We start from the raw sequence: 144,179 nt of genomic DNA, 5'->3' as shown, positions 1-144,179 counted from the left end.
TCATTTGCAGTCAAAAAATGAAACATTAAAAAATGTCCATTTCTGACCATCTGGAGAAATTTCGACAGGTCACGGGTCATCGTTTTTCATCAGAAAATTGATTTTTTTGGACTGTAGAAAAATTGATTCAAAATGTCATTTGGATTGTGCCTCATGTTGAATAACTACTTTTTGAAGCCTCAATGTGACCAAAATTGCCATTAATACAGACATTTTCTCCTATTCAGAAGCTTCTACTTCGACCAATTTCAGGCATTAAAGTGACTCTAAACACACTTATTTAAATTCCAAAAGTGATAATTCACATGGAATAGTCATTTACAGTATAAAAATTAAACATTAAAAAATTTCCATTTCTGACCATCTGGAGAAATTTCGACAGGTCACGGGTCATCGTTTTTCATCAGAAAATTGATTTTTTGGACTGTAGAAAAATTGATTCAAAATGTCATTTGGATTGTGCCTCATGTTGGATAACTACTTTTTAAAGCCTCAATGTGACGAAAATTGCCATTTTTAAAGACATTTTCTTCAATTCAGAAGCTTCTATTTCGACCAATTTCAGGCATTAAAGTGACTCTAAACACACTTATCTTTGTTCCAAAAGTGATAATTCACATGGAATAGTCATTTACAGTATACAAATTAAACATTAAAAAATTTCCATTTCTGACAATCTGGAGAAATTTCGACAGGTCACGGGTCATCGTTTTTCATCAGAAAATTGATTTTTTGGACTCTAGAAAAATGTATTCAAAATGTCATTTGGAATGTGCCTTATGTTGAATAACTACTTTTTAAAGCCTCAATGTGACCCAAATTGCCATTATTACAGACTTTTTCTCCTATTCAGAAGCTTCTTTTTCGACCAATTTCAGGCATTAAAGTGCCTCTAAACACACTTGTTTTTGTTCCAAAAGTGATAATTCACATGGAATAGTCATTTACAGTAAAAAAATTAAACATAAAAAAATTTCCATTTCTGACAATCTGGAGAAATTTCGACAGGTCACGGGTCATCGTTTTTCATCAGAAAATTGATTTTTTGGACTGTAGAAAAATTGATTAAAAATGTCATTTGGAATGTGCCTCATGTTGAATAACTACTTTTTAAAGCTTCAATGTGACAAAATTGCCATTATTACAGACTTTTGCTCCTATTCAGAAGCTTCTATTTTGACCAATTTCAGGCATTAAAGTGACTCTAAACACTTATTTTAGTTCCAAAAGTGATAATTTACATGGAATAGTCATTTACAGTAAAAATATTAAACATTAAAAAATTTCCATTTCTGACCATCTGGAGAAATTTCGACAGGTCACGGGTCATCGTTTTTCATCAGAAAATTGATTTTTTGGACTCTAGAAAAATTGATTCAAAATGTCATTTGGAATGTGCCTTATGTTGAATAACTACTTTTTAAAGCCTCAATGTGACCAAAATTGCCATTAATACAGACAGTTTCTCCTATTCAGAAGCTTCTATTTCGACCAATTTCAGGCATTAAAGTGACTCTAAGCACACTTGTTTTTGTTCCAAAAGTGATAATTTACATGGAATAGTCATTTGCAGTCAAAAAATGAAACATTAAAAAATGTCCATTTCTGACCATCTGGAGAAATTTCAACAGGTCACAGGTCATCGTTTTTCATCAGAAAATAGATTTTTTTGGACTGTAGAAAAATTGATTCAAAATGTCATTTGGATTGTGCCTCATCTTGAATAACTACTTTTTGAAGCCTCAATGTGACCAAAATTGCCATTGATACAGACATTTTCTCCTATTCAGAAGCTTCTACTTCGACCAATTTCAGGCATTAATGTGACTCTAAACACACGTATTTAAATTCCAAAAGTGATAATTCACATGGAATAGTCATTTACAGTATAAAAATTAAACATTAAAAAATTTCCATTTCTGACCATCTGGAGAAATTTCGAGAGGTCACGGGTCATCGTTTTTCATCAGAAAATTGCTTTTTTGGACTGTAGAAAAATTTATTAAAAATGTCATTTGGAATGTGCCTCCTGTTGAATAACTACTTTTTAAAGCTTCAATGTGACCAAAATTGCCATTATTACAGACTTTTGCTCCTATTCAGAAGCTTCTATTTTGACCAATTTCAGGCATTAAAGTGACTCTAAACACTTATTTTAGTTCCAAAAGTGATAATTTACATGGAATAGTCTTTTACAGTAAAAATATCAAACATTAAAAAATTTCCATTTCTGACCATCTGGAGAAATTTCGACACGTCACGGGTCATCGTTTTTCATCAGAAAATTGAGTTTTTGGACTCTAGAAAAATTGATTCAAAATCTCATTTGGAATGTGCCTTATGTTGAATAACTACTTTTTAAAGCCTCAATGTGACCAAAATTGCCATTATTACAGACTTTTTCTCCTATTCAGAAGCTTCTATTTCGACCAATTTCAGGCATTAAAGTGACTCTAAGCACACTTGTTTTTGTTCCAAAAGTGATAATTTACATGGAATAGTCATTTGCAGTCAAAAAATGAAACATTAAAAAATGTCCATTTCTGACCATCTGGAGAAATTTCGACAGGTCACGGGTCATCGTTTTTCATCAGAAAATTGATTTTTTTGGACTGTAGAAAAATTGATTCAAAATGTCATTTGGATTGTGCCTCATGTTGAATAACTACTTTTTGAAGCCTCAATGTGACCAAAATTGCCATTAATACAGACATTTTCTCCTATTCAGAAGCTTCTACTTCGACCAATTTCAGGCATTAAAGTGACTCTAAACACACTTATTTAAATTCCAAAAGTGATAATTCACATGGAATAGTCATTTACAGTATAAAAATTAAACATTAAAAAATTTCCATTTCTGACCATCTGGAGAAATTTCGACAGGTCACGGGTCATCGTTTTTCATCAGAAAATTGATTTTTTGGACTGTAGAAAAATTGATTCAAAATGTCATTTGGATTGTGCCTCATGTTGGATAACTACTTTTTAAAGCCTCAATGTGACGAAAATTGCCATTTTTAAAGACATTTTCTTCAATTCAGAAGCTTCTATTTCGACCAATTTCAGGCATTAAAGTGACTCTAAACACACTTATCTTTGTTCCAAAAGTGATAATTCACATGGAATAGTCATTTACAGTATACAAATTAAACATTAAAAAATTTCCATTTCTGACAATCTGGAGAAATTTCGACAGGTCACGGGTCATCGTTTTTCATCAGAAAATTGATTTTTTGGACTCTAGAAAAATGTATTCAAAATGTCATTTGGAATGTGCCTTATGTTGAATAACTACTTTTTAAAGCCTCAATGTGACCCAAATTGCCATTATTACAGACTTTTTCTCCTATTCAGAAGCTTCTTTTTCGACCAATTTCAGGCATTAAAGTGCCTCTAAACACACTTGTTTTTGTTCCAAAAGTGATAATTCACATGGAATAGTCATTTACAGTAAAAAAATTAAACATAAAAAAATTTCCATTTCTGACAATCTGGAGAAATTTCGACAGGTCACGGGTCATCGTTTTTCATCAGAAAATTGATTTTTTGGACTGTAGAAAAATTGATTAAAAATGTCATTTGGAATGTGCCTCATGTTGAATAACTACTTTTTAAAACCTTAATGTGACCAAAATTGCCATTATTACCGACTTTTTCTCCTATTCAGAAGCTTCTATTTCGACCAATTTCAGGCATTAAAGTGACTCTAAACACCCTTATTTTTGTTCCAAAAGTGATAATTCACATGGAATAGTCATTTACAGTAAAAAAAAATAAACATTAAAAAATTTCCATTTCTGACCATCTGGAGAAATTTCGACAGGTCACGGGTCATCGTTTTTCATCAGAAAATTGATTTTTTTGGACTGTAGAAAAATTGTTTCAAAATGTCATTTGGAATGTGCCTCATGTTGAATAACTACTTTTTAAAACCTCAATGTGACCAAAATTGCCATTATTACAGACTTTTTCTCCTATTTAGAAGCTTCTATTTCGACCAATTTCAGGCATTAAAGTGACTCTAAACACTTATTTTTGTTCCAAAAGTGATAATTTACATGGAATAGTCATTTGCAGTCAAAAAATTAAACATTAAAAAATTTCCATTTCTGACCATCTGGAGAAATTTCGACAGGTCACGGGTCATCGTTTTTCATCAGAAAATTGATTTTTTGGACTGTAGAAAAATTGATTCAAAATGTCATTTGGATTGTGCCTCATGTTGAATAACTACTTTTTGAAGCCTCAACGTGACCAAAATTGCCATTTTAACAGACATTTTCTCCTACTCAGAAGCTTCTTTTTCGACCAATTTCAGTAATTAAAATTACTCTAAACACACTTATTTTAGTTCCAAAAGTGATAATTCACATGGAATAGTCATTTGCAGTCAAAAAATTAAACGTTAAAATATTTCCATTTCTGACCATCTGGAGAAATTTCGAGAGGTCACGGGTCATCGTTTTTCATCAGAAAATTGATTTTTTGGACTGTAGAAAAATTGATTAAAAATGTCATTTGGAATGTGCCTCATGTTGAATAACTACTTTTTAAAGCTTCAATGTGACCAAAATTGCCATTATTACAGACTTTTGCTCCCATTCAGAAGCTTCTATTTTGACCAATTTCAGGCATTAAAGTGACTCTAAACACTTATCTTAGTTCCAAAAGTGATAGTTTACATGGAATAGTTATTTGCAGTCAAAAAACTAAACATTAAAAAATTTCCATTTCTGACAATCTGGAGAAATTTCGACAGGTCACGGGTCATCGTTTTTCATCAGAAAATTGATTTTTTGGACTCTAGAAAAATTGATTCAAAATGTCATTTGGAATGTGCCTTATGTTGAATAACTACTTTTTAAAACCTCAATGTGACCAAAATTGCCATTATTACAGACTTTTTCTCCTATTTAGAAGCTTCTATTTCGACCAATTTCAGGCATTAAAGTGACTCTAAACACACTTATTTTTGTTCCAAAAGTGATAATTTACATGGAATAGTCATTTGCAGTCAAAAAATTAAACATTAAAAAATTTCCATTTCTGACCATCTGGAGAAATTTCGACAGGTCACGGGTCATCGTTTTTCATCAGAAAATTGATTTTTTGGACTGTAGAAAAATTGATTAAAAATGTCATTTGGATTGTGCCTCATGTTGAATAACTACGTTTTGAAGCCTCAACATGACCAAAATTGCCATTTTAACAGACATTTTCTCCTACTCAGAAGCTTCTTTTTCGACCAATTTCAGTAATTAAAATTACTCTAAACACACTTATTTTAGTTCCAAAAGTGATAATTCACATGGAATAGTCATTTGCAGTCAAAAAATTAAACGTTAAAATATTTCCATTTCTGACCATCTGGAGAAATTTCGAGAGGTCACGGGTCATCGTTTTTCATCAGAAAATTGATTTTTTGGACTGTAGAAAAATTGATTAAAAATGTCATTTGGAATGTGCCTCATGTTGAAAAACTACTTTTTAAAGCTTCAATGTGACCAAAATTGCCATTATTACAGACTTTTGCTCCCATTCAGAAGCTTCTATTTTGACCAATTTCAGGCATTAAAGTGACTCTAAACACTTATTTTAGTTCCAAAAGTGATAGTTTACATGGAATAGTTATTTGCAGTCAAAAAACTAAACATTAAAAAATTTCCATTTCTGACAATCTGGAGAAATTTCGACAGGTCACGGGTCATCGTTTTTCATCAGAAAATTGATTTTTTGGACTCTAGAAAAATTGATTCAAAATGTCATTTGGAATGTGCCTTATGTTGAATAACTACTTTTTAAAGCCTCAATGTGACCAAAATTGCCATTATTACAGACTTTTTCTCCTATTCAGAAGCTTCTATTTCGACCAATTTCAGGCATTAAAGTGACTCTAAACACACTTATCTTTGTTCCAAAAGTGATAATTCCAATGGAATAGTCATTTGCAGTCAAAAAATGAAACATTAAAAAATTTCCATTTCTGACCATCTGGAGAAATTTCGACAGGTCAAGGGTCATCGTTTTTCATCAGAAAATTGATTTTTTGGACTGTAGAAAAATTGATTAAAAATGTCATTTGGATTGTGCCTCATGTTGAATAACTACTTTTTGAAGCCTCAACGTGACCAAAATTGCCATTTTTACAGACATTTTCTCCTACTCAGAAGCTTCTTTTTTGACCAATTTCAGTAATTAAAATTATTCTAAACACACTTATTTTCGTTCCAAAAGTGATAATTCACATGGAATAGTCATTTGCAGTCAAAACATTAAACGTTAAAAAATTTCCATTTCTGACCATCTGGAGAAATTTCGAGAGGTCACGGGTCATCATTTTTCATCAGAAAATTGATTTTTTGGACTGTAGAAAAATTGATTAAAAATGTCATTTGGAATGTGCCTCATGTTGAATAACTACTTTTTAAAGCTTCAATGTGACAAAATTGCCATTATTACAGACTTTTGCTCCTATTCAGAAGCTTCTATTTTGACCAATTTCAGGCATTAAAGTGACTCTAAACACTTATTTTAGTTCCAAAAGTGATAATTTACATGGAATAGTCATTTACAGTAAAAATATTAAACATTAAAAAATTTCCATTTCTGACCATCTGGAGAAATTTCGACAGGTCACGGGTCATCGTTTTTCATCAGAAAATCGATTTTTTGGACTGTAGAAAAATGTATTCAAAATGTCATTTGGATTGTGCCTCATGTTGAATAACTACTTTTTGAAGCCTCAATGTGACCAAAATTGCCATTAATACAGACAGTTTCTCCTATTCAGAAGCTTCTATTTCGACCAATTTCAGGCATTAAAGTGACTCTAAGCACACTTGTTTTTGTTCCAAAAGTGATAATTTACATGGAATAGTCATTTGCAGTCAAAAAATGAAACATTAAAAAATGTCCATTTCTGACCATCTGGAGAAATTTCGACAGGTCAAGGGTCATCGTTTTTCATCAGAAAATTGATTTTTTGGACTGTAGAAAAATTGATTAAAAATGTCATTTGGATTGTGCCTCATGTTGAATAACTACTTTTTGAAGCCTCAACGTGACCAAAATTGCCATTTTTACAGACATTTTCTCCTACTCAGAAGCTTCTTTTTTGACCAATTTCAGTAATTAAAATTATTCTAAACACACTTATTTTAGTTCCAAAAGTGATAATTCACATGGCATAGTCATTTGCAGTCAAAACATTAAACGTTAAAAAATTTCCATTTCTGACCATCTGGAGAAATTTCGAGAGGTCACGGGTCATCGTTTTTCATCAGAAAATCGATTTTTTGGACTGTAGAAAAATGTATTCAAAATGTCATTTGGATTGTGCCTCATGTTGAATAACTACTTTTTGAAGCCTCAATGTGACCAAAATTGCCATTAATACAGACAGTTTCTCCTATTCAGAAGCTTCTATTTCGACCAATTTCAGGTATTAAAGTGACTCTAAGCACACTTGTTTTTGTTCCAAAAGTGATAATTTACATGGAATAGTCATTTGCAGTCAAAAAATGAAACATTAAAAAATGTCCATTTCTGACCATCTGGAGAAATTTCAACAGGTCACAGGTCATCGTTTTTCATCAGAAAATAGATTTTTTTGGACTGTAGAAAAATTGATTCAAAATGTCATTTGGATTGTGCCTCATGTTGAATAACTACTTTTTGAAGCCTCAATGTGACCAAAATTGCCATTAATACAGACATTTTCTCCTATTCAGAAGCTTCTACTTCGACCAATTTCAGGCATTAAAGTGACTCTAAACACACTTATTTAAATTCCAAAAGTGATAATTCACATGGAATAGTCATTTACAGTATAAAAATTAAACATTAAAAAATTTCCATTTCTGACCATCTGGAGAAATTTCGAGAGGTCAAGGGTCATCGTTTTTCATCAGAAAATTGCTTTTTTGGACTGTAGAAAAATTGATTAAAAATGTCATTTGGAATGTGCCTCCTGTTGAATAACTACTTTTTAAAGCTTCAATGTGACCAAAATTGCCATTATTACAGACTTTTGCTCCTATTCAGAAGCTTCTATTTTGACCAATTTCAGGCATTAAAGTGACTCTAAACACTTATTTTAGTTCCAAAAGTGATAATTTACATGGAATAGTCTTTTACAGTAAAAATATCAAACATTAAAAAATTTCCATTTCTGACCATCTGGAGAAATTTCGACACGTCACGGGTCATCGTTTTTCATCAGAAAATTGAGTTTTTGGACTCTAGAAAAATTGATTCAAAATCTCATTTGGAATGTGCCTTATGTTGAATAACTACTTTTTAAAGCCTCAATGTGACCAAAATTGCCATTATTACAGACTTTTTCTCCTATTCAGAAGCTTCTATTTCGACCAATTTCAGGCATTAAAGTGACTCTAAGCACACTTGTTTTTGTTCCAAAAGTGATAATTTACATGGAATAGTCATTTGCAGTCAAAAAATGAAACATTAAAAAATATCCATTTCTGACCATCTGGAGAAATTTCGACAGGTCACGGGTCATCGTTTTTCATCAGAAAATTGATTTTTTTGGACTGTAGAAAAATTGATTCAAAATGTAATTTGGATTGTGCCTCATGTTGAATAACTACTTTTTGAAGCCTCAATGTGACCAAAATTGCCATTAATACAGACATTTTCTCCTATTCAGAAGCTTCTACTTCGACCAATTTCAGGCATTAAAATGACTCTAAACACACTTATTTAAATTCCAAAAGTGATAATTCACATGGAATAGTCATTTACAGTATAAAAATTAAACATTAAAAAATTTCCATTTCTGACCATCTGGAGAAATTTCGACAGGTCACGGGTCATCGTTTTTCATCAGAAAATTGATTTTTTGGACTCTAGAAAAATTTATTCAAAATGTCATTTGGAATGTGCCTTATGTTGAATAACTACTTTTTAAAGCCTCAATGTGACCCAAATTGCCATTATTACAGACTTTTTCTCCTATTCAGAAGCTTCTATTTCGACCAATTTCAGGCATTAAAGTGACTCTAAACACACTTGTTTTTGTTCCAAAAGTGATAATTTACATGGAAAAGTCATTTGCAGTCAAAAAATTAAACATTAAAAAATTTCCATTTCTGACGATCTGGAGAAATTTTGACAGGTCACGGGTCATCGTTTATCATCAGAAAATTGATTTTTTGGACTGTAGAAAAATTGTTTCAAAATGTCATTTGGAATGTGCCTCATGTTGAATAACTACTTTTTAAAACCTCAATGTGACCAAAATTGCCATTATTACAGACTTTTTCTCCTATTTAGAAGCTTCTATTTCGACCAATTTCAGGCATTAAAGTGACTCTAAACACACTTATTTTTGTTCCAAAAGTGATAATTTACATGGAAAAGTCATTTGCAGTCAAAAAATTAAACATTAAAAAATTTCCATTTCTGACCATCTGGAGAAATTTCGACAGGTCACGGGTCATCGTTTTTCATCAGAAAATTGATTTTTTGGACTGTAGAAAAATTGATTCAAAATGTCATTTGGATTGTGCCTCATGTTGGATAACTACTTTTTAAAGCCTCAATGTGACGAAAATTGCCATTTTTAAAGACATTTTCTCCAATTCAGAAGCTTCTATTTCGACCAATTTCAGGCATTAAAGTGACTCTAAACACACTTATCTTTGTTCCAAAAGTGATAATTCACATGGAATAGTCATTTACAGTATACAAATTAAACATTAAAAAATTTCCATTTCTGACAATCTGGAGAAATTTCGACAGGTCACGGGTCATCGTTTTTCATCAGAAAATTGATTTTTTGGACTGTAGAAAAATTGATTAAAAATGTCATTTGGAATGTGCCTCATGTTGAATAACTACTTTTTAAAGCTTCAATGTGACAAAATTGCCATTATTACAGACTTTTGCTCCTATTCAGAAGCTTCTATTTTGACCAATTTCAGGCATTAAAGTGACTCTTGTTTTTGTTCCAAAAGTGATAATTTACATGGAAAAGTCATTTGCAGTCAAAAAATTAAACATTAAAAAATTTCCATTTCTGACGATCTGGAGAAATTTTGACAGGTCACGGGTCATCGTTTATCATCAGAAAATTGATTTTTTGGACTGTAGAAAAATTGATTCAAAATGTCATTTAGAATGCGCCTCATGTTGAATAACTACTTTTTAAAGCCTCAATGTGACCAAAATTGATATAATTACAGACTTTTTCTCCTACTCAGAAGCTTCTTTTTCGACCAATTTCAGGCATTAAAGTGCCTCTAAACACACTTGTTTTTGTTCCAAAAGTGATAATTCACATGGAATAGTCATTTACAGTAAAAAAATTAAACATAAAAAAATTTCCATTTCTGACAATCTGGAGAAATTTCGACAGGTCACGGGTCATCGTTTTTCATCAGAAAATTGATTTTTTGGACTGTAGAAAAATTGATTAAAAATGTCATTTGGATTGTGCCTCATGTTGAATAACTACTTTTTGAAGCCTCAACGTGACCAAAATTGCCATTTTAACAGACATTTTCTCCTATTCAGAAGCTTCTATTTCGACCAATTTCAGGCATTAAAGTGACTCTAAACACACTTGTTTTTGTTCCAAAAGTGATAATTTACATGGAAAAGTCATTTGCAGTCAAAAAATTAAACATTAAAAAATTTCCATTTCTGACGATCTGGAGAAATTTTGACAGGTCACGGGTCATCGTTTATCATCAGAAAATTGATTTTTTGGACTGTAGAAAAATTGTTTCAAAATGTCATTTGGAATGTGCCTCATGTTGAATAACTACTTTTTAAAACCTCAATGTGACCAAAATTGCCATTATTACAGACTTTTTCTCCTATTTAGAAGCTTCTATTTCGACCAATTTCAGGCATTAAAGTGACTCTAAACACACTTATTTTTGTTCCAAAAGTGATAATTTACATGGAAAAGTCATTTGCAGTCAAAAAATTAAACATTAAAAAATTTCCATTTCTGACCATCTGGAGAAATTTCGACAGGTCACGGGTCATCGTTTTTCATCAGAAAATTGATTTTTTGGACTGTAGAAAAATTGATTCAAAATGTCATTTGGATTGTGCCTCATGTTGGATAACTACTTTTTAAAGCCTCAATGTGACGAAAATTGCCATTTTTAAAGACATTTTCTCCAATTCAGAAGCTTCTATTTCGACCAATTTCAGGCATTAAAGTGACTCTAAACACACTTATCTTTGTTCCAAAAGTGATAATTCACATGGAATAGTCATTTACAGTATACAAATTAAACATTAAAAAATTTCCATTTCTGACAATCTGGAGAAATTTCGACAGGTCACGGGTCATCGTTTTTCATCAGAAAATTGATTTTTTGGACTGTAGAAAAATTGATTAAAAATGTCATTTGGAATGTGCCTCATGTTGAATAACTACTTTTTAAAGCTTCAATGTGACAAAATTGCCATTATTACAGACTTTTGCTCCTATTCAGAAGCTTCTATTTCGACCAATTTCAGGCATTAAAGTGACTCTTGTTTTTGTTCCAAAAGTGATAATTTACATGGAAAAGTCATTTGCAGTCAAAAAATTAAACATTAAAAAATTTCCATTTCTGACGATCTGGAGAAATTTTGACAGGTCACGGGTCATCGTTTATCATCAGAAAATTGATTTTTTGGACTGTAGAAAAATTGATTCAAAATGTCATTTAGAATGCGCCTCATGTTGAATAACTACTTTTTAAAGCCTCAATGTGACCAAAATTGATATAATTACAGACTTTTTCTCCTACTCAGAAGCTTCTTTTTCGACCAATTTCAGGCATTAAAGTGCCTCTAAACACACTTGTTTTTGTTCCAAAAGTGATAATTCACATGGAATAGTCATTTACAGTAAAAAAATTAAACATAAAAAAATTTCCATTTCTGACAATCTGGAGAAATTTCGACAGGTCACGGGTCATCGTTTTTCATCAGAAAATTGATTTTTTGGACTGTAGAAAAATTGATTAAAAATGTCATTTGGATTGTGCCTCATGTTGAATAACTACTTTTTGAAGCCTCAACGTGACCAAAATTGCCATTTTAACAGACATTTTCTCCTACTCAGAAGCTTCTTTTTCGACCAATTTTAGTAATTAAAATTACTCTAAACACACTTTTTTTAGTTCCAAAAGTGATAATTCACATGGAATAGTCATTTGCAGTCAAAAAATTAAACGTTAAAATATTTCCATTTCTGACCATCTGGAGAAATTTCGAGAGGTCACGGGTCATCGTTTTTCATCAGAAAATTGATTTTTTGGACTGTAGAAAAATTGATTAAAAATGTCATTTGGAATGTGCCTCATGTTGAATAACTACTTTTTAAAGCTTCAATGTGACCAAAATTGCCATTATTACAGACTTTTGCTCCCATTCAGAAGCTTCTATTTTGACCAATTTCAGGCATTAAAGTGACTCTAAACACTTATTTTAGTTCCAAAAGTGATAGTTTACATGGAATAGTTATTTGCAGTCAAAAAACTAAACATTAAAAAATTTCCATTTCTGACAATCTGGAGAAATTTCGACAGGTCACGGGTCATCGTTTTTCATCAGAAAATTGATTTTTTGGACTCTAGAAAAATTGATTCAAAATGTCATTTGGAATGTGCCTTATGTTGAATAACTACTTTTTAAAGCCTCAATGTGACCAAAATTGCCATTATTACAGACTTTTTCTCCTATTCAGAAGCTTCTATTTCGACCAATTTCAGGCATTAAAGTGACTCTAAACACACTTATTTTTGTTCCAAAAGTGATAATTTACATGGAATAGTCATTTGCAGTCAAAAAATTAAACATTAAAAAATTTCCATTTCTGACCATCTGGAGAAATTTCGACAGGTCACGGGTCATCGTTTTTCATCAGAAAATTGATTTTTTGGACTGTAGAAAAATTGATTAAAAATGTCATTTGGATTGTGCCTCATGTTGAATAACTACTTTTTGAAGCCTCAACGTGACCAAAATTGCCATTTTAACAGACATTTTCTCCTACTCAGAAGCTTCTTTTTCGACCAATTTCAGTAATTAAAATTACTCTAAAAACACTTATTTTAGTTCCAAAAGTGATAATTCACATGGAATAGTCATTTGCAGTCAAAAAATTAAACGTTAAAATATTTCCATTTCTGACCATCTGGAGAAATTTCGAGAGGTCACGGGTCATCGTTTTTCATCAGAAAATTGATTTTTTGGACTGTAGAAAAATTGATTAAAAATGTCATTTGGAATGTGCCTAATGTTGAATAACTACTTTTTAAAGCTTCAATGTGACCAAAATTGCCATTATTACAGACTTTTGCTCCCATTCAGAAGCTTCTATTTTGACCAATTTCAGGCATTAAAGTGACTCTAAACACTTATTTTAGTTCCAAAAGTGATAGTTTACATGGAATAGTTATTTGCAGTCAAAAAACTAAACATTAAAAAATTTCCATTTCTGACAATCTGGAGAAATTTCGACAGGTCACGGGTCATCGTTTTTCATCAGAAAATTGATTTTTTTGGACTCTAGAAAAATTGATTCAAAATGTCATTTGGAATGTGCCTTATGTTGAATAACTACTTTTTAAAGCCTCAATGTGACCAAAATTGCCATTATTACAGACTTTTTCTCCTATTCAGAAGCTTCTATTTCGACCAATTTCAGGCATTAAAGTGACTCTAAACACACTTATCTTTGTTCCAAAAGTGATAATTCACATGGAATAGTCATTTGCAGTCAAAAAATGAAACATTAAAAAATTTCCATTTCTGACCATCTGGAGAAATTTCGACAGGTCAAGGGTCATCGTTTTTCATCAGAAAATTGATTTTTTGGACTGTAGAAAAATTGATTAAAAATGTCATTTGGATTGTGCCTCATGTTGAATAACTACTTTTTGAAGCCTCAACGTGACCAAAATTGCCATTTTTACAGACATTTTCTCCTACTCAGAAGCTTCTTTTTTGACCAATTTCAGTAATTAAAATTATTCTAAACACACTTATTTTAGTTCCAAAAGTGATAATTCACATGGAATAGTCATTTGCAGTCAAAACATTAAACGTTAAAAAAATTCCATTTCTGACCATCTGGAGAAATTTCGAGAGGTCACGGGTCATCATTTTTCATCAGAAAATTGATTTTTTGGACTGTAGAAAAATTGATTAAAAATGTCATTTGGAATGTGCCTCATGTTGAATAACTACTTTTTAAAGCTTCAATGTGACAAAATTGCCATTATTACAGACTTTTGCTCCTATTCAGAAGCTTCTATTTTGACCAATTTCAGGCATTAAAGTGACTCTAAACACTTATTTTAGTTCCAAAAGTGATAATTTACATGGAATAGTCATTTACAGTAAAAATATTAAACATTAAAAAATTTCCATTTCTGACCATCTGGAGAAATTTCGACAGGTCACGGGTCATCGTTTTTCATCAGAAAATTGATTTTTTGGACTCTAGAAAAATTGATTCAAAATGTCATTTGGAATGTGCCTTATGTTGAATAACTACTTTTTAAAGCCTCAATGTGACCAAAATTGCCATTAATACAGACAGTTTCTCCTATTCAGAAGCTTCTATTTCGACCAATTTCAGGCATTAAAGTGACTCTAAGCACACTTGTTTTTGTTCCAAAAGTGATAATTTACATGGAATAGTCATTTGCAGTCAAAAAATGAAACATTAAAAAATGTCCATTTCTGACCATCTGGAGAAATTTCAACAGGTCACAGGTCATCGTTTTTCATCAGAAAATAGATTTTTTTGGACTGTAGAAAAATTGATTCAAAATGTCATTTGGATTGTGCCTCATCTTGAATAACTACTTTTTGAAGCCTCAATGTGACCAAAATTGCCATTGATACAGACATTTTCTCCTATTCAGAAGCTTCTACTTCGACCAATTTCAGGCATTAATGTGACTCTAAACACACGTATTTAAATTCCAAAAGTGATAATTCACATGGAATAGTCATTTACAGTATAAAAATTAAACATTAAAAAATTTCCATTTCTGACCATCTGGAGAAATTTCGAGAGGTCACGGGTCATCGTTTTTCATCAGAAAATTGCTTTTTTGGACTGTAGAAAAATTTATTAAAAATGTCATTTGGAATGTGCCTCCTGTTGAATAACTACTTTTTAAAGCTTCAATGTGACCAAAATTGCCATTATTACAGACTTTTGCTCCTATTCAGAAGCTTCTATTTTGACCAATTTCAGGCATTAAAGTGACTCTAAACACTTATTTTAGTTCCAAAAGTGATAAATTACATGGAATAGTCTTTTACAGTAAAAATATCAAACATTAAAAAATTTCCATTTCTGACCATCTGGAGAAATTTCGACACGTCACGGGTCATCGTTTTTCATCAGAAAATTGAGTTTTTGGACTCTAGAAAAATTGATTCAAAATCTCATTTGGAATGTGCCTTATGTTGAATAACTACTTTTTAAAGCCTCAATGAGACCAAAATTGCCATTATTACAGACTTTTTCTCCTATTCAGAAGCTTCTATTTCGACCAATTTCAGGCATTAAAGTGACTCTAAGCACACTTGTTTTTGTTCCAAAAGTGATAATTTACATGGAATAGTCATTTGCAGTCAAAAAATGAAACATTAAAAAATGTCCATTTCTGACCATCTGGAGAAATTTCGACAGGTCACGGGTCATCGTTTTTCATCAGAAAATTGATTTTTTTGGACTGTAGAAAAATTGATTCAAAATGTCATTTGGATTGTGCCTCATGTTGAATAACTACTTTTTGAAGCCTCAATGTGACCAAAATTGCCATTAATACAGACATTTTCTCCTATTCAGAAGCTTCTACTTCGACCAATTTCAGGCATTAAAGTGACTCTAAACACACTTATTTAAATTCCAAAAGTGATAATTCACATGGAATAGTCATTTACAGTATAAAAATTAAACATTAAAAAATTTCCATGTCTGACCATCTGGAGAAATTTCGACAGGTCACGGGTCATCGTTTTTCATCAGAAAATTGATTTTTTGGACTGTAGAAAAATTGATTCAAAATGTCATTTGGATTGTGCCTCATGTTGGATAACTACTTTTTAAAGCCTCAATGTGACGAAAATTGCCATTTTTAAAGACATTTTCTCCAATTCAGAAGCTTCTATTTCGACCAATTTCAGGCATTAAAGTGACTCTAAACACACTTATCTTTGTTCCAAAAGTGATAATTCACATGGAATAGTCATTTACAGTATACAAATTAAACATTAAAAAATTTCCATTTCTGACAATCTGGAGAAATTTCGACAGGTCACGGGTCATCGTTTTTCATCAGAAAATTGATTTTTTGGACTCTAGAAAAATGTATTCAAAATGTCATTTGGAATGTGCCTTATGTTGAATAACTACTTTTTAAAGCCTCAATGTGACCCAAATTGCCATTATTACAGACTTTTTCTCCTATTCAGAAGCTTCTATTTCGACCAATTTCAGGCATTTAAGTGACTCTAAGCACACTTGTTTTTGTTCCAAAAGTGATAATTCACATGGAATAGTCATTTACAGTAAAAAAATTAAACATAAAAAAATTTCCATTTCTGACAATCTGGAGAAATTTCGACAGGTCACGGGTCATCGTTTTTCATCAGAAAATTGATTTTTTGGACTGTAGAAAAATTGATTAAAAATGTCATTTGGAATGTGCCTCATGTTGAATAACTACTTTTTAAAACCTTAATGTGACCAAAATTGCCATTATTACCGACTTTTTCTCCTATTCAGAAGCTTCTATTTCGACCAATTTCAGGCATTAAAGTGACTCTAAACACCCTTATTTTTGTTCCAAAAGTGATAATTCACATGGAATAGTCATTTACAGTAAAAAAAAATAAACATTAAAAAATTTCCATTTCTGACCATCTGGAGAAATTTCGACAGGTCACGGGTCATCGTTTTTCATCAGAAAATTGATTTTTTTGGACTGTAGAAAAATTGTTTCAAAATGTCATTTGGAATGTGCCTCATGTTGAATAACTACTTTTTAAAACCTCAATGTGACCAAAATTGCCATTATTACAGACTTTTTCTCCTATTTAGAAGCTTCTATTTCGACCAATTTCAGGCATTAAAGTGACTCTAAACACTTATTTTTGTTCCAAAAGTGATAATTTACATGGAATAGTCATTTGCAGTCAAAAAATTAAACATTAAAAAATTTCCATTTCTGACCATCTGGAGAAATTTCGACAGGTCACGGGTCATCGTTTTTCATCAGAAAATTGATTTTTTGGACTGTAGAAAAATTGATTCAAAATGTCATTTGGATTGTGCCTCATGTTGAATAACTACTTTTTGAAGCCTCAACGTGACCAAAATTGCCATTTTAACAGACATTTTCTCCTACTCAGAAGCTTCTTTTTCGACCAATTTCAGTAATTAAAATTACTCTAAACACACTTATTTTAGTTCCAAAAGTGATAATTCACATGGAATAGTCATTTGCAGTCAAAAAATTAAACGTTAAAATATTTCCATTTCTGACCATCTGGAGAAATTTCGAGAGGTCACGGGTCATCGTTTTTCATCAGAAAATTGATTTTTTGGACTGTAGAAAAATTGATTAAAAATGTCATTTGGAATGTGCCTCATGTTGAATAACTACTTTTTAAAGCTTCAATGTGACCAAAATTGCCATTATTACAGACTTTTGCTCCCATTCAGAAGCTTCTATTTTGACCAATTTCAGGCATTAAAGTGACTCTAAACACTTATCTTAGTTCCAAAAGTGATAGTTTACATGGAATAGTTATTTGCAGTCAAAAAACTAAACATTAAAAAATTTCCATTTCTGACAATCTGGAGAAATTTCGACAGGTCACGGGTCATCGTTTTTCATCAGAAAATTGATTTTTTGGACTCTAGAAAAATTGATTCAAAATGTCATTTGGAATGTGCCTTATGTTGAATAACTACTTTTTAAAGCCTCAATGTGACCAAAATTGCCATTAATACAGACAGTTTCTCCTATTCAGAAGCTTCTATTTCGACCAATTTCAGGCATTAAAGTGACTCTAAACACTTATTTTTGTTCCAAAAGTGATAATTTACATGGAATAGTCATTTGCAGTCAAAAAATTAAACATTAAAAAATTTCCATTTCTGACCATCTGGAGAAATTTCGAGAGGTCACGGGTCATCGTTTTTCATCAGAAAATTGATTTTTTGGACTGTAGAAAAATTGATTAAAAATGTCATTTGGAATGTGCCTCATGTTGAATAACTACTTTTTAAAGCTTCAATGTGACCAAAATTGCCATTATTACAGACTTTTGCTCCCATTCAGAAGCTTCTATTTTGACCAATTTCAGGCATTAAAGTGACTCTAAACACTTATCTTAGTTCCAAAAGTGATAGTTTACATGGAATAGTTATTTGCAGTCAAAAAACTAAACATTAAAAAATTTCCATTTCTGACAATCTGGAGAAATTTCGACAGGTCACGGGTCATCGTTTTTCATCAGAAAATTGATTTTTTGGACTCTAGAAAAATTGATTCAAAATGTCATTTGGAATGTGCCTTATGTTGAATAACTACTTTTTAAAGCCTCAATGTGACCAAAATTGCCATTAATACAGACAGTTTCTCCTATTCAGAAGCTTCTATTTCGACCAATTTCAGGCATTAAAGTGACTCTCAGCACACTTGTTTTTGTTCCAAAAGTGATAATTTACATGGAATAGTCATTTGCAGTCAAAAAATGAAACATTAAAAAATGTCCATTTCTGACCATCTGGAGAAATTTCGACACGTCACGGGTCATCGTTTTTCATCAGAAAATTGATTTTTTTGGACTGTAGAAAAATTGTTTCAAAATGTCATTTGGAATGTGCCTCATGTTGAATAACTACTTTTTAAAACCTCAATGTGACCAAAATTGCCATTATTACAGACTTTTTCTCCTATTTAGAAGCTTCTATTTCGACCAATTTCAGGCATTAAAGTGACTCTAAACACTTATTTTTGTTCCAAAAGTGATAATTTACATGGAATAGTCATTTGCAGTCAAAAAATTAAACATTAAAAAATTTCCATTTCTGACCATCTGGAGAAATTTCGACAGGTCACGGGTCATCGTTTTTCATCAGAAAATTGATTTTTTGGACTGTAGAAAAATTGATTCAAAATGTCATTTGGATTGTGCCTCATGTTGAATAACTACTTTTTGAAGCCTCAACGTGACCAAAATTGCCATTTTAACAGACATTTTCTCCTACTCAGAAGCTTCTTTTTCGACCAATTTCAGTAATTAAAATTACTCTAAACACACTTATTTTAGTTCCAAAAGTGATAATTCACATGGAATAGTCATTTGCAGTCAAAAAATTAAACGTTAAAATATTTCCATTTCTGACCATCTGGAGAAATTTCGAGAGGTCACGGGTCATCGTTTTTCATCAGAAAATTGATTTTTTGGACTGTAGAAAAATTGATTAAAACTGTCATTTGGAATGTGCCTCATGTTGAATAACTACTTTTTAAAGCTTCAATGTGACCAAAATTGCCATTATTACAGACTTTTGCTCCCATTCAGAAGCTTCTATTTTGACCAATTTCAGGCATTAAAGTGACTCTAAACACTTATCTTAGTTCCAAAAGTGATAGTTTACATGGAATAGTTATTTGCAGTCAAAAAACTAAACATTAAAAAATGTCCATTTCTGACAATCTGGAGAAATTTCGACAGGTCACGGGTCATCGTTTTTCATCAGAAAATTGATTTTTTGGACTCTAGAAAAATTGATTCAAAATGTCATTTGGAATGTGCCTTATGTTGAATAACTACTTTTTAAAGCCTCAATGTGACCAAAATTGCCATTAATACAGACAGTTTCTCCTATTCAGAAGCTTCTATTTCGACCAATTTCAGGCATTAAAGTGACTCTAAGCACACTTGTTTTTGTTCCAAAAGTGATAATTTACATGGAATAGTCATTTGCAGTCAAAAAATGAAACATTAAAAAATGTCCATTTCTGACCATCTGGAGAAATTTCAACAGGTCACAGGTCATCGTTTTTCATCAGAAAATAGATTTTTTTGGACTGTAGAAAAATTGATTCAAAATGTCATTTGGATTGTGCCTCATCTTGAATAACTACTTTTTGAAGCCTCAATGTGACCAAAATTGCCATTGATACAGACATTTTCTCCTATTCAGAAGCTTCTACTTCGACCAATTTCAGGCATTAATGTGACTCTAAACACACGTATTTAAATTCCAAAAGTGATAATTCACATGGAATAGTCATTTACAGTATAAAAATTAAACATTAAAAAATTTCCATTTCTGACCATCTGGAGAAATTTCGAGAGGTCACGGGTCATCGTTTTTCATCAGAAAATTGCTTTTTTGGACTGTAGAAAAATTTATTAAAAATGTCATTTGGAATGTGCCTCCTGTTGAATACCTACTTTTTAAAGCTTCAATGTGACCAAAATTGCCATTATTACAGACTTTTGCTCCTATTCAGAAGCTTCTATTTTGACCAATTTCAGGCATTAAAGTGACTCTAAACACTTATTTTAGTTCCAAAAGTGATAATTTACATGGAATAGTCTTTTACAGTAAAAATATCAAACATTAAAAAATTTCCATTTCTGACCATCTGGAGAAATTTCGACACGTCACGGGTCATCGTTTTTCATCAGAAAATTGAGTTTTGGACTCTAGAAAAATTGATTCAAAATCTCATTTGGAATGTGCCTTATGTTGAATAACTACTTTTTAAAGCCTCAATGTGACCAAAATTGCCATTATTACAGACTTTTTCTCCTATTCAGAAGCTTCTATTTCGACCAATTTCAGGCATTAAAGTGACTCTAAGCACACTTGTTTTTGTTCCAAAAGTGATAATTTACATGGAATAGTCATTTGCAGTCAAAAAATGAAACATTAAAAAATGTCCATTTCTGACCATCTGGAGAAATTTCGACAGGTCACGGGTCATCGTTTTTCATCAGAAAATTGATTTTTTTGGACTGTAGAAAAATTGATTCAAAATGTCATTTGGATTGTGCCTCATGTTGAATAACTACTTTTTGAAGCCTCAATGTGACCAAAATTGCCATTAATACAGACATTTTCTCCTATTCAGAAGTTTCTACTTCGACCAATTTCAGGCATTAAAGTGACTCTAAACACACTTATTTAAATTCCAAAAGTGATAATTCACATGGAATAGTCATTTACAGTATAAAAATTAAACATTAAAAAATTTCCATTTCTGACCATCTGGAGAAATTTCGACAGGTCACGGGTCATCGTTTTTCATCAGAAAATTGATTTTTTGGACTGTAGAAAAATTGATTCAAAATGTCATTTGGATTGTGCCTCATGTTGGATAACTACTTTTTAAAGCCTCAATGTGACGAAAATTGCCATTTTTAAAGACATTTTCTCCAATTCAGAAGCTTCTATTTCGACCAATTTCAGGCATTAAAGTGACTCTAAACACACTTATCTTTGTTCCAAAAGTGATAATTCACATGGAATAGTCATTTACAGTATACAAATTAAACATTAAAAAATTTCCATTTCTGACAATCTGGAGAAATTTCGACAGGTCACGGGTCATCGTTTTTCATCAGAAAATTAATTTTTTGGACTCTAGAAAAATGTATTCAAAATGTCATTTGGAATGTGCCTTATGTTGAATAACTACTTTTTAAAGCCTCAATGTGACCCAAATTGCCATTATTACAGACTTTTTCTCCTTTCAGAAGCTTCTATTTCGACCAATTTCAGGCATTAAAGTGACTCTAAGCACACTTGTTTTTGTTCCAAAAGTGATAATTTACATGGAAAAGTCATTTGCAGTCAAAAAATTAAACATTAAAAAATTTCCATTTCTGACGATCTGGAGAAATTTTGACAGGTCACGGGTCATCGTTTATCATCAGAAAATTGATTTTTTGGACTGTAGAAAAATTGATTCAAAATGTCATTTAGAATGCGCCTCATGTTGAATAACTACTTTTTAAAGCCTCAATGTGACCAAAATTGATATAATTACAGACTTTTTCTCCTACTCAGAAGCTTCTTTTTCGACCAATTTCAGGCATTAAAGTGCCTCTAAACACACTTGTTTTTGTTCCAAAAGTGATAATTCACATGGAATAGTCATTTACAGTAAAAAAATTAAAAATAAAAAAATTTCCATTTCTGACAATCTGGAGAAATTTCGACAGGTCACGGGTCATCGTTTTTCATCAGAAAATTGATTTTTTGGACTGTAGAAAAATTGATTAAAAATGTCATTTGGAATGTGCCTCATGTTCAATAACTACTTTTTAAAACCTTAATGTGACCAAAATTGCCATTATTACAGACTTTTTCTCCTATTCAGAAGCTTCTATTTCAACCAATTTCAGGCATTAAAGTGACTCTAAACACCCTTATTTTTGTTCCAAAAGTGATAATTCACATGGAATAGTCATTTACAGTAAAAAAAAATAAACATTAAAAAATTTCCATTTCTGACCATCTGGAGAAATTTCGACAGGTCACGGGTCATCGTTTTTCATCAGAAAATTGATTTTTTGGACTGTAGAAAAATTGTTTCAAAATGTCATTTGGAATGTGCCTCATGTTGAATAACTACTTTTTAAAACCTCAATGTGACCAAAATTGCCATTATTACAGACTTTTTCTCCTATTTAGAAGCTTCTATTTCGACCAATTTCAGGCATTAAAGTGACTCTAAACACTTATTTTTGTTCCAAAAGTGATAATTTACATGGAATAGTCATTTGCAGTCAAAAAATTAAACATTAAAAAATTTCCATTTCTGACCATCTGGAGAAATTTCGACAGGTCACGGGTCATCGTTTTTCATCAGAAAATTGATTTTTTGGACTGTAGAAAAATTGATTCAAAATGTCATTTGGATTGTGCCTCATGTTGAATAACTACTTTTTGAAGCCTCAACGTGACCAAAATTGCCATTTTAACAGACATTTTCTCCTACTCAGAAGCTTCTTTTTCGACCAATTTCAGTAATTAAAATTACTCTAAACACACTTATTTTAGTTCCAAAAGTGATAATTCACATGGAATAGTCATTTGCAGTCAAAAAATTAAACGTTAAAATATTTCCATTTCTGACCATCTGGAGAAATTTCGAGAGGTCACGGGTCATCGTTTTTCATCAGAAAATTGATTTTTTGGACTGTAGAAAAATTGATTAAAAATGTCATTTGGAATGTGCCTCATGTTGAATAACTACTTTTTAAAGCTTCAATGTGACCAAAATTGCCATTATTACAGACTTTTGCTCCCATTCAGAAGCTTCTATTTTGACCAATTTCAGGCATTAAAGTGACTCTAAACACTTATTTTAGTTCCAAAAGTGATAGTTTACATGGAATAGTTATTTGCAGTCAAAAAACTAAACATTAAAAAATTTCCATTTCTGACAATCTGGAGAAATTTCGACAGGTCACGGGTCATCGTTTTTCATCAGAAAATTGATTTTTTGGACTCTAGAAAAATTGATTCAAAATGTCATTTGGAATGTGCCTTATGTTGAATAACTACTTTTTAAAGCCTCAATGTGACCAAAATTGCCATTATTACAGACTTTTTCTCCTATTCAGAAGCTTCTATTTCGACCAATTTCAGTCATTAAAGTGACTCTAAGCACACTTGTTTTTGTTCCAAAAGTGATAATTTACATGGAATAGTCATTTGCAGTCAAAAAATTAAACATTAAAAAATTTCCATTTCTGACGATCTGGAGAAATTTTGACAGGTCACGGGTCATCGTTTTTCATCAGAAAATTGATTTTTTGGACTGTAGAAAAATTGATTAAAAATGTCATTTGGATTGTGCCTCATGTGGAATAACTACTTTTTAAAGCCTCAATGTGACCAAAATTGATATAATTACAGACTTTTTCTCCTACTCAGAAGCTTCTTTTTCGACCAATTTCAGGCATTAAAGTGCCTCTAAACACACTTGTTTTTGTTCCAAAAGTGATAATTCACATGGAATAGTCATTTACAGTAAAAAAAATTAAACATAAAAAAAATTCCATTTCTGACCATCTGGAGAAATTTCGACAGGTCACGGGTCATCGTTTTTCATCAGAAAATTGATTTTTTTGGACTGTAGAAAAATTTATTCAAAATGTCATTTGGATTGTGCCTCATGTTGAATAACTACTTTTTGAAGCCTCAATGTGACCAAAATTGCCATTAATACAGACAGTTTCTCCTATTCAGAAGCTTCTATTTCGACCAATTTCAGGCATTAAAGTGACTCTAAGCACACTTGTTTTTGTTCCAAAAGTGATAATTTACATGGAATAGTCATTTGCAGTCAAAAAATGAAACATTAAAAAATGTCCATTTCTGACCATCTGGAGAAATTTCAACAGGTCACAGGTCATCGTTTTTCATCAGAAAATTGATTTTTTGGGACTGTAGAAAAATTGATTCAAAATGTCATTTGGATTGTGCCTCATGTTGAATAACTACTTTTTAAAGCCTGAATGTGACTAAAATTGCCATTTTTAAAGACATTTTCTCCTATTCAGAAGCTTCTATTTCGACCAATTTCAGGCATTAAAGTGACTCTAAACACACTTATCTTTGTTCCAAAAGTGATAATTCACATGGAATAGTCATTTGCAGTCAAAAAATTAAACATTAAAAAATTTCCATTTCTGACCATCTGGAGAAATTTCGACAGGTCAAGGGTCATCGTTTTTCATCAGAAAATTGATTTTTTGGACTGTAGAAAAATTGATTAAAAATGTCATTTGGATTGTGCCTCATGTTGAATAACTACTTTTTGAAGCCTCAACGTGACCAAAATTGCCATTTTTACAGACATTTTCTCCTACTCAGAAGCTTCTTTTTTGACCAATTTCAGTAATTAAAATTATTCTAAACACACTTATTTTAGTTCCAAAAGTGATAATTCACATGGAATAGTCATTTGCAGTCAAAACATTAAACGTTAAAAAATTTCCATTTCTGACCATCTGGAGAAATTTCGAGAGGTCACGGGTCATCATTTTTCATCAGAAAATTGATTTTTTGGACTGTAGAAAAATTGATTAAAAATGTCATTTGGAATGTGCCTCATGTTGAATAACTACTTTTTAAAGCTTCAATGTGACAAAATTGCCATTATTACAGACTTTTGCTCCTATTCAGAAGCTTCTATTTTGACCAATTTCAGGCATTAAAGTGACTCTAAACACTTATTTTAGTTCCAAAAGTGATAATTTACATGGAATAGTCATTTACAGTAAAAATATTAAACATTAAAAAATTTCCATTTCTGACCATCTGGAGAAATTTCGACAGGTCACGGGTCATCGTTTTTCATCAGAAAATCGATTTTTTGGACTGTAGAAAAATGTATTCAAAATGTCATTTGGATTGTGCCTCATGTTGAATAACTACTTTTTGAAGCCTCAATGTGACCAAAATTGCCATTAATACAGACAGTTTCTCCTATTCAGGCTTCTATTTCGACCAATTTCAGGCATTAAAGTGCCTCTAAACACACTTGTTTTTGTTCCAAAAGTGATAATTCACATGGAATAGTCATTTACAGTAAAAAAATTAAACATAAAAAAATTTCCATTTCTGACAATCTGGAGAAATTTCGACAGATCACGGGTCATCGTTTTTCATCAGAAAATTGATTTTTTGGACTGTAGAAAAATTGATTAAAAATATCCTTTGGAATGTGCCTCATGTTGAATAACTACTTTTTAAAACCTTAATGTGACCAAAATTGCCATTATTACAGACTTTTTCTCCTATTTAGAAGCTTCTATTTCGACCAATTTCAGGCATTAAAGTGACTCTAAACACACTTATTTTTGTTCCAAAAGTGATAATTTACATGGAATAGTCATTTGCAGTCAAAAAATTAAACATTAAAAAATTTCCATTTCTGACCATCTGGAGAAATTTCGACAGGTCACGGGTCATCGTTTTTCATCAGAAAATTGATTTTTTTGGACTGTAGAAAAATTGATAAAAAATGTCATTTGGATTGTGCCTCATGTTGAATAACTACTTTTTGAAGCCTCAACGTGACCAAAATTGCCATTTTAACAGACATTTTCTCCTACTCAGAAGCTTCTTTTTCGACCAATTTCAGTAATTAAAATTACTCTAAACACACTTATTTTAGTTCCAAAAGTGATAATTCACATGGAATAGTCATTTGCAGTCAAAAAATTAAACGTTAAAATATTTCCATTTCTGACCATCTGGAGAAATTTCGAGAGGTCACGGGTCATCGTTTTTCATCAGAAAATTGATTTTTTGGACTGTAGAAAAATTGATTAAAAATGTCATTTGGAATGTGCCTCATGTTGAATAACTACTTTTTAAAGCTTCAATGTGACCACAATTGCCATTATTACAGACTTTTGCTCCTATTCAGAAGCTTCTATTTTGACCAATTTCAGGCATTAAAGTGACTCTAAACACTTATTTTAGTTCCAAAAGTGATAGTTTACATGGAATAGTTATTTGCAGTCAAAAAACTAAACATTAAAAAATTTCCATTTCTGACAATCTGGAGAAATTTCGACAGGTCACGGGTCATCGTTTTTCATCAGAAAATTGATTTTTTGGACTCTAGAAAAATTGATTCAAAATGTCATTTGGAATGTGCCTTATGTTGAATAACTACTTTTTAAAGCCTCAATGTGACCCAAATTGCCATTATTACAGACTTTTTCTCCTATTCAGAAGCTTCTATTTCGACCAATTTCAGGCATTAAAGTGACTCTAAACACACTTGTTTTTGTTCCAAAAGTGATAATTTACATGGAAAAGTCATTTGCAGTCAAAAAATTAAACATTAAAAAATTTCCATTTCTGACGATCTGGAGAAATTTTGACAGGTCACGGGTCATCGTTTATCATCAGAAAATTGATTTTTTGGACTGTAGAAAAATTGTTTCAAAATGTCATTTGGAATGTGCCTCATGTTGAATAACTACTTTTTAAAGCTTCAATGTGACCAAAATTGCCATTATTACAGACTTTTGCTCCCATTCAGAAGCTTCTATTTTGACCAATTTCAGGCATTAAAGTGACTCTAAACACTTATTTTAGTTCCAAAAGTGATAGTTTACATGGAATAGTTATTTGCAGTCAAAAAACTAAACATTAAAAAATTTCCATTTCTGACAATCTGGAGAAATTTCGACAGGTCACGGGTCATCGTTTTTCATCAGAAAATTGATTTTTTTGGACTCTAGAAAAATTGATTCAAAATGTCATTTGGAATGTGCCTTATGTTGAATAACTACTTTTTAAAGCCTCAATGTGACCAAAATTGCCATTATTACAGACTTTTTCTCCTATTCAGAAGCTTCTATTTCGACCAATTTCAGGCATTAAAGTGACTCTAAACACACTTATCTTTGTTCCAAAAGTGATAATTCACATGGAATAGTCATTTGCAGTCAAAAAATGAAACATTAAAAAATTTCCATTTCTGACCATCTGGAGAAATTTCGACAGGTCAAGGGTCATCGTTTTTCATCAGAAAATTGATTTTTTGGACTGTAGAAAAATTGATTAAAAATGTCATTTGGATTGTGCCTCATGTTGAATAACTACTTTTTGAAGCCTCAACGTGACCAAAATTGCCATTTTTACAGACATTTTCTCCTACTCAGAAGCTTCTTTTTTGACCAATTTCAGTAATTAAAATTATTCTAAACACACTTATTTTAGTTCCAAAAGTGATAATTCACATGGAATAGTCATTTGCAGTCAAAACATTAAACGTTAAAAAAATTCCATTTCTGACCATCTGGAGAAATTTCGAGAGGTCACGGGTCATCATTTTTCATCAGAAAATTGATTTTTTGGACTGTAGAAAAATTGATTAAAAATGTCATTTGGAATGTGCCTCATGTTGAATAACTACTTTTTAAAGCTTCAATGTGACAAAATTGCCATTATTACAGACTTTTGCTCCTATTCAGAAGCTTCTATTTTGACCAATTTCAGGCATTAAAGTGACTCTAAACACTTATTTTAGTTCCAAAAGTGATAATTTACATGGAATAGTCATTTACAGTAAAAATATTAAACATTAAAAAATTTCCATTTCTGACCATCTGGAGAAATTTCGACAGGTCACGGGTCATCGTTTTTCATCAGAAAATTGATTTTTTGGACTCTAGAAAAATTGATTCAAAATGTCATTTGGAATGTGCCTTATGTTGAATAACTACTTTTTAAAGCCTCAATGTGACCAAAATTGCCATTAATACAGACAGTTTCTCCTATTCAGAAGCTTCTATTTCGACCAATTTCAGGCATTAAAGTGACTCTAAGCACACTTGTTTTTGTTCCAAAAGTGATAATTTACATGGAATAGTCATTTGCAGTCAAAAAATGAAACATTAAAAAATGTCCATTTCTGACCATCTGGAGAAATTTCAACAGGTCACAGGTCATCGTTTTTCATCAGAAAATAGATTTTTTTGGACTGTAGAAAAATTGATTCAAAATGTCATTTGGATTGTGCCTCATCTTGAATAACTACTTTTTGAAGCCTCAATGTGACCAAAATTGCCATTGATACAGACATTTTCTCCTATTCAGAAGCTTCTACTTCGACCAATTTCAGGCATTAATGTGACTCTAAACACACGTATTTAAATTCCAAAAGTGATAATTCACATGGAATAGTCATTTACAGTATAAAAATTAAACATTAAAAAATTTCCATTTCTGACCATCTGGAGAAATTTCGAGAGGTCACGGGTCATCGTTTTTCATCAGAAAATTGCTTTTTTGGACTGTAGAAAAATTTATTAAAAATGTCATTTGGAATGTGCCTCCTGTTGAATAACTACTTTTTAAAGCTTCAATGTGACCAAAATTGCCATTATTACAGACTTTTGCTCCTATTCAGAAGCTTCTATTTTGACCAATTTCAGGCATTAAAGTGACTCTAAACACTTATTTTAGTTCCAAAAGTGATAATTTACATGGAATAGTCTTTTACAGTAAAAATATCAAACATTAAAAAATTTCCATTTCTGACCATCTGGAGAAATTTCGACACGTCACGGGTCATCGTTTTTCATCAGAAAATTGAGTTTTTGGACTCTAGAAAAATTGATTCAAAATCTCATTTGGAATGTGCCTTATGTTGAATAACTACTTTTTAAAGCCTCAATGAGACCAAAATTGCCATTATTACAGACTTTTTCTCCTATTCAGAAGCTTCTATTTCGACCAATTTCAGGCATTAAAGTGACTCTAAGCACACTTGTTTTTGTTCCAAAAGTGATAATTTACATGGAATAGTCATTTGCAGTCAAAAAATGAAACATTAAAAAATGTCCATTTCTGACCATCTGGAGAAATTTCGACAGGTCACGGGTCATCGTTTTTCATCAGAAAATTGATTTTTTTGGACTGTAGAAAAATTGATTCAAAATGTCATTTGGATTGTGCCTCATGTTGAATAACTACTTTTTGAAGCCTCAATGTGACCAAAATTGCCATTAATACAGACATTTTCTCCTATTCAGAAGCTTCTACTTCGACCAATTTCAGGCATTAAAGTGACTCTAAACACACTTATTTAAATTCCAAAAGTGATAATTCACATGGAATAGTCATTTACAGTATAAAAATTAAACATTAAAAAATTTCCATGTCTGACCATCTGGAGAAATTTCGACAGGTCACGGGTCATCGTTTTTCATCAGAAAATTGATTTTTTGGACTGTAGAAAAATTGATTCAAAATGTCATTTGGATTGTGCCTCATGTTGGATAACTACTTTTTAAAGCCTCAATGTGACGAAAATTGCCATTTTTAAAGACATTTTCTCCAATTCAGAAGCTTCTATTTCGACCAATTTCAGGCATTAAAGTGACTCTAAACACACTTATCTTTGTTCCAAAAGTGATAATTCACATGGAATAGTCATTTACAGTATACAAATTAAACATTAAAAAATTTCCATTTCTGACAATCTGGAGAAATTTCGACAGGTCACGGGTCATCGTTTTTCATCAGAAAATTGATTTTTTGGACTCTAGAAAAATGTATTCAAAATGTCATTTGGAATGTGCCTTATGTTGAATAACTACTTTTTAAAGCCTCAATGTGACCCAAATTGCCATTATTACAGACTTTTTCTCCTATTCAGAAGCTTCTATTTCGACCAATTTCAGGCATTAAAGTGACTCTAAGCACACTTGTTTTTGTTCCAAAAGTGATAATTTACATGGAAAAGTCATTTGCAGTCAAAAAATTAAACATTAAAAAATTTCCATTTCTGACGATCTGGAGAAATTTTGACAGGTCACGGGTCATCGTTTATCATCAGAAAATTGATTTTTTGGACTGTAGAAAAATTGATTCAAAATGTCATTTAGAATGCGCCTCATGTTGAATAACTACTTTTTAAAGCCTCAATGTGACCAAAATTGATATAATTACAGACTTTTTCTCCTACTCAGAAGCTTCTTTTTCGACCAATTTCAGGCATTAAAGTGCCTCTAAACACACTTGTTTTTGTTCCAAAAGTGATAATTCACATGGAATAGTCATTTACAGTAAAAAAATTAAACATAAAAAAATTTCCATTTCTGACAATCTGGAGAAATTTCGACAGGTCACGGGTCATCGTTTTTCATCAGAAAATTGATTTTTTGGACTGTAGAAAAATTGATTAAAAATGTCATTTGGAATGTGCCTCATGTTGAATAACTACTTTTTAAAACCTTAATGTGACCAAAATTGCCATTATTACCGACTTTTTCTCCTATTCAGAAGCTTCTATTTCGACCAATTTCAGGCATTAAAGTGACTCTAAACACCCTTATTTTTGTTCCAAAAGTGATAATTCACATGGAATAGTCATTTACAGTAAAAAAAAATAAACATTAAAAAATTTCCATTTCTGACCATCTGGAGAAATTTCGACAGGTCACGGGTCATCGTTTTTCATCAGAAAATTGATTTTTTTGGACTGTAGAAAAATTGTTTCAAAATGTCATTTGGAATGTGCCTCATGTTGAATAACTACTTTTTAAAACCTCAATGTGACCAAAATTGCCATTATTACAGACTTTTTCTCCTATTTAGAAGCTTCTATTTCGACCAATTTCAGGCATTAAAGTGACTCTAAACACTTATTTTTGTTCCAAAAGTGATAATTTACATGGAATAGTCATTTGCAGTCAAAAAATTAAACATTAAAAAATTTCCATTTCTGACCATCTGGAGAAATTTCGACAGGTCACGGGTCATCGTTTTTCATCAGAAAATTGATTTTTTGGACTGTAGAAAAATTGATTCAAAATGTCATTTGGATTGTGCCTCATGTTGAATAACTACTTTTTGAAGCCTCAACGTGACCAAAATTGCCATTTTAACAGACATTTTCTCCTACTCAGAAGCTTCTTTTTCGACCAATTTCAGTAATTAAAATTACTCTAAACACACTTATTTTAGTTCCAAAAGTGATAATTCACATGGAATAGTCATTTGCAGTCAAAAAATTAAACGTTAAAATATTTCCATTTCTGACCATCTGGAGAAATTTCGAGAGGTCACGGGTCATCGTTTTTCATCAGAAAATTGATTTTTTGGACTGTAGAAAAATTGATTAAAAATGTCATTTGGAATGTGCCTCATGTTGAATAACTACTTTTTAAAGCTTCAATGTGACCAAAATTGCCATTATTACAGACTTTTGCTCCCATTCAGAAGCTTCTATTTTGACCAATTTCAGGCATTAAAGTGACTCTAAACACTTATCTTAGTTCCAAAAGTGATAGTTTACATGGAATAGTTATTTGCAGTCAAAAAACTAAACATTAAAAAATTTCCATTTCTGACAATCTGGAGAAATTTCGACAGGTCACGGGTCATCGTTTTTCATCAGAAAATTGATTTTTTGGACTCTAGAAAAATTGATTCAAAATGTCATTTGGAATGTGCCTTATGTTGAATAACTACTTTTTAAAGCCTCAATGTGACCAAAATTGCCATTAATACAGACAGTTTCTCCTATTCAGAAGCTTCTATTTCGACCAATTTCAGGCATTAAAGTGACTCTAAACACCTATTTTTGTTCCAAAAGTGATAATTTACATGGAATAGTCATTTGCAGTCAAAAAATTAAACATTAAAAAATTTCCATTTCTGACCATCTGGAGAAATTTCGAGAGGTCACGGGTCATCGTTTTTCATCAGAAAATTGATTTTTTTGACTGTAGAAAAATTGATTAAAAATGTCATTTGGAATGTGCCTCATGTTGAATAACTACTTTTTAAAGCTTCAATGTGACCAAAATTGCCATTATTACAGACTTTTGCTCCCATTCAGAAGCTTCTATTTTGACCAATTTCAGGCATTAAAGTGACTCTAAACACTTATCTTAGTTCCAAAAGTGATAGTTTACATGGAATAGTTATTTGCAGTCAAAAAACTAAACATTAAAAAATTTCCATTTCTGACAATCTGGAGAAATTTCGACAGGTCACGGGTCATCGTTTTTCATCAGAAAATTGATTTTTTGGACTCTAGAAAAATTGATTCAAAATGTCATTTGGAATGTGCCTTATGTTGAATAACTACTTTTTAAAGCCTCAATGTGACCAAAATTGCCATTAATACAGACAGTTTCTCCTATTCAGAAGCTTCTATTTCGACCAATTTCAGGCATTAAAGTGACTCTCAGCACACTTGTTTTTGTTCCAAAAGTGATAATTTACATGGAATAGTCATTTGCAGTCAAAAAATGAAACATTAAAAAATGTCCATTTCTGACCATCTGGAGAAATTTCGACACGTCACGGGTCATCGTTTTTCATCAGAAAATTGATTTTTTTGGACTGTAGAAAAATTGTTTCAAAATGTCATTTGGAATGTGCCTCATGTTGAATAACTACTTTTTAAAACCTCAATGTGACCAAAATTGCCATTATTACAGACTTTTTCTCCTATTTAGAAGCTTCTATTTCGACCAATTTCAGGCATTAAAGTGACTCTAAACACTTATTTTTGTTCCAAAAGTGATAATTTACATGGAATAGTCATTTGCAGTCAAAAAATTAAACATTAAAAAATTTCCATTTCTGACCATCTGGAGAAATTTCGACAGGTCACGGGTCATCGTTTTTCATCAGAAAATTGATTTTTTGGACTGTAGAAAAATTGATTCAAAATGTCATTTGGATTGTGCCTCATGTTGAATAACTACTTTTTGAAGCCTCAACGTGACCAAAATTGCCATTTTAACAGACATTTTCTCCTACTCAGAAGCTTCTTTTTCGACCAATTTCAGTAATTAAAATTACTCTAAACACACTTATTTTAGTTCCAAAAGTGATAATTCACATGGAATAGTCATTTGCAGTCAAAAAATTAAACGTTAAAATATTTCCATTTCTGACCATCTGGAGAAATTTCGAGAGGTCACGGGTCATCGTTTTTCATCAGAAAATTGATTTTTTGGACTGTAGAAAAATTGATTAAAACTGTCATTTGGAATGTGCCTCATGTTGAATAACTACTTTTTAAAGCTTCAATGTGACCAAAATTGCCATTATTACAGACTTTTGCTCCCATTCAGAAGCTTCTATTTTGACCAATTTCAGGCATTAAAGTGACTCTAAACACTTATCTTAGTTCCAAAAGTGATAGTTTACATGGAATAGTTATTTGCAGTCAAAAAACTAAACATTAAAAAATGTCCATTTCTGACAATCTGGAGAAATTTCGACAGGTCACGGGTCATCGTTTTTCATCAGAAAATTGATTTTTTGGACTCTAGAAAAATTGATTCAAAATGTCATTTGGAATGTGCCTTATGTTGAATAACTACTTTTTAAAGCCTCAATGTGACCAAAATTGCCATTAATACAGACAGTTTCTCCTATTCAGAAGCTTCTATTTCGACCAATTTCAGGCATTAAAGTGACTCTAAGCACACTTGTTTTTGTTCCAAAAGTGATAATTTACATGGAATAGTCATTTGCAGTCAAAAAATGAAACATTAAAAAATGTCCATTTCTGACCATCTGGAGAAATTTCAACAGGTCACAGGTCATCGTTTTTCATCAGAAAATAGATTTTTTTGGACTGTAGAAAAATTGATTCAAAATGTCATTTGGATTGTGCCTCATCTTGAATAACTACTTTTTGAAGCCTCAATGTGACCAAAATTGCCATTGATACAGACATTTTCTCCTATTCAGAAGCTTCTACTTCGACCAATTTCAGGCATTAATGTGACTCTAAACACACGTATTTAAATTCCAAAAGTGATAATTCACATGGAATAGTCATTTACAGTATAAAAATTAAACATTAAAAAATTTCCATTTCTGACCATCTGGAGAAATTTCGAGAGGTCACGGGTCATCGTTTTTCATCAGAAAATTGCTTTTTTGGACTGTAGAAAAATTTATTAAAAATGTCATTTGGAATGTGCCTCCTGTTGAATAACTACTTTTTAAAGCTTCAATGTGACCAAAATTGCCATTATTACAGACTTTTGCTCCTATTCAGAAGCTTCTATTTTGACCAATTTCAGGCATTAAAGTGACTCTAAACACTTATTTTAGTTCCAAAAGTGATAATTTACATGGAATAGTCTTTTACAGTAAAAATATCAAACATTAAAAAATTTCCATTTCTGACCATCTGGAGAAATTTCGACACGTCACGGGTCATCGTTTTTCATCAGAAAATTGAGTTTTGGACTCTAGAAAAATTGATTCAAAATCTCATTTGGAATGTGCCTTATGTTGAATAACTACTTTTTAAAGCCTCAATGTGACCAAAATTGCCATTATTACAGACTTTTTCTCCTATTCAGAAGCTTCTATTTCGACCAATTTCAGGCATTAAAGTGACTCTAAGCACACTTGTTTTTGTTCCAAAAGTGATAATTTACATGGAATAGTCATTTGCAGTCAAAAAATGAAACATTAAAAAATGTCCATTTCTGACCATCTGGAGAAATTTCGACAGGTCACGGGTCATCGTTTTTCATCAGAAAATTGATTTTTTTGGACTGTAGAAAAATTGATTCAAAATGTCATTTGGATTGTGCCTCATGTTGAATAACTACTTTTTGAAGCCTCAATGTGACCAAAATTGCCATTAATACAGACATTTTCTCCTATTCAGAAGTTTCTACTTCGACCAATTTCAGGCATTAAAGTGACTCTAAACACACTTATTTAAATTCCAAAAGTGATAATTCACATGGAATAGTCATTTACAGTATAAAAATTAAACATTAAAAAATTTCCATTTCTGACCATCTGGAGAAATTTCGACAGGTCACGGGTCATCGTTTTTCATCAGAAAATTGATTTTTTGGACTGTAGAAAAATTGATTCAAAATGTCATTTGGATTGTGCCTCATGTTGGATAACTACTTTTTAAAGCCTCAATGTGACGAAAATTGCCATTTTTAAAGACATTTTCTCCAATTCAGAAGCTTCTATTTCGACCAATTTCAGGCATTAAAGTGACTCTAAACACACTTATCTTTGTTCCAAAAGTGATAATTCACATGGAATAGTCATTTACAGTATACAAATTAAACATTAAAAAATTTCCATTTCTGACAATCTGGAGAAATTTCGACAGGTCACGGGTCATCGTTTTTCATCAGAAAATTAATTTTTTGGACTCTAGAAAAATGTATTCAAAATGTCATTTGGAATGTGCCTTATGTTGAATAACTACTTTTTAAAGCCTCAATGTGACCCAAATTGCCATTATTACAGACTTTTTCTCCTTTCAGAAGCTTCTATTTCGACCAATTTCAGGCATTAAAGTGACTCTAAGCACACTTGTTTTTGTTCCAAAAGTGATAATTTACATGGAAAAGTCATTTGCAGTCAAAAAATTAAACATTAAAAAATTTCCATTTCTGACGATCTGGAGAAATTTTGACAGGTCACGGGTCATCGTTTATCATCAGAAAATTGATTTTTTGGACTGTAGAAAAATTGATTCAAAATGTCATTTAGAATGCGCCTCATGTTGAATAACTACTTTTTAAAGCCTCAATGTGACCAAAATTGATATAATTACAGACTTTTTCTCCTACTCAGAAGCTTCTTTTTCGACCAATTTCAGGCATTAAAGTGCCTCTAAACACACTTGTTTTTGTTCCAAAAGTGATAATTCACATGGAATAGTCATTTACAGTAAAAAAATTAAACATAAAAAAATTTCCATTTCTGACAATCTGGAGAAATTTCGACAGGTCACGGGTCATCGTTTTTCATCAGAAAATTGATTTTTTGGACTGTAGAAAAATTGATTAAAAATGTCATTTGGAATGTGCCTCATGTTCAATAACTACTTTTTAAAACCTTAATGTGACCAAAATTGCCATTATTACAGACTTTTTCTCCTATTCAGAAGCTTCTATTTCAACCAATTTCAGGCATTAAAGTGACTCTAAACACCCTTATTTTTGTTCCAAAAGTGATAATTCACATGGAATAGTCATTTACAGTAAAAAAAAATAAACATTAAAAAATTTCCATTTCTGACCATCTGGAGAAATTTCGACAGGTCACGGGTCATCGTTTTTCATCAGAAAATTGATTTTTTGGACTGTAGAAAAATTGTTTCAAAATGTCATTTGGAATGTGCCTCATGTTGAATAACTACTTTTTAAAACCTCAATGTGACCAAAATTGCCATTATTACAGACTTTTTCTCCTATTTAGAAGCTTCTATTTCGACCAATTTCCGGCATTAAAGTTACTCTAAACACTTATTTTTGTTCCAAAAGTGATAATTTACATGGAATAGTCATTTGCAGTCAAAAAATTAAACATTAAAAAATTTCCATTTCTGACCATCTGGAGAAATTTCGACAGGTCACGGGTCATCGTTTTTCATCAGAAAATTGATTTTTTGGACTGTAGAAAAATTGATTCAAAATGTCATTTGGATTGTGCCTCATGTTGAATAACTACTTTTTGAAGCCTCAACGTGACCAAAATTGCCATTTTAACAGACATTTTCTCCTACTCAGAAGCTTCTTTTTCGACCAATTTCAGTAATTAAAATTACTCTAAACACACTTATTTTAGTTCCAAAAGTGATAATTCACATGGAATAGTCATTTGCAGTCAAAAAATTAAACGTTAAAATATTTCCATTTCTGACCATCTGGAGAAATTTCGAGAGGTCACGGGTCATCGTTTTTCATCAGAAAATTGATTTTTTGGACTGTAGAAAAATTGATTAAAAATGTCATTTGGAATGTGCCTCATGTTGAATAACTACTTTTTAAAGCTTCAATGTGACCAAAATTGCCATTATTACAGACTTTTGCTCCCATTCAGAAGCTTCTATTTTGACCAATTTCAGGCATTAAAGTGACTCTAAACACTTATTTTAGTTCCAAAAGTGATAGTTTACATGGAATAGTTATTTGCAGTCAAAAAACTAAACATTAAAAAATTTCCATTTCTGACAATCTGGAGAAATTTCGACAGGTCACGGGTCATCGTTTTTCATCAGAAAATTGATTTTTTGGACTCTAGAAAAATTGATTCAAAATGTCATTTGGAATGTGCCTTATGTTGAATAACTACTTTTTAAAGCCTCAATGTGACCAAAATTGCCATTATTACAGACTTTTTCTCCTATTCAGAAGCTTCTATTTCGACCAATTTCAGTCATTAAAGTGACTCTAAGCACACTTGTTTTTGTTCCAAAAGTGATAATTTACATGGAATAGTCATTTGCAGTCAAAAAATTAAACATTAAAAAATTTCCATTTCTGACGATCTGGAGAAATTTTGACAGGTCACGGGTCATCGTTTTTCATCAGAAAATTGATTTTTTGGACTGTAGAAAAATTGATTAAAAATGTCATTTGGATTGTGCCTCATGTGGAATAACTACTTTTTAAAGCCTCAATGTGACCAAAATTGATATAATTACAGACTTTTTCTCCTACTCAGAAGCTTCTTTTTCGACCAATTTCAGGCATTAAAGTGCCTCTAAACACACTTGTTTTTGTTCCAAAAGTGATAATTCACATGGAATAGTCATTTACAGTAAAAAAAATTAAACATAAAAAAAATTCCATTTCTGACCATCTGGAGAAATTTCGACAGGTCACGGGTCATCGTTTTTCATCAGAAAATTGATTTTTTTGGACTGTAGAAAAATTTATTCAAAATGTCATTTGGATTGTGCCTCATGTTGAATAACTACTTTTTGAAGCCTCAATGTGACCAAAATTGCCATTAATACAGACAGTTTCTCCTATTCAGAAGCTTCTATTTCGACCAATTTCAGGCATTAAAGTGACTCTAAGCACACTTGTTTTTGTTCCAAAAGTGATAATTTACATGGAATAGTCATTTGCAGTCAAAAAATGAAACATTAAAAAATGTCCATTTCTGACCATCTGGAGAAATTTCAACAGGTCACAGGTCATCGTTTTTCATCAGAAAATTGATTTTTTGGGACTGTAGAAAAATTGATTCAAAATGTCATTTGGATTGTGCCTCATGTTGAATAACTACTTTTTAAAGCCTGAATGTGACTAAAATTGCCATTTTTAAAGACATTTTCTCCTATTCAGAAGCTTCTATTTCGACCAATTTCAGGCATTAAAGTGACTCTAAACACACTTATCTTTGTTCCAAAAGTGATAATTCACATGGAATAGTCATTTGCAGTCAAAAAATTAAACATTAAAAAATTTCCATTTCTGACCATCTGGAGAAATTTCGACAGGTCAAGGGTCATCGTTTTTCATCAGAAAATTGATTTTTTGGACTGTAGAAAAATTGATTAAAAATGTCATTTGGATTGTGCCTCATGTTGAATAACTACTTTTTGAAGCCTCAACGTGACCAAAATTGCCATTTTTACAGACATTTTCTCCTACTCAGAAGCTTCTTTTTTGACCAATTTCAGTAATTAAAATTATTCTAAACACACTTATTTTAGTTCCAAAAGTGATAATTCACATGGAATAGTCATTTGCAGTCAAAACATTAAACGTTAAAAAATTTCCATTTCTGACCATCTGGAGAAATTTCGAGAGGTCACGGGTCATCATTTTTCATCAGAAAATTGATTTTTTGGACTGTAGAAAAATTGATTAAAAATGTCATTTGGAATGTGCCTCATGTTGAATAACTACTTTTTAAAGCTTCAATGTGACAAAATTGCCATTATTACAGACTTTTGCTCCTATTCAGAAGCTTCTATTTTGACCAATTTCAGGCATTAAAGTGACTCTAAACACTTATTTTAGTTCCAAAAGTGATAATTTACATGGAATAGTCATTTACAGTAAAAATATTAAACATTAAAAAATTTCCATTTCTGACCATCTGGAGAAATTTCGACAGGTCACGGGTCATCGTTTTTCATCAGAAAATCGATTTTTTGGACTGTAGAAAAATGTATTCAAAATGTCATTTGGATTGTGCCTCATGTTGAATAACTACTTTTTGAAGCCTCAATGTGACCAAAATTGCCATTAATACAGACAGTTTCTCCTATTCAGAAGCTTCTATTTCGACCAATTTCAGGCATTAAAGTGCCTCTAAACACACTTGTTTTTGTTCCAAAAGTGATAATTCACATGGAATAGTCATTTACAGTAAAAAAATTAAACATAAAAAAATTTCCATTTCTGACAATCTGGAGAAATTTCGACAGATCACGGGTCATCGTTTTTCATCAGAAAATTGATTTTTTGGACTGTAGAAAAATTGATTAAAAATATCCTTTGGAATGTGCCTCATGTTGAATAACTACTTTTTAAAACCTTAATGTGACCAAAATTGCCATTATTACAGACTTTTTCTCCTATTTAGAAGCTTCTATTTCGACCAATTTCAGGCATTAAAGTGACTCTAAACACACTTATTTTTGTTCCAAAAGTGATAATTTACATGGAATAGTCATTTGCAGTCAAAAAATTAAACATTAAAAAATTTCCATTTCTGACCATCTGGAGAAATTTCGACAGGTCACGGGTCATCGTTTTTCATCAGAAAATTGATTTTTTTGGACTGTAGAAAAATTGATAAAAAATGTCATTTGGATTGTGCCTCATGTTGAATAACTACTTTTTGAAGCCTCAACGTGACCAAAATTGCCATTTTAACAGACATTTTCTCCTACTCAGAAGCTTCTTTTTCGACCAATTTCAGTAATTAAAATTACTCTAAACACACTTATTTTAGTTCCAAAAGTGATAATTCACATGGAATAGTCATTTGCAGTCAAAAAATTAAACGTTAAAATATTTCCATTTCTGACCATCTGGAGAAATTTCGAGAGGTCACGGGTCATCGTTTTTCATCAGAAAATTGATTTTTTGGACTGTAGAAAAATTGATTAAAAATGTCATTTGGAATGTGCCTCATGTTGAATAACTACTTTTTAAAGCTTCAATGTGACCACAATTGCCATTATTACAGACTTTTGCTCCTATTCAGAAGCTTCTATTTTGACCAATTTCAGGCATTAAAGTGACTCTAAACACTTATTTTAGTTCCAAAAGTGATAGTTTACATGGAATAGTTATTTGCAGTCAAAAAACTAAACATTAAAAAATTTCTATTTCTGACAATCTGGAGAAATTTCGACAGGTCACGGGTCATCGTTTTTCATCAGAAAATTGATTTTTTGGACTCTAGAAAAATTGATTCAAAATGTCATTTGGAATGTGCCTTATGTTGAATAACTACTTTTTAAAGCCTCAATGTGACCCAAATTGCCATTATTACAGACTTTTTCTCCTATTCAGAAGCTTCTATTTCGACCAATTTCAGGCATTAAAGTGACTCTAAACACACTTGTTTTTGTTCCAAAAGTGATAATTTACATGGAAAAGTCATTTGCAGTCAAAAAATTAAACATTAAAAAATTTCCATTTCTGACGATCTGGAGAAATTTTGACAGGTCACGGGTCATCGTTTATCATCAGAAAATTGATTTTTTGGACTGTAGAAAAATTGTTTCAAAATGTCATTTGGAATGTGCCTCATGTTGAATAACTACTTTTTAAAACCTCAATGTGACCAAAATTGCCATTATTACAGACTTTTTCTCCTATTTAGAAGCTTCTATTTCGACCAATTTCAGGCATTAAAGTGACTCTAAACACACTTATTTTTGTTCCAAAAGTGATAATTTACATGGAAAAGTCATTTGCAGTCAAAAAATTAAACATTAAAAAATTTCCATTTCTGACCATCTGGAGAAATTTCGACAGGTCACGGGTCATCGTTTTTCATCAGAAAATTGATTTTTTGGACTGTAGAAAAATTGATTCAAAATGTCATTTGGATTGTGCCTCATGTTGGATAACTACTTTTTAAAGCCTCAATGTGACGAAAATTGCCATTTTTAAAGACATTTTCTCCAATTCAGAAGCTTCTATTTCGACCAATTTCAGGCATTAAAGTGACTCTAAACACACTTATCTTTGTTCCAAAAGTGATAATTCACATGGAATAGTCATTTACAGTATACAAATTAAACATTAAAAAATTTCCATTTCTGACAATCTGGAGAAATTTCGACAGGTCACGGGTCATCGTTTTTCATCAGAAAATTGATTTTTTGGACTGTAGAAAAATTGATTAAAAATGTCATTTGGAATGTGCCTCATGTTGAATAACTACTTTTTAAAGCTTCAATGTGACAAAATTGCCATTATTACAGACTTTTGCTCCTATTCAGAAGCTTCTATTTCGACCAATTTCAGGCATTAAAGTGACTCTTGTTTTTGTTCCAAAAGTGATAATTTACATGGAAAAGTCATTTGCAGTCAAAAAATTAAACATTAAAAAATTTCCATTTCTGACGATCTGGAGAAATTTTGACAGGTCACGGGTCATCGTTTATCATCAGAAAATTGATTTTTTGGACTGTAGAAAAATTGATTCAAAATGTCATTTAGAATGCGCCTCATGTTGAATAACTACTTTTTAAAGCCTCAATGTGACCAAAATTGATATAATTACAGACTTTTTCTCCTACTCAGAAGCTTCTTTTTCGATCAATTTCAGGCATTAAAGTGCCTCTAAACACACTTGTTTTTGTTCCAAAAGTTATAATTCACATGGAATAGTCATTTACAGTAAAAAAATTAAACATAAAAAAATTTCCATTTCTGACAATCTGGAGAAATTTCGACAGGTCACGGGTCATCGTTTTTCATCAGAAAATTGATTTTTTGGACTGTAGAAAAATTGATTAAAAATGTCATTTGGATTGTGCCTCATGTTGAATAACTACTTTTTGAAGCCTCAACGTGACCAAAATTGCCATTTTAACAGACATTTTCTCCTACTCAGAAGCTTCTTTTTCGACCAATTTTAGTAATTAAAATTACTCTAAACACACTTATTTTAGTTCCAAAAGTGATAATTCACATGGAATAGTCATTTGCAGTCAAAAAATTAAACGTTAAAATATTTCCATTTCTGACCATCTGGAGAAATTTCGAGAGGTCACGGGTCATCGTTTTTCATCAGAAAATTGATTTTTTGGACTGTAGAAAAATTGATTAAAAATGTCATTTGGAATGTGCCTCATGTTGAATAACTACTTTTTAAAGCTTCAATGTGACCAAAATTGCCATTATTACAGACTTTTGCTCCCATTCAGAAGCTTCTATTTTGACCAATTTCAGGCATTAAAGTGACTCTAAACACTTATTTTAGTTCCAAAAGTGATAGTTTACATGGAATAGTTATTTGCAGTCAAAAAACTAAACATTAAAAAATTTCCATTTCTGACAATCTGGAGAAATTTCGACAGGTCACGGGTCATCGTTTTTCATCAGAAAATTGATTTTTTGGACTCTAGAAAAATTGATTCAAAATGTCATTTGGAATGTGCCTTATGTTGAATAACTACTTTTTAAAGCCTCAATGTGACCAAAATTGCCATTATTACAGACTTTTTCTCCTATTCAGAAGCTTCTATTTCGACCAATTTCAGGCATTAAAGTGACTCTAAACACACTTATTTTTGTTCCAAAAGTGATAATTTACATGGAATAGTCATTTGCAGTCAAAAAATTAAACATTAAAAAATTTCCATTTCTGACCATCTGGAGAAATTTCGACAGGTCACGGGTCATCGTTTTTCATCAGAAAATTGATTTTTTGGACTGTAGAAAAATTGATTAAAAATGTCATTTGGATTGTGCCTCATGTTGAATAACTACTTTTTGAAGCCTCAACGTGACCAAAATTGCCATTTTAACAGACATTTTCTCCTACTCAGAAGCTTCTTTTTCGACCAATTTCAGTAATTAAAATTACTCTAAAAACACTTATTTTAGTTCCAAAAGTGATAATTCACATGGAATAGTCATTTGCAGTCAAAAAATTAAACGTTAAAATATTTCCATTTCTGACCATCTGGAGAAATTTCGAGAGGTCACGGGTCATCGTTTTTCATCAGAAAATTGATTTTTTGGACTGTAGAAAAATTGATTAAAAATGTCATTTGGAATGTGCCTAATGTTGAATAACTACTTTTTAAAGCTTCAATGTGACCAAAATTGCCATTATTACAGACTTTTGCTCCTATTCAGAAGCTTCTATTTTGACCAATTTCAGGCATTAAAGTGACTCTAAACACTTATTTTAGTTCCAAAAGTGATAATTTACATGGAATAGTCTTTTACAGTAAAAATATCAAACATTAAAAAATTTCCATTTCTGACCATCTGGAGAAATTTCGACACGTCACGGGTCATCGTTTTTCATCAGAAAATTGAGTTTTTGGACTCTAGAAAAATTGATTCAAAATCTCATTTGGAATGTGCCTTATGTTGAATAACTACTTTTTAAAGCCTCAATGTGACCAAAATTGCCATTATTACAGACTTTTTCTCCTATTCAGAAGCTTCTATTTCGACCAATTTCAGGCATTAAAGTGACTCTAAGCACACTTGTTTTTGTTCCAAAAGTGATAATTTACATGGAATAGTCATTTGCAGTCAAAAAATGAAACATTAAAAAATGTCCATTTCTGACCATCTGGAGAAATTTCAACAGGTCACAGGTCATCGTGTTTCATCAGAAAATTGATTTTTTTGGACTGTAGAAAAATTGATTCAAAATGTCATTTGGATTGTGCCTCATGTTGAATAACTACTTTTTAAAGCCTCAATGTGACAAAAATTGCCATTTTTAAAGACATTTTCTCCTATTCAGAAGCTTCTATTTCGACCAATTTCAGGCATTAAAGTGACTCTAAACACACTTATCTTTGTTCCAAAAGTGATAATTCACATGGAATAGTCATTTGCAGTCAAAAAATGAAACATTAAAAAATTTCCATTTCTGACCATCTGGAGAAATTTCGACAGGTCAAGGGTCATCGTTTTTCATCAGAAAATTGATTTTTTGGACTGTAGAAAAATTGATTAAAAATGTCATTTGGATTGTGCCTCATGTTGAATAACTACTTTTTGAAGCCTCAACGTGACCAAAATTGCCATTTTTACAGACATTTTCTCCTACTCAGAAGCTTCTTTTTTGACCAATTTCAGTAATTAAAATTATTCTAAACACACTTATTTTAGTTCCAAAAGTGATAATTCACATGGAATAGTCATTTGCAGTCAAAACATTAAACGTTAAAAAATTTCCATTTCTGACCATCTGGAGAAATTTCGAGAGGTCACGGGTCATCATTTTTCATCAGAAAATTGATTTTTTGGACTGTAGAAAAATTGATTAAAAATGTCATTTGGAATGTGCCTCATGTTGAATAACTACTTTTTAAAGCTTCAATGTGACAAAATTGCCATTATTACAGACTTTTGCTCCTATTCAGAAGCTTCTATTTTGACCAATTTCAGGCATTAAAGTGACTCTAAACACTTATTTTAGTTCCAAAAGTGATAATTTACATGGAATAGTCATTTACAGTAAAAATATTAAACATTAAAAAATTTCCATTTCTGACCATCTGGAGAAATTTCGACAGGTCACGGGTCATCGTTTTTCATCAGAAAATCGATTTTTTGGACTGTAGAAAAATGTATTCAAAATGTCATTTGGATTGTGCCTCATGTTGAATAACTACTTTTTGAAGCCTCAATGTGACCAAAATTGCCATTAATACAGACAGTTTCTCCTATTCAGAAGCTTCTATTTCGACCAATTTCAGGCATTAAAGTGACTCTAAGCACACTTGTTTTTGTTCCAAAAGTGATAATTTACATGGAATAGTCATTTGCAGTCAAAAAATGAAACATTAAAAAATGTCCATTTCTGACCATCTGGAGAAATTTCAACAGGTCACAGGTCATCGTTTTTCATCAGAAAATAGATTTTTTTGGACTGTAGAAAAATTGATTCAAAATGTCATTTGGATTGTGCCTCATCTTGAATAACTACTTTTTGAAGCCTCAATGTGACCAAAATTGCCATTGATACAGACATTTTCTCCTATTCAGAAGCTTCTACTTCGACCAATTTCAGGCATTAATGTGACTCTAAACACACTTATTTAAATTCCAAAAGTGATAATTCACATGGAATAGTCATTTACAGTATAAAAATTAAACATTAAAAAATTTCCATTTCTGACCATCTGGAGAAATTTCGAGAGGTCACGGGTCATCGTTTTTCATCAGAAAATTGCTTTTTTGGACTGTAGAAAAATTTATTAAAAATGTCATTTGGAATGTGCCTCCTGTTGAATAACTACTTTTTAAAGCTTCAATGTGACCAAAATTGCCATTATTACAGACTTTTGCTCCTATTCAGAAGCTTCTATTTTGACCAATTTCAGGCATTAAAGTGACTCTAAACACTTATTTTAGTTCCAAAAGTGATAATTTACATGGAATAGTCTTTTACAGTAAAAATATCAAACATTAAAAAATTTCCATTTCTGACCATCTGGAGAAATTTCGACACGTCACGGGTCATCGTTTTTCATCAGAAAATTGAGTTTTTGGACTCTAGAAAAATTGATTCAAAATCTCATTTGGAATGTGCCTTATGTTGAATAACTACTTTTTAAAGCCTCAATGTGACCAAAATTTATTACAGACTTTTTCTCCTATTCAGAAGCTTCTATTTCGACCAATTTCAGGCATTAAAGTGACTCTAAGCACACTTGTTTTTGTTCCAAAAGTGATAATTTACATGGAATAGTCATTTGCAGTCAAAAAATGAAACATTAAAAAATGTCCATTTCTGACCATCTGGAGAAATTTCGACAGGTCACGGGTCATCGTTTTTCATCAGAAAATTGATTTTTTTGGACTGTAGAAAAATTGATTCAAAATGTCATTTGGATTGTGCCTCATGTTGAATAACTACTTTTTGAAGCCTCAATGTGACCAAAATTGCCATTAATACAGACATTTTCTCCTATTCAGAAGCTTCTACTTCGACCAATTTCAGGCATTAAAGTGACTCTAAACACACTTATTTAAATTCCAAAAGTGATAATTCACATGGAATAGTCATTTACAGTATAAAAATTAAACATTAAAAAATTTCCATTTCTGACCATCTGGAGAAATTTCGACAGGTCACGGGTCATCGTTTTTCATCAGAAAATTGATTTTTTGGACTGTAGAAAAATTGATTCAAAATGTCATTTGGATTGTGCCTCATGTTGGATAACTACTTTTTAAAGCCTCAATGTGACGAAAATTGCCATTTTTAAAGACATTTTCTCCAATTCAGAAGCTTCTATTTCGACCAATTTCAGGCATTAAAGTGACTCTAAACACACTTATCTTTGTTCCAAAAGTGATAATTCACATGGAATAGTCATTTACAGTATACAAATTAAACATTAAAAAATTTCCATTTCTGACAATCTGGAGAAATTTCGACAGGTCACGGGTCATCGTTTTTCATCAGAAAATTGATTTTTTGGACTCTAGAAAAATGTATTCAAAATGTCATTTGGAATGTGCCTTATGTTGAATAACTACTTTTTAAAGCCTCAATGTGACCCAAATTGCCATTATTACAGACTTTTTCTCCTATTCAGAAGCTTCTATTTCGACCAATTTCAGGCATTAAAGTGACTCTAAGCACACTTGTTTTTGTTCCAAAAGTGATAATTTACATGGAAAAGTCATTTGCAGTCAAAAAATTAAACATTAAAAAATTTCCATTTTTGACGATCTGGAGAAATTTTGACAGGTCACGGGTCATCGTTTATCATCAGAAAATTGATTTTTTGGACTGTAGAAAAATTGATTAAAAATGTCATTTAGAATGCGCCTCATGTTGAATAACTACTTTTTAAAACCTTAATGTGACCAAAATTGCCATTATTACCGACTTTTTCTCCTATTCAGAAGCTTCTATTTCGACCAATTTCAGGCATTAAAGTGACTCTAAACACCCTTATTTTTGTTCCAAAAGTGATAATTCACATGGAATAGTCATTTACAGTAAAAAAAAATAAACATTAAAAAATTTCCATTTCTGACCATCTGGAGAAATTTCGACAGGTCACGGGTCATCGTTTTTCATCAGAAAATTGATTTTTTTGGACTGTAGAAAAATTGTTTCAAAATGTCATTTGGAATGTGCCTCATGTTGAATAACTACTTTTTAAAACCTCAATGTGACCAAAATTGCCATTATTACAGACTTTTTCTCCTATTTAGAAGCTTCTATTTCGACCAATTTCAGGCATTAAAGTGACTCTAAACACTTATTTTTGTTCCAAAAGTGATAATTTACATGGAATAGTCATTTGCAGTCAAAAAATTAAACATTAAAAAATTTCCATTTCTGACCATCTGGAGAAATTTCGACAGGTCACGGGTCATCGTTTTTCATCAGAAAATTGATTTTTTGGACTGTAGAAAAATTGATTAAAAATGTCATTTGGATTGTGCCTCATGTTGAATAACTACTTTTTGAAGCCTCAACGTGACCAAAATTGCCATTTTAACAGACATTTTCTCCTACTCAGAAGCTTCTTTTTCGACCAATTTCAGTAATTAAAATTACTCTAAACACACTTATTTTAGTTCCAAAAGTGATAATTCACATGGAATAGTCATTTGCAGTCAAAAAATTAAACGTTAAAATATTTCCATTTCTGACCATCTGGAGAAATTTCGAGAGGTCACGGGTCATCGTTTTTCATCAGAAAATTGATTTTTTGGACTGTAGAAAAATTGATTAAAAATGTCATTTGGAATGTGCCTCATGTTGAATAACTACTTTTTAAAGCTTCAATGTGACCAAAATTGCCATTATTACAGACTTTTGCTCCCATTCAGAAGCTTCTATTTTGACCAATTTCAGGCATTAAAGTGACTCTAAACACTTATCTTAGTTCCAAAAGTGATAGTTTACATGGAATAGTTATTTGCAGTCAAAAAACTAAACATTAAAAAATTTCCATTTCTGACAATCTGGAGAAATTTCGACAGGTCACGGGTCATCGTTTTTCATCAGAAAATTGATTTTTTGGACTCTAGAAAAATTGATTCAAAATGTCATTTGGAATGTGCCTTATGTTGAATAACTACTTTTTAAAGCCTCAATGTGACCAAAATTGCCATTAATACAGACAGTTTCTCCTATTCAGAAGCTTCTATTTCGACCAATTTCAGGCATTAAAGTGACTCTAAGCACACTTGTTTTTGTTCCAAAAGTGATAATTTACATGGAATAGTCATTTGCAGTCAAAAAATGAAACATTAAAAAATGTCCATTTCTGACCATCTGGAGAAATTTCAACAGGTCACAGGTCATCGTTTTTCATCAGAAAATAGATTTTTTTGGACTGTAGAAAAATTGATTCAAAATGTCATTTGGATTGTGCCTCATCTTGAATAACTACTTTTTGAAGCCTCAATGTGACCAAAATTGCCATTGATACAGACATTTTCTCCTATTCAGAAGCTTCTACTTCGACCAATTTCAGGCATTAATGTGACTCTAAACACACGTATTTAAATTCCAAAAGTGATAATTCACATGGAATAGTCATTTACAGTATAAAAATTAAACATTAAAAAATTTCCATTTCTGACCATCTGGAGAAATTTCGAGAGGTCACGGGTCATCGTTTTTCATCAGAAAATTGCTTTTTTGGACTGTAGAAAAATTTATTAAAAATGTCATTTGGAATGTGCCTCCTGTTGAATAACTACTTTTTAAAGCTTCAATGTGACCAAAATTGCCATTATTACAGACTTTTGCTCCTATTCAGAAGCTTCTATTTTGACCAATTTCAGGCATTAAAGTGACTCTAAACACTTATTTTAGTTCCAAAAGTGATAATTTACATGGAATAGTCTTTTACAGTAAAAATATCAAACATTAAAAAATTTCCATTTCTGACCATCTGGAGAAATTTCGACACGTCACGGGTCATCGTTTTTCATCAGAAAATTGAGTTTTTGGACTCTAGAAAAATTGATTCAAAATCTCATTTGGAATGTGCCTTATGTTGAATAACTACTTTTTAAAGCCTCAATGTGACCAAAATTGCCATTATTACAGACTTTTTCTCCTATTCAGAAGCTTCTATTTCGACCAATTTCAGGCATTAAAGTGACTCTAAGCACACTTGTTTTTGTTCCAAAAGTGATAATTTACATGGAATAGTCATTTGCAGTCAAAAAATGAAACATTAAAAAATGTCCATTTCTGACCATCTGGAGAAATTTCGACAGGTCACGGGTCATCGTTTTTCATCAGAAAATTGATTTTTTTGGACTGTAGAAAAATTGATTCAAAATGTCATTTGGATTGTGCCTCATGTTGAATAACTACTTTTTGAAGCCTCAATGTGACCAAAATTGCCATTAATACAGACATTTTCTCCTATTCAGAAGCTTCTACTTCGACCAATTTCAGGCATTAAAGTGACTCTAAACACACTTATTTAAATTCCAAAAGTGATAATTCACATGGAATAGTCATTTACAGTATAAAAATTAAACATTAAAAAATTTCCATTTCTGACCATCTGGAGAAATTTCGACAGGTCACGGGTCATCGTTTTTCATCAGAAAATTGATTTTTTGGACTGTAGAAAAATTGATTCAAAATGTCATTTGGATTGTGCCTCATGTTGGATAACTACTTTTTAAAGCCTCAATGTGACGAAAATTGCCATTTTTAAAGACATTTTCTCCAATTCAGAAGCTTCTATTTCGACCAATTTCAGGCATTAAAGTGACTCTAAACACACTTATCTTTGTTCCAAAAGTGATAATTCACATGGAATAGTCATTTACAGTATACAAATTAAACATTAAAAAATTTCCATTTCTGACAATCTGGAGAAATTTCGACAGGTCACGGGTCATCGTTTTTCATCAGAAAATTGATTTTTTGGACTCTAGAAAAATGTATTCAAAATGTCATTTGGAATGTGCCTTATGTTGAATAACTACTTTTTAAAGCCTCAATGTGACCCAAATTGCCATTATTACAGACTTTTTCTCCTATTCAGAAGCTTCTATTTCGACCAATTTCAGGCATTAAAGTGACTCTAAGCACACTTGTTTTTGTTCCAAAAGTGATAATTTACATGGAAAAGTCATTTGCAGTCAAAAAATTAAACATTAAAAAATTTCCATTTCTGACGATCTGGAGAAATTTTGACAGGTCACGGGTCATCGTTTATCATCAGAAAATTGATTTTTTGGACTGTAGAAAAATTGATTCAAAATGTCATTTAGAATGCGCCTCATGTTGAATAACTACTTTTTAAAGCCTCAATGTGACCAAAATTGATATAATTACAGACTTTTTCTCCTACTCAGAAGCTTCTTTTTCGACCAATTTCAGGCATTAAAGTGCCTCTAAACACACTTGTTTTTGTTCCAAAAGTGATAATTCACATGGAATAGTCATTTACAGTAAAAAAATTAAACATAAAAAAATTTCCATTTCTGACAATCTGGAGAAATTTCGACAGGTCACGGGTCATCGTTTTTCATCAGAAAATTGATTTTTTGGACTGTAGAAAAATTGATTAAAAATGTCATTTGGAATGTGCCTCATGTTGAATAACTACTTTTTAAAACCTTAATGTGACCAAAATTGCCATTATTACCGACTTTTTCTCCTATTCAGAAGCTTCTATTTCGACCAATTTCAGGCATTAAAGTGACTCTAAACACCCTTATTTTTGTTCCAAAAGTGATAATTCACATGGAATAGTCATTTACAGTAAAAAAAAATAAACATTAAAAAATTTCCATTTCTGACCATCTGGAGAAATTTCGACAGGTCACGGGTCATCGTTTTTCATCAGAAAATTGATTTTTTTGGACTGTAGAAAAATTGTTTCAAAATGTCATTTGGAATGTGCCTCATGTTGAATAACTACTTTTTAAAACCTCAATGTGACCAAAATTGCCATTATTACAGACTTTTTCTCCTATTTAGAAGCTTCTATTTCGACCAATTTCAGGCATTAAAGTGACTCTAAACACTTATTTTTGTTCCAAAAGTGATAATTTACATGGAATAGTCATTTGCAGTCAAAAAATTAAACATTAAAAAATTTCCATTTCTGACCATCTGGAGAAATTTCGACAGGTCACGGGTCATCGTTTTTCATCAGAAAATTGATTTTTTGGACTGTAGAAAAATTGATTCAAAATGTCATTTGGATTGTGCCTCATGTTGAATAACTACTTTTTGAAGCCTCAACGTGACCAAAATTGCCATTTTAACAGACATTTTCTCCTACTCAGAAGCTTCTTTTTCGACCAATTTCAGTAATTAAAATTACTCTAAACACACTTATTTTAGTTTCAAAAGTGATAATTCACATGGAATAGTCATTTGCAGTCAAAAAATTAAACGTTAAAATATTTCCATTTCTGACCATCTGGAGAAATTTCGAGAGGTCACGGGTCATCGTTTTTCATCAGAAAATTGATTTTTTGGACTGTAGAAAAATTGATTAAAAATGTCATTTGGAATGTGCCTCATGTTGAATAACTACTTTTTAAAGCTTCAATGTGACCAAAATTGCCATTATTACAGACTTTTGCTCCCATTCAGAAGCTTCTATTTTGACCAATTTCAGGCATTAAAGTGACTCTAAACACTTATCTTAGTTCCAAAAGTGATAGTTTACATGGAATAGTTATTTGCAGTCAAAAAACTAAACATTAAAAAATTTCCATTTCTGACAATCTGGAGAAATTTCGACAGGTCACGGGTCATCGTTTTTCATCAGAAAATTGATTTTTTGGACTCTAGAAAAATTGATTCAAAATGTCATTTGGAATGTGCCTTATGTTGAATAACTACTTTTTAAAGCCTCAATGTGACCAAAATTGCCATTAATACAGACAGTTTCTCCTATTCAGAAGCTTCTATTTCGACCAATTTCAGGCATTAAAGTGACTCTAAACACTTATTTTTGTTCCAAAAGTGATAATTTACATGGAATAGTCATTTGCAGTCAAAAAATTAAACATTAAAAAATTTCCATTTCTGACCATCTGGAGAAATTTCGACAGGTCACGGGTCATCGTTTTTCATCAGAAAATTGATTTTTTGGACTGTAGAAAAATTGATTCAAAATGTCATTTGGATTGTGCCTCATGTTGAATAACTACTTTTTGAAGCCTCAACGTGACCAAAATTGCCATTTTAACAGACATTTTCTCCTACTCAGAAGCTTCTTTTTCGACCAATTTCAGTAATTAAAATTACTCTAAACACACTTATTTTAGTTCCAAAAGTGATAATTCACATGGAATAGTCATTTGCAGTCAAAAAATTAAACGTTAAAATATTTCCATTTCTGACCATCTGGAGAAATTTCGAGAGGTCACGGGTCATCGTTTTTCATCAGAAAATTGATTTTTTGGACTGTAGAAAAATTGATTAAAAATGTCATTTGGAATGTGCCTCATGTTGAATAACTACTTTTTAAAGCTTCAATGTGACCAAAATTGCCATTATTACAGACTTTTGCTCCCATTCAGAAGCTTCTATTTTGACCAATTTCAGGCATTAAAGTGACTCTAAACACTTATCTTAGTTCCAAAAGTGATAGTTTACATGGAATAGTTATTTGCAGTCAAAAAACTAAACATTAAAAAATTTCCATTTCTGACAATCTGGAGAAATTTCGACAGGTCACGGGTCATCGTTTTTCATCAGAAAATTGATTTTTTGGACTCTAGAAAAATTGATTCAAAATGTCATTTGGAATGTGCCTTATGTTGAATAACTACTTTTTAAAGCCTCAATGTGACCAAAATTGCCATTAATACAGACAGTTTCTCCTATTCAGAAGCTTCTATTTCGACCAATTTCAGGCATTAAAGTGACTCTAAGCACACTTGTTTTTGTTCCAAAAGTGATAATTTACATGGAATAGTCATTTGCAGTCAAAAAATGAAACATTAAAAAATGTCCATTTCTGACCATCTGGAGAAATTTCGACACGTCACGGGTCATCGTTTTTCATCAGAAAATTGATTTTTTTGGACTGTAGAAAAATTGTTTCAAAATGTCATTTGGAATGTGCCTCATGTTGAATAACTACTTTTTAAAACCTCAATGTGACCAAAATTGCCATTATTACAGACTTTTTCTCCTATTTAGAAGCTTCTATTTCGACCAATTTCAGGCATTAAAGTGACTCTAAACACTTATTTTTGTTCCAAAAGTGATAATTTACATGGAATAGTCATTTGCAGTCAAAAAATTAAACATTAAAAAATTTCCATTTCTGACCATCTGGAGAAATTTCGACAGGTCACGGGTCATCGTTTTTCATCAGAAAATTGATTTTTTGGACTGTAGAAAAATTGATTCAAAATGTCATTTGGATTGTGCCTCATGTTGAATAACTACTTTTTGAAGCCTCAACGTGACCAAAATTGCCATTTTAACAGACATTTTCTCCTACTCAGAAGCTTCTTTTTCGACCAATTTCAGTAATTAAAATTACTCTAAACACACTTATTTTAGTTCCAAAAGTGATAATTCACATGGAATAGTCATTTGCAGTCAAAAAATTAAACGTTAAAATATTTCCATTTCTGACCATCTGGAGAAATTTCGAGAGGTCACGGGTCATCGTTTTTCATCAGAAAATTGATTTTTTGGACTGTAGAAAAATTGATTAAAAATGTCATTTGGAATGTGCCTCATGTTGAATAACTACTTTTTAAAGCTTCAATGTGACCAAAATTGCCATTATTACAGACTTTTGCTCCCATTCAGAAGCTTCTATTTTGACCAATTTCAGGCATTAAAGTGACTCTAAACACTTATCTTAGTTCCAAAAGTGATAGTTTACATGGAATAGTTATTTGCAGTCAAAAAACTAAACATTAAAAAATGTCCATTTCTGACAATCTAGAGAAATTTCGACAGGTCACGGGTCATCGTTTTTCATCAGAAAATTGATTTTTTGGACTCTAGAAAAATTGATTCAAAATGTCATTTGGAATGTGCCTTATGTTGAATAACTACTTTTTAAAGCCTCAATGTGACCAAAATTGCCATTAATACAGACAGTTTCTCCTATTCAGAAGCTTCTATTTCGACCAATTTCAGGCATTAAAGTGACTCTAAGCACACTTGTTTTTGTTCCAAAAGTGATAATTTACATGGAATAGTCATTTGCAGTCAAAAAATGAAACATTAAAAAATGTCCATTTCTGACCATCTGGAGAAATTTCAACAGGTCACAGGTCATCGTTTTTCATCAGAAAATAGATTTTTTTGGACTGTAGAAAAATTGATTCAAAATGTCATTTGGATTGTGCCTCATCTTGAATAACTACTTTTTGAAGCCTCAATGTGACCAAAATTGCCATTGATACAGACATTTTCTCCTATTCAGAAGCTTCTACTTCGACCAATTTCAGGCATTAATGTGACTCTAAACACACGTATTTAAATTCCAAAAGTGATAATTCACATGGAATAGTCATTTACAGTATAAAAATTAAACATTAAAAAATTTCCATTTCTGACCATCTGGAGAAATTTCGAGAGGTCACGGGTCATCGTTTTTCATCAGAAAATTGCTTTTTTGGACTGTAGAAAAATTTATTAAAAATGTCATTTGGAATGTGCCTCCTGTTGAATAACTACTTTTTAAAGCTTCAATGTGACCAAAATTGCCATTATTACAGACTTTTGCTCCTATTCAGAAGCTTCTATTTTGACCAATTTCAGGCATTAAAGTGACTCTAAACACTTATTTTAGTTCCAAAAGTGATAATTTACATGGAATAGTCTTTTACAGTAAAAATATCAAACATTAAAAAATTTCCATTTCTGACCATCTGGAGAAATTTCGACACGTCACGGGTCATCGTTTTTCATCAGAAAATTGAGTTTTTGGACTCTAGAAAAATTGATTCAAAATCTCATTTGGAATGTGCCTTATGTTGAATAACTACTTTTTAAAGCCTCAATGTGACCAAAATTGCCATTATTACAGACTTTTTCTCCTATTCAGAAGCTTCTATTTCGACCAATTTCAGGCATTAAAGTGACTCTAAGCACACTTGTTTTTGTTCCAAAAGTGATAATTTACATGGAATAGTCATTTGCAGTCAAAAAATGAAACATTAAAAAATGTCCATTTCTGACCATCTGGAGAAATTTCAACAGGTCACAGGTCATCGTGTTTCATCAGAAAATTGATTTTTTTGGACTGTAGAAAAATTGATTCAAAATGTCATTTGGATTGTGCCTCATGTTGAATAACTACTTTTTAAAGCCTCAATGTGACAAAAATTGCCATTTTTAAAGACATTTTCTCCTATTCAGAAGCTTCTATTTCGACCAATTTCAGGCATTAAAGTGACTCTAAACACACTTATCTTTGTTCCAAAAGTGATAATTCACATGGAATAGTCATTTGCAGTCAAAAAATGAAACATTAAAAAATTTCCATTTCTGACCATCTGGAGAAATTTCGACAGGTCAAGGGTCATCGTTTTTCATCAGAAAATTGATTTTTTGGACTGTAGAAAAATTGATTAAAAATGTCATTTGGATTGTGCCTCATGTTGAATAACTACTTTTTGAAGCCTCAACGTGACCAAAATTGCCATTTTTACAGACATTTTCTCCTACTCAGAAGCTTCTTTTTTGACCAATTTCAGTAATTAAAATTATTCTAAACACACTTATTTTAGTTCCAAAAGTGATAATTCACATGGAATAGTCATTTGCAGTCAAAACATTAAACGTTAAAAAATTTCCATTTCTGACCATCTGGAGAAATTTCGAGAGGTCACGGGTCATCATTTTTCATCAGAAAATTGATTTTTTGGACTGTAGAAAAATTGATTAAAAATGTCATTTGGAATGTGCCTCATGTTGAATAACTACTTTTTAAAGCTTCAATGTGACAAAATTGCCATTATTACAGACTTTTGCTCCTATTCAGAAGCTTCTATTTTGACCAATTTCAGGCATTAAAGTGACTCTAAACACTTATTTTAGTTCCAAAAGTGATAATTTACATGGAATAGTCATTTACAGTAAAAATATTAAACATTAAAAAATTTCCATTTCTGACCATCTGGAGAAATTTCGACAGGTCACGGGTCATCGTTTTTCATCAGAAAATCGATTTTTTGGACTGTAGAAAAATGTATTCAAAATGTCATTTGGATTGTGCCTCATGTTGAATAACTACTTTTTGAAGCCTCAATGTGACCAAAATTGCCATTAATACAGACAGTTTCTCCTATTCAGAAGCTTCTATTTCGACCAATTTCAGGCATTAAAGTGACTCTAAGCACACTTGTTTTTGTTCCAAAAGTGATAATTTACATGGAATAGTCATTTGCAGTCAAAAAATGAAACATTAAAAAATGTCCATTTCTGACCATCTGGAGAAATTTCAACAGGTCACAGGTCATCGTTTTTCATCAGAAAATAGATTTTTTTGGACTGTAGAAAAATTGATTCAAAATGTCATTTGGATTGTGCCTCATCTTGAATAACTACTTTTTGAAGCCTCAATGTGACCAAAATTGCCATTGATACAGACATTTTCTCCTATTCAGAAGCTTCTACTTCGACCAATTTCAGGCATTAATGTGACTCTAAACACACTTATTTAAATTCCAAAAGTGATAATTCACATGGAATAGTCATTTACAGTATAAAAATTAAACATTAAAAAATTTCCATTTCTGACCATCTGGAGAAATTTCGAGAGGTCACGGGTCATCGTTTTTCATCAGAAAATTGCTTTTTTGGACTGTAGAAAAATTTATTAAAAATGTCATTTGGAATGTGCCTCCTGTTGAATAACTACTTTTTAAAGCTTCAATGTGACCAAAATTGCCATTATTACAGACTTTTGCTCCTATTCAGAAGCTTCTATTTTGACCAATTTCAGGCATTAAAGTGACTCTAAACACTTATTTTAGTTCCAAAAGTGATAATTTACATGGAATAGTCTTTTACAGTAAAAATATCAAACATTAAAAAATTTCCATTTCTGACCATCTGGAGAAATTTCGACACGTCACGGGTCATCGTTTTTCATCAGAAAATTGAGTTTTTGGACTCTAGAAAAATTGATTCAAAATCTCATTTGGAATGTGCCTTATGTTGAATAACTACTTTTTAAAGCCTCAATGTGACCAAAATTTATTACAGACTTTTTCTCCTATTCAGAAGCTTCTATTTCGACCAATTTCAGGCATTAAAGTGACTCTAAGCACACTTGTTTTTGTTCCAAAAGTGATAATTTACATGGAATAGTCATTTGCAGTCAAAAAATGAAACATTAAAAAATGTCCATTTCTGACCATCTGGAGAAATTTCGACAGGTCACGGGTCATCGTTTTTCATCAGAAAATTGATTTTTTTGGACTGTAGAAAAATTGATTCAAAATGTCATTTGGATTGTGCCTCATGTTGAATAACTACTTTTTGAAGCCTCAATGTGACCAAAATTGCCATTAATACAGACATTTTCTCCTATTCAGAAGCTTCTACTTCGACCAATTTCAGGCATTAAAGTGACTCTAAACACACTTATTTAAATTCCAAAAGTGATAATTCACATGGAATAGTCATTTACAGTATAAAAATTAAACATTAAAAAATTTCCATTTCTGACCATCTGGAGAAATTTCGACAGGTCACGGGTCATCGTTTTTCATCAGAAAATTGATTTTTTGGACTGTAGAAAAATTGATTCAAAATGTCATTTGGATTGTGCCTCATGTTGGATAACTACTTTTTAAAGCCTCAATGTGACGAAAATTGCCATTTTTAAAGACATTTTCTCCAATTCAGAAGCTTCTATTTCGACCAATTTCAGGCATTAAAGTGACTCTAAACACACTTATCTTTGTTCCAAAAGTGATAATTCACATGGAATAGTCATTTACAGTATACAAATTAAACATTAAAAAATTTCCATTTCTGACAATCTGGAGAAATTTCGACAGGTCACGGGTCATCGTTTTTCATCAGAAAATTGATTTTTTGGACTCTAGAAAAATGTATTCAAAATGTCATTTGGAATGTGCCTTATGTTGAATAACTACTTTTTAAAGCCTCAATGTGACCCAAATTGCCATTATTACAGACTTTTTCTCCTATTCAGAAGCTTCTATTTCGACCAATTTCAGGCATTAAAGTGACTCTAAGCACACTTGTTTTTGTTCCAAAAGTGATAATTTACATGGAAAAGTCATTTGCAGTCAAAAAATTAAACATTAAAAAATTTCCATTTTTGACGATCTGGAGAAATTTTGACAGGTCACGGGTCATCGTTTATCATCAGAAAATTGATTTTTTGGACTGTAGAAAAATTGATTCAAAATGTCATTTAGAATGCGCCTCATGTTGAATAACTACTTTTTAAAGCCTCAATGTGACCAAAATTGATATAATTACAGACTTTTTCTCCTACTCAGAAGCTTCTTTTTCGATCAATTTCAGGCATTAAAGTGCCTCTAAACACACTTGTTTTTGTTCCAAAAGTGATAATTCACATGGAATAGTCATTTACAGTAAAAAAATTAAACATAAAAAAATTTCCATTTCTGACAATCTGGAGAAATTTCGACAGGTCACGGGTCATCGTTTTTCATCAGAAAATTGATTTTTTGGACTGTAGAAAAATTGATTAAAAATGTCATTTGGAATGTGCCTCATGTTGAATAACTACTTTTTAAAACCTTAATGTGACCAAAATTGCCATTATTACCGACTTTTTCTCCTATTCAGAAGCTTCTATTTCGACCAATTTCAGGCATTAAAGTGACTCTAAACACCCTTATTTTTGTTCCAAAAGTGATAATTCACATGGAATAGTCATTTACAGTAAAAAAAAATAAACATTAAAAAATTTCCATTTCTGACCATCTGGAGAAATTTCGACAGGTCACGGGTCATCGTTTTTCATCAGAAAATTGATTTTTTTGGACTGTAGAAAAATTGTTTCAAAATGTCATTTGGAATGTGCCTCATGTTGAATAACTACTTTTTAAAACCTCAATGTGACCAAAATTGCCATTATTACAGACTTTTTCTCCTATTTAGAAGCTTCTATTTCGACCAATTTCAGGCATTAAAGTGACTCTAAACACTTATTTTTGTTCCAAAAGTGATAATTTACATGGAATAGTCATTTGCAGTCAAAAAATTAAACATTAAAAAATTTCCATTTCTGACCATCTGGAGAAATTTCGACAGGTCACGGGTCATCGTTTTTCATCAGAAAATTGATTTTTTGGACTGTAGAAAAATTGATTAAAAATGTCATTTGGATTGTGCCTCATGTTGAATAACTACTTTTTGAAGCCTCAACGTGACCAAAATTGCCATTTTAACAGACATTTTCTCCTACTCAGAAGCTTCTTTTTCGACCAATTTCAGTAATTAAAATTACTCTAAACACACTTATTTTAGTTCCAAAAGTGATAATTCACATGGAATAGTCATTTGCAGTCAAAAAATTAAACGTTAAAATATTTCCATTTCTGACCATCTGGAGAAATTTCGAGAGGTCACGGGTCATCGTTTTTCATCAGAAAATTGATTTTTTGGACTGTAGAAAAATTGATTAAAAATGTCATTTGGAATGTGCCTCATGTTGAATAACTACTTTTTAAAGCTTCAATGTGACCAAAATTGCCATTATTACAGACTTTTGCTCCCATTCAGAAGCTTCTATTTTGACCAATTTCAGGCATTAAAGTGACTCTAAACACTTATCTTAGTTCCAAAAGTGATAGTTTACATGGAATAGTTATTTGCAGTCAAAAAACTAAACATTAAAAAATTTCCATTTCTGACAATCTGGAGAAATTTCGACAGGTCACGGGTCATCGTTTTTCATCAGAAAATTGATTTTTTGGACTCTAGAAAAATTGATTCAAAATGTCATTTGGAATGTGCCTTATGTTGAATAACTACTTTTTAAAGCCTCAATGTGACCAAAATTGCCATTAATACAGACAGTTTCTCCTATTCAGAAGCTTCTATTTCGACCAATTTCAGGCATTAAAGTGACTCTAAGCACACTTGTTTTTGTTCCAAAAGTGATAATTTACATGGAATAGTCATTTGCAGTCAAAAAATGAAACATTAAAAAATGTCCATTTCTGACCATCTGGAGAAATTTCAACAGGTCACAGGTCATCGTTTTTCATCAGAAAATAGATTTTTTTGGACTGTAGAAAAATTGATTCAAAATGTCATTTGGATTGTGCCTCATCTTGAATAACTACTTTTTGAAGCCTCAATGTGACCAAAATTGCCATTGATACAGACATTTTCTCCTATTCAGAAGCTTCTACTTCGACCAATTTCAGGCATTAATGTGACTCTAAACACACGTATTTAAATTCCAAAAGTGATAATTCACATGGAATAGTCATTTACAGTATAAAAATTAAACATTAAAAAATTTCCATTTCTGACCATCTGGAGAAATTTCGAGAGGTCACGGGTCATCGTTTTTCATCAGAAAATTGCTTTTTTGGACTGTAGAAAAATTTATTAAAAATGTCATTTGGAATGTGCCTCCTGTTGAATAACTACTTTTTAAAGCTTCAATGTGACCAAAATTGCCATTATTACAGACTTTTGCTCCTATTCAGAAGCTTCTATTTTGACCAATTTCAGGCATTAAAGTGACTCTAAACACTTATTTTAGTTCCAAAAGTGATAATTTACATGGAATAGTCTTTTACAGTAAAAATATCAAACATTAAAAAATTTCCATTTCTGACCATCTGGAGAAATTTCGACACGTCACGGGTCATCGTTTTTCATCAGAAAATTGAGTTTTTGGACTCTAGAAAAATTGATTCAAAATCTCATTTGGAATGTGCCTTATGTTGAATAACTACTTTTTAAAGCCTCAATGTGACCAAAATTGCCATTATTACAGACTTTTTCTCCTATTCAGAAGCTTCTATTTCGACCAATTTCAGGCATTAAAGTGACTCTAAGCACACTTGTTTTTGTTCCAAAAGTGATAATTTACATGGAATAGTCATTTGCAGTCAAAAAATGAAACATTAAAAAATGTCCATTTCTGACCATCTGGAGAAATTTCGACAGGTCACGGGTCATCGTTTTTCATCAGAAAATTGATTTTTTTGGACTGTAGAAAAATTGATTCAAAATGTCATTTGGATTGTGCCTCATGTTGAATAACTACTTTTTGAAGCCTCAATGTGACCAAAATTGCCATTAATACAGACATTTTCTCCTATTCAGAAGCTTCTACTTCGACCAATTTCAGGCATTAAAGTGACTCTAAACACACTTATTTAAATTCCAAAAGTGATAATTCACATGGAATAGTCATTTACAGTATAAAAATTAAACATTAAAAAATTTCCATTTCTGACCATCTGGAGAAATTTCGACAGGTCACGGGTCATCGTTTTTCATCAGAAAATTGATTTTTTGGACTGTAGAAAAATTGATTCAAAATGTCATTTGGATTGTGCCTCATGTTGGATAACTACTTTTTAAAGCCTCAATGTGACGAAAATTGCCATTTTTAAAGACATTTTCTCCAATTCAGAAGCTTCTATTTCGACCAATTTCAGGCATTAAAGTGACTCTAAACACACTTATCTTTGTTCCAAAAGTGATAATTCACATGGAATAGTCATTTACAGTATACAAATTAAACATTAAAAAATTTCCATTTCTGACAATCTGGAGAAATTTCGACAGGTCACGGGTCATCGTTTTTCATCAGAAAATTGATTTTTTGGACTCTAGAAAAATGTATTCAAAATGTCATTTGGAATGTGCCTTATGTTGAATAACTACTTTTTAAAGCCTCAATGTGACCCAAATTGCCATTATTACAGACTTTTTCTCCTATTCAGAAGCTTCTATTTCGACCAATTTCAGGCATTAAAGTGACTCTAAGCACACTTGTTTTTGTTCCAAAAGTGATAATTTACATGGAAAAGTCATTTGCAGTCAAAAAATTAAACATTAAAAAATTTCCATTTCTGACGATCTGGAGAAATTTTGACAGGTCACGGGTCATCGTTTATCATCAGAAAATTGATTTTTTGGACTGTAGAAAAATTGATTCAAAATGTCATTTAGAATGCGCCTCATGTTGAATAACTACTTTTTAAAGCCTCAATGTGACCAAAATTGATATAATTACAGACTTTTTCTCCTACTCAGAAGCTTCTTTTTCGACCAATTTCAGGCATTAAAGTGCCTCTAAACACACTTGTTTTTGTTCCAAAAGTGATAATTCACATGGAATAGTCATTTACAGTAAAAAAATTAAACATAAAAAAATTTCCATTTCTGACAATCTGGAGAAATTTCGACAGGTCACGGGTCATCGTTTTTCATCAGAAAATTGATTTTTTGGACTGTAGAAAAATTGATTAAAAATGTCATTTGGAATGTGCCTCATGTTGAATAACTACTTTTTAAAACCTTAATGTGACCAAAATTGCCATTATTACCGACTTTTTCTCCTATTCAGAAGCTTCTATTTCGACCAATTTCAGGCATTAAAGTGACTCTAAACACCCTTATTTTTGTTCCAAAAGTGATAATTCACATGGAATAGTCATTTACAGTAAAAAAAAATAAACATTAAAAAATTTCCATTTCTGACCATCTGGAGAAATTTCGACAGGTCACGGGTCATCGTTTTTCATCAGAAAATTGATTTTTTTGGACTGTAGAAAAATTGTTTCAAAATGTCATTTGGAATGTGCCTCATGTTGAATAACTACTTTTTAAAACCTCAATGTGACCAAAATTGCCATTATTACAGACTTTTTCTCCTATTTAGAAGCTTCTATTTCGACCAATTTCAGGCATTAAAGTGACTCTAAACACTTATTTTTGTTCCAAAAGTGATAATTTACATGGAATAGTCATTTGCAGTCAAAAAATTAAACATTAAAAAATTTCCATTTCTGACCATCTGGAGAAATTTCGACAGGTCACGGGTCATCGTTTTTCATCAGAAAATTGATTTTTTGGACTGTAGAAAAATTGATTCAAAATGTCATTTGGATTGTGCCTCATGTTGAATAACTACTTTTTGAAGCCTCAACGTGACCAAAATTGCCATTTTAACAGACATTTTCTCCTACTCAGAAGCTTCTTTTTCGACCAATTTCAGTAATTAAAATTACTCTAAACACACTTATTTTAGTTCCAAAAGTGATAATTCACATGGAATAGTCATTTGCAGTCAAAAAATTAAACGTTAAAATATTTCCATTTCTGACCATCTGGAGAAATTTCGAGAGGTCACGGGTCATCGTTTTTCATCAGAAAATTGATTTTTTGGACTGTAGAAAAATTGATTAAAAATGTCATTTGGAATGTGCCTCATGTTGAATAACTACTTTTTAAAGCTTCAATGTGACCAAAATTGCCATTATTACAGACTTTTGCTCCCATTCAGAAGCTTCTATTTTGACCAATTTCAGGCATTAAAGTGACTCTAAACACTTATCTTAGTTCCAAAAGTGATAGTTTACATGGAATAGTTATTTGCAGTCAAAAAACTAAACATTAAAAAATTTCCATTTCTGACAATCTGGAGAAATTTCGACAGGTCACGGGTCATCGTTTTTCATCAGAAAATTGATTTTTTGGACTCTAGAAAAATTGATTCAAAATGTCATTTGGAATGTGCCTTATGTTGAATAACTACTTTTTAAAGCCTCAATGTGACCAAAATTGCCATTAATACAGACAGTTTCTCCTATTCAGAAGCTTCTATTTCGACCAATTTCAGGCATTAAAGTGACTCTAAACACTTATTTTTGTTCCAAAAGTGATAATTTACATGGAATAGTCATTTGCAGTCAAAAAATTAAACATTAAAAAATTTCCATTTCTGACCATCTGGAGAAATTTCGACAGGTCACGGGTCATCGTTTTTCATCAGAAAATTGATTTTTTGGACTGTAGAAAAATTGATTCAAAATGTCATTTGGATTGTGCCTCATGTTGAATAACTACTTTTTGAAGCCTCAACGTGACCAAAATTGCCATTTTAACAGACATTTTCTCCTACTCAGAAGCTTCTTTTTCGACCAATTTCAGTAATTAAAATTACTCTAAACACACTTATTTTAGTTCCAAAAGTGATAATTCACATGGAATAGTCATTTGCAGTCAAAAAATTAAACGTTAAAATATTTCCATTTCTGACCATCTGGAGAAATTTCGAGAGGTCACGGGTCATCGTTTTTCATCAGAAAATTGATTTTTTGGACTGTAGAAAAATTGATTAAAAATGTCATTTGGAATGTGCCTCATGTTGAATAACTACTTTTTAAAGCTTCAATGTGACCAAAATTGCCATTATTAAAGACTTTTGCTCCCATTCAGAAGCTTCTATTTTGACCAATTTCAGGCATTAAAGTGACTCTAAACACTTATCTTAGTTCCAAAAGTGATAGTTTACATGGAATAGTTATTTGCAGTCAAAAAACTAAACATTAAAAAATTTCCATTTCTGACAATCTGGAGAAATTTCGACAGGTCACGGGTCATCGTTTTTCATCAGAAAATTGATTTTTTGGACTCTAGAAAAATTGATTCAAAATGTCATTTGGAATGTGCCTTATGTTGAATAACTACTTTTTAAAGCCTCAATGTGACCAAAATTGCCATTAATACAGACAGTTTCTCCTATTCAGAAGCTTCTATTTCGACCAATTTCAGGCATTAAAGTGACTCTAAGCACACTTGTTTTTGTTCCAAAAGTGATAATTTACATGGAATAGTCATTTGCAGTCAAAAAATGAAACATTAAAAAATGTCCATTTCTGACCATCTGGAGAAATTTCGACACGTCACGGGTCATCGTTTTTCATCAGAAAATTGATTTTTTTGGACTGTAGAAAAATTGTTTCAAAATGTCATTTGGAATGTGCCTCATGTTGAATAACTACTTTTTAAAACCTCAATGTGACCAAAATTGCCATTATTACAGACTTTTTCTCCTATTTAGAAGCTTCTATTTCGACCAATTTCAGGCATTAAAGTGACTCTAAACACTTATTTTTGTTCCAAAAGTGATAATTTACATGGAATAGTCATTTGCAGTCAAAAAATTAAACATTAAAAAATTTCCATTTCTGACCATCTGGAGAAATTTCGACAGGTCACGGGTCATCTTTTTTCATCAGAAAATTGATTTTTTGGACTGTAGAAAAATTGATTCAAAATGTCATTTGGATTGTGCCTCATGTTGAATAACTACTTTTTGAAGCCTCAACGTGACCAAAATTGCCATTTTAACAGACATTTTCTCCTACTCAGAAGCTTCTTTTTCGACCAATTTCAGTAATTAAAATTACTCTAAACACACTTATTTTAGTTCCAAAAGTGATAATTCACATGGAATAGTCATTTGCAGTCAAAAAATTAAACGTTAAAATATTTCCATTTCTGACCATCTGGAGAAATTTCGAGAGGTCACGGGTCATCGTTTTTCATCAGAAAATTGATTTTTTGGACTGTAGAAAAATTGATTAAAAATGTCATTTGGAATGTGCCTCATGTTGAATAACTACTTTTTAAAGCTTCAATGTGACCAAAATTGCCATTATTACAGACTTTTGCTCCCATTCAGAAGCTTCTATTTTGACCAATTTCAGGCATTAAAGTGACTCTAAACACTTATCTTAGTTCCAAAAGTGATAGTTTACATGGAATAGTTATTTGCAGTCAAAAAACTAAACATTAAAAAATGTCCATTTCTGACAATCTAGAGAAATTTCGACAGGTCACGGGTCATCGTTTTTCATCAGAAAATTGATTTTTTGGACTCTAGAAAAATTGATTCAAAATGTCATTTGGAATGTGCCTTATGTTGAATAACTACTTTTTAAAGCCTCAATGTGACCAAAATTGCCATTAATACAGACAGTTTCTCCTATTCAGAAGCTTCTATTTCGACCAATTTCAGGCATTAAAGTGACTCTAAGCACACTTGTTTTTGTTCCAAAAGTGATAATTTACATGGAATAGTCATTTGCAGTCAAAAAATGAAACATTAAAAAATGTCCATTTCTGACCATCTGGAGAAATTTCAACAGGTCACAGGTCATCGTTTTTCATCAGAAAATAGATTTTTTTGGACTGTAGAAAAATTGATTCAAAATGTCATTTGGATTGTGCCTCATCTTGAATAACTACTTTTTGAAGCCTCAATGTGACCAAAATTGCCATTGATACAGACATTTTCTCCTATTCAGAAGCTTCTACTTCGACCAATTTCAGGCATTAATGTGACTCTAAACACACGTATTTAAATTCCAAAAGTGATAATTCACATGGAATAGTCATTTACAGTATAAAAATTAAACATTAAAAAATTTCCATTTCTGACCATCTGGAGAAATTTCGAGAGGTCACGGGTCATCGTTTTTCATCAGAAAATTGCTTTTTTGGACTGTAGAAAAATTTATTAAAAATGTCATTTGGAATGTGCCTCCTGTTGAATAACTACTTTTTAAAGCTTCAATGTGACCAAAATTGCCATTATTACAGACTTTTGCTCCTATTCAGAAGCTTCTATTTTGACCAATTTCAGGCATTAAAGTGACTCTAAACACTTATTTTAGTTCCAAAAGTGATAATTTACATGGAATAGTCTTTTACAGTAAAAATATCAAACATTAAAAAATTTCCATTTCTGACCATCTGGAGAAATTTCGACACGTCACGGGTCATCGTTTTTCATCAGAAAATTGAGTTTTGGACTCTAGAAAAATTGATTCAAAATCTCATTTGGAATGTGCCTTATGTTGAATAACTACTTTTTAAAGCCTCAATGTGACCAAAATTGCCATTATTACAGACTTTTTCTCCTATTCAGAAGCTTCTATTTCGACCAAATTTCAGGCATTAAAGTGACTCTAAGCACACTTGTTTTTGTTCCAAAAGTGATAATTTACATGGAATAGTCATTTGCAGTCAAAAAATGAAACATTAAAAAATGTCCATTTCTGACCATCTGGAGAAATTTCGACAGGTCACGGGTCATCGTTTTTCATCAGAAAATTGATTTTTTTGGACTGTAGAAAAATTGATTCAAAATGTCATTTGGATTGTGCCTCATGTTGAATAACTACTTTTTGAAGCCTCAATGTGACCAAAATTGCCATTAATACAGACATTTTCTCCTATTCAGAAGTTTCTACTTCGACCAATTTCAGGCATTAAAGTGACTCTAAACACACTTATTTAAATTCCAAAAGTGATAATTCACATGGAATAGTCATTTACAGTATAAAAATTAAACATTAAAAAATTTCCATTTCTGACCATCTGGAGAAATTTCGACAGGTCACGGGTCATCGTTTTTCATCAGAAAATTGATTTTTTGAACTGTAGAAAAATTGATTCAAAATGTCATTTGGATTGTGCCTCATGTTGGATAACTACTTTTTAAAGCCTCAATGTGACGAAAATTGCCATTTTTAAAGACATTTTCTCCAATTCAGAAGCTTCTATTTCGACCAATTTCAGGCATTAAAGTGACTCTAAACACACTTATCTTTGTTCCAAAAGTGATAATTCACATGGAATAGTCATTTACAGTATACAAATTAAACATTAAAAAATTTCCATTTCTGACAATCTGGAGAAATTTCGACAGGTCACGGGTCATCGTTTTTCATCAGAAAATTGATTTTTTGGACTCTAGAAAAATGTATTCAAAATGTCATTTGGAATGTGCCTTATGTTGAATAACTACTTTTTAAAGCCTCAATGTGACCCAAATTGCCATTATTACAGACTTTTTCTCCTTTCAGAAGCTTCTATTTCGACCAATTTCAGGCATTAAAGTGACTCTAAGCACACTTGTTTTTGTTCCAAAAGTGATAATTTACATGGAAAAGTCATTTGCAGTCAAAAAATTAAACATTAAAAAATTTCCATTTCTGACGATCTGGAGAAATTTTGACAGGTCACGGGTCATCGTTTATCATCAGAAAATTGATTTTTTGGACTGTAGAAAAATTGATTCAAAATGTCATTTAGAATGCGCCTCATGTTGAATAACTACTTTTTAAAGCCTCAATGTGACCAAAATTGATATAATTACAGACTTTTTCTCCTACTCAGAAGCTTCTTTTTCGACCAATTTCAGGCATTAAAGTGCCTCTAAACACACTTGTTTTTGTTCCAAAAGTGATAATTCACATGGAATAGTCATTTACAGTAAAAAAATTAAACATAAAAAAATTTCCATTTCTGACAATCTGGAGAAATTTCGACAGGTCACGGGTCATCGTTTTTCATCAGAAAATTGATTTTTTGGACTGTAGAAAAATTGATTAAAAATGTCATTTGGAATGTGCCTCATGTTCAATAACTACTTTTTAAAACCTTAATGTGACCAAAATTGCCATTATTACAGACTTTTTCTCCTATTCAGAAGCTTCTATTTCAACCAATTTCAGGCATTAAAGTGACTCTAAACACCCTTATTTTTGTTCCAAAAGTGATAATTCACATGGAATAGTCATTTACAGTAAAAAAAAATAAACATTAAAAAATTTCCATTTCTGACCATCTGGAGAAATTTCGACAGGTCACGGGTCATCGTTTTTCATCAGAAAATTGATTTTTTGGACTGTAGAAAAATTGTTTCAAAATGTCATTTGGAATGTGCCTCATGTTGAATAACTACTTTTTAAAACCTCAATGTGACCAAAATTGCCATTATTACAGACTTTTTCTCCTATTTAGAAGCTTCTATTTCGACCAATTTCAGGCATTAAAGTGACTCTAAACACTTATTTTTGTTCCAAAAGTGATAATTTACATGGAATAGTCATTTGCAGTCAAAAAATTAAACATTAAAAAATTTCCATTTCTGACCATCTGGAGAAATTTCGACAGGTCACGGGTCATCGTTTTTCATCAGAAAATTGATTTTTTGGACTGTAGAAAAATTGATTCAAAATGTCATTTGGATTGTGCCTCATGTTGAATAACTACTTTTTGAAGCCTCAACGTGACCAAAATTGCCATTTTAACAGACATTTTCTCCTACTCAGAAGCTTCTTTTTCGACCAATTTCAGTAATTAAAATTACTCTAAACACACTTATTTTAGTTCCAAAAGTGATAATTCACATGGAATAGTCATTTGCAGTCAAAAAATTAAACGTTAAAATATTTCCATTTCTGACCATCTGGAGAAATTTCGAGAGGTCACGGGTCATCGTTTTTCATCAGAAAATTGATTTTTTGAACTGTAGAAAAATTGATTAAAAATGTCATTTGGAATGTGCCTCATGTTGAATAACTACTTTTTAAAGCTTCAATGTGACCAAAATTGCCATTATTACAGACTTTTGCTCCCATTCAGAAGCTTCTATTTTGACCAATTTCAGGCATTAAAGTGACTCTAAACACTTATTTTAGTTCCAAAAGTGATAATTCACATGGAATAGTCATTTGCAGTCAAAAAATTAAACGTTAAAATATTTCCATTTCTGACCATCTGGAGAAATTTCGAGAGGTCACGGGTCATCGTTTTTCATCAGAAAATTGATTTTTTGGACTCTAGAAAAATTGATTAAAAATGTCATTTGGATTGTGCCTCATGTGGAATAACTACTTTTTAAAGCCTCAATGTGACCAAAATTGATATAATTACAGACTTTTTCTCCTACTCAGAAGCTTCTTTTTCGACCAATTTCAGGCATTAAAGTGCCTCTAAACACACTTGTTTTTGTTCCAAAAGTGATAATTCACATGGAATAGTCATTTACAGTAAAAAAAATTAAACATAAAAAAAATTCCATTTCTGACCATCTGGAGAAATTTCGACAGGTCACGGGTCATCGTTTTTCATCAGAAAATTGATTTTTTTGGACTGTAGAAAAATTTATTCAAAATGTCATTTGGATTGTGCCTCATGTTGAATAACTACTTTTTGAAGCCTCAATGTGACCAAAATTGCCATTAATACAGACAGTTTCTCCTATTCAGAAGCTTCTATTTCGACCAATTTCAGGCATTAAAGTGACTCTAAGCACACTTGTTTTTGTTCCAAAAGTGATAATTTACATGGAATAGTCATTTGCAGTCAAAAAATGAAACATTAAAAAATGTCCATTTCTGACCATCTGGAGAAATTTCAACAGGTCACAGGTCATCGTTTTTCATCAGAAAATTGATTTTTTGGGACTGTAGAAAAATTGATTCAAAATGTCATTTGGATTGTGCCTCATGTTGAATAACTACTTTTTAAAGCCTGAATGTGACAAAAATTGCCATTTTTAAAGACATTTTCTCCTATTCAGAAGCTTCTATTTCGACCAATTTCAGGCATTAAAGTGACTCTAAACACACTTATCTTTGTTCCAAAAGTGATAATTCACATGGAATAGTCATTTGCAGTCAAAAAATTAAACATTAAAAAATTTCCATTTCTGACCATCTGGAGAAATTTCGACAGGTCAAGGGTCATCGTTTTTCATCAGAAAATTGATTTTTTGGACTGTAGAAAAATTGATTAAAAATGTCATTTGGATTGTGCCTCATGTTGAATAACTACTTTTTGAAGCCTCAACGTGACCAAAATTGCCATTTTTACAGACATTTTCTCCTACTCAGAAGCTTCTTTTTTGACCAATTTCAGTAATTAAAATTATTCTAAACACACTTATTTTAGTTCCAAAAGTGATAATTCACATGGAATAGTCATTTGCAGTCAAAACATTAAACGTTAAAAAATTTCCATTTCTGACCATCTGGAGAAATTTCGAGAGGTCACGGGTCATCATTTTTCATCAGAAAATTGATTTTTTGGACTGTAGAAAAATTGATTAAAAATGTCATTTGGAATGTGCCTCATGTTGAATAACTACTTTTTAAAGCTTCAATGTGACAAAATTGCCATTATTACAGACTTTTGCTCCTATTCAGAAGCTTCTATTTTGACCAATTTCAGGCATTAAAGTGACTCTAAACACTTATTTTAGTTCCAAAAGTGATAATTTACATGGAATAGTCATTTACAGTAAAAATATTAAACATTAAAAAATTTCCATTTCTGACCATCTGGAGAAATTTCGAGAGGTCACGGGTCATCATTTTTCATCAGAAAATTGATTTTTTGGACTGTATAAAAATTGATTCAAAATGTCATTTAGAATGCGCCTCATGTTGAATAACTACTTTTTAAAGCCTCAATGTGACCAAAATTGATATAATTACAGACTTTTTCTCCTACTCAGAAGCTTCTTTTTCGACCAATTTCAGCCATTAAGTGCCTCTAAACACACTTGTTTTTGTTCCAAAAGTGATAATTCACATGGAATAGTCATTTACAGTAAAAAAATTAAACATAAAAAAATTTCCATTTCTGACAATCTGGAGAAATTTCGACAGGTCACGGGTCATCGTTTTTCATCAGAAAATTGATTTTTTGGACTGTAGAAAAATTGATTAAAAATATCCTTTGGAATGTGCCTCATGTTGAATAACTACTTTTTAAAACCTTAATGTGACCAAAATTGCCATTATTACAGACTTTTTCTCCTATTTAGAAGCTTCTATTTCGACCAATTTCAGGCATTAAAGTGACTCTAAACACACTTATTTTTGTTCCAAAAGTGATAATTTACATGGAATAGTCATTTGCAGTCAAAAAATTAAACATTAAAAAATTTCCATTTCTGACCATCTGGAGAAATTTCGACAGGTCACGGGTCATCGTTTTTCATCAGAAAATTGATTTTTTTGGACTGTAGAAAAATTGATAAAAAATGTCATTTGGATTGTGCCTCATGTTGAATAACTACTTTTTGAAGCCTCAACGTGACCAAAATTGCCATTTTAACAGACATTTTCTCCTACTCAGAAGCTTCTTTTTCGACCAATTTCAGTAATTAAAATTACTCTAAACACACTTATTTTAGTTCCAAAAGTGATAATTCACATGGAATAGTCATTTGCAGTCAAAAAATTAAACGTTAAAATATTTCCATTTCTGACCATCTGGAGAAATTTCGAGAGGTCACGGGTCATCGTTTTTCATCAGAAAATTGATTTTTTGGACTGTAGAAAAATTGATTAAAAATGTCATTTGGAATGTGCCTCATGTTGAATAACTACTTTTTAAAGCTTCAATGTGACCATAATTGCCATTATTACAGACTTTTGCTCCTATTCAGAAGCTTCTATTTTGACCAATTTCAGGCATTAAAGTGACTCTAAACACTTATTTTAGTTCCAAAAGTGATAGTTTACATGGAATAGTTATTTGCAGTCAAAAAACTAAACATTAAAAAATTTCCATTTCTGACAATCTGGAGAAATTTCGACAGGTCACGGGTCATCGTTTTTCATCAGAAAATTGATTTTTTGGACTCTAGAAAAATTGATTCAAAATGTCATTTGGAATGTGCCTTATGTTGAATAACTACTTTTTAAAGCCTCAATGTGACCAAAATTGCCATTATTACAGACTTTTTCTCCTATTCAGAAGCTTCTATTTCGACCAATTTCAGGCATTAAAGTGACTCTAAGCACACTTGTTTTTGTTCCAAAAGTGATAATTTACATGGAATAGTCATTTGCAGTCAAAAAATTAAACATTAAAAAATTTCCATTTCTGACGATCTGGAGAAATTTTGACAGGTCACGGGTCATCGTTTTTCATCAGAAAATTGATTTTTTGGACTGTAGAAAAATTGATTCAAAATGTCATTTGGATTGTGCCTCATGTTGGATAACTACTTTTTAAAGCCTCAATGTGACGAAAATTGCCATTTTTAAAGACATTTTCTCCAATTCAGAAGCTTCTATTTCGACCAATTTCAGGCATTAAAGTGACTCTAAACACACTTATCTTTGTTCCAAAAGTGATAATTCACATGGAATAGTCATTTACAGTATACAAATTAAACATTAAAAAATTTCCATTTCTGACAATCTGGAGAAATTTCGACAGGTCAAGGGTCATCGTTTTTCATCAGAAAATTGATTTTTTGGACTCTAGAAAAATGTATTCAAAATGTCATTTTGAATGTGCCTTATGTTGAATAACTACTTTTTAAACCCTCAATGTGACCAAAATTGCCATTATTACAGACTTTTTCTCCTATTCAGAAGCTTCTATTTCGACCAATTTCAGGCATTAAAGTGACTCTAAGCACACTTGTTTTTGTTCCAAAAGTGATAATTCACATGGAATAGTCATTTACAGTAAAAAAAAATAAACATTAAAAAATTTCCATTTCTGACCATCTGGAGAAATTTCGACAGGTCACGGGTCATCGTTTTTCATCAGAAAATTGATTTTTTGGACTGTAGAAAAATTGATTCAAAATGTCATTTGGAATGTGCCTCATGTTGAATAACTACTTTTTAAAACCTCAATGTGACCAAAATTGCCATTATTACAGACTTTTTCTCCTATTTAGAAGCTTCTATTTCGACCAATTTCAGGCAATAAAGTGACTCTAAACACACTTATTTTTGTTCCAAAAGTGATAATTTACATGGAATAGTCATTTGCAGTCAAAAAATTAAACATTAAAAAATTTCCATTTCTGACCATCTGGAGAAATTTCGACAGGTCACGGGTCATCGTTTTTCATCAGAAAATTGATTTTTTGGACTGTAGAAAAATTGATTAAAAATGTCATTTGGATTGTGCCTCATGTTGAATAACTACTTTTTGAAGCCTCAACGTGACCAAAATTGCCATTTTAACAGACATTTTCTCCTACTCAGAAGCTTCTTTTTCGACCAATTTCAGTAATTAAAATTACTCTAAACACACTTATTTTAGTTCCAAAAGTGATAATTCACATGGAATAGTCATTTGCAGTCAAAAAATTAAACGTTAAAATATTTCCATTTCTGACCATCTGGAGAAATTTCGAGAGGTCACGGGTCATCGTTTTTCATCAGAAAATTGATTTTTTGGACTGTAGAAAAATTGATTAAAAATGTCATTTGGAATGTGCCTCATGTTGAATAACTACTTTTTAAAGCTTCAATGTGACCAAAATTGCCATTATTACAGACTTTTGCTCCTATTCCGAAGCTTCTATTTCGACCAATTTCAGGCATTAAAGTGACTCTAAACACTTATTTTAGTTCCAAAAGTGATAGTTTACATGGAATAGTTATTTGCAGTCAAAAAACTAAACATTACAAAATTTCCATTTCTGACAATCTGGAGAAATTTCGACAGGTCACGGGTCATCGATTTTCATCAGAAAATTGATTTTTTGGACTCTAGAAAAATTGATTCAAAATGTCATTTGGAATGTGCCTTATGTTGAATAACTACTTTTTAAAGCCTCAATGTGAACAAAATTGCCATTATTACAGACTTTTTCTCCTATTCAGAAGCTTCTATTTCGACCAATTTCAGGCATTAAAGTGACTCTAAGCACACTTGTTTTTGTTCCAAAAGTGATAATTTACATGGAATAGTCATTTGCAGTCAAAAAATTAAACATTAAAAAATTTCCATTTCTCACGATCTGGAGAAATTTCGACAGGTCACGGGTCATCGTTTTTCATCAGAAAATTGATTTTTTTGGACTGTAGAAAAATGTATTCAAAATGTCATTTGGATTGTGCCTCATGTTGAATAACTACTTTTTGAAGCCTCAATGTGACCAAAATTGCCAATAATACAGACAGTTTCTCCTATTCAGAAGCTTCTATTTCGACCAATTTCAGGCAATAAAGTGACTCTAAGCACACTTGTTTTTGTTCCAAAAGTGATAATTTACATGGAATAGTCATTTGCAGTCAAAAAATGAAACATTAAAAAATGTCCATTTCTGACAATCTGGAGAAATTTCGACAGGTCACGGGTCATCGTTTTTCATCAGAAACTTGATTTTTTGGACTCTAGAAAAATTGATTCAAAATGTCATTTGGAATGTGCCTTATGTTGAATGACTACTTTTTAAAGCCTCAATGTGACCAAAATTGCCATTATTACAGACTTTTTCTCCTATTCAGAAGCTTCTATTTCGACCAATTTCAGGCATTAAAGTGACTCTAAGCACACTTGTTTTTGTTCCAAAAGTGATAATTCACATGGAATAGTCATTTACAGTAAAAAAAAATAAACATTAAAAAATTTCCATTTCTGACCATCTGGAGAAATTTCGACAGGTCACGGGTCATCGTTTTTCATCAGAAAATTGATTTTTTGGACTGTAGAAAAATTGATTCAAAATGTCATTTGGAATGTGCCTCATGTTGAATAACTACTTTTTAAAACCTCAATGTGACCAAAATTGCCATTATTACAGACTTTTTCTCCTACTCAGAAGCTTCTTTTTCGACCAATTTCAGGCATTAAAGTGCCTCTAAACACACTTGTTTTTGTTCCAAAAGTGATAATTCACATGGAATAGTCATTTACAGTAAAAAAAATTAAACATAAAAAAAATTCCATTTCTGACCATCTGGAGAAATTTCGACAGGTCACGGGTCATCGTTTTTCATCAGAAAATTGATTTTTTTGGACTGTAGAAAAATGTATTCAAAATGTCATTTGGATTGTGCCTCATGTTGAATAACTACTTTTTGAAGCCTCAATGTGACCAAAATTGCCATTAATACAGACAGTTTCTCCTATTCAGAAGCTTCTATTTCGACCAATTTCAGGCATTAAAGTGACTCTAAGCACACTTGTTTTTGTTCCAAAAGTGATAATTTACATGGAATAGTCATTTGCAGTCAAAAAATTAAACATTAAAAAATTTCCATTTCTGACCATCTGGAGAAATTTCAACAGGTCAAGGGTCATCGTTTTTCATCAGAAAATTGATTTTTTGGACTGTAGAAAAATTGATTAAAAATGTCATTTGGATTGTGCCTCATGTTGAATAACTACTTTTTGAAGCCTCAACGTGACCAAAATTGCCATTTTTACAGACATTTTCTCCTACTCAGAAGCTTCTTTTTTGACCAATTTCAGTAATTAAAATTATTCTAAACACACTTATTTTAGTTCCAAAAGTGATAATTCACATGGAATAGTCATTTGCAGTCAAAACATTAAACGTTAAAAAATTTCCATTTCTGACCATCTGGAGAAATTTCGAGAGGTCACGGGTCATCATTTTTCATCAGAAAATTGATTTTTTGGACTGTAGAAAAATTGATTAAAAATGTCATTTGGAATGTGCCTCATGTTGAATAACTACTTTTTAAAGCTTCAATGTGACAAAATTGCCATTATTACAGACTTTTGCTCCTATTTAGAAGCTTCTATTTTGACCAATTTCAGGCATTAAAGTGACTCTAAACACTTATTTTAGTTCCAAAAGTGATAATTTACATGGAATAGTCATTTACAGTAAAAATATTAAACATTAAAAAATTTCCATTTCTGACCATCTGGAGAAATTTCGACAGGTCACGGGTCATCGTTTTTCATCAGAAAATTGATTTTTTTAGACTCTAGAAAAATGTATTCAAAATGTCATTTTGAATGTGCCTTATGTTGAATAACTACTTTTTAAAGCCTCAATGTGACCAAAATTGCCATTATTACAGACTTTTTCTCCTATTCAGAAGCTTCTATTTCGACCAATTTCAGGCATTAAAGTGACTCTAAGCACACTTGTTTTTGTTCCAAAAGTGATAATTTACATGGAAAAGTCATTTGCAGTCAAAAAATTAAACATTAAAAAATGTCCATTTCTGATGATCTGGAGAAATTTTGACAGGTCACGGGTCATCGTTTATCATCAGAAAATTGATTTTTTGGACTGTAGAAAAATTGATTCAAAATGTCATTTAGAATGCGCCTCATGTTGAATAACTACTTTTTAAAGCCTCAATGTGACCAAAATTGATATAATTACAGACTTTTTCTCCTACTCAGAAGCTTCTTTTTCGACCAATTTCAGGCATTAAAGTGCCTCTAAACACACTTGTTTTTGTTCCAAAAGTGATAATTCACATGGAATAGTCATTTACAGTAAAAAAATTAAACATAAAAAAATTTCCATTTCTGACAATCTGGAGAAATTTCGACAGGTCACGGGTCATCGTTTTTCATCAGAAAATTGATTTTTTGGACTGTAGAAAAATGGATTAAAAATATCCTTTGGAATGTGCCTCATGTTGAATAACTACTTTTTAAAACCTTAATGTGACCAAAATTGCCATTATTACAGACTTTTTCTCCTATTCAGAAGCTTCTATTTCAACCAATTTCAGGCATTAAAGTGACTCTAAACACCCTTATTTTTGTTCCAAAAGTGATAATTCACATGGAATAGTCATTTACAGTAAAAAAAAATAAACATTAAAAAATTTCCATTTCTGACCATCTGGAGAAATTTCGACAGGTCACGGGTCATCGTTTTTCATCAGAAAATTGATTTTTTGAACTGTAGAAAAATTGATTCAAAATGTCATTTGGAATGTGCCTCATGTTGAATAACTACTTTTTAAAACCTCAATGTGACCAAAATTGCCATTATTACAGACTTTTTCTCCTATTTAGAAGCTTCTATTTCGACCAATTTCAGGCATTAAAGTGACTCTAAACACACTTATTTTTGTTCCAAAAGTGATAATTTACATGGAATAGTCATTTGCAGTCAAAAAATTAAACATTAAAAAATTTCCATTTCTGACCATCTGGAGAAATTTCGACAGGTCACGGGTCATCGTTTTTCATCAGAAAATTGATTTTTTGGACTGTAGAAAAATTGATTAAAAATGTCATTTGGATTGTGCCTCATGTTGAATAACTACTTTTTGAAGCCTCAACGTGACCAAAATTGCCATTTTAACAGACATTTTCTCCTACTCAGAAGCTTCTTTTTCGACCAATTTCAGTAATTAAAATTACTCTAAACACACTTATTTTAGTTCCAAAAGTGATAATTCACATGGAATAGTCATTTGCAGTCAAAAAATTAAACGTTAAAATATTTCCATTTCTATCCATCTGGAGAAATTTCGAGAGGTCACGGGTCATCGTTTTTCATCAGAAAATTGATTTTTTGGACTGTAGAAAAATTGATTAAAAATGTCATTTGGAATGTGCCTCATGTTGAATAACTACTTTTTAAAGCTTCAATGTGACCACAATTGCCATTATTACAGACTTTTGCTCCTATTCAGAAGCTTCTATTTTGACCAATTTCAGGCATTAAAGTGACTCTAAACACTTATTTTAGTTCCAAAAGTGATAGTTTACATGGAATAGTTATTTGCAGTCAAAAAACTAAACATTAAAAAATTTCCATTTCTGACAATCTGGAGAAATTTCGACAGGTCACGGGTCATCGTTTTTCATCAGAAAATTGATTTTTTGGACTCTAGAAAAATTGATTCAAAATGTCATTTGGAATGTGCCTTATGTTGAATAACTACTTTTAAAAGCCTCAATGTGACGAAAATTGCCATTTTTAAAGACATTTTCTCCAATTCAGAAGCTTCTATTTCGACCAATTTCAGGCATTAAAGTGACTCTAAACACACTTATCTTTGTTCCAAAAGTGATAATTCACATGGAATAGTCATTTACAGTATACAAATTAAACATTAAAAAATTTCCATTTCTGACAATCTGGAGAAATTTCGACAGGTCAAGGGTCATCGTTTTTCATCAGAAAATTGATTTTTTGGACTCTAGAAAAATGTATTCAAAATGTCATTTTGAATGTGCCTTATGTTGAATAACTACTTTTTAAAGCCTCAATGTGACCAAAATTGCCATTATTACAGACTTTTTCTCCTATTCAGAAGCTTCTATTTCGACCAATTTCAGGCATTAAAGTGACTCTAAGCACACTTGTTTTTGTTCCAAAAGTGATAATTCACATGGAATAGTCATTTATAGTAAAAAAAAATAAACATTAAAAAATTTCCATTTCTGACCATCTGGAGAAATTTCGACAGGTCACGGGTCATCGTTTTTCATCAGAAAATTGATTTTTTGGACTGTAGAAAAATTGATTCAAAATGTCATTTGGAATGTGCCTCATGTTGAATAACTACTTTTTAAAACCTCAATGTGACCAAAATTGCCATTATTACAGACTTTTTCTCCTATTTAGAAGCTTCTATTTCGACCAATTTCAGGCAATAAAGTGACTCTAAACACACTTATTTTTGTTCCAAAAGTGATAATTTACATGGAATAGTCATTTGCAGTCAAAAAATTAAACATTAAAAAATGTCCATTTCTGACCATCTGGAGAAATTTCAACAGGTCACAGGTCATCGTTTTTCATCAGAAAATAGATTTTTTTGGACTGTAGAAAAATTGATTCAAAATGTCATTTGGATTGTGCCTCATCTTGAATAACTACTTTTTGAAGCCTCAATGTGACCAAAATTGCCATTGATACAGACATTTTCTCCTATTCAGAAGCTTCTACTTCGACCAATTTCAGGCATTAATGTGACTCTAAACACACGTATTTAAATTCCAAAAGTGATAATTCACATGGAATAGTCATTTACAGTATAAAAATTAAACATTAAAAAATTTCCATTTCTGACCATCTGGAGAAATTTCGAGAGGTCACGGGTCATCGTTTTTCATCAGAAAATTGCTTTTTTGGACTGTAGAAAAATTTATTAAAAATGTCATTTGGAATGTGCCTCCTGTTGAATAACTACTTTTTAAAGCCTCAATGTGACCAAAATTGCCATTATTACAGACTTTTTCTCCTATTCAGAAGCTTCTATTTCGACCAATTTCAGGCATTAAAGTGACTCTAAGCACACTTGTTTTTGTTCCAAAAGTGATAATTTACATGGAATAGTCATTTGCAGTCAAAAAATGAAACATTAAAAAATGTCCATTTCTGACCATCTGGAGAAATTTCGACAGGTCACGGGTCATCGTTTTTCATCAGAAAATTGATTTTTTTAGACTCTAGAAAAATGTATTGAAAATGTCATTTTGAATGTGCCTTATGTTGAATAACTACTTTTTAAAGCCTCAATGTGACCAAAATTGCCATTATTACAGACTTTTTCTCCTATTCAGAAGCTTCTATTTCGACCAATTTCAGGCATTAAAGTGACTCTAAGCACACTTGTTTTTGTTCCAAAAGTGATAATTTACATGGAAAAGTCATTTGCAGTCAAAAAATTAAACATTAAAAAATTTCCATTTCTGACGATCTGGAGAAATTTTGACAGGTCACGGGTCATCGTTTATCATCAGAAAATTGATTTTTTGGACTGTAGAAAAATTGATTCAAAATGTCATTTAGAATGCGCCTCATGTTGAATAACTACTTTTTAAAGCCTCAATGTGACCAAAATTGATATAATTACAGACTTTTTCTCCTACTCAGAAGCTTCTTTTTCGACCAATTTCAGGCATTAAAGTGCCTCTAAACACACTTGTTTTTGTTCCAAAAGTGATAATTCACATGGAATAGTCATTTACAGTAAAAAAATTAAACATAAAAAAATTTCCATTTCTGACAATCTGGAGAAATTTCGACAGGTCACGGGTCATCGTTTTTCATCAGAAAATTGATTTTTTGGACTGTAGAAAAATTGATTAAAAATATCCTTTGGAATGTGCCTCATGTTGAATAACTACTTTTTAAAACCTTAATGTGACCAAAATTGCCATTATTACAGACTTTTTCTCCTATTCAGAAGCTTCTATTTCAACCAATTTCAGGCATTAAAGTGACTCTAAACACCCTTATTTTTGTTCCAAAAGTGATAATTCACATGGAATAGTCATTTACAGTAAAAAAAAATAAACATTAAAAAATTTCCATTTCTGACCATCTGGAGAAATTTCGACAGGTCACGGGTCATCGTTTTTCATCAGAAAATTGATTTTTTGGACTGTAGAAAAATTGATTCAAAATGTCATTTGGAATGTGCCTCATGTTGAATAACTACTTTTTAAAACCTCAATGTGACCAAAATTGCCATTATTACAGACTTTTTCTCCTATTTAGAAGCTTCTATTTCGACCAATTTCAGGCATTAAAGTGACTCAAAACACACTTATTTTTGTTCCAAAAGTGATAATTTACATGGAATAGTCATTTGCAGTCAAAAAATTAAACATTAAAAAATTTCCATTTCTGACCATCTGGAGAAATTTCGACAGGTCACGGGTCATCGTTTTTCATCAGAAAATTGATTTTTTGGACTGTAGAAAAATTGATTAAAAATGTCATTTGGATTGTGCCTCATGTTGAATAACTACTTTTTGAAGCCTCAACGTGACCAAAATTGCCATTTTAACAGACATTTTCTCCTACTCAGAAGCTTCTTTTTCGACCAATTTCAGTAATTAAAATTACTCTAAACACACTTATTTTAGTTCCAAAAGTGATAATTCACATGGAATAGTCATTTGCAGTCAAAAAATTAAACGTTAAAATATTTCCATTTCTGACCATCTGGAGAAATTTCGAGAGGTCACGGGTCATCGTTTTTCATCAGAAAATTGATTTTTTGGACTGTAGAAAAATTGATTAAAAATGTCATTTGGAATGTGCCTCATGTTGAATAACTACTTTTTAAAGCTTCAATGTGACCACAATTGCCATTATTACAGACTTTTGCTCCTATTCAGAAGCTTCTATTTTGACCAATTTCAGGCATTAAAGTGACTCTAAACACTTATTTTAGTTCCAAAAGTGATAGTTTACATGGAATAGTTATTTGCAGTCAAAAAACTAAACATTAAAAAATTTCCATTTCTGACAATCTGGAGAAATTTCGACAGGTCACGGGTCATCGTTTTTCATCAGAAAATTGATTTTTTGGACTCTAGAAAAATTGATTCAAAATGTCATTTGGAATGTGCCTTATGTTGAATAACTACTTTTTAAAGCCTCAATGTGACCAAAATTGCCATTATTACAGACTTTTTCTCCTATTCAGAAGCTTCTATTTCGACCAATTTCAGGCATTAAAGTGACTCTAAGCACACTTGTTTTTGTTCCAAAAGTGATAATTTACATGGAATAGTCATTTGCAGTCAAAAAATTAAACATTAAAAAATTTCCATTTCTGACGATCTGGAGAAATTTTGACAGGTCACGGGTCATCGTTTTTCATCAGAAAATTGATTTTTTGGACTGTAGAAAAATTGATTCAAAATGTCATTTGGATTGTGCCTCATGTTGGATAACTACTTTTTAAAGCCTCAATGTGACGAAAATTGCCATTTTTAAAGACATTTTCTCCAATTCAGAAGCTTCTATTTCGACCAATTTCAGGCATTAAAGTGACTCTAAACACACTTATCTTTGTTCCAAAAGTGATAATTCACATGGAATAGTCATTTACAGTATACAAATTAAACATTAAAAAATTTCCATTTCTGACAATCTGGAGAAATTTCGACAGGTCAAGGGTCATCGTTTTTCATCAGAAAATTGATTTTTTGGACTCTAGAAAAATGTATTCAAAATGTCATTTTGAATGTGCCTTATGTTGAATAACTACTTTTTAAAGCCTCAATGTGACCAAAATTGCCATTATTACAGACTTTTTCTCCTATTCAGAAGCTTCTATTTCGACCAATTTCAGGCATTAAAGTGACTCTAAGCACACTTGTTTTTGTTCCAAAAGTGATAATTCACATGGAATAGTCATTTATAGTAAAAAAAAATAAACATTAAAAAATTTCCATTTCTGACCATCTGGAGAAATTTCGACAGGTCACGGGTCATCGTTTTTCATCAGAAAATTGATTTTTTGGACTGTAGAAAAATTGATTCAAAATGTCATTTGGAATGTGCCTCATGTTGAATAACTACTTTTTAAAACCTCAATGTGACCAAAATTGCCATTATTACAGACTTTTTCTCCTATTTAGAAGCTTCTATTTCGACCAATTTCAGGCAATAAAGTGACTCTAAACACACTTATTTTTGTTCCAAAAGTGATAATTTACATGGAATAGTCATTTGCAGTCAAAAAATTAAACATTAAAAAATTTCCATTTCTGACCATCTGGAGAAATTTCGACAGGTCACGGGTCATCGTTTTTCATCAGAAAATTGATTTTTTGGACTGTAGAAAAATTGATTAAAAATGTCATTTGGATTGTGCCTCATGTTGAATAACTACTTTTTGAAGCCTCAACGTGACCAAAATTGCCATTTTAACAGACATTTTCTCCTACTCAGAAGCTTCTTTTTCGACCAATTTCAGTAATTAAAATTACTCTAAACACACTTATTTTAGTTCCAAAAGTGATAATTCACATGGAATAGTCATTTGCAGTCAAAAAATTAAACGTTAAAATATTTCCATTTCTGACCATCTGGAGAAATTTCGAGAGGTCACGGGTCATCGTTTTTCATCAGAAAATTGATTTTTTGGACTGTAGAAAAATTGATTAAAAATGTCATTTGGAATGTGCCTCATGTAGAATAACTACTTTTTAAAGCTTCAATGTGACCAAAATTGCCATTATTACAGACTTTTGCTCCTATTCCGAAGCTTCTATTTCGACCAATTTCAGGCATTAAACTGACTCTAAACACTTATTTTAGTTCCAAAAGTGATAGTTTACATGGAATAGTTATTTGCAGTCAAAAAACTAAACATTACAAAATTTCCATTTCTGACAATCTGGAGAAATTTCGACAGGTCACGGGTCATCGTTTTTCATCAGAAAATTGATTTTTTGGACTCTAGAAAAATTGATTCAAAATGTCATTTGGAATGTGCCTTATGTTGAATAACTACTTTTTAAAGCCTCAATGTGAACAAAATTGCCATTATTACAGACTTTTTCTCCTATTCAGAAGCTTCTATTTCGACCAATTTCAGGCATTAAAGTGACTCTAAGCACACTTGTTTTTGTTCCAAAAGTGATAATTTACATGGAATAGTCATTTGCAGTCAAAAAATTAAACATTAAAAAATTTCCATTTCTCACGATCTGGAGAAATTTTGACAGGTCACGGGTCATCGTTTTTCATCAGAAAATTGATTTTTTGGACTGTAGAAAAATTGATTCAAAATGTCATTTAGAATGCGCCTCATGATGAATAACTACTTTTTAAAGCCTCAATGTGACCAAAATTGATATAATTACAGACTTTTTCTCCTACTCAGAAGCTTCTTTTTCGACCAATTTCAGGCATTAAAGTGCCTCTAAACACACTTGTTTTTGTTCCAAAAGTGATAATTCACATGGAATAGTCATTTACAGTAAAAAAATTAAACATAAAAAAATTTCCATTTCTGACCATCTGGAGAAATTTCGACAGGTCACGGGTCATCGTTTTTCATCAGAAAATTGATTTTTTTGGACTGTAGAAAAATGTATTCAAAATGTCATTTGGATTGTGCCTCATGTTGAATAACTACTTTTTGAAGCCTCAATGTGACCAAAATTGCCAATAATACAGACAGTTTCTCCTATTCAGAAGCTTCTATTTCGACCAATTTCAGGCAATAAAGTGACTCTAAGCACACTTGTTTTTGTTCCAAAAGTGATAATTTACATGGAATAGTCATTTGCAGTCAAAAAATGAAACATTAAAAAATGTCCATTTCTGACAATCTGGAGAAATTTCGACAGGTCACGGGTCATCGTTTTTCATCAGAAACTTGATTTTTTGGACTCTAGAAAAATTGATTCAAAATGTCATTTGGAATGTGCCTTATGTTGAATGACTACTTTTTAAAGCCTCAATGTGACCAAAATTGCCATTATTACAGACTTTTTCTCCTATTCAGAAGCTTCTATTTCGACCAATTTCAGGCATTAAAGTGACTCTAAGCACACTTGTTTTTGTTCCAAAAGTGATAATTCACATGGAATAGTCATTTACAGTAAAAAAAAATAAACATTAAAAAATTTCCATTTCTGACCATCTGGAGAAATTTCGACAGGTCACGGGTCATCGTTTTTCATCAGAAAATTGATTTTTTGGACTGTAGAAAAATTGATTCAAAATGTCATTTGGAATGTGCCTCATGTTGAATAACTACTTTTTAAAACCTCAATGTGACCAAAATTGCCATTATTACAGACTTTTTCTCCTACTCAGAAGCTTCTTTTTCGACCAATTTCAGGCATTAAAGTGCCTCTAAACACACTTGTTTTTGTTCCAAAAGTGATAATTCACATGGAATAGTCATTTACAGTAAAAAAAATTAAACATAAAAAAAATTCCATTTCTGACCATCTGGAGAAATTTCGACAGGTCACGGGTCATCGTTTTTCATCAGAAAATTGATTTTTTTGGACTGTAGAAAAATGTATTCAAAATGTCATTTGGATTGTGCCTCATGTTGAATAACTACTTTTTGAAGCCTCAATGTGACCAAAATTGCCATTAATACAGACAGTTTCTCCTATTCAGAAGCTTCTATTTCGACCAATTTCAGGCATTAAAGTGACTCTAAGCACACTTGTTTTTGTTCCAAAAGTGATAATTTACATGGAATAGTCATTTGCAGTCAAAAAATGAAACATTAAAAAATGTCCATTTCTGACCATCTGGAGAAATTTCAACAGGTCAAGGGTCATCGTTTTTCATCAGAAAATTGATTTTTTGGACTGTAGAAAAATTGATTAAAAATGTCATTTGGATTGTGCCTCATGTTGAATAACTACTTTTTGAAGCCTCAACGTGACCAAAATTGCCATTTTTACAGACATTTTCTCCTACTCAGAAGCTTCTTTTTTGACCAATTTCAGTAATTAAAATTATTCTAAACACACTTATTTTAGTTCCAAAAGTGATAATTCACATGGAATAGTCATTTGCAGTCAAAACATTAAACGTTAAAAAATTTCCATTTCTGACCATCTGGAGAAATTTCGAGAGGTCACGGGTCATCATTTTTCATCAGAAAATTGATTTTTTGGACTGTAGAAAAATTGATTAAAAATGTCATTTGGAATGTGCCTCATGTTGAATAACTACTTTTTAAAGCTTCAATGTGACAAAATTGCCATTATTACAGACTTTTGCTCCTATTCAGAAGCTTCTATTTTGACCAATTTCAGGCATTAAAGTGACTCTAAACACTTATTTTAGTTCCAAAAGTGATAATTTACATGGAATAGTCATTTACAGTAAAAATATTAAACATTAAAAAATTTCCATTTCTGACCATCTGGAGAAATTTCGACAGGTCACGGGTCATCGTTTTTCATCAGAAAATTGATTTTTTTAGACTCTAGAAAAATGTATTGAAAATGTCATTTTGAATGTGCCTTATGTTGAATAACTACTTTTTAAAGCCTCAATGTGACCAAAATTGCCATTATTACAGACTTTTTCTCCTATTCAGAAGCTTCTATTTCGACCAATTTCAGGCATTAAAGTGACTCTAAGCACACTTGTTTTTGTTCCAAAAGTGATAATTTACATGGAAAAGTCATTTGCAGTCAAAAAATTAAACATTAAAAAATTTCCATTTCTGACGATCTGGAGAAATTTCGACAGGTCACGGGTCATCGTTTTTCATCAGAAAATTGATTTTTTGGACTGTAGAAAAATTGATTAAAAATGTCATTTGGATTGTGCCTCATGTTGAATAACTACTTTTTGAAGCCTCAACGTGACCAAAATTGCCATTTTAACAGACATTTTCTCCTACTCAGAAGCTTCTTTTTCGACCAATTTCAGTAATTAAAATTACTCTAAACACACTTATTTTAGTTCCAAAAGTGATAATTCACATGGAATAGTCATTTGCAGTCAAAAAATTAAACGTTAAAATATTTCCATTTCTGACCATCTGGAGAAATTTCGAGAGGTCACGGGTCATCGTTTTTCATCAGAAAATTGATTTTTTGGACTGTAGAAAAATTGATTAAAAATGTCATTTGGAATGTGCCTCATGTTGAATAACTACTTTTTAAAGCTTCAATGTGACCACAATTGCCATTATTACAGACTTTTGCTCCTATTCAGAAGCTTCTATTTTGACCAATTTCAGGCATTAAAGTGACTCTAAACACTTATTTTAGTTCCAAAAGTGATAGTTTACATGGAATAGTTATTTGCAGTCAAAAAACTAAACATTAAAAAATTTCCATTTCTGACAATCTGGAGAAATTTCGACAGGTCACGGGTCATCGTTTTTCATCAGAAAATTGATTTTTTGGACTCTAGAAAAATTGATTCAAAATGTCATTTGGAATGTGCCTTATGTTGAATAACTACTTTTTAAAGCCTCAATGTGACCAAAATTGCCATTATTACAGACTTTTTCTCCTATTCAGAAGCTTCTATTTCGACCAATTTCAGGCATTAAAGTGACTCTAAGCACACTTGTTTTTGTTCCAAAAGTGATAATTTACATGGAATAGTCATTTGCAGTCAAAAAATTAAACATTAAAAAATTTCCATTTCTGACGATCTGGAGAAATTTTGACAGGTCACGGGTCATCGTTTTTCATCAGAAAATTGATTTTTTGGACTGTAGAAAAATTGATTCAAAATGTCATTTGGATTGTGCCTCATGTTGGATAACTACTTTTTAAAGCCTCAATGTGACGAAAATTGCCATTTTTAAAGACATTTTCTCCAATTCAGAAGCTTCTATTTCGACCAATTTCAGGCATTAAAGTGACTCTAAACACACTTATCTTTGTTCCAAAAGTGATAATTCACATGGAATAGTCATTTACAGTATACAAATTAAACATTAAAAAATTTCCATTTCTGACAATCTGGAGAAATTTCGACAGGTCAAGGGTCATCGTTTTTCATCAGAAAATTGATTTTTTGGACTCTAGAAAAATGTATTCAAAATGTCATTTTGAATGTGCCTTATGTTGAATAACTACTTTTTAAAGCCTCAATGTGACCAAAATTGCCATTATTACAGACTTTTTCTCCTATTCAGAAGCTTCTATTTCGACCAATTTCAGGCATTAAAGTGACTCTAAGCACACTTGTTTTTGTTCCAAAAGTGATAATTCACATGGAATAGTCATTTATAGTAAAAAAAAATAAACATTAAAAAATTTCCATTTCTGACCATCTGGAGAAATTTCGACAGGTCACGGGTCATCGTTTTTCATCAGAAAATTGATTTTTTGGACTGTAGAAAAATTGATTCAAAATGTCATTTGGAATGTGCCTCATGTTGAATAACTACTTTTTAAAACCTCAATGTGACCAAAATTGCCATTATTACAGACTTTTTCTCCTATTTAGAAGCTTCTATTTCGACCAATTTCAGGCAATAAAGTGACTCTAAACACACTTATTTTTGTTCCAAAAGTGATAATTTACATGGAATAGTCATTTGCAGTCAAAAAATTAAACATTAAAAAATTTCCATTTCTGACCATCTGGAGAAATTTCGACAGGTCACGGGTCATCGTTTTTCATCAGAAAATTGATTTTTTGGACTGTAGAAAAATTGATTAAAAATGTCATTTGGATTGTGCCTCATGTTGAATAACTACTTTTTGAAGCCTCAACGTGACCAAAATTGCCATTTTAACAGACATTTTCTCCTACTCAGAAGCTTCTTTTTCGACCAATTTCAGTAATTAAAATTACTCTAAACACACTTATTTTAGTTCCAAAAGTGATAATTCACATGGAATAGTCATTTGCAGTCAAAAAATTAAACGTTAAAATATTTCCATTTCTGACCATCTGGAGAAATTTCGAGAGGTCACGGGTCATCGTTTTTCATCAGAAAATTGATTTTTTGGACTGTAGAAAAATTGATTAAAAATGTCATTTGGAATGTGCCTCATGTTGAATAACTACTTTTTAAAGCTTCAATGTGACCAAAATTGCCATTATTACAGACTTTTGCTCCTATTCCGAAGCTTCTATTTCGACCAATTTCAGGCATTAAAGTGACTCTAAACACTTATTTTAGTTCCAAAAGTGATAGTTTACATGGAATAGTTATTTGCAGTCAAAAAACTAAACATTAAAAAATGTCCATTTCTGACAATCTGGAGAAATTTCGACAGGTCACGGGTCATCGTTTTTCATCACAAAATTGATTTTTTGGACTGTAGAAAAATTGATTAAAAATGTCATTTGGATTGTGCCTCATGTTGAATAACTACTTTTTGAAGCCTCAACGTGACCAAAATTGCCATTATTACAGACTTTTTCTCCTATTTAGAAGCTTCTATTTCGACCAATTTCAGGCATTAAAGTGACTCTAAACACACTTATTTGTGTTCCAAAAGTGATAATTTACATGGAATAGTCATTTGCAGTCAAAAAATTAAACATTAAAAAATTTCCATTTCTGACCATCTGGAGAAATTTCGACAGGTCACGGGTCATCGTTTTTCATCAGAAAATTGATTTTTTGGACTGTAGAAAAATTGATTAAAAATGTCATTTGGATTGTGCCTCATGTTGAATAACTACTTTTTGAAGCCTCAACGTGACCAAAATTGCCATTTTAACAGACATTTTCTCCTACTCAGAAGCTTCTTTTTCGACCAATTTCAGTAATTAAAATTACTCTAAACACACTTATTTTAGTTCCAAAAGTGATAATTCACATGGAATAGTCATTTGCAGTCAAAAAATTAAACGTTAAAATATTTCCATTTCTGACCATCTGGAGAAATTTCGAGAGGTCACGGGTCATCGTTTTTCATCAGAAAATTGATTTTTTGGACTCTAGAAAAATTGATTCAAAATGTCATTTGGAATGTGCCTTTTGTTGAATAACTACTTTTTAAAGCCTCAATGTGACCAAAATTGCCATTATTACAGACTTTTTCTCCTATTCAGAAGCTTCTATTTCGACCAATTTCAGGCATTAAAGTGACTCTAAGCACACTTGTTTTTGTTCCAAAAGTGATAATTTACATGGAATAGTCATTTGCAGTCAAAAAATTAAACATTAAAAAATTTCCATTTCTGACGATCTGGAGAAATTTTGACAGGTCACGGGTCATCGTTTTTCATCAGAAAATTGATTTTTTGGACTGTAGAAAAATTGATTCAAAATGTCATTTGGATTGTGCCTCATGTTGGATAACTACTTTTTAAAGCCTCAATGTGACGAAAATTGCCATTTTTAAAGACATTTTCTCCAATTCAGAAGCTTCTATTTCGACCAATTTCAGGCATTAAAGTGACTCTAAACACACTTATCTTTGTTCCAAAAGTGATAATTCACATGGAATAGTCATTTACAGTATACAAATTAAACATTAAAAAATTATCATTTCTGACAATCTGGAGAAATTTCGACAGGTCAAGGGTCATCGTTTTTCATCAGAAAATTGATTTTTTAGACTCTAGAAAAATGTATTCAAAATGTCATTTTGAATGTGCCTTATGTTGAATAACTACTTTTTAAAGCCTCAATGTGACCAAAATTGCCATTATTACAGACTTTTTCTCCTATTCAGAAGCTTCTATTTCGACCAATTTCAGGCATTAAAGTGACTCTAAGCACACTTGTTTTTGTTCCAAAAGTGATAATTCACATGGAATAGTCATTTACAGTAAAAAAAAATAAACATTAAAAAATTTCCATTTCTGACCATCTGGAGAAATTTCGACAGGTCACGGGTCATCGTTTTTCATCAGAAAATTGATTTTTTGGACTGTAGAAAAATTGATTCAAAATGTCATTTGGAATGTGCCTCATGTTGAATAACTACTTTTTAAAACCTCAATGTGACCAAAATTGCCATTATTACAGACTTTTTCTCCTACTCAGAAGCTTCTTTTTCGACCAATTTCAGGCATTAAAGTGCCTCTAAACACACTTGTTTTTGTTCCAAAAGTGATAATTCACATGGAATAGTCATTTACAGTAAAAAAAATTAAACATAAAAAAAATTCCATTTCTGACCATCTGGAGAAATTTCGACAGGTCACGGGTCATCGTTTTTCATCAGAAAATTGATTTTTTTGGACTGTAGAAAAATGTATTCAAAATGTCATTTGGATTGTGCCTCATGTTGAATAACTACTTTTTGAAGCCTCAATGTGACCAAAATTGCCATTAATACAGACAGTTTCTCCTATTCAGAAGCTTCTATTTCGACCAATTTCAGGCATTAAAGTGACTCTAAGCACACTTGTTTTTGTTCCAAAAGTGATAATTTACATGGAATAGTCATTTGCAGTCAAAAAATGAAACATTAAAAAATGTCCATTTCTGACCATCTGGAGAAATTTCAACAGGTCAAGGGTCATCGTTTTTCATCAGAAAATTGATTTTTTGGACTGTAGAAAAATTGATTAAAAATGTCATTTGGATTGTGCCTCATGTTGAATAACTACTTTTTGAAGCCTCAACGTGACCAAAATTGCCATTTTTACAGACATTTTCTCCTACTCAGAAGCTTCTTTTTTGACCAATTTCAGTAATTAAAATTATTCTAAACACACTTATTTTAGTTCCAAAAGTGATAATTCACATGGAATAGTCATTTGCAGTCAAAACATTAAACGTTAAAAAATATCCATTTCTGACCATCTGGAGAAATTTCGAGAGGTCACGGGTCATCATTTTTCATCAGAAAATTGTTTTTTGGACTGTAGAAAAATTGATTAAAAATGTCATTTGGAATGTGCCTCATGTTGAATAACTACTTTTTAAAGCTTCAATGTGACAAAATTGCCATTATTACAGACTTTTGCTCCTATTCAGAAGCTTCTATTTTGACCAATTTCAGGCATTAAAGTGACTCTAAACACTTATTTTAGTTCCAAAAGTGATAATTTACATGGAATAGTCATTTACAGTAAAAATATTAAACATTAAAAAATTTCCATTTCTGACCATCTGGAGAAATTTCGACAGGTCACGGGTCATCGTTTTTCATCAGAAAATTGATTTTTTTAGACTCTAGAAAAATGTATTCAAAATGTCATTTTGAATGTGCCTTATGTTGAATAACTACTTTTTAAAGCCTCAATGTGACCAAAATTGCCATTATTACAGACTTTTTCTCCTATTCAGAAGCTTCTATTTCGACCAATTTCAGGCATTAAAGTGACTCTAAGCACACTTGTTTTTGTTCCAAAAGTGATAATTTACATGGAAAAGTCATTTGCAGTCAAAAAATTAAACATTAAAAAATTTCCATTTCTGACGATCTGGAGAAATTTTGACAGGTCACGGGTCATCGTTTATCATCAGAAAATTGATTTTTTGGACTGTAGAAAAATTGATTCAAAATGTCATTTAGAATGCGCCTCATGTTGAATAACTACTTTTTAAAGCCTCAATGTGACCAAAATTGATATAATTACAGACTTTTTCTCCTACTCAGAAGCTTCTTTTTCGACCAATTTCAGGCATTAAAGTGCCTCTAAACACACTTGTTTTTGTTCCAAAAGTGATAATTCACATGGAATAGTCATTTACAGTAAAAAAATTAAACATAAAAAAATTTCCATTTCTGACAATCTGGAGAAATTTCGACAGGTCACGGGTCATCGTTTTTCATCAGAAAATTGATTTTTTGGACTGTAGAAAAATTGATTAAAAATATCCTTTGGAATGTGCCTCATGTTGAATAACTACTTTTTAAAACCTTAATGTGACCAAAATTGCCATTATTACAGACTTTTTCTCTTATTCAGAAGCTTCTATTTCAACCAATTTCAGGCATTAAAGTGACTCTAAACACCCTTATTTTTGTTCCAAAAGTGATAATTCACATGGAATAGTCATTTACAGTAAAAAAAAATAAACATTAAAAAATTTCCATTTCTGACCATCTGGAGAAATTTCGACAGGTCACGGGTCATCGTTTTTCATCAGAAAATTGATTTTTTGGACTGTAGAAAAATTGATTCAAAATGTCATTTGGAATGTGCCTCATGTTGAATAACTACTTTTTAAAACCTCAATGTGACCAAAATTGCCATTATTACAGACTTTTTCTCCTATTTAGAAGCTTCTATTTCGACCAATTTCAGGCATTAAAGTGACTCTAAACACACTTATTTTTGTTCCAAAAGTGATAATTTACATGGAATAGTCATTTGCAGTCAAAAAATTAAACATTAAAAAATTTCCATTTCTGACCATCTGGAGAAATTTCGACAGGTCACGGGTCATCGTTTTTCATCAGAAAATTGATTTTTTGGACTGTAGAAAAATTGATTAAAAATATCATTTGGATTGTGCCTCATGTTGAATAACTACTTTTTGAAGCCTCAACGTGACCAAAATTGCCATTTTAACAGACATTTTCTCCTACTCAGAAGCTTCTTTTTCGACCAATTTCAGTAATTAAAATTACTCTAAACACACTTATTTTAGTTCCAAAAGTGATAATTCACATGGAATAGTCATTTGCAGTCAAAAAATTAAACGTTAAAATATTTCCATTTCTGACCATCTGGAGAAATTTCGAGAGGTCACGGGTCATCGTTTTTCATCAGAAAATTGATTTTTTGGACTGTAGAAAAATTGATTAAAAATGTCATTTGGAATGTGCCTCATGTTGAATAACTACTTTTTAAAGCTTCAATGTGACCACAATTGCCATTATTACAGACTTTTGCTCCTATTCAGAAGCTTCTATTTTGACCAATTTCAGGCATTAAAGTGACTCTAAACACTTATTTTAGTTCCAAAAGTGATAGTTTACATGGAATAGTTATTTGCAGTCAAAAAACTAAACATTAAAAAATTTCCATTTCTGACAATCTGGAGAAATTTCGACAGGTCACGGGTCATCGTTTTTCATCAGAAAATTGATTTTTTGGACTCTAGAAAAATTGATTCAAAATGTCATTTGGAATGTGCCTTATGTTGAATAACTACTTTTTAAAGCCTCAATGTGACCAAAATTGCCATTATTACAGACTTTTTCTCCTATTCAGAAGCTTCTATTTCGACCAATTTCAGGCATTAAAGTGACTCTAAGCACACTTGTTTTTGTTCCAAAAGTGATAATTCACATGGAATAGTCATTTATAGTAAAAAAAAATAAACATTAAAAAATTTCCATTTCTGACCATCTGGAGAAATTTCGACAGGTCACGGGTCATCGTTTTTCATCAGAAAATTGATTTTTTGGACTGTAGAAAAATTGATTCAAAATGTCATTTGGAATGTGCCTCATGTTGAATAACTACTTTTTAAAACCTCAATGTGACCAAAATTGCCATTATTACAGACTTTTTCTCCTATTTAGAAGCTTCTATTTCGACCAATTTCAGGCAATAAAGTGACTCTAAACACACTTATTTTTGTTCCAAAAGTGATAATTTACATGGAATAGTCATTTGCAGTCAAAAAATTAAACATTAAAAAATTTCCATTTCTGACCATCTGGAGAAATTTCGACAGGTCACGGGTCATCGTTTTTCATCAGAAAATTGATTTTTTGGACTGTAGAAAAATTGATTAAAAATGTCATTTGGATTGTGCCTCATGTTGAATAACTACTTTTTGAAGCCTCAACGTGACCAAAATTGCCATTTTAACAGACATTTTCTCCTACTCAGAAGCTTCTTTTTCGACCAATTTCAGTAATTAAAATTACTCTAAACACACTTATTTTAGTTCCAAAAGTGATAATTCACATGGAATAGTCATTTGCAGTCAAAAAATTAAACGTTAAAATATTTCCATTTCTGACCATCTGGAGAAATTTCGAGAGGTCACGGGTCATCGTTTTTCATCAGAAAATTGATTTTTTGGACTGTAGAAAAATTGATTAAAAATGTCATTTGGAATGTGCCTCATGTTGAATAACTACTTTTTAAAGCTTCAATGTGACCAAAATTGCCATTATTACAGACTTTTGCTCCTATTCCGAAGCTTCTATTTCGACCAATTTCAGGCATTAAAGTGACTCTAAACACTTATTTTAGTTCCAAAAGTGATAGTTTACATGGAATAGTTATTTGCAGTCAAAAAACTAAACATTAAAAAATGTCCATTTCTGACAATCTGGAGAAATTTCGACAGGTCACGGGTCATCGTTTTTCATCACAAAATTGATTTTTTGGACTGTAGAAAAATTGATTAAAAATGTCATTTGGATTGTGCCTCATGTTGAATAACTACTTTTTGAAGCCTCAACGTGACCAAAATTGCCATTATTACAGACTTTTTCTCCTATTTAGAAGCTTCTATTTCGACCAATTTCAGGCATTAAAGTGACTCTAAACACACTTATTTGTGTTCCAAAAGTGATAATTTACATGGAATAGTCATTTGCAGTCAAAAAATTAAACATTAAAAAATTTCCATTTCTGACCATCTGGAGAAATTTCGACAGGTCACGGGTCATCGTTTTTCATCAGAAAATTGATTTTTTGGACTGTAGAAAAATTGATTAAAAATGTCATTTGGATTGTGCCTCATGTTGAATAACTACTTTTTGAAGCCTCAACGTGACCAAAATTGCCATTTTAACAGACATTTTCTCCTACTCAGAAGCTTCTTTTTCGACCAATTTCAGTAATTAAAATTACTCTAAACACACTTATTTTAGTTCCAAAAGTGATAATTCACATGGAATAGTCATTTGCAGTCAAAAAATTAAACGTTAAAATATTTCCATTTCTGACCATCTGGAGAAATTTCGAGAGGTCACGGGTCATCGTTTTTCATCAGAAAATTGATTTTTTGGACTCTAGAAAAATTGATTCAAAATGTCATTTGGAATGTGCCTTTTGTTGAATAACTACTTTTTAAAGCCTCAATGTGACCAAAATTGCCATTATTACAGACTTTTTCTCCTATTCAGAAGCTTCTATTTCGACCAATTTCAGGCATTAAAGTGACTCTAAGCACACTTGTTTTTGTTCCAAAAGTGATAATTTACATGGAATAGTCATTTGCAGTCAAAAAATTAAACATTAAAAAATTTCCATTTCTGACGATCTGGAGAAATTTTGACAGGTCACGGGTCATCGTTTTTCATCAGAAAATTGATTTTTTGGACTGTAGAAAAATTGATTCAAAATGTCATTTGGATTGTGCCTCATGTTGGATAACTACTTTTTAAAACCTCAATGTGACCAAAATTGCCATTATTACAGACTTTTTCTCCTATTTAGAAGCTTCTATTTCGACCAATTTCAGGCATTAAAGTGACTCTAAACACACTTATTTTTGTTCCAAAAGTGATAATTTACATGGAATAGTCATTTGCAGTCAAAAAATTAAACATTAAAAAATTTCCATTTCTGACCATCTGGAGAAATTTCGACAGGTCACGGGTCATCGTTTTTCATCAGAAAATTGATTTTTTGGACTGTAGAAAAATTGATTAAAAATGTCATTTGGATTGTGCCTCATGTTGAATAACTACTTTTTGAAGCCTCAACGTGACCAAAATTGCCATTTTAACAGACATTTTCTCCTACTCAGAAGCTTCTTTTTCGACCAATTTCAGTAATTAAAATTACTCTAAACACACTTATTTTAGTTCCAAAAGTGATAATTCACATGGAATAGTCATTTGCAGTCAAAAAATTAAACGTTAAAATATTTCCATTTCTGACCATCTGGAGAAATTTCGAGAGGTCACGGGTCATCGTTTTTCATCAGAAAATTGATTTTTTGGACTGTAGAAAAATTGATTAAAAATGTCATTTGGAATGTGCCTCATGTTGAATAACTACTTTTTAAAGCTTCAATGTGACCAAAATTGCCATTATTACAGACTTTTGCTCCTATTCTGAAGCTTCTATTTCGACCAATTTCAGGCATTAAAGTGACTCTAAACACTTATTTTAGTTCCAAAAGTGATAGTTTACATGGAATAGTTATTTGCAGTCAAAAAACTAAACATTAAAAAATTTCCATTTCTGACAATCTGGAGAAATTTCGACAGGTCACGGGTCATCGTTTTTCATCAGAAAATTGATTTTTTGGACTCTAGAAAAATTGATTCAAAATGTCATTTGGAATGTGCCTTATGTTGAATAACTACTTTTTAAAGCCTCAATGTGACCAAAATTGCCATTATTACAGACTTTTTCTCCTATTCAGAAGCTTCTATTTCGACCAATTTCAGGCATTAAAGTGACTCTAAGCACACTTGTTTTTGTTCCAAAAGTGATAATTTACATGGAATAGTCATTTGCAGTCAAAAAATTAAACATTAAAAAATTTCCATTTCTGACGATCTGGAGAAATTTTGACAGGTCACGGGTCATCGTTTTTCATCAGAAAATTGATTTTTTGGACTGTAGAAAAATTGATTCAAAATGTCATTTGGATTGTGCCTCATGTTGGATAACTACTTTTTAAAGCCTCAATGTGACGAAAATTGCCATTTTTAAAGACATTTTCTCCAATTCAGAAGCTTCTATTTCGACCAATTTCAGGCATTAAAGTGACTCTAAACACACTTATCTTTGTTCCAAAAGTGATAATTCACATGGAATAGTCATTTACAGTATACAAATTAAACATTAAAAAATTTCCATTTCTGACAATCTGGAGAAATTTCGACAGGTCAAGGGTCATCGTTTTTCATCAGAAAATTGATTTTTTGGACTCTAGAAAAATGTATTCAAAATGTCATTTTGAATGTGCCTTATGTTGAATAACTACTTTTTAAACCCTCAATGTGACCAAAATTGCCATTATTACAGACTTTTTCTCCTATTCAGAAGCTTCTATTTCGACCAATTTCAGGCATTAAAGTGACTCTAAGCACACTTGTTTTTGTTCCAAAAGTGATAATTCACATGGAATAGTCATTTACAGTAAAAAAAAATAAACATTAAAAAATTTCCATTTCTGACCATCTGGAGAAATTTCGACAGGTCACGGGTCATCGTTTTTCATCAGAAAATTGATTTTTTGGACTGTAGAAAAATTGATTCAAAATGTCATTTGGAATGTGCCTCATGTTGAATAACTACTTTTTAAAACCTCAATGTGACCAAAATTGCCATTATTACAGACTTTTTCTCCTATTTAGAAGCTTCTATTTCGACCAATTTCAGGCAATAAAGTGACTCTAAACACACTTATTTTTGTTCCAAAAGTGATAATTTACATGGAATAGTCATTTGCAGTCAAAAAATTAAACATTAAAAAATTTCCATTTCTGACCATCTGGAGAAATTTCGACAGGTCACGGGTCATCGTTTTTCATCAGAAAATTGATTTTTTGGACTGTAGAAAAATTGATTAAAAATGTCATTTGGATTGTGCCTCATGTTGAATAACTACTTTTTGAAGCCTCAACGTGACCAAAATTGCCATTTTAACAGACATTTTCTCCTACTCAGAAGCTTCTTTTTCGACCAATTTCAGTAATTAAAATTACTCTAAACACACTTATTTTAGTTCCAAAAGTGATAATTCACATGGAATAGTCATTTGCAGTCAAAAAATTAAACGTTAAAATATTTCCATTTCTGACCATCTGGAGAAATTTCGAGAGGTCACGGGTCATCGTTTTTCATCAGAAAATTGATTTTTTGGACTGTAGAAAAATTGATTCAAAATGTCATTTGGAATGTGCCTCATGTTGAATAACTACTTTTTAAAGCTTCAATGTGACCAAAATTGCCATTATTACAGACTTTTGCTCCTATTCCGAAGCTTCTATTTCGACCAATTTCAGGCATTAAAGTGACTCTAAACACTTATTTTAGTTCCAAAAGTGATAGTTTACATGGAATAGTTATTTGCAGTCAAAAAACTAAACATTACAAAATTTCCATTTCTGACAATCTGGAGAAATTTCGACAGGTCACGGGTCATCGTTTTTCATCAGAAAATTGATTTTTTGGACTCTAGAAAAATTGATTCAAAATGTCATTTGGAATGTGCCTTATGTTGAATAACTACTTTTTAAAGCCTCAATGTGAACAAAATTGCCATTATTACAGACTTTTTCTCCTATTTAGAAGCTTCTATTTCGACCAATTTCAGGCATTAAAGTGACTCTAAGCACACTTGTTTTTGTTCCAAAAGTGATAATTTACATGGAATAGTCATTTGCAGTCAAAAAATTAAACATTAAAAAATTTCCATTTCTCACGATCTGGAGAAATTTTGACAGGTCACGGGTCATCGTTTTTCATCAGAAAATTGATTTTTTGGACTGTAGAAAAATTGATTCAAAATGTCATTTAGAATGCGCCTCATGATGAATAACTACTTTTTAAAGCCTCAATGTGACCAAAATTGATATAATTACAGACTTTTTCTCCTACTCAGAAGCTTCTTTTTCGACCAATTTCAGGCATTAAAGTGCCTCTAAACACACTTGTTTTTGTTCCAAAAGTGATAATTCACATGGAATAGTCATTTACAGTAAAAAAATTAAACATAAAAAAATTTCCATTTCTGACCATCTGGAGAAATTTCGACAGGTCACGGGTCATCGTTTTTCATCAGAAAATTGATTTTTTTGGACTGTAGAAAAATGTATTCAAAATGTCATTTGGATTGTGCCTCATGTTGAATAACTACTTTTTGAAGCCTCAATGTGACCAAAATTGCCAATAATACAGACAGTTTCTCCTATTCAGAAGCTTCTATTTCGACCAATTTCAGGCAATAAAGTGACTCTAAGCACACTTGTTTTTGTTCCAAAAGTGATAATTTACATGGAATAGTCATTTGCAGTCAAAAAATGAAACATTAAAAAATGTCCATTTCTGACAATCTGGAGAAATTTCGACAGGTCACGGGTCATCGTTTTTCATCAGAAACTTGATTTTTTGGACTCTAGAAAAATTGATTCAAAATGTCATTTGGAATGTGCCTTATGTTGAATGACTACTTTTTAAAGCCTCAATGTGACCAAAATTGCCATTATTACAGACTTTTTCTCCTATTCAGAAGCTTCTATTTCGACCAATTTCAGGCATTAAAGTGACTCTAAGCACACTTGTTTTTGTTCCAAAAGTGATAATTCACATGGAATAGTCATTTACAGTAAAAAAAAATAAACATTAAAAAATTTCCATTTCTGACCATCTGGAGAAATTTCGACAGGTCACGGGTCATCGTTTTTCATCAGAAAATTGATTTTTTTGGACTGTAGAAAAATGTATTCAAAATGTCATTTGGATTGTGCCTCATGTTGAATAACTACTTTTTGAAGCCTCAATGTGACCAAAATTGCCATTAATACAGACAGTTTCTCCTATTCAGAAGCTTCTATTTCGACCAATTTCAGGCATTAAAGTGACTCTAAGCACACTTGTTTTTGTTCCAAAAGTGATAATTTACATGGAATAGTCATTTGCAGTCAAAAAATGAAACATTAAAAAATGTCCATTTCTGACCATCTGGAGAAATTTCAACAGGTCAAGGGTCATCGTTTTTCATCAGAAAATTGATTTTTTGGACTGTAGAAAAATTGATTCAAAATGTCATTTGGAATGTGCCTCATGTTGAATAACTACTTTTTGAAGCCTCAACGTGACCAAAATTGCCATTTTTACAGACATTTTCTCCTACACAGAAGCTTCTTTTTTGACCAATTTCAGTAATTAAAATTATTCTAAACACACTTATTTTAGTTCCAAAAGTGATAATTCACATGGAATAGTCATTTGCAGTCAAAACATTAAATGTTAAAAAATTTCCATTTCTGACCATCTGGAGAAATTTCGAGAGGTCACGGGTCATCATTTTTCATCAGAAAATTGATTTTTTGGACTGTAGAAAAATTGATTAAAAATGTCATTTGGAATGTGCCTCATGTTGAATAACTACTTTTTAAAGCTTCAATGTGACAAAATTGCCATTATTACAGACTTTTGCTCCTATTCAGAAGCTTCTATTTTGACCAATTTCAGGCATTAAAGTGACTCTAAACACTTATTTTAGTTCCAAAAGTGATAATTTACATGGAATAGTCATTTACAGTAAAAATATTAAACATTAAAAAATTTCCATTTCTGACCATCTGGAGAAATTTCGACAGGTCACGGGTCATCGTTTTTCATCAGAAAATTGATTTTTTTAGACTCTAGAAAAATGTATTCAAAATGTCATTTTGAATGTGCCTTATGTTGAATAACTACTTTTTAAAGCCTCAATGTGACCAAAATTGCCATTATTACAGACTTTTTCTCCTATTCAGAAGCTTCTATTTCGACCAATTTCAGGCATTAAAGTGACTCTAAGCACACTTGTTTTTGTTCCAAAAGTGATAATTTACATGGAAAAGTCATTTGCAGTCAAAAAATTAAACATTAAAAAATTTCCATTTCTGACGATCTGGAGAAATTTTGACAGGTCACGGGTCATCGTTTATCATCAGAAAATTGATTTTTTGGACTGTAGAAAAATTGATTCAAAATGTCATTTAGAATGCGCCTCATGTTGAATAACTACTTTTTAAAGCCTCAATGTGACCAAAATTGATATAATTACAGACTTTTTCTCCTACTCAGAAGCTTCTTTTTCGACCAATTTCAGGCATTAAAGTGCCTCTAAACACACTTGTTTTTGTTCCAAAAGTGATAATTCACATGGAATAGTCATTTACAGTAAAAAAATTAAACATAAAAAAATTTCCATTTCTGACAATCTGGAGAAATTTCGACAGGTCACGGGTCATCGTTTTTCATCAGAAAATTGATTTTTTGGACTGTAGAAAAATTGATTAAAAATATCCTTTGGAATGTGCCTCATGTTGAATAACTACTTTTTAAAACCTTAATGTGACCAAAATTGCCATTATTACAGACTTTTTCTCCTATTCAGAAGCTTCTATTTCAACCAATTTCAGGCATTAAAGTGACTCTAAACACCCTTATTTTTGTTCCAAAAGTGATAATTCACATGGAATAGTCATTTACAGTAAAAAAAAAATAAACATTAAAAAATTTCCATTTCTGACCATCTGGAGAAATTTCGACAGGTCACGGGTCATCGTTTTTCATCAGAAAATTGATTTTTTGGACTGTAGAAAAATTGATTCAAAATGTCATTTGGAATGTGCCTCATGTTGAATAACTACTTTTTAAAACCTCAATGTGACCAAAATTGCCATTATTACAGACTTTTTCTCCTATTTAGAAGCTTCTATTTCGACCAATTTCAGGCAATAAAGTGACTCTAAACACACTTATTTTTGTTCCAAAAGTGATAATTTACATGGAATAGTCATTTGCAGTCAAAAAATTAAACATTAAAAAATTTCCATTTCTGACCATCTGGAGAAATTTCGACAGGTCACGGGTCATCGTTTTTCATCAGAAAATTGATTTTTTGGACTGTAGAAAAATTGATTCAAAATGTCATTTGGATTGTGCCTCATGTTGGATAACTACTTTTTAAAGCCTCAATGTGACGAAAATTGCCATTTTTAAAGACATTTTCTCCAATTCAGAAGCTTCTATTTCGACCAATTTCAGGCATTAAAGTGACTCTAAACACACTTATCTTTGTTCCAAAAGTGATAATTCACATGGAATAGTCATTTACAGTATACAAATTAAACATTAAAAAATTTCCATTTCTGACAATCTGGAGAAATTTCGACAGGTCAAGGGTCATCGTTTTTCATCAGAAAATTGATTTTTTGGACTCTAGAAAAATGTATTCAAAATGTCATTTTGAATGTGCCTTATGTTGAATAACTACTTTTTAAACCCTCAATGTGACCAAAATTGCCATTATTACAGACTTTTTCTCCTATTCAGAAGCTTCTATTTCGACCAATTTCAGGCATTAAAGTGACTCTAAGCACACTTGTTTTTGTTCCAAAAGTGATAATTCACATGGAATAGTCATTTACAGTAAAAAAAAATAAACATTAAAAAATTTCCATTTCTGACCATCTGGAGAAATTTCGACAGGTCACGGGTCATCGTTTTTCATCAGAAAATTGATTTTTTGGACTGTAGAAAAATTGATTCAAAATGTCATTTGGAATGTGCCTCATGTTGAATAACTACTTTTTAAAACCTCAATGTGACCAAAATTGCCATTATTACAGACTTTTTCTCCTATTTAGAAGCTTCTATTTCGACCAATTTCAGGCAATAAAGTGACTCTAAACACACTTATTTTTGTTCCAAAAGTGATAATTTACATGGAATAGTCATTTGCAGTCAAAAAATTAAACATTAAAAAATTTCCATTTCTGACCATCTGGAGAAATTTCGACAGGTCACGGGTCATCGTTTTTCATCAGAAAATTGATTTTTTGGACTGTAGAAAAATTGATTAAAAATGTCATTTGGATTGTGCCTCATGTTGAATAACTACTTTTTGAAGCCTCAACGTGACCAAAATTGCCATTTTAACAGACATTTTCTCCTACTCAGAAGCTTCTTTTTCGACCAATTTCAGTAATTAAAATTACTCTAAACACACTTATTTTAGTTCCAAAAGTGATAATTCACATGGAATAGTCATTTGCAGTCAAAAAATTAAACGTTAAAATATTTCCATTTCTGACCATCTGGTGAAATTTCGAGAGGTCACGGGTCATCGTTTTTCATCAGAAAATTTATTTTTTGGACTGTAGAAAAATTGATTAAAAATGTCATTTGGAATGTGCCTCATGTTGAATAACTACTTTTTAAAGCTTCAATGTGACCAAAATTGCCATTATTACAGACTTTTGCTCCTATTCCGAAGCTTCGATTTCGACCAATTTCAGGCATTAAAGTGACTCTAAACACTTATTTTAGTTCCAAAAGTGATAGTTTACATGGAATAGTTATTTGCAGTCAAAAAACTAAACATTACAAAATTTCCATTTCTGACAATCTGGAGAAATTTCGACAGGTCACGGGTCATCGATTTTCATCAGAAAATTGATTTTTTGGACTCTAGAAAAATTGATTCAAAATGTCATTTGGAATGTGCCTTATGTTGAATAACTACTTTTTAAAGCCTCAATGTGACCAAAATTGCCATTATTACAGACTTTTTCTCCTATTCAGAAGCTTCTAATTCGACCAATTTCAGGCATTAAAGTGACTCTAAGCACACTTGTTTTTGTTCCAAAAGTGATAATTTACATGGAATAGTCATTTGCAGTCAAAAAATTAAACATTAAAAAATTTCCATTTCTCACGATCTGGAGAAATTTCGACAGGTCACGGGTCATCGTTTTTCATCAGAAAATTGATTTTTTTGGACTGTAGAAAAATGTATTCAAAATGTCATTTGGATTGTGCCTCATGTTGAATAACTACTTTTTGAAGCCTCAATGTGACCAAAATTGCCAATAATACAGACAGTTTCTCCTATTCAGAAGCTTCTATTTCGACCAATTTCAGGCAATAAAGTGACTCTAAGCACACTTGTTTTTGTTCCAAAAGTGATAATTTACATGGAATAGTCATTTGCAGTCAAAAAATGAAACATTAAAAAATGTCCATTTCTGACAATCTGGAGAAATTTCGACAGGTCACGGGTCATCGTTTTTCATCAGAAACTTGATTTTTTGGACTCTAGAAAAATTGATTCAAAATGTCATTTGGAATGTGCCTTATGTTGAATGACTACTTTTTAAAGCCTCAATGTGACCAAAATTGCCATTATTACAGACTTTTTCTCCTATTCAGAAGCTTCTATTTCGACCAATTTCAGGCATTAAAGTGACTCTAAGCACACTTGTTTTTGTTCCAAAAGTGATAATTCACATGGAATAGTCATTTACAGTAAAAAAAAATAAACATTAAAAAATTTCCATTTCTGACCATCTGGAGAAATTTCGACAGGTCACGGGTCATCGTTTTTCATCAGAAAATTGATTTTTTGGACTGTAGAAAAATTGATTCAAAATGTCATTTGGAATGTGCCTCATGTTGAATAACTACTTTTTAAAACCTCAATGTGACCAAAATTGCCATTATTACAGACTTTTTCTCCTACTCAGAAGCTTCTTTTTCGACCAATTTCAGGCATTAAAGTGCCTCTAAACACACTTGTTTTTGTTCCAAAAGTGATAATTCACATGGAATAGTCATTTACAGTAAAAAAAATTAAACATAAAAAAAATTCCATTTCTGACCATCTGGAGAAATTTCGACAGGTCACGGGTCATCGTTTTTCATCAGAAAATTGATTTTTTTGGACTGTAGAAAAATGTATTCAAAATGTCATTTGGATTGTGCCTCATGTTGAATAACTACTTTTTGAAGCCTCAATGTGACCAAAATTGCCATTAATACAGACAGTTTCTCCTATTCAGAAGCTTCTATTTCGACCAATTTCAGGCATTAAAGTGACTCTAAGCACACTTGTTTTTGTTCCAAAAGTGATAATTTACATGGAATAGTCATTTGCAGTCAAAAAATGAAACATTAAAAAATGTCCATTTCTGACCATCTGGAGAAATTTCAACAGGTCAAGGGTCATCGTTTTTCATCAGAAAATTGATTTTTTGGACTCTAGAAAAATTGATTCAAAATGTCATTTGGAATGTGCCTTATGTTGAATGACTACTTTTTAAAGCCTCAATGTGACCAAAATTGCCATTATTACAGACTTTTTCTCCTATTCAGAAGCTTCTATTTCGACCAATTTCAGTAATTAAAATTATTCTAAACACACTTATTTTAGTTCCAAAAGTGATAATTCACATGGAATAGTCATTTGCAGTCAAAACATTAAATGTTAAAAAATTTCCATTTCTGACCATCTGGAGAAATTTCGAGAGGTCACGGGTCATCATTTTTCATCAGAAAATTGATTTTTTGGACTGTAGAAAAATTGATTAAAAATGTCATTTGGAATGTGCCTCATGTTGAATAACTACTTTTTAAAGCTTCAATGTGACAAAATTGCCATTATTACAGACTTTTGCTCCTATTCAGAAGCTTCTATTTTGACCAATTTCAGGCATTAAAGTGACTCTAAACACTTATTTTAGTTCCAAAAGTGATAATTTACATGGAATAGTCATTTACAGTAAAAATATTAAACATTAAAAAATTTCCATTTCTGACCATCTGGAGAAATTTCGACAGGTCACGGGTCATCGTTTTTCATCAGAAAATTGATTTTTTTAGACTCTAGAAAAATGTATTCAAAATGTCATTTTGAATGTGCCTTATGTTGAATAACTACTTTTTAAAGCCTCAATGTGACCAAAATTGCCATTATTACAGACTTTTTCTCCTATTCAGAAGCTTCTATTTCGACCAATTTCAGGCATTAAAGTGACTCTAAGCACACTTGTTTTTGTTCCAAAAGTGATAATTTACATGGAAAAGTCATTTGCAGTCAAAAAATTAAACATTAAAAAATTTCCATTTCTGACGATCTGGAGAAATTTTGACAGGTCACGGGTCATCGTTTATCATCAGAAAATTGATTTTTTGGACTGTAGAAAAATTGATTCAAAATGTCATTTAGAATGCGCCTCATGTTGAATAACTACTTTTTAAAGCCTCAATGTGACCAAAATTGATATAATTACAGACTTTTTCTCCTACTCAGAAGCTTCTTTTTCGACCAATTTCAGGCATTAAAGTGCCTCTAAACACACTTGTTTTTGTTCCAAAAGTGATAATTCACATGGAATAGTCATTTACAGTAAAAAAATTAAACATAAAAAAATTTCCATTTCTGACAATCTGGAGAAATTTCGACAGGTCACGGGTCATCGTTTTTCATCAGAAAATTGATTTTTTGGACTGTAGAAAAATTGATTAAAAATATCCTTTGGAATGTGCCTCATGTTGAATAACTACTTTTTAAAACCTTAATGTGACCAAAATTGCCATTATTACAGACTTTTTCTCCTATTCAGAAGCTTCTATTTCAACCAATTTCAGGCATTAAAGTGACTCTAAACACCCTTATTTTTGTTCCAAAAGTGATAATTCACATGGAATAGTCATTTACAGTAAAAAAAAAATAAACATTAAAAAATTTCCATTTCTGACCATCTGGAGAAATTTCGACAGGTCACGGGTCATCGTTTTTCATCAGAAAATTGATTTTTTGGACTGTAGAAAAATTGATTCAAAATGTCATTTGGAATGTGCCTCATGTTGAATAACTACTTTTTAAAACCTCAATGTGACCAAAATTGCCATTATTACAGACTTTTTCTCCTATTTAGAAGCTTCTATTTCGACCAATTTCAGGCAATAAAGTGACTCTAAACACACTTATTTTTGTTCCAAAAGTGATAATTTACATGGAATAGTCATTTGCAGTCAAAAAATTAAACATTAAAAAATTTCCATTTCTGACCATCTGGAGAAATTTCGACAGGTCACGGGTCATCGTTTTTCATCAGAAAATTGATTTTTTGGACTGTAGAAAAATTGATTCAAAATGTCATTTGGATTGTGCCTCATGTTGGATAACTACTTTTTAAAGCCTCAATGTGACGAAAATTGCCATTTTTAAAGACATTTTCTCCAATTCAGAAGCTTCTATTTCGACCAATTTCAGGCATTAAAGTGACTCTAAACACACTTATCTTTGTTCCAAAAGTGATAATTCACATGGAATAGTCATTTACAGTATACAAATTAAACATTAAAAAATTTCCATTTCTGACAATCTGGAGAAATTTCGACAGGTCAAGGGTCATCGTTTTTCATCAGAAAATTGATTTTTTGGACTCTAGAAAAATGTATTCAAAATGTCATTTTGAATGTGCCTTATGTTGAATAACTACTTTTTAAACCCTCAATGTGACCAAAATTGCCATTATTACAGACTTTTTCTCCTATTCAGAAGCTTCTATTTCGACCAATTTCAGGCATTAAAGTGACTCTAAGCACACTTGTTTTTGTTCCAAAAGTGATAATTCACATGGAATAGTCATTTACAGTAAAAAAAAATAAACATTAAAAAATTTCCATTTCTGACCATCTGGAGAAATTTCGACAGGTCACGGGTCATCGTTTTTCATCAGAAAATTGATTTTTTGGACTGTAGAAAAATTGATTCAAAATGTCATTTGGAATGTGCCTCATGTTGAATAACTACTTTTTAAAACCTCAATGTGACCAAAATTGCCATTATTACAGACTTTTTCTCCTATTTAGAAGCTTCTATTTCGACCAATTTCAGGCAATAAAGTGACTCTAAACACACTTATTTTTGTTCCAAAAGTGATAATTTACATGGAATAGTCATTTGCAGTCAAAAAATTAAACATTAAAAAATTTCCATTTCTGACCATCTGGAGAAATTTCGACAGGTCACGGGTCATCGTTTTTCATCAGAAAATTGATTTTTTGGACTGTAGAAAAATTGATTAAAAATGTCATTTGGATTGTGCCTCATGTTGAATAACTACTTTTTGAAGCCTCAACGTGACCAAAATTGCCATTTTAACAGACATTTTCTCCTACTCAGAAGCTTCTTTTTCGACCAATTTCAGTAATTAAAATTACTCTAAACACACTTATTTTAGTTCCAAAAGTGATAATTCACATGGAATAGTCATTTGCAGTCAAAAAATTAAACGTTAAAATATTTCCATTTCTGACCATCTGGTGAAATTTCGAGAGGTCACGGGTCATCGTTTTTTATCAGAAAATTTATTTTTTGGACTGTAGAAAAATTGATTAAAAATGTCATTTGGAATGTGCCTCATGTTGAATAACTACTTTTTAAAGCTTCAATGTGACCAAAATTGCCATTATTACAGACTTTTGCTCCTATTCCGAAGCTTCTATTTCGACCAATTTCAGGCATTAAAGTGACTCTAAACACTTATTTTAGTTCCAAAAGTGATAGTTTACATGGAATAGTTATTTGCAGTCAAAAAACTAAACATTACAAAATTTCCATTTCTGACAATCTGGAGAAATTTCGACAGGTCACGGGTCATCGATTTTCATCAGAAAATTGATTTTTTGGACTCTAGAAAAATTGATTCAAAATGTCATTTGGAATGTGCCTTATGTTGAATAACTACTTTTTAAAGCCTCAATGTGACCAAAATTGCCATTATTACAGACTTTTTCTCCTATTCAGAAGCTTCTAATTCGACCAATTTCAGGCATTAAAGTGACTCTAAGCACACTTGTTTTTGTTCCAAAAGTGATAATTTACATGGAATAGTCATTTGCAGTCAAAAAATTAAACATTAAAAAATTTCCATTTCTCACGATCTGGAGAAATTTCGACAGGTCACGGGTCATCGTTTTTCATCAGAAAATTGATTTTTTTGGACTGTAGAAAAATGTATTCAAAATGTCATTTGGATTGTGCCTCATGTTGAATAACTACTTTTTGAAGCCTCAATGTGACCAAAATTGCCAATAATACAGACAGTTTCTCCTATTCAGAAGCTTCTATTTCGACCAATTTCAGGCAATAAAGTGACTCTAAGCACACTTGTTTTTGTTCCAAAAGTGATAATTTACATGGAATAGTCATTTGCAGTCAAAAAATGAAACATTAAAAAATGTCCATTTCTGACAATCTGGAGAAATTTCGACAGGTCACGGGTCATCGTTTTTCATCAGAAACTTGATTTTTTGGACTCTAGAAAAATTGATTCAAAATGTCATTTGGAATGTGCCTTATGTTGAATGACTACTTTTTAAAGCCTCAATGTGACCAAAATTGCCATTATTACAGACTTTTTCTCCTATTCAGAAGCTTCTATTTCGACCAATTTCAGGCATTAAAGTGACTCTAAGCACACTTGTTTTTGTTCCAAAAGTGATAATTCACATGGAATAGTCATTTACAGTAAAAAAAAATAAACATTAAAAAATTTCCATTTCTGACCATCTGGAGAAATTTCGACAGGTCACGGGTCATCGTTTTTCATCAGAAAATTGATTTTTTGGACTGTAGAAAAATTGATTAAAAATGTCATTTGGAATGTGCCTCATGTTGAATAACTACTTTTTAAAGCTTCAATGTGACCAAAATTGCCATTATTACAGACTTTTGCTCCTATTCCGAAGCTTCTATTTCGACCAATTTCAGGCATTAAAGTGACTCTAAACACTTATTTTAGTTCCAAAAGTGATAGTTTACATGGAATAGTTATTTGCAGTCAAAAAACTAAACATTAAAAAATTTCCATTTCTGACAATCTGGAGAAATTTCGACAGGTCACGGGTCATCGTTTTTCATCAGAAAATTGATTTTTTGGACTGTAGAAAAATTGATTAAAAATGTCATTTGGATTGTGCCTCATGTTGAATAACTACTTTTTGAAGCCTCAACGTGACCAAAATTGCCATTATTACAGACTTTTTCTCCTATTTAGAAGCTTCTATTTCGACCAATTTCAGGCATTAAAGTGACTCTAAACACACTTATTTGTGTTCCAAAAGTGATAATTTACATGGAATAGTCATTTGCAGTCAAAAAATTAAACATTAAAAAATTTCCATTTCTGACCATCTGGAGAAATTTCGACAGGTCACGGGTCATCGTTTTTCATCAGAAAATTGATTTTTTGGACTGTAGAAAAATTGATTAAAAATGTCATTTGGATTGTGCCTCATGTTGAATAACTACTTTTTGAAGCCTCAACGTGACCAAAATTGCCATTTTAACAGACATTTTCTCCTACTCAGAAGCTTCTTTTTCGACCAATTTCAGTAATTAAAATTACTCTAAACACACTTATTTTAGTTCCAAAAGTGATAATTCACATGGAATAGTCATTTGCAGTCAAAAAATTAAACGTTAAAATATTTCCATTTCTGACCATCTGGAGAAATTTCGAGAGGTCACGGGTCATCGTTTTTCATCAGAAAATTGATTTTTTGGACTCTAGAAAAATTGATTAAAAATGTCATTTGGATTGTGCCTCATGTTGAATAACTACTTTTTGAAGCCTCAACGTGACCAAAATTGCCATTTTAACAGACATTTTCTCCTACTCAGAAGCTTCTTTTTCGACCAATTTCAGTAATTAAAATTACTCTAAACACACTTATTTTAGTTCCAAAAGTGATAATTCACATGGAATAGTCATTTGCAGTCAAAAAATTAAACGTTAAAATATTTCCATTTCTGACCATCTGGAGAAATTTCGAGAGGTCACGGGTCATCGTTTTTCATCAGAAAATTGATTTTTTGGACTGTAGAAAAATTGATTAAAAATGTCATTTGGAATGTGCCTCATGTTGAATAACTACTTTTTAAAGCTTCAATGTGACCAAAATTGCCATTATTACAGACTTTTGCTCCTATTCCGAAGCTTCTATTTCGACCAATTTCAGGCATTAAAGTGACTCTAAACACTTATTTTAGTTCCAAAAGTGATAGTTTACATGGAATAGTTATTTGCAGTCAAAAAACTAAACATTAAAAAATTTCCATTTCTGACAATCTGGAGAAATTTCGACAGGTCACGGGTCATCGTTTTTCATCAGAAAATTGATTTTTTGGACTGTAGAAAAATTGATTAAAAATGTCATTTGGATTGTGCCTCATGTTGAATAACTACTTTTTGAAGCCTCAACGTGACCAAAATTGCCATTATTACAGACTTTTTCTCCTATTTAGAAGCTTCTATTTCGACCAATTTCAGGCATTAAAGTGACTCTAAACACACTTATTTGTGTTCCAAAAGTGATAATTTACATGGAATAGTCATTTGCAGTCAAAAAATTAAACATTAAAAAATTTCCATTTCTGACCATCTGGAGAAATTTCGACAGGTCACGGGTCATCGTTTTTCATCAGAAAATTGATTTTTTGGACTGTAGAAAAATTGATTCAAAATGTCATTTGGATTGTGCCTCATGTTGGATAACTACTTTTTAAAGCCTCAATGTGACGAAAATTGCCATTTTTAAAGACATTTTCTCCAATTCAGAAGCTTCTATTTCGACCAATTTCAGGCATTAAAGTGACTCTAAACACACTTATCTTTGTTCCAAAAGTGATAATTCACATGGAATAGTCATTTACAGTATACAAATTAAACATTAAAAAATTTCCATTTCTGACAATCTGGAGAAATTTCGACAGGTCAAGGGTCATCGTTTTTCATCAGAAAATTGATTTTTTGGACTCTAGAAAAATGTATTCAAAATGTCATTTTGAATGTGCCTTATGTTGAATAACTACTTTTTAAACCCTCAATGTGACCAAAATTGCCATTATTACAGACTTTTTCTCCTATTCAGAAGCTTCTATTTCGACCAATTTCAGGCATTAAAGTGACTCTAAGCACACTTGTTTTTGTTCCAAAAGTGATAATTCACATGGAATAGTCATTTACAGTAAAAAAAAATAAACATTAAAAAATTTCCATTTCTGACCATCTGGAGAAATTTCGACAGGTCACGGGTCATCGTTTTTCATCAGAAAATTGATTTTTTGGACTGTAGAAAAATTGATTCAAAATGTCATTTGGAATGTGCCTCATGTTGAATAACTACTTTTTAAAACCTCAATGTGACCAAAATTGCCATTATTACAGACTTTTTCTCCTACTCAGAAGCTTCTTTTTCGACCAATTTCAGGCATTAAAGTGCCTCTAAACACACTTGTTTTTGTTCCAAAAGTGATAATTCACATGGAATAGTCATTTACAGTAAAAAAAATTAAACATAAAAAAAATTCCATTTCTGACCATCTGGAGAAATTTCGACAGGTCACGGGTCATCGTTTTTCATCAGAAAATTGATTTTTTTGGACTGTAGAAAAATGTATTCAAAATGTCATTTGGATTGTGCCTCATGTTGAATAACTACTTTTTGAAGCCTCAATGTGACCAAAATTGCCATTAATACAGACAGTTTCTCCTATTCAGAAGCTTCTATTTCGACCAATTTCAGGCATTAAAGTGACTCTAAGCACACTTGTTTTTGTTCCAAAAGTGATAATTTACATGGAATAGTCATTTGCAGTCAAAAAATGAAACATTAAAAAATGTCCATTTCTGACCATCTGGAGAAATTTCAACAGGTCAAGGGTCATCGTTTTTCATCAGAAAATTGATTTTTTGGACTGTAGAAAAATTGATTAAAAATGTCATTTGGATTGTGCCTCATGTTGAATAACTACTTTTTGAAGCCTCAACGTGACCAAAATTGCCATTTTTACAGACATTTTCTCCTACTCAGAAGCTTCTTTTTTGACCAATTTCAGTAATTAAAATTATTCTAAACACACTTATTTTAGTTCCAAAAGTGATAATTCACATGGAATAGTCATTTGCAGTCAAAACATTAAACGTTAAAAAATATCCATTTCTGACCATCTGGAGAAATTTCGAGAGGTCACGGGTCATCATTTTTCATCAGAAAATTGATTTTTTGGACTGTAGAAAAATTGATTAAAAATGTCATTTGGAATGTGCCTCATGTTGAATAACTACTTTTTAAAGCTTCAATGTGACAAAATTGCCATTATTACAGACTTTTGCTCCTATTCAGAAGCTTCTATTTTGACCAATTTCAGGCATTAAAGTGACTCTAAACACTTATTTTAGTTCCAAAAGTGATAATTTACATGGAATAGTCATTTACAGTAAAAATATTAAACATTAAAAAATTTCCATTTCTGACCATCTGGAGAAATTTCGACAGGTCACGGGTCATCGTTTTTCATCAGAAAATTGATTTTTTTAGACTCTAGAAAAATGTATTCAAAATGTCATTTTGAATGTGCCTTATGTTGAATAACTACTTTTTAAAGCCTCAATGTGACCAAAATTGCCATTATTACAGACTTTTTCTCCTATTCAGAAGCTTCTATTTCGACCAATTTCAGGCATTAAAGTGACTCTAAGCACACTTGTTTTTGTTCCAAAAGTGATAATTTACATGGAAAAGTCATTTGCAGTCAAAAAATTAAACATTAAAAAATTTCCATTTCTGACGATCTGGAGAAATTTTGACAGGTCACGGGTCATCGTTTATCATCAGAAAATTGATTTTTTGGACTGTAGAAAAATTGATTCAAAATGTCATTTAGAATGCGCCTCATGTTGAATAACTACTTTTTAAAGCCTCAATGTGACCAAAATTGATATAATTACAGACTTTTTCTCCTACTCAGAAGCTTCTTTTTCGACCAATTTCAGGCATTAAAGTGCCTCTAAACACACTTGTTTTTGTTCCAAAAGTGATAATTCACATGGAATAGTCATTTACAGTAAAAAAATTAAACATAAAAAAATTTCCATTTCTGACAATCTGGAGAAATTTCGACAGGTCACGGGTCATCGTTTTTCATCAGAAAATTGATTTTTTGGACTGTAGAAAAATTGATTAAAAATATCCTTTGGAATGTGCCTCATGTTGAATAACTACTTTTTAAAACCTTAATGTGACCAAAATTGCCATTATTACAGACTTTTTCTCCTATTCAGAAGCTTCTATTTCAACCAATTTCAGGCATTAAAGTGACTCTAAACACCCTTATTTTTGTTCCAAAAGTGATAATTCACATGGAATAGTCATTTACAGTAAAAAAAAATAAACATTAAAAAATTTCCATTTCTGACCATCTGGATAAATTTCGACAGGTCACGGGTCATCGTTTTTCATCAGAAAATTGATTTTTTGGACTGTAGAAAAATTGATTCAAAATGTCATTTGGAATGTGCCTCATGTTGAATAACTACTTTTTAAAACCTCAATGTGACCAAAATTGCCATTATTACAGACTTTTTCTCCTATTTAGAAGCTTCTATTTCGACCAATTTCAGGCATTAAAGTGACTCTAAACACACTTATTTTTGTTCCAAAAGTGATAATTTACATGGAATAGTCATTTGCAGTCAAAAAATTAAACATTAAAAAATTTCCATTTCTGACCATCTGGAGAAATTTCGACAGGTCACGGGTCATCGTTTTTCATCAGAAAATTGATTTTTTGGACTGTAGAAAAATTGATTAAAAATGTCATTTGGATTGTGCCTCATGTTGAATAACTACTTTTTGAAGCCTCAACGTGACCAAAATTGCCATTTTAACAGACATTTTCTCCTACTCAGAAGCTTCTTTTTCGACCAATTTCAGTAATTAAAATTACTCTAAACACACTTATTTTAGTTCCAAAAGTGATAATTCACATGGAATAGTCATTTGCAGTCAAAAAATTAAACGTTAAAATATTTCCATTTCTCTCCATCTGGAGAAATTTCGAGAGGTCACGGGTCATCGTTTTTCATCAGAAAATTGATTTTTTGGACTGTAGAAAAATTGATTAAAAATGTCATTTGGAATGTGCCTCATGTTGAATAACTACTTTTTAAAGCTTCAATGTGACCACAATTGCCATTATTACAGACTTTTGCTCCTATTCAGAAGCTTCTATTTTGACCAATTTCAGGCATTAAAGTGACTCTAAACACTTATTTTAGTTCCAAAAGTGATAGTTTACATGGAATAGTTATTTGCAGTCAAAAAACTAAACATTAAAAAATTTCCATTTCTGACAATCTGGAGAAATTTCGACAGGTCACGGGTCATCGTTTTTCATCAGAAAATTGATTTTTTGGACTCTAGAAAAATTGATTCAAAATGTCATTTGGAATGTGCCTTATGTTGAATAACTACTTTTTAAAGCCTCAATGTGACCAAAATTGCCATTATTACAGACTTTTTCTCCTATTCAGAAGCTTCTATTTCGACCAATTTCAGGCATTAAAGTGACTCTAAGCACACTTGTTTTTGTTCCAAAAGTGATAATTTACATGGAATAGTCATTTGCAGTCAAAAAATTAAACATTAAAAAATTTCCATTTCTGACGATCTGGAGAAATTTTGACAGGTCACGGGTCATCGTTTTTCATCAGAAAATTGATTTTTTGGACTGTAGAAAAATTGATTCAAAATGTCATTTGGATTGTGCCTCATGTTGGATAACTACTTTTTAAAGCCTCAATGTGACGAAAATTGCCATTTTTAAAGACATTTTCTCCAATTCAGAAGCTTCTATTTCGACCAATTTCAGGCATTAAAGTGACTCTAAACACACTTATCTTTGTTCCAAAAGTGATAATTCACATGGAATAGTCATTTACAGTATACAAATTAAACATTAAAAAATTTCCATTTCTGACAATCTGGAGAAATTTCGACAGGTCAAGGGTCATCGTTTTTCATCAGAAAATTGATTTTTTGGACTCTAGAAAAATGTATTCAAAATGTCATTTTGAATGTGCCTTATGTTGAATAACTACTTTTTAAAGCCTCAATGTGACCAAAATTGCCATTATTACAGACTTTTTCTCCTATTCAGAAGCTTCTATTTCGACCAATTTCAGGCATTAAAGTGACTCTAAGCACACTTGTTTTTGTTCCAAAAGTGATAATTCACATGGAATAGTCATTTATAGTAAAAAAAAATAAACATTAAAAAATTTCCATTTCTGACCATCTGGAGAAATTTCGACAGGTCACGGGTCATCGTTTTTCATCAGAAAATTGATTTTTTGGACTGTAGAAAAATTGATTCAAAATGTCATTTGGAATGTGCCTCATGTTGAATAACTACTTTTTAAAACCTCAATGTGACCAAAATTGCCATTATTACAGACTTTTTCTCCTATTTAGAAGCTTCTATTTCGACCAATTTCAGGCAATAAAGTGACTCTAAACACACTTATTTTTGTTCCAAAAGTGATAATTTACATGGAATAGTCATTTGCAGTCAAAAAATTAAACATTAAAAAATTTCCATTTCTGACCATCTGGAGAAATTTCGACAGGTCACGGGTCATCGTTTTTCATCAGAAAATTGATTTTTTGGACTGTAGAAAAATTGATTAAAAATGTCATTTGGATTGTGCCTCATGTTGAATAACTACTTTTTGAAGCCTCAACGTGACCAAAATTGCCATTTTAACAGACATTTTCTCCTACTCAGAAGCTTCTTTTTCGACCAATTTCAGTAATTAAAATTACTCTAAACACACTTATTTTAGTTCCAAAAGTGATAATTCACATGGAATAGTCATTTGCAGTCAAAAAATTAAACGTTAAAATATTTCCATTTCTGACCATCTGGAGAAATTTCGAGAGGTCACGGGTCATCGTTTTTCATCAGAAAATTGATTTTTTGGACTGTAGAAAAATTGATTAAAAATGTCATTTGGAATGTGCCTCATGTTGAATAACTACTTTTTAAAGCTTCAATGTGACCAAAATTGCCATTATTACAGACTTTTGCTCCTATTCCGAAGCTTCTATTTCGACCAATTTCAGGCATTAAAGTGACTCTAAACACTTATTTTAGTTCCAAAAGTGATAGTTTACATGGAATAGTTATTTGCAGTCAAAAAACTAAACATTAAAAAATTTCCATTTCTGACAATCTGGAGAAATTTCGACAGGTCACGGGTCATCGTTTTTCATCAGAAAATTGATTTTTTGGACTGTAGAAAAATTGATTAAAAATGTCATTTGGATTGTGCCTCATGTTGAATAACTACTTTTTGAAGCCTCAACGTGACCAAAATTGCCATTATTACAGACTTTTTCTCCTATTTAGAAGCTTCTATTTCGACCAATTTCAGGCATTAAAGTGACTCTAAACACACTTATTTGTGTTCCAAAAGTGATAATTTACATGGAATAGTCATTTGCAGTCAAAAAATTAAACATTAAAAAATTTCCATTTCTGACCATCTGGAGAAATTTCGACAGGTCACGGGTCATCGTTTTTCATCAGAAAATTGATTTTTTGGACTGTAGAAAAATTGATTAAAAATGTCATTTGGATTGTGCCTCATGTTGAATAACTACTTTTTGAAGCCTCAACGTGACCAAAATTGCCATTTTAACAGACATTTTCTCCTACTCAGAAGCTTCTTTTTCGACCAATTTCAGTAATTAAAATTACTCTAAACACACTTATTTTAGTTCCAAAAGTGATAATTCACATGGAATAGTCATTTGCAGTCAAAAAATTAAACGTTAAAATATTTCCATTTCTGACCATCTGGAGAAATTTCGAGAGGTCACGGGTCATCGTTTTTCATCAGAAAATTGATTTTTTGGACTCTAGAAAAATTGATTAAAAATGTCATTTGGATTGTGCCTCATGTTGAATAACTACTTTTTGAAGCCTCAACGTGACCAAAATTGCCATTTTAACAGACATTTTCTCCTACTCAGAAGCTTCTTTTTCGACCAATTTCAGTAATTAAAATTACTCTAAACACACTTATTTTAGTTCCAAAAGTGATAATTCACATGGAATAGTCATTTGCAGTCAAAAAATTAAACGTTAAAATATTTCCATTTCTGACCATCTGGAGAAATTTCGAGAGGTCACGGGTCATCGTTTTTCATCAGAAAATTGATTTTTTGGACTGTAGAAAAATTGATTAAAAATGTCATTTGGAATGTGCCTCATGTTGAATAACTACTTTTTAAAGCTTCAATGTGACCAAAATTGCCATTATTACAGACTTTTGCTCCTATTCCGAAGCTTCTATTTCGACCAATTTCAGGCATTAAAGTGACTCTAAACACTTATTTTAGTTCCAAAAGTGATAGTTTACATGGAATAGTTATTTGCAGTCAAAAAACTAAACATTAAAAAATTTCCATTTCTGACAATCTGGAGAAATTTCGACAGGTCACGGGTCATCGTTTTTCATCAGAAAATTGATTTTTTGGACTGTAGAAAAATTGATTAAAAATGTCATTTGGATTGTGCCTCATGTTGAATAACTACTTTTTGAAGCCTCAACGTGACCAAAATTGCCATTATTACAGACTTTTTCTCCTATTTAGAAGCTTCTATTTCGACCAATTTCAGGCATTAAAGTGACTCTAAACACACTTATTTGTGTTCCAAAAGTGATAATTTACATGGAATAGTCATTTGCAGTCAAAAAATTAAACATTAAAAAATTTCCATTTCTGACCATCTGGAGAAATTTCGACAGGTCACGGGTCATCGTTTTTCATCAGAAAATTGATTTTTTGGACTGTAGAAAAATTGATTAAAAATGTCATTTGGATTGTGCCTCATGTTGAATAACTACTTTTTGAAGCCTCAACGTGACCAAAATTGCCATTTTAACAGACATTTTCTCCTACTCAGAAGCTTCTTTTTCGACCAATTTCAGTAATTAAAATTACTCTAAACACACTTATTTTAGTTCCAAAAGTGATAATTCACATGGAATAGTCATTTGCAGTCAAAAAATTAAACGTTAAAATATTTCCATTTCTGACCATCTGGAGAAATTTCGAGAGGTCACGGGTCATCGTTTTTCATCAGAAAATTGATTTTTTGGACTCTAGAAAAATTGATTCAAAATGTCATTTGGAATGTGCCTTATGTTGAATAACTACTTTTTAAAGCCTCAATGTGACCAAAATTGCCATTATTACAGACTTTTTCTCCTATTCAGAAGCTTCTATTTCGACCAATTTCAGGCATTAAAGTGCCTCTAAACACACTTGTTTTTGTTCCAAAAGTGATAATTCACATGGAATAGTCATTTACAGTAAAAAAATTAAACATAAAAAAAATTCCATTTCTGACAATCTGGAGAAATTTCGACAGGTCACGGGTCATCGTTTTTCATCAGAAAATTGATTTTTTGGACTGTAGAAAAATTGATTAAAAATGTCATTTGGAATGTGCCTCATGTTGAATAACTACTTTTTAAAACCTTAATGTGACCAAAATTGCCATTATTACCGACTTTTTCTCCTATTCAGAAGCTTCTATTTCGACCAATTTCAGGCATTAAAGTGACTCTAAACACCCTTATTTTTGTTCCAAAAGTGATAATTCACATGGAATAGTCATTTACAGTAAAAAAAAATAAACATTAAAAAATTTCCATTTCTGACCATCTGGAGAAATTTCGACAGGTCACGGGTCATCGTTTTTCATCAGAAAATTGATTTTTTTGGACTGTAGAAAAATTGTTTCAAAATGTCATTTGGAATGTGCCTCATGTTGAATAACTACTTTTTAAAACCTCAATGTGACCAAAATTGCCATTATTACAGACTTTTTCTCCTATTTAGAAGCTTCTATTTCGACCAATTTCAGGCATTAAAGTGACTCTAAACACTTATTTTTGTTCCAAAAGTGATAATTTACATGGAATAGTCATTTGCAGTCAAAAAATTAAACATTAAAAAATTTCCATTTCTGACCATCTGGAGAAATTTCGACAGGTCACGGGTCATCGTTTTTCATCAGAAAATTGATTTTTTGGACTGTATAAAAATTGATTAAAAATGTCATTTGGATTGTGCCTCATGTTGAATAACTACTTTTTGAAGCCTCAACGTGACCAAAATTGCCATTTTAACTGACATTTTCTCCTACTCAGAAGCTTCTTTTTCGACCAATTTCAGTAATTAAAATTACTCTAAACACACTTATTTTAGTTCCAAAAGTGATAATTCACATGGAATAGTCATTTGCAGTCAAAAAATTAAACGTTAAAATATTTCCATTTCTGACCATCTGGAGAAATTTCGAGAGGTCACGGGTCATCGTTTTTCATCAGAAAATTGATTTTTTGGACTGTAGAAAAATTGATTAAAAATGTCATTTGGAATGTGCCTCATGTTGAATAACTACTTTTTAAAGCTTCAATGTGACCAAAATTGCCATTATTACAGACTTTTGCTCCCATTCAGAAGCTTCTATTTTGACCAATTTCAGGCATTAAAGTGACTCTAAACACTTATCTTAGTTCCAAAAGTGATAGTTTACATGGAATAGTTATTTGCAGTCAAAAAACTAAACATTAAAAAATTTCCATTTCTGACAATCTGGAGAAATTTCGACAGGTCACGGGTCATCGTTTTTCATCAGAAAATTGATTTTTTGGACTCTAGAAAAATTGATTCAAAATGTCATTTGGAATGTGCCTTATGTTGAATAACTACTTTTTAAAGCCTCAATGTGACCAAAATTGCCATTAATACAGACAGTTTCTCCTATTCAGAAGCTTCTATTTCGACCAATTTCAGGCATTAAAGTGACTCTAAGCACACTTGTTTTTGTTCCAAAAGTGATAATTTACATGGAATAGTCATTTGCAGTCAAAAAATGAAACATTAAAAAATGTCCATTTCTGACCATCTGGAGAAATTTCAACAGGTCACAGGTCATCGTTTTTCATCAGAAAATAGATTTTTTTGGACTGTAGAAAAATTGATTCAAAATGTCATTTGGATTGTGCCTCATCTTGAATAACTACTTTTTGAAGCCTCAATGTGACCAAAATTGCCATTGATACAGACATTTTCTCCTATTCAGAAGCTTCTACTTCGACCAATTTCAGGCATTAATGTGACTCTAAACACACGTATTTAAATTCCAAAAGTGATAATTCACATGGAATAGTCATTTACAGTATAAAAATTAAACATTAAAAAATTTCCATTTCTGACCATCTGGAGAAATTTCGAGAGGTCACGGGTCATCGTTTTTCATCAGAAAATTGCTTTTTTGGACTGTAGAAAAATTTATTAAAAATGTCATTTGGAATGTGCCTCCTGTTGAATAACTACTTTTTAAAGCTTCAATGTGACCAAAATTGCCATTATTACAGACTTTTGCTCCTATTCAGAAGCTTCTATTTTGACCAATTTCAGGCATTAAAGTGACTCTAAACACTTATTTTAGTTCCAAAAGTGATAATTTACATGGAATAGTCTTTTACAGTAAAAATATCAAACATTAAAAAATTTCCATTTCTGACCATCTGGAGAAATTTCGACACGTCACGGGTCATCGTTTTTCATCAGAAAATTGAGTTTTTGGACTCTAGAAAAATTGATTCAAAATCTCATTTGGAATGTGCCTTATGTTGAATAACTACTTTTTAAAGCCTCAATGTGACCAAAATTGCCATTATTACAGACTTTTTCTCCTATTCAGAAGCTTCTATTTCGACCAATTTCAGGCATTAAAGTGACTCTAAGCACACTTGTTTTTGTTCCAAAAGTGATAATTTACATGGAATAGTCATTTGCAGTCAAAAAATGAAACATTAAAAAATGTCCATTTCTGACCATCTGGAGAAATTTCGACAGGTCACGGGTCATCGTTTTTCATCAGAAAATTGATTTTTTTGGACTGTAGAAAAATTGATTCAAAATGTCATTTGGATTGTGCCTCATGTTGAATAACTACTTTTTGAAGCCTCAATGTGACCAAAATTGCCATTAATACAGACATTTTCTCCTATTCAGAAGCTTCTACTTCGACCAATTTCAGGCATTAAAGTGACTCTAAACACACTTATTTAAATTCCAAAAGTGATAATTCACATGGAATAGTCATTTACAGTATAAAAATTAAACATTAAAAAATTTCCATTTCTGACCATCTGGAGAAATTTCGACAGGTCACGGGTCATCGTTTTTCATCAGAAAATTGATTTTTTGGACTGTAGAAAAATTGATTCAAAATGTCATTTGGATTGTGCCTCATGTTGGATAACTACTTTTTAAAGCCTCAATGTGACGAAAATTGCCATTTTTAAAGACATTTTCTCCAATTCAGAAGCTTCTATTTCGACCAATTTCAGGCATTAAAGTGACTCTAAACACACTTATCTTTGTTCCAAAAGTGATAATTCACATGGAATAGTCATTTACAGTATACAAATTAAACATTAAAAAATTTCCATTTCTGACAATCTGGAGAAATTTCGACAGGTCACGGGTCATCGTTTTTCATCAGAAAATTGATTTTTTGGACTCTAGAAAAATGTATTCAAAATGTCATTTGGAATGTGCCTTATGTTGAATAACTACTTTTTAAAGCCTCAATGTGACCCAAATTGCCATTATTACAGACTTTTTCTCCTATTCAGAAGCTTCTATTTCGACCAATTTCAGGCATTAAAGTGACTCTAAGCACACTTGTTTTTGTTCCAAAAGTGATAATTTACATGGAAAAGTCATTTGCAGTCAAAAAATTAAACATTAAAAAATTTCCATTTCTGACGATCTGGAGAAATTTTGACAGGTCACGGGTCATCGTTTATCATCAGAAAATTGATTTTTTGGACTGTAGAAAAATTGATTCAAAATGTCATTTAGAATGCGCCTCATGTTGAATAACTACTTTTTAAAGCCTCAATGTGACCAAAATTGATATAATTACAGACTTTTTCTCCTACTCAGAAGCTTCTTTTTCGACCAATTTCAGGCATTAAAGTGCCTCTAAACACACTTGTTTTTGTTCCAAAAGTGATAATTCACATGGAATAGTCATTTACAGTAAAAAAATTAAACATAAAAAAATTTCCATTTCTGACAATCTGGAGAAATTTCGACAGGTCACGGGTCATCGTTTTTCATCAGAAAATTGATTTTTTGGACTGTAGAAAAATTGATTAAAAATGTCATTTGGAATGTGCCTCATGTTCAATAACTACTTTTTAAAACCTTAATGTGACCAAAATTGCCATTATTACAGACTTTTTCTCCTATTCAGAAGCTTCTATTTCGACCAATTTCAGGCATTAAAGTGACTCTAAACACCCTTATTTTTGTTCCAAAAGTGATAATTCACATGGAATAGTCATTTACAGTAAAAAAAAATAAACATTAAAAAATTTCCATTTCTGACCATCTGGAGAAATTTCGACAGGTCACGGGTCATCGTTTTTCATCAGAAAATTGATTTTTTGGACTGTAGAAAAATTGTTTCAAAATGTCATTTGGAATGTGCCTCATGTTGAATAACTACTTTTTAAAACCTCAATGTGACCAAAATTGCCATTATTACAGACTTTTTCTCCTATTTAGAAGCTTCTATTTCGACCAATTTCAGGCATTAAAGTGACTCTAAACACTTATTTTTGTTCCAAAAGTGATAATTTACATGGAATAGTCATTTGCAGTCAAAAAATTAAACATTAAAAAATTTCCATTTCTGACCATCTGGAGAAATTTCGACAGGTCACGGGTCATCGTTTTTCATCAGAAAATTGATTTTTTTGGACTGTAGAAAAATTGATAAAAAATGTCATTTGGATTGTGCCTCATGTTGAATAACTACTTTTTGAAGCCTCAACGTGACCAAAATTGCCATTTTAACAGACATTTTCTCCTACTCAGAAGCTTCTTTTTCGACCAATTTCAGTAATTAAAATTACTCTAAACACACTTATTTTAGTTCCAAAAGTGATAATTCACATGGAATAGTCATTTGCAGTCAAAAAATTAAACGTTAAAATATTTCCATTTCTGACCATCTGGAGAAATTTCGAGAGGTCACGGGTCATCGTTTTTCATCAGAAAATTGATTTTTTGGACTGTAGAAAAATTGATTAAAAATGTCATTTGGAATGTGCCTCATGTTGAATAACTACTTTTTAAAGCTTCAATGTGACCAAAATTGCCATTATTACAGACTTTTGCTCCCATTCAGAAGCTTCTATTTTGACCAATTTCAGGCATTAAAGTGACTCTAAACACTTATTTTAGTTCCAAAAGTGATAGTTTACATGGAATAGTTATTTGCAGTCAAAAAACTAAACATTAAAAAATTTCCATTTCTGACAATCTGGAGAAATTTCGACAGGTCACGGGTCATCGTTTTTCATCAGAAAATTGATTTTTTGGACTCTAGAAAAATTGATTCAAAATGTCATTTGGAATGTGCCTTATGTTGAATAACTACTTTTTAAAGCCTCAATGTGACCAAAATTGCCATTATTACAGACTTTTTCTCCTATTCAGAAGCTTCTATTTCGACCAATTTCAGTCATTAAAGTGACTCTAAGCACACTTGTTTTTGTTCCAAAAGTGATAATTTACATGGAATAGTCATTTGCAGTCAAAAAATTAAACATTAAAACATTTCCATTTCTGACGATCTGGAGAAATTTTGACAGGTCACGGGTCATCGTTTTTCATCAGAAAATTGATTTTTTGGACTGTAGAAAAATTGATTAAAAATGTCATTTGGATTGTGCCTCATGTGGAATAACTACTTTTTAAAGCCTCAATGTGACCAAAATTGATATAATTACAGACTTTTTCTCCTACTCAGAAGCTTCTTTTTCGACCAATTTCAGGCATTAAAGTGCCTCTAAACACACTTGTTTTTGTTCCAAAAGTGATAATTCACATGGAATAGTCATTTACAGTAAAAAAAATTAAACATAAAAAAAATTCCATTTCTGACCATCTGGAGAAATTTCGACAGGTCACGGGTCATCGTTTTTCATCAGAAAATTGATTTTTTTGGACTGTAGAAAAATTTATTCAAAATGTCATTTGGATTGTGCCTCATGTTGAATAACTACTTTTTGAAGCCTCAATGTGACCAAAATTGCCATTAATACAGACAGTTTCTCCTATTCAGAAGCTTCTATTTCGACCAATTTCAGGCATTAAAGTGACTCTAAGCACACTTGTTTTTGTTCCAAAAGTGATAATTTACATGGAATAGTCATTTGCAGTCAAAAAATGAAACATTAAAAAATGTCCATTTCTGACCATCTGGAGAAATTTCAACAGGTCACAGGTCATCGTTTTTCATCAGAAAATTGATTTTTTGGGACTGTAGAAAAATTGATTCAAAATGTCATTTGGATTGTGCCTCATGTTGAATAACTACTTTTTAAAGCCTGAATGTGACAAAAATTGCCATTTTTAAAGACATTTTCTCCTATTCAGAAGCTTCTATTTCGACCAATTTCAGGCATTAAAGTGACTCTAAACACACTTATCTTTGTTCCAAAAGTGATAATTCACATGGAATAGTCATTTGCAGTCAAAAAATTAAACATTAAAAAATTTCCATTTCTTACCATCTGGAGAAATTTCGACAGGTCAAGGGTCATCGTTTTTCATCAGAAAATTGATTTTTTGGACTGTAGAAAAATTGATTAAAAATGTCATTTGGATTGTGCCTCATGTTGAATAACTACTTTTTGAAGCCTCAACGTGACCAAAATTGCCATTTTTACAGACATTTTCTCCTACTCAGAAGCTTCTTTTTTGACCAATTTCAGTAATTAAAATTATTCTAAACACACTTATTTTAGTTCCAAAAGTGATAATTCACATGGAATAGTCATTTGCAGTCAAAACATTAAACGTTAAAAAATTTCCATTTCTGACCATCTGGAGAAATTTCGAGAGGTCACGGGTCATCATTTTTCATCAGAAAATTGATTTTTTGGACTGTAGAAAAATTGATTAAAAATGTCATTTGGAATGTGCCTCATGTTGAATAACTACTTTTTAAAGCTTCAATGTGACAAAATTGCCATTATTACAGACTTTTGCTCCTATTCAGAAGCTTCTATTTTGACCAATTTCAGGCATTAAAGTGACTCTAAACACTTATTTTAGTTCCAAAAGTGATAATTTACATGGAATAGTCATTTACAGTAAAAATATTAAACATTAAAAAATTTCCATTTCTGACCATCTGGAGAAATTTCGAGAGGTCACGGGTCATCATTTTTCATCAGAAAATTGATTTTTTGGACTGTATAAAAATTGATTCAAAATGTCATTTAGAATGCGCCTCATGTTGAATAACTACTTTTTAAAGCCTCAATGTGACCAAAATTGATATAATTACAGACTTTTTCTCCTACTCAGAAGCTTCTTTTTCGACCAATTTCAGCCATTAAAGTGCCTCTAAACACACTTGTTTTTGTTCCAAAAGTGATAATTCACATGGAATAGTCATTTACAGTAAAAAAATTAAACATAAAAAAATTTCCATTTCTGACAATCTGGAGAAATTTCGACAGGTCACGGGTCATCGTTTTTCATCAGAAAATTGATTTTTTGGACTGTAGAAAAATTGATTAAAAATATCCTTTGGAATGTGCCTCATGTTGAATAACTACTTTTTAAAACCTTAATGTGACCAAAATTGCCATTATTACAGACTTTTTCTCCTATTCAGAAGCTTCTATTTCAACCAATTTCAGGCATTAAAGTGACTCTAAACACCCTTATTTTTGTTCCAAAAGTGATAATTCACATGGAATAGTCATTTACAGTAAAAAAAAATAAACATTAAAAAATTTCCATTTCTGACCATCTGGAGAAATTTCGACAGGTCACGGGTCATCGTTTTTCATCAGAAAATTGATTTTTTGGACTGTAGAAAAATTGATTCAAAATGTCATTTGGAATGTGCCTCATGTTGAATAACTACTTTTTAAAACCTCAATGTGACCAAAATTGCCATTATTACAGACTTTTTCTCCTATTTAGAAGCTTCTATTTCGACCAATTTCAGGCATTAAAGTGACTCTAAACACACTTATTTTTGTTCCAAAAGTGATAATTTACATGGAATAGTCATTTGCAGTCAAAAAATTAAACATTAAAAAATTTCCATTTCTGACCATCTGGAGAAATTTCGACAGGTCACGGGTCATCGTTTTTCATCAGAAAATTGATTTTTTTGGACTGTAGAAAAATTGATAAAAAATGTCATTTGGATTGTGCCTCATGTTGAATAACTACTTTTTGAAGCCTCAACGTGACCAAAATTGCCATTTTAACAGACATTTTCTCCTACTCAGAAGCTTCTTTTTCGACCAATTTCAGTAATTAAAATTACTCTAAACACACTTATTTTAGTTCCAAAAGTGATAATTCACATGGAATAGTCATTTGCAGTCAAAAAATTAAACGTTAAAATATTTCCATTTCTGACCATCTGGAGAAATTTCGAGAGGTCACGGGTCATCGTTTTTCATCAGAAAATTGATTTTTTGGACTGTAGAAAAATTGATTAAAAATGTCATTTGGAATGTGCCTCATGTTGAATAACTACTTTTTAAAGCTTCAATGTGACCACAATTGCCATTATTACAGACTTTTGCTCCTATTCAGAAGCTTCTATTTTGACCAATTTCAGGCATTAAAGTGACTCTAAACACTTATTTTAGTTCCAAAAGTGATAGTTTACATGGAATAGTTATTTGCAGTCAAAAAACTAAACATTAAAAAATTTCCATTTCTGACAATCTGGAGAAATTTCGACAGGTCACGGGTCATCGTTTTTCATCAGAAAATTGATTTTTTGGACTCTAGAAAAATTGATTCAAAATGTCATTTGGAATGTGCCTTATGTTGAATAACTACTTTTTAAAGCCTCAATGTGACCAAAATTGCCATTATTACAGACTTTTTCTCCTATTCAGAAGCTTCTATTTCGACCAATTTCAGGCATTAAAGTGACTCTAAGCACACTTGTTTTTGTTCCAAAAGTGATAATTTACATGGAATAGTCATTTGCAGTCAAAAAATTAAACATTAAAAAATTTCCATTTCTGACGATCTGGAGAAATTTTGACAGGTCACGGGTCATCGTTTTTCATCAGAAAATTGATTTTTTGGACTGTAGAAAAATTGATTCAAAATGTCATTTGGATTGTGCCTCATGTTGGATAACTACTTTTTAAAGCCTCAATGTGACGAAAATTGCCATTTTTAAAGACATTTTCTCCAATTCAGAAGCTTCTATTTCGACCAATTTCAGGCATTAAAGTGACTCTAAACACACTTATCTTTGTTCCAAAAGTGATAATTCACATGGAATAGTCTTTACAGTCAAAAAATTAAACATTAAAAAATTTCCATTTCTGACGATCTGGAGAAATTTCGACAGGTCACGGGGCATCATTTTTCATCAGAAAATTGATTTTTTGGACTGTAGAAAAATTGATTCAAAATGTCATTTGGAACACGCCTCATGTTGTATAACTACTTTTTAAAGCCTCAATGTGACCAAAATTGCCATAATTACAGACTTTTTCTCCTATTCAGAAGCTTCTATTTCGACCAATTTCAGGCATTAAAGTGACTCTAAGCACACTTGTTTTTGTTCCAAAAGTGATAATTCACATGGAATAGTCATTTATAGTAAAAAAAAATAAACATTAAAAAATTTCCATTTCTGACCATCTGGAGAAATTTCGACAGGTCACGGGTCATCGTTTTTCATCAGAAAATTGATTTTTTGGACTGTAGAAAAATTGATTCAAAATGTCATTTGGAATGTGCCTCATGTTGAATAACTACTTTTTAAAACCTCAATGTGACCAAAATTGCCATTATTACAGACTTTTTCTCCTATTTAGAAGCTTCTATTTCGACCAATTTCAGGCAATAAAGTGACTCTAAACACACTTATTTTTGTTCCAAAAGTGATAATTTACATGGAATAGTCATTTGCAGTCAAAAAATTAAACATTAAAAAATTTCCATTTCTGACCATCTGGAGAAATTTCGACAGGTCACGGGTCATCGTTTTTCATCAGAAAATTGATTTTTTGGACTGTAGAAAAATTGATTAAAAATGTCATTTGGATTGTGCCTCATGTTGAATAACTACTTTTTGAAGCCTCAACGTGACCAAAATTGCCATTTTAACAGACATTTTCTCCTACTCAGAAGCTTCTTTTTCGACCAATTTCAGTAATTAAAATTACTCTAAACACACTTATTTTAGTTCCAAAAGTGATAATTCACATGGAATAGTCATTTGCAGTCAAAAAATTAAACGTTAAAATATTTCCATTTCTGACCATCTGGAGAAATTTCGAGAGGTCACGGGTCATCGTTTTTCATCAGAAAATTGATTTTTTGGACTGTAGAAAAATTGATTAAAAATGTCATTTGGAATGTGCCTCATGTAGAATAACTACTTTTTAAAGCTTCAATGTGACCAAAATTGCCATTATTACAGACTTTTGCTCCTATTCCGAAGCTTCTATTTCGACCAATTTCAGGCATTAAACTGACTCTAAACACTTATTTTAGTTCCAAAAGTGATAGTTTACATGGAATAGTTATTTGCAGTCAAAAAACTAAACATTACAAAATTTCCATTTCTGACAATCTGGAGAAATTTCGACAGGTCACGGGTCATCGTTTTTCATCAGAAAATTGATTTTTTGGACTCTAGAAAAATTGATTCAAAATGTCATTTGGAATGTGCCTTATGTTGAATAACTACTTTTTAAAGCCTCAATGTGAACAAAATTGCCATTATTACAGACTTTTTCTCCTATTCAGAAGCTTCTATTTCGACCAATTTCAGGCATTAAAGTGACTCTAAGCACACTTGTTTTTGTTCCAAAAGTGATAATTTACATGGAATAGTCATTTGCAGTCAAAAAATTAAACATTAAAAAATTTCCATTTCTCACGATCTGGAGAAATTTTGACAGGTCACGGGTCATCGTTTTTCATCAGAAAATTGATTTTTTGGACTGTAGAAAAATTGATTCAAAATGTCATTTAGAATGCGCCTCATGATGAATAACTACTTTTTAAAGCCTCAATGTGACCAAAATTGATATAATTACAGACTTTTTCTCCTACTCAGAAGCTTCTTTTTCGACCAATTTCAGGCATTAAAGTGCCTCTAAACACACTTGTTTTTGTTCCAAAAGTGATAATTCACATGGAATAGTCATTTACAGTAAAAAAATTAAACATAAAAAAATTTCCATTTCTGACCATCTGGAGAAATTTCGACAGGTCACGGGTCATCGTTTTTCATCAGAAAATTGATTTTTTTGGACTGTAGAAAAATGTATTCAAAATGTCATTTGGATTGTGCCTCATGTTGAATAACTACTTTTTGAAGCCTCAATGTGACCAAAATTGCCAATAATACAGACAGTTTCTCCTATTCAGAAGCTTCTATTTCGACCAATTTCAGGCAATAAAGTGACTCTAAGCACACTTGTTTTTGTTCCAAAAGTGATAATTTACATGGAATAGTCATTTGCAGTCAAAAAATGAAACATTAAAAAATGTCCATTTCTGACAATCTGGAGAAATTTCGACAGGTCACGGGTCATCGTTTTTCATCAGAAACTTGATTTTTTGGACTCTAGAAAAATTGATTCAAAATGTCATTTGGAATGTGCCTTATGTTGAATGACTACTTTTTAAAGCCTCAATGTGACCAAAATTGCCATTATTACAGACTTTTTCTCCTATTCAGAAGCTTCTATTTCGACCAATTTCAGGCATTAAAGTGACTCTAAGCACACTTGTTTTTGTTCCAAAAGTGATAATTCACATGGAATAGTCATTTACAGTAAAAAAAAATAAACATTAAAAAATTTCCATTTCTGACCATCTGGAGAAATTTCGACAGGTCACGGGTCATCGTTTTTCATCAGAAAATTGATTTTTTGGACTGTAGAAAAATTGATTCAAAATGTCATTTGGAATGTGCCTCATGTTGAATAACTACTTTTTAAAACCTCAATGTGACCAAAATTGCCATTATTACAGACTTTTTCTCCTACTCAGAAGCTTCTTTTTCGACCAATTTCAGGCATTAAAGTGCCTCTAAACACACTTGTTTTTGTTCCAAAAGTGATAATTCACATGGAATAGTCATTTACAGTAAAAAAAATTAAACATAAAAAAAATTCCATTTCTGACCATCTGGAGAAATTTCGACAGGTCACGGGTCATCGTTTTTCATCAGAAAATTGATTTTTTTGGACTGTAGAAAAATGTATTCAAAATGTCATTTGGATTGTGCCTCATGTTGAATAACTACTTTTTGAAGCCTCAATGTGACCAAAATTGCCATTAATACAGACAGTTTCTCCTATTCAGAAGCTTCTATTTCGACCAATTTCAGGCATTAAAGTGACTCTAAGCACACTTGTTTTTGTTCCAAAAGTGATAATTTACATGGAATAGTCATTTGCAGTCAAAAAATGAAACATTAAAAAATGTCCATTTCTGACCATCTGGAGAAATTTCAACAGGTCAAGGGTCATCGTTTTTCATCAGAAAATTGATTTTTTGGACTGTAGAAAAATTGATTAAAAATGTCATTTGGATTGTGCCTCATGTTGAATAACTACTTTTTGAAGCCTCAACGTGACCAAAATTGCCATTTTTACAGACATTTTCTCCTACTCAGAAGCTTCTTTTTTGACCAATTTCAGTAATTAAAATTATTCTAAACACACTTATTTTAGTTCCAAAAGTGATAATTCACATGGAATAGTCATTTGCAGTCAAAACATTAAACGTTAAAAAATTTCCATTTCTGACCATCTGGAGAAATTTCGAGAGGTCACGGGTCATCATTTTTCATCAGAAAATTGATTTTTTGGACTGTAGAAAAATTGATTAAAAATGTCATTTGGAATGTGCCTCATGTTGAATAACTACTTTTTAAAGCTTCAATGTGACAAAATTGCCATTATTACAGACTTTTGCTCCTATTCAGAAGCTTCTATTTTGACCAATTTCAGGCATTAAAGTGACTCTAAACACTTATTTTAGTTCCAAAAGTGATAATTTACATGGAATAGTCATTTACAGTAAAAATATTAAACATTAAAAAATTTCCATTTCTGACCATCTGGAGAAATTTCGACAGGTCACGGGTCATCGTTTTTCATCAGAAAATTGATTTTTTTAGACTCTAGAAAAATGTATTGAAAATGTCATTTTGAATGTGCCTTATGTTGAATAACTACTTTTTAAAGCCTCAATGTGACCAAAATTGCCATTATTACAGACTTTTTCTCCTATTCAGAAGCTTCTATTTCGACCAATTTCAGGCATTAAAGTGACTCTAAGCACACTTGTTTTTGTTCCAAAAGTGATAATTTACATGGAAAAGTCATTTGCAGTCAAAAAATTAAACATTAAAAAATTTCCATTTCTGACGATCTGGAGAAATTTTGACAGGTCACGGGTCATCGTTTATCATCAGAAAATTGATTTTTTGGACTGTAGAAAAATTGATTCAAAATGTCATTTAGAATGCGCCTCATGTTGAATAACTACTTTTTAAAGCCTCAATGTGACCAAAATTGATATAATTACAGACTTTTTCTCCTACTCAGAAGCTTCTTTTTCGACCAATTTCAGGCATTAAAGTGCCTCTAAACACACTTGTTTTTGTTCCAAAAGTGATAATTCACATGGAATAGTCATTTACAGTAAAAAAATTAAACATAAAAAAATTTCCATTTCTGACAATCTGGAGAAATTTCGACAGGTCACGGGTCATCGTTTTTCATCAGAAAATTGATTTTTTGGACTGTAGAAAAATTGATTAAAAATATCCTTTGGAATGTGCCTCATGTTGAATAACTACTTTTTAAAACCTTAATGTGACCAAAATTGCCATTATTACAGACTTTTTCTCCTATTCAGAAGCTTCTATTTCAACCAATTTCAGGCATTAAAGTGACTCTAAACACCCTTATTTTTGTTCCAAAAGTGATAATTCACATGGAATAGTCATTTACAGTAAAAAAAAATAAACATTAAAAAATTTCCATTTCTGACCATCTGGAGAAATTTCGACAGGTCACGGGTCATCGTTTTTCATCAGAAAATTGATTTTTTGGACTGTAGAAAAATTGATTCAAAATGTCATTTGGAATGTGCCTCATGTTGAATAACTACTTTTTAAAACCTCAATGTGACCAAAATTGCCATTATTACAGACTTTTTCTCCTATTTAGAAGCTTCTATTTCGACCAATTTCAGGCATTAAAGTGACTCTAAACACACTTATTTTTGTTCCAAAAGTGATAATTTACATGGAATAGTCATTTGCAGTCAAAAAATTAAACATTAAAAAATTTCCATTTCTGACCATCTGGAGAAATTTCGACAGGTCACGGGTCATCGTTTTTCATCAGAAAATTGATTTTTTGGACTGTAGAAAAATTGATTAAAAATGTCATTTGGATTGTGCCTCATGTTGAATAACTACTTTTTGAAGCCTCAACGTGACCAAAATTGCCATTTTAACAGACATTTTCTCCTACTCAGAAGCTTCTTTTTCGACCAATTTCAGTAATTAAAATTACTCTAAACACACTTATTTTAGTTCCAAAAGTGATAATTCACATGGAATAGTCATTTGCAGTCAAAAAATTAAACGTTAAAATATTTCCATTTCTGACCATCTGGAGAAATTTCGAGAGGTCACGGGTCATCGTTTTTCATCAGAAAATTGATTTTTTGGACTGTAGAAAAATTGATTAAAAATGTCATTTGGAATGTGCCTCATGTTGAATAACTACTTTTTAAAGCTTCAATGTGACCACAATTGCCATTATTACAGACTTTTGCTCCTATTCAGAAGCTTCTATTTTGACCAATTTCAGGCATTAAAGTGACTCTAAACACTTATTTTAGTTCCAAAAGTGATAGTTTACATGGAATAGTTATTTGCAGTCAAAAAACTAAACATTAAAAAATTTCCATTTCTGACAATCTGGAGAAATTTCGACAGGTCACGGGTCATCGTTTTTCATCAGAAAATTGATTTTTTGGACTCTAGAAAAATTGATTCAAAATGTCATTTGGAATGTGCCTTATGTTGAATAACTACTTTTTAAAGCCTCAATGTGACCAAAATTGCCATTATTACAGACTTTTTCTCCTATTCAGAAGCTTCTATTTCGACCAATTTCAGGCATTAAAGTGACTCTAAGCACACTTGTTTTTGTTCCAAAAGTGATAATTTACATGGAATAGTCATTTGCAGTCAAAAAATTAAACATTAAAAAATTTCCATTTCTGACGATCTGGAGAAATTTTGACAGGTCACGGGTCATCGTTTTTCATCAGAAAATTGATTTTTTGGACTGTAGAAAAATTGATTCAAAATGTCATTTGGATTGTGCCTCATGTTGGATAACTACTTTTTAAAGCCTCAATGTGACGAAAATTGCCATTTTTAAAGACATTTTCTCCAATTCAGAAGCTTCTATTTCGACCAATTTCAGGCATTAAAGTGACTCTAAACACACTTATCTTTGTTCCAAAAGTGATAATTCACATGGAATAGTCATTTACAGTATACAAATTAAACATTAAAAAATTTCCATTTCTGACAATCTGGAGAAATTTCGACAGGTCAAGGGTCATCGTTTTTCATCAGAAAATTGATTTTTTGGACTCTAGAAAAATGTATTCAAAATGTCATTTTGAATGTGCCTTATGTTGAATAACTACTTTTTAAAGCCTCAATGTGACCAAAATTGCCATTATTACAGACTTTTTCTCCTATTCAGAAGCTTCTATTTCGACCAATTTCAGGCATTAAAGTGACTCTAAGCACACTTGTTTTTGTTCCAAAAGTGATAATTCACATGGAATAGTCATTTATAGTAAAAAAAAATAAACATTAAAAAATTTCCATTTCTGACCATCTGGAGAAATTTCGACAGGTCACGGGTCATCGTTTTTCATCAGAAAATTGATTTTTTGGACTGTAGAAAAATTGATTCAAAATGTCATTTGGAATGTGCCTCATGTTGAATAACTACTTTTTAAAACCTCAATGTGACCAAAATTGCCATTATTACAGACTTTTTCTCCTATTTAGAAGCTTCTATTTCGACCAATTTCAGGCAATAAAGTGACTCTAAACACACTTATTTTTGTTCCAAAAGTGATAATTTACATGGAATAGTCATTTGCAGTCAAAAAATTAAACATTAAAAAATTTCCATTTCTGACCATCTGGAGAAATTTCGACAGGTCACGGGTCATCGTTTTTCATCAGAAAATTGATTTTTTGGACTGTAGAAAAATTGATTAAAAATGTCATTTGGATTGTGCCTCATGTTGAATAACTACTTTTTGAAGCCTCAACGTGACCAAAATTGCCATTTTAACAGACATTTTCTCCTACTCAGAAGCTTCTTTTTCGACCAATTTCAGTAATTAAAATTACTCTAAACACACTTATTTTAGTTCCAAAAGTGATAATTCACATGGAATAGTCATTTGCAGTCAAAAAATTAAACGTTAAAATATTTCCATTTCTGACCATCTGGAGAAATTTCGAGAGGTCACGGGTCATCGTTTTTCATCAGAAAATTGATTTTTTGGACTGTAGAAAAATTGATTAAAAATGTCATTTGGAATGTGCCTCATGTTGAATAACTACTTTTTAAAGCTTCAATGTGACCAAAATTGCCATTATTACAGACTTTTGCTCCTATTCCGAAGCTTCTATTTCGACCAATTTCAGGCATTAAAGTGACTCTAAACACTTATTTTAGTTCCAAAAGTGATAGTTTACATGGAATAGTTATTTGCAGTCAAAAAACTAAACATTAAAAAATGTCCATTTCTGACAATCTGGAGAAATTTCGACAGGTCACGGGTCATCGTTTTTCATCACAAAATTGATTTTTTGGACTGTAGAAAAATTGATTAAAAATGTCATTTGGATTGTGCCTCATGTTGAATAACTACTTTTTGAAGCCTCAACGTGACCAAAATTGCCATTATTACAGACTTTTTCTCCTATTTAGAAGCTTCTATTTCGACCAATTTCAGGCATTAAAGTGACTCTAAACACTTATTTTAGTTCCAAAAGTGATAGTTTACATGGAATAGTTATTTGCAGTCAAAAAACTAAACATTAAAAAATGTCCATTTCTGACAATCTGGAGAAATTTCGACAGGTCACGGGTCATCGTTTTTCATCACAAAATTGATTTTTTGGACTGTAGAAAAATTGATTAAAAATGTCATTTGGATTGTGCCTCATGTTGAATAACTACTTTTTGAAGCCTCAACGTGACCAAAATTGCCATTATTACAGACTTTTTCTCCTATTTAGAAGCTTCTATTTCGACCAATTTCAGGCATTAAAGTGACTCTAAACACACTTATTTGTGTTCCAAAAGTGATAATTTACATGGAATAGTCATTTGCAGTCAAAAAATTAAACATTAAAAAATTTCCATTTCTGACCATCTGGAGAAATTTCGACAGGTCACGGGTCATCGTTTTTCATCAGAAAATTGATTTTTTGGACTGTAGAAAAATTGATTAAAAATGTCATTTGGATTGTGCCTCATGTTGAATAACTACTTTTTGAAGCCTCAACGTGACCAAAATTGCCATTTTAACAGACATTTTCTCCTACTCAGAAGCTTCTTTTTCGACCAATTTCAGTAATTAAAATTACTCTAAACACACTTATTTTAGTTCCAAAAGTGATAATTCACATGGAATAGTCATTTGCAGTCAAAAAATTAAACGTTAAAATATTTCCATTTCTGACCATCTGGAGAAATTTCGAGAGGTCACGGGTCATCGTTTTTCATCAGAAAATTGATTTTTTGGACTCTAGAAAAATTGATTCAAAATGTCATTTGGAATGTGCCTTTTGTTGAATAACTACTTTTTAAAGCCTCAATGTGACCAAAATTGCCATTATTACAGACTTTTTCTCCTATTCAGAAGCTTCTATTTCGACCAATTTCAGGCATTAAAGTGACTCTAAGCACACTTGTTTTTGTTCCAAAAGTGATAATTTACATGGAATAGTCATTTGCAGTCAAAAAATTAAACATTAAAAAATTTCCATTTCTGACGATCTGGAGAAATTTTGACAGGTCACGGGTCATCGTTTTTCATCAGAAAATTGATTTTTTGGACTGTAGAAAAATTGATTCAAAATGTCATTTGGATTGTGCCTCATGTTGGATAACTACTTTTTAAAACCTCAATGTGACCAAAATTGCCATTATTACAGACTTTTTCTCCTATTTAGAAGCTTCTATTTCGACCAATTTCAGGCATTAAAGTGACTCTAAACACACTTATTTTTGTTCCAAAAGTGATAATTTACATGGAATAGTCATTTGCAGTCAAAAAATTAAACATTAAAAAATTTCCATTTCTGACCATCTGGAGAAATTTCGACAGGTCACGGGTCATCGTTTTTCATCAGAAAATTGATTTTTTGGACTGTAGAAAAATTGATTAAAAATGTCATTTGGATTGTGCCTCATGTTGAATAACTACTTTTTGAAGCCTCAACGTGACCAAAATTGCCATTTTAACAGACATTTTCTCCTACTCAGAAGCTTCTTTTTCGACCAATTTCAGTAATTAAAATTACTCTAAACACACTTATTTTAGTTCCAAAAGTGATAATTCACATGGAATAGTCATTTGCAGTCAAAAAATTAAACGTTAAAATATTTCCATTTCTGACCATCTGGAGAAATTTCGAGAGGTCACGGGTCATCGTTTTTCATCAGAAAATTGATTTTTTGGACTGTAGAAAAATTGATTAAAAATGTCATTTGGAATGTGCCTCATGTTGAATAACTACTTTTTAAAGCTTCAATGTGACCAAAATTGCCATTATTACAGACTTTTGCTCCTATTCTGAAGCTTCTATTTCGACCAATTTCAGGCATTAAAGTGACTCTAAACACTTATTTTAGTTCCAAAAGTGATAGTTTACATGGAATAGTTATTTGCAGTCAAAAAACTAAACATTAAAAAATTTCCATTTCTGACAATCTGGAGAAATTTCGACAGGTCACGGGTCATCGTTTTTCATCAGAAAATTGATTTTTTGGACTCTAGAAAAATTGATTCAAAATGTCATTTGGAATGTGCCTTATGTTGAATAACTACTTTTTAAAGCCTCAATGTGACCAAAATTGCCATTATTACAGACTTTTTCTCCTATTCAGAAGCTTCTATTTCGACCAATTTCAGGCATTAAAGTGACTCTAAGCACACTTGTTTTTGTTCCAAAAGTGATAATTTACATGGAATAGTCATTTGCAGTCAAAAAATTAAACATTAAAAAATTTCCATTTCTGACGATCTGGAGAAATTTTGACAGGTCACGGGTCATCGTTTTTCATCAGAAAATTGATTTTTTGGACTGTAGAAAAATTGATTCAAAATGTCATTTGGATTGTGCCTCATGTTGGATAACTACTTTTTAAAGCCTCAATGTGACGAAAATTGCCATTTTTAAAGACATTTTCTCCAATTCAGAAGCTTCTATTTCGACCAATTTCAGGCATTAAAGTGACTCTAAACACACTTATCTTTGTTCCAAAAGTGATAATTCACATGGAATAGTCATTTACAGTATACAAATTAAACATTAAAAAATTTCCATTTCTGACAATCTGGAGAAATTTCGACAGGTCAAGGGTCATCGTTTTTCATCAGAAAATTGATTTTTTGGACTCTAGAAAAATGTATTCAAAATGTCATTTTGAATGTGCCTTATGTTGAATAACTACTTTTTAAACCCTCAATGTGACCAAAATTGCCATTATTACAGACTTTTTCTCCTATTCAGAAGCTTCTATTTCGACCAATTTCAGGCATTAAAGTGACTCTAAGCACACTTGTTTTTGTTCCAAAAGTGATAATTCACATGGAATAGTCATTTACAGTAAAAAAAAATAAACATTAAAAAATTTCCATTTCTGACCATCTGGAGAAATTTCGACAGGTCACGGGTCATCGTTTTTCATCAGAAAATTGATTTTTTGGACTGTAGAAAAATTGATTCAAAATGTCATTTGGAATGTGCCTCATGTTGAATAACTACTTTTTAAAACCTCAATGTGACCAAAATTGCCATTATTACAGACTTTTTCTCCTATTTAGAAGCTTCTATTTCGACCAATTTCAGGCAATAAAGTGACTCTAAACACACTTATTTTTGTTCCAAAAGTGATAATTTACATGGAATAGTCATTTGCAGTCAAAAAATTAAACATTAAAAAATTTCCATTTCTGACCATCTGGAGAAATTTCGACAGGTCACGGGTCATCGTTTTTCATCAGAAAATTGATTTTTTGGACTGTAGAAAAATTGATTAAAAATGTCATTTGGATTGTGCCTCATGTTGAATAACTACTTTTTGAAGCCTCAACGTGACCAAAATTGCCATTTTAACAGACATTTTCTCCTACTCAGAAGCTTCTTTTTCGACCAATTTCAGTAATTAAAATTACTCTAAACACACTTATTTTAGTTCCAAAAGTGATAATTCACATGGAATAGTCATTTGCAGTCAAAAAATTAAACGTTAAAATATTTCCATTTCTGACCATCTGGAGAAATTTCGAGAGGTCACGGGTCATCGTTTTTCATCAGAAAATTGATTTTTTGGACTGTAGAAAAATTGATTCAAAATGTCATTTGGAATGTGCCTCATGTTGAATAACTACTTTTTAAAGCTTCAATGTGACCAAAATTGCCATTATTACAGACTTTTGCTCCTATTCCGAAGCTTCTATTTCGACCAATTTCAGGCATTAAAGTGACTCTAAACACTTATTTTAGTTCCAAAAGTGATAGTTTACATGGAATAGTTATTTGCAGTCAAAAAACTAAACATTACAAAATTTCCATTTCTGACAATCTGGAGAAATTTCGACAGGTCACGGGTCATCGTTTTTCATCAGAAAATTGATTTTTTGGACTCTAGAAAAATTGATTCAAAATGTCATTTGGAATGTGCCTTATGTTGAATAACTACTTTTTAAAGCCTCAATGTGAACAAAATTGCCATTATTACAGACTTTTTCTCCTATTCAGAAGCTTCTATTTCGACCAATTTCAGGCATTAAAGTGACTCTAAGCACACTTGTTTTTGTTCCAAAAGTGATAATTTACATGGAATAGTCATTTGCAGTCAAAAAATTAAACATTAAAAAATTTCCATTTCTCACGATCTGGAGAAATTTTGACAGGTCACGGGTCATCGTTTTTCATCAGAAAATTGATTTTTTGGACTGTAGAAAAATTGATTCAAAATGTCATTTAGAATGCGCCTCATGTTGAATAACTACTTTTTAAAGCCTCAATGTGACCAAAATTGATATAATTACAGACTTTTTCTCCTACTCAGAAGCTTCTTTTTCGACCAATTTCAGGCATTAAAGTGCCTCTAAACACACTTGTTTTTGTTCCAAAAGTGATAATTCACATGGAATAGTCATTTACAGTAAAAAAATTAAACATAAAAAAATTTCCATTTCTGACCATCTGGAGAAATTTCGACAGGTCACGGGTCATCGTTTTTCATCAGAAAATTGATTTTTTTGGACTGTAGAAAAATGTATTCAAAATGTCATTTGGATTGTGCCTCATGTTGAATAACTACTTTTTGAAGCCTCAATGTGACCAAAATTGCCATTAATACAGACAGTTTCTCCTATTCAGAAGCTTCTATTTCGACCAATTTCAGGCAATAAAGTGACTCTAAGCACACTTGTTTTTGTTCCAAAAGTGATAATTTACATGGAATAGTCATTTGCAGTCAAAAAATGAAACATTAAAAAATGTCCATTTCTGACAATCTGGAGAAATTTCGACAGGTCACGGGTCATCGTTTTTCATCAGAAACTTGATTTTTTGGACTCTAGAAAAATTGATTCAAAATGTCATTTGGAATGTGCCTTATGTTGAATGACTACTTTTTAAAGCCTCAATGTGACCAAAATTGCCATTATTACAGACTTTTTCTCCTATTCAGAAGCTTCTATTTCGACCAATTTCAGGCATTAAAGTGACTCTAAGCACACTTGTTTTTGTTCCAAAAGTGATAATTCACATGGAATAGTCATTTACAGTAAAAAAAAATAAACATTAAAAAATTTCCATTTCTGACCATCTGGAGAAATTTCGACAGGTCACGGGTCATCGTTTTTCATCAGAAAATTTATTTTTTGGACTGTAGAAAAATTGATTCAAAATGTCATTTGGAATGTGCCTCATGTTGAATAACTACTTTTTAAAACCTCAATGTGACCAAAATTGCCATTATTACAGACTTTTTCTCCTACTCAGAAGCTTCTTTTTCGACCAATTTCAGGCATTAAAGTGCCTCTAAACACACTTGTTTTTGTTCCAAAAGTGATAATTCACATGGAATAGTCATTTACAGTAAAAAAAATTAAACATAAAAAAAATTCCATTTCTGACCATCTGGAGAAATTTCGACAGGTCACGGGTCATCGTTTTTCATCAGAAAATTGATTTTTTTGGACTGTAGAAAAATTTATTCAAAATGTCATTTGGATTGTGCCTCATGTTGAATAACTACTTTTTGAAGCCTCAATGTGACCAAAATTGCCATTAATACAGACAGTTTCTCCTATTCAGAAGCTTCTATTTCGACCAATTTCAGGCATTAAAGTGACTCTAAGCACACTTGTTTTTGTTCCAAAAGTGATAATTTACATGGAATAGTCATTTGCAGTCAAAAAATGAAACATTAAAAAATGTCCATTACTGACCATCTGGAGAAATTTCAACAGGTCACAGGTCATCGTTTTTCATCAGAAAATTGATTTTTTGGGACTGTAGAAAAATTGATTCAAAATGTCATTTGGATTGTGCCTCATGTTGAATAACTACTTTTTAAAGCCTCAATGTGACAAAAATTGCCATTTTTAAAGACATTTTCTCCTATTCAGAAGCTTCTATTTCGACCAATTTCAGGCATTAAAGTGACTCTAAACACACTTATCTTTGTTCCAAAAGTGATAATTCACATGGAATAGTCATTTGCAGTCAAAAAATTAAACATTAAAAAATTTCCATTTCTGACCATCTGGAGAAATTTCGACAGGTCAAGGGTCATCGTTTTTCATCAGAAAATTGATTTTTTGGACTGTAGAAAAATTGATTAAAAATGTCATTTGGATTGTGCCTCATGTTGAATAACTACTTTTTGAAGCCTCAACGTGACCAAAATTGCCATTTTTACAGACATTTTCTCCTACTCAGAAGCTTCTTTTTTGACCAATTTCAGTAATTAAAATTATTCTAAACACACTTATTTTAGTTCCAAAAGTGATAATTGACATGGAATAGTCATTTGCAGTCAAAACATTAAACGTTAAAAAATTTCCATTTCTGACCATCTGGAGAAATTTCGAGATGTCACGGGTCATCATTTTTCATCAGAAAATTGATTTTTTGGACTGTAGAAAAATTGATTAAAAATGTCATTTGGAATGTGCCTCATGTTGAATAACTACTTTTTAAAGCTTCAATGTGACAAAATTGCCATTATTACAGACTTTTGCTCCTATTCAGAAGCTTCTATTTTGACCAATTTCAGGCATTAAAGTGACTCTAAACACTTATTTTAGTTCCAAAAGTGATAATTTACATGGAATAGTCATTTACAGTAAAAATATTAAACATTAAAAAATTTCCATTTCTGACCATCTGGAGAAATTTCGACAGGTCACGGGTCATCGTTTTTCATCAGAAAATTGATTTTTTTAGACTCTAGAAAAATGTATTCAAAATGTCATTTTGAATGTGCCTTATGTTGAATAACTACTTTTTAAAGCCTCAATGTGACCAAAATTGCCATTATTACAGACTTTTTCTCCTATTCAGAAGCTTCTATTTCGACCAATTTCAGGCATTAAAGTGACTCTAAGCACACTTGTTTTTGTTCCAAAAGTGATAATTTACATGGAAAAGTCATTTGCAGTCAAAAAATTAAACATTAAAAAATTTCCATTTCTGACGATCTGGAGAAATTTTGACAGGTCACGGGTCATCGTTTATCATCAGAAAATTGATTTTTTGGACTGTAGAAAAATTGATTCAAAATGTCATTTAGAATGCGCCTCATGTTGAATAACTACTTTTTAAAGCCTCAATGTGACCAAAATTGATATAATTACAGACTTTTTCTCCTACTCAGAAGCTTCTTTTTCGACCAATTTCAGGCATTAAAGTGCCTCTAAACACACTTGTTTTTGTTCCAAAAGTGATAATTCACATGGAATAGTCATTTACAGTAAAAAAATTAAACATAAAAAATTTTCCATTTCTGACAATCTGGAGAAATTTCGACAGGTCACGGGTCATCGTTTTTCATCAGAAAATTGATTTTTTGGACTGTAGAAAAATTGATTAAAAATATCCTTTGGAATGTGCCTCATGTTGAATAGCTACTTTTTAAAACCTTAATGTGACCAAAATTGCCATTATTACAGACTTTTTCTCCTATTCAGAAGCTTCTATTTCAACCAATTTCAGGCATTAAAGTGACTCTAAACACCCTTATTTTTGTTCCAAAAGTGATAATTCACATGGAATAGTCATTTACAGTAAAAAAAAATAAACAT

The sequence above is a fragment of the Triturus cristatus genome, chromosome 10 (genome assembly GCF_964204655.1).
Source record: "Triturus cristatus chromosome 10, aTriCri1.1, whole genome shotgun sequence".
NCBI classification, from domain to species: Eukaryota; Metazoa; Chordata; class Amphibia; order Caudata; family Salamandridae; genus Triturus; species Triturus cristatus.
This window is presented reverse-complemented; position numbering follows the sequence as displayed.